Consider the following 144,179-nt stretch of genomic DNA (forward strand, 5'->3'; position numbering starts at 1 on the left):
AATACTAGCGGTCCACCCCGGCTTCGCCCGTAGTAGGTACCTTAATGTTTAAACTATCCTATCTCTCAAGTTGGATCGAACTGCACATGATGTGTGAATTTTATTATAATCGGTTAAGTGGTTTAGGAGTCCATTGAGGACAAACATTGTGACACGAGATTTATATATATTAAGATTTTTTTCAAAATTGATCAAAGTTCTCCTGACTAGTGACTACATCTCGGCCATTGCAATTGGTGCCAACTTTGTAAATGAGTAGAAGATAGTAGATACCACAGAACAGTAAAGTAGATAGAAGTGTGATGTGGGCGTGGCCCACGTGTCACTTGTAAGGTAAGATCACCTAACTTGCTCTCAGTTGTGCGCAGAAAAATATTCGAGTCGGTTGTCAGCTGTCAAACCTTTTTTCCGTATTTATTCATTAATTAGGACGTGTTGTTCGGTATTAGAGTGCAAAAATGATAGCAGACGAAATAATATCAGCAATGGAGGCATTTCATACCATCGGTAAGTCTTATTTTTATTTATTTTACATATAATATTTTATGTTATATCTTCGCTTGTAATTTGTCAAAATTGTATACAAATATCTAGTCAAAATGAACCTTAATCCGTAAGAAATTAGTACTATTATAGATTGAACAGCAAACAAGAATTTCTGGAATATTATTGCAATAAACAAACGAATGTCGCTTTAGTGATGCTTGTGGCGCATATCGACAGTATCGATACTTTAGAAAAGACAAACATTATAAATATTAAATTTTATTTTATTTTTCCTTAGCTTTCATTTGTCCAATTTATTTACAGATTTCCCAAAGAGGCTAATTTAAAAGAGAAATGGATAAATGCAACGTGACGAGTTAACTGAATGCCGAACAGCACTAAGCAGTCTAACAAAGGCCACCGATACAGCAAACCTACGGCAGTTCCAAGATTTAAAATAATGCATATTTTCTGTTTATATTTTGTAAATATAGATTAATACTATTCTATTCCGTTTTTTATTTAATAATAATAATATAAAAAGACGTACTTAGTAGTAATAAACATACTCCAAAATGTGACACATTATACTATACTCGTATAATAGAAAGAAAAAAAAATACACAAAAAATATTTATTTGTGAATTATCGATATCTCGATATCGATAACAAGGCTGACATCCCTCAGGGCATAGCATCAGATAAATATCAAGTTAATGTCATTAATGTTGAGTGACACAAATTTCAACCTTATCTTTATGTGTTGAGGTTCAAAGTTATATCTATTGAAAACTAACGCCCTCTGTTGTGGAGTAGCTGAATGTTTTTCGAATTTGGAATTTCTGTGCAATGAGAAACAAAACAGCTAATATACCTAGAGATGTTATACTAAAATAAACCGTAACATGGTGCGTTAGGGTACATATTGAAATGCTGAATTTATAACCTAAGTCAGTTTTTACTCAAATTAAGCAGTCCAATCAAAGGCATAGTTTACTTGTAGTGTACTGTATAACTATCGGTTTAAATGTGTGGGTTTGGCGACACTGGTTTTCATACTAATTATGACATTAAAGCACTTCTATTTGTTTTTATTGTTCTGTGGTAGATACCAATTATGTCTTTATATTATGTATATTCAAAGAGTAGAATATCTAAAACAAAATTTATAAACTAGGAATAAAACAACTAGTAGGTAGCGTATCATTAATTTATTTTCAATTACGATTGCTGTACAATAAAAAATAAAGGATTGTAAAAAGTTGGAAAGCTCATTAATTTACAAGATTGTGCAACATTTCTTCTTTCTTCTCCAGCGGGATTCCATTGATCGTTGCTTATACACTTTTTGTATTCGTTTTCGGTGGGTTTTATACGTGCGTTTGTTGCTGAGCCTAGAGTCTTTTGACTGAACTCGGGCACATTCGCATGGGGATCCAAGTCTGCTGATAGTCTCTACCGCACTAGGGCATTTTTTTGTAGTTTTTGACTTTTTGTAACATTTTTCAGGGTCAGGACATGGTGGCGGTCGAGGTCTGTGTCTGTGTACACTACATGTAGGGGCGGATATGCATGGTTTTACACTCTTTGTAGCTGGAAAAATGTTATATGAAAAATAATAAAATATGTTAATAAATTTAAAAATTTACGTTTTCATGACGATTCTTAATTAGGTACATATAACAGCCGACTTAAATTATTTTCAGTTGCGATTCAAATTTTTTAAATAGGTATGTAGGTAGTTATAAAAAATAAACAAACTCGTTTAAGTACGATAATCTATTTAATGTTGCACATTTCAATCATTTATAAAATTATAATTATAGTCAAATTTAACACATTTTTTATCAAATCAAACCATTTTTCGGTTAAAAATCCCAGATTGAAAGAATTTACTAGGATAATATCCAACTTGCTTTTTGCAAAGGTACTTATTATGTTCTGGATTAGGATTCACAGGATAGTACAACATTTTTTGCCCTTTGTTACTCTTCCTCTATGTCCCTTTCCGTAACAGCAATCACTTTCTTGCCGAGGATGACCTTTCTTTTTGGCGTAATTAACATAGGAACGACTTCCTGTTAAACTGTCCTTTTTCCGCAATTTGGCCTCTTTGGATTTTTCCTTAAGAAATTTTTCTACTGCTTTCACATTCCTTGGGTCAGAGGATCCCTTCATTTTGCCGCAACTTCCACATTTTGCTTTAGAACGAGTTGCCATGATAGAAACCGCGCTTCGACACGGCTTTATGCCTTTCGAGGTAGTTTTCTTGAGGCATTTTTCTGGATTTTGACATGGTGGAGGAGTTGGATGACATCTGATTGGGATACATGATGCCGAAGGCGTGCAGGGCGGATGTGCCATAGGAGCCATCGTGGTAAAGGCTTATGTTAATCTGAAAAAAAAAAAAAACAAAATAGTATTCAGCACTTTTCCAATTGGAAATTTTTAAAATCTCACAAGCACACTACAATTAATAACTTGCCACTGATTAATTCATTAGGGGCTTACCTCCTGTGTATTTTGGATTTTCACTGCCACAAATCAAACAAGTATAAAATAAAAAAGAAACGCGTAATAAAGTGTTATGTACGGCATTAAAATTAAAAATGCTTACTCACAGTACTGACTCATATTTAACACCTGGCTGCCTAGCTCTCCAGCTTCAATTTTTTGTCTAAAGTTAAAAGAAGAAATATTTTTTTCGTTATTTTGAATACAGAAAAAATGGAATACTATACAGTACAACTTTGTACAAAAGTTCAACACCCTCAGTAATGGTTTTTGAATTCAGGATTAATATTATTTTCAATAACAAAATAGTTATATCAGCAAATGGATTCACTATTGAACTTTTGTATTTTAAGAGAAAATTATTTGTGGCAAGTTATGTTGTGTAGGTGCTTGTTGACTACTTATTGAAAAGGCTTTTTGTACAAAGCTGTTCCATAATATTACTTCTATTTTTATAATGCTAATATCTAATCAATTTCCTATATAAATAAACTTACCCATACTATGCAGACGAAATTTAAAATATTTATTTATATCATGATAGTGTAATTATTTAAAAAAAATTATTTTGAATTTCATATTATGTTACAAAAATTTTGCATTTCTGACAGATATTGTTAACAACTGATTTTCTATTTTCAATGATGACACATTTAATCTTCTTTGACTGAATGGACAGCAAAATAACAGTAAAGAGATTATATTGGAAGAACTTCAACATTAATGCTCTAAGGCCGCGTTTCCATGTGCAAGAAAACTTCCGCAAGAAATGTCCGACAGTCTGTCTGACAGCAACTTGCAAGTCTACTTGCAGGTGGAAACGCGGAATTAGACTTGCAAGCTGCTGTCAGACAGACTGTCGGACATTTCTTGCGGAAGTTTTCTCGCAGATGGACAGGCGGCCTAAGACATAAACTTTGATTTCGCAAGCTTCTTAGTGCTTTCTACGTAATACGTAAATAAAAATCTGTTTCATAAATATTACATTTATTACAACATCTACATAAATAATTTTACAATTTAACAATTTTAAATTCATTGTTATAAGAAAGCGATGTTAAGAAAATATGTACATAATAATATGTGGAATGTTCTACAAGAATATGCAGATGCTTTGTGATAGTGATTAATACTGTAACATATTGTAATTTTAACACAGCCGCCTTTATATAATATTGAATTTCATAAAGCGTGATTAAATATGATAGTGATGTGAAACGATACAACAATCATACATAATATTTTTTCTTCTCCAACATTTCCATCAGTGGGTTTTCATGGCTTGGTGGATTCATATGAAAATGTGGACAATGCTTTAATTCTCTTTTTTCGACGTTGATTCCTGATACGTCGGTGGCTGATCCTGTAATTAATTTTTTTTTTTTATTAATGTCGTAAGAATTTTATATCTCGTGTAAATCCTCAAGAAACTGGATCTAATAAAACATAGGTTCTTTTTTATTGCTCAAGCAGGCAGACAAGCAGGCGGGTCACCTGATGGAAAGTGATGCCTGCTGCCCATATATATGCATTCACTATATTAGTGCAACCGCGAATTTTTTGTCGATTTTTGAAAAATTGTTTTATTAATTTAAGATATAGGTATATTGAAATAAAATGAAATGAATTTATTCGCAAGAAAAGTGGTAATACGAGAGGTGTTATGAGAGAACATGTTCTACACAATTCGCCAGTCACAGCCGGCATGCGAATGGTATATTAATGCAGCAGAGATATACTCTACACATTTTAATTCATTAATCTGAAAAAAAAGCAATAATATAACTGTTATCATTAACTTTTATAAATAGAAACTCTTTGTAAATACAATGTGTCCTCCTTGTTTAGAAGTGTCTAAAACTAAAACTCACATTGTAAGGTGGTGGCACATACGCGGTCTGCGGCTTGTTAGGATCGTAGTATGCACTTTGTGCAGCCTCCGCTGCTTTCGCATCTGTAAACGATTTTCAAACTACTGCAACATCTATATACTACTTGTTACAATAATATATAAATATATTCTGTTACTAGCTGTTGCCCGCGACTTCGTCCGCGATTACGTCGTTTTTCGTCATTCGTCGTTTAAAAAACTCTGATAAGAAAATCTTAAAATCGGAGGACATCGAAAATCTGAGGAAAACATGAATTTGATTTAAATTCTACATTACTTAGTAATTCAAATAATAATCTAAATTAAATGTAGATTAACAGTTTGAGCGCATCATTATATAATATGTACCTAAGTATTAAATTACGTTAGTTTACATAGTAATTTTACTAAAAACACGATGACTTTCTTTCGCGCTCGGTACAACAAACTAAGCATGTTTGTGGTACGTGGCCCGCGTCACTTGACCCCCCGCGAGTTCCCCTCCGTTACTATGCGAAAATACATTCGTCGCCTACTGTAGGAAAAATTGTAATATTTTAAATTCGAGAAATATTGATTTCTTGTGTTCGACTATTCGTTGTAGTCGAATACAAAATATATTTGAAGAAACTTAGGTTGGCCTTCAGGCCTTCATAAACTTGACCTTGTATCTTAAAAGTAAGCATGAAAGGATCCTCTGATAATTGTTGAGCACCAAAGGATCATTTAAAGCGCACTACTATAAGAGCGAATATTGTCTAAGAACTGTTTAGATTGCACATGTTCCTCTAAAAGTAGTGATTTCAAAGGTTTTGGTGTATCTTCAAACGAAAGCCGACTCCTTACTCCTCTTTAAAGCATTACAAAAAGAACATACTACGTTAATATCGCCTATACAGAAGATGATCTGTAATCAATTGTTAGGTTATAAGCAAACCCACTTTTATATTTGTCGGACCACACCACCGAATTCGTAGATTGATCTTCTATGTTTACCTCTTAAGACATTAAGACTGTCGAAATCTGTCTACAGTAAGACGGGCCTCTCGTTATTCGTCCGTTTCAAGAGACCAAATAGTTTCAATTCTTAATCTTTCATTAAACAAACTTATTAATCGTACTTGTCTCAAATAATCTTGTCTCAAATAATGGTAATATTCGCGTCCCTACTCTAGTCATTGCTTATGCTCATGTTCATCTTCAAGAGATCGAATAATATTATGGTGCACCCTATCATTTGTCAATCGGTCTTCATATTGAGTAAAAGTTTCAGATTATCGAGATAAAATATGCCATTTGCGATCAGCTGTGAGACGTTATACCCTCTCAGTGAAGGTTTCGGTCTCACAGGATAGTACATGCCGTTCGCGGTCAGCTGTGAGCCGCAATTCTCGTTGTGAAGCGGTTTCAGGTTCTCGGCATAACACAATATGTTGTTTTCGGTCAATAGTAAGCCTCTTACCTCTAACGATCCTTGAGAACTCTTATTTCTCATTTTCTTAGCTTTGCTCGAATTTCGATATAAAGATTTTTTAGGTGGCACTGATGCGAGTAAATAAAAATTAAGTTAAAACGGACTGAGAGTGTTATAATCATCAATCATCATCATCATCAATACATATAATAAAAAAATTGTGGAAAAGCGATGTCTGTACAATGAAAATATGTAGAAAAAAATTAGCAGGTGTTATTATTAAATCGATCTTGAACCCAAAACTGTAGTTAAAATTTTTTTGTCTGTTTATCTGTATGTTTGTGCACGCTAATCTCAGAAACGGCTTATCCGATTTCGATGCGGTTTTCACTAATGTATTGTGGTAATCTTCATTTAACAGTTAGTGTTTATTTCATGTCAATCGGTTCATAAATAAAAAAGTTATGACAATTTATAAGTAATCACGGCGAACATTTGCTAAGGCATTCTATTGTACACTGTACAGTGTACGATAAAACGTAATTTATCTGTTATACGCTACAGTTATTCCTTTACATGTCCAGATGATCATATCAAAATTCCCCAAGGGTTTGGGGGTAAGCTGAGGTAGTAGGGGGGGCGGGGTCAAATTAACATTATGGTTACTTCTAATAGGTAAATTTTCCACACAAAATGTCCTTTAAATTATGTCGTATTATATTTTTAACCCCCGACGCAAAAAGACGGGTGTTATGTGTTTGACTGCTATGTATTTCTGTGTGTGTGTGTGTGTCTGTCTATGGCACCGTAGCTGGCTAACAGGTAAACCGAATTAGATGCGGCTTTTTTTTGTTAGGCAGCATATTTTCCGACGCTGGTTCTTAGATAAATTGTATCGAAATCGTTTCATCCACTTATTATACCTACATAGGGGTAAAAGTGGGAATGAAAAAAATGATATAATAATTTATTTTTAAAGATCGTTGGGAAGTTTATGAAATTATTTATTCCTTTTTCTATACACTTTTCTTCGTCTAAACGGTTAAGTTACGTGCTCCCTCTCTCTCTCTTCAGCCTTTAGTTACGTGCGTGAGACAGGAAACATCTAATTTGGATTTGTTGCTGGATTTGATAAAAATTGAGTATCGATTAAGCTGATCAGTGGCTACACCATACATTATTAAAAACATCCATTTAAGAAAGGAAGGAAATAGAATTTGCTCCTCTCCCCCCCTGGTTCCTAAAAAATAATATGACATAATTTAAAAGAAATTTTACATAGAATTAGTTAGGCATTTCTTTTTTGATTTTCGATATTATATACTAATCATAATTTTTAATTACAATATTATGTAGTAACTATTTGGTATAGGTTAGGCATTTCATTTCTTGATTTTCTTTAATAAGTTGGTACGTAAGTTTTTTAGCTCAGTTTAGTAAGAAATTTTAATAACAATTCTTTTAATTATTTATGGTTGTACGTATTTACTCAATAATTGTATGTTAAGTAGTAATTCAGCTTGGGCGTAGCCACGGTGGGGCTGGGTGGGGCGCTTACCCTGGCTTTGATTGAGGGGAGTGGGCGTGGGCGTTGGCGTGGGCCTGGGAGTGGGCGTGGGAGTGGAAGCATGAAAATAAAAACAATTATTGTTGCCCCACCTTGAGCCCATGCGGTCATAGGTCCCATAGTCACTATTCCACGCGGACGAAGTCGCGGGCACAGCTAGTAGACAAATATAATCAGAAAGCTTTGAACTCCTAAGCTCAACCATAAAAGATAGACATTAATTATGATGTCGGGAGATATTTTTTATATAATATGGAGAACATTTCTTTCATACTAATAATTGTACCAAGTTTCGTTTAAATCCGTCGAGTAGTTTTTGTTTCTATAACGGTTATACAGACAGACAGACGGACAAAAATTTTTGGCGTCAGTGTCGATCCCTAATCACCTCGTGATAGTTATTTAGGAAATATATTTCATGTACAGAATTGACCTCTACAGATTTAATATAAGTATTATTCATATAATTAGATGCCAATTTCCATGTAACGTTAAATTCGACTATACAATAACTAACAGACAACGCAGGTTACTCTCGTTTCCGTAAGTTGAGGCGGCTACATATTCGGTCCTCATAACTTCACTTTTTGTGAACGAAACGACAGCGCGGTTAAATTCGTTATTCGATGCCAATACCATTAAAAAAAGGAAATATTTTTAATTGTGAAAAAATATTATGATTTACACTATTAATACTATTTTAACATTAACACAAAATATAAGACTGTGAGTGTGTAAAAATAAATCCAGCTAGTTTCACATCAAACTTATGTTTTTAATTAGGTATACGACATGAAAATATATTAATTACCAAGCAATAATCATACAGGTAAATACTGAACAAAAGTATTAACAGTCAAAGTATATTTTTACTTACAACATGTAAATGATGAAGGAATAATAATTATCAACGAACTAACCTTTTTGTATTATTGTTTATAAATATAAATTCATAAACAATAAATTTATAAAGAATAGAAAAAATTCGACCACTAAAGAATGCTGGTTCGAGTCCCGCCTCGTTATCGAATTTTTAAAACACGAAGAATTTAAAAATGTAACCAATGAACACAATCAATATTAGATTAACTGTAATGGTGTCTAGTTTGACTTAAAATAATAAACATCTACCCTCACTTTTAAAAATGTAGTATATTCACACGAATTATAAGCGCACCTTATAGGGAAGGGAAGATATGGGTTAAAGAGTTAAATAAATAAATAACATAATTATATTTAAATTATTAATTTTTAACATTGTGTTCAGTAGTGTTAACATGTAAATTGATTTGATTTTTACGAAATCTCATAGATGGCGCTGTTTCAAATTTGTATATCTACTAATAAATTCATTAAACTGATTCTCTGCCCAAATTACGTAAATGACATAGTTTTTATTGTGTAAAGCTAGATAATAGCGTGGCTTACCCGAAACCAACATTTAAACATGAGTCTTTAGATTGTACGCTGTCGTAATACACGGAATACGTAAGAAAAAAAAAGGTTCACAGCTCCTCCCCCGGAGGTGATAGCATGATAATATGTTTAAAAAAGCGTCACCCGACCTGTTAGTAATATTCATGCAAAATTTGAAGTCAATCTATGCAGTACTTTTCGAGATTAGCCTGGACAAACATACAGACAAACAGACAAACAGACAAACAGACAAACAGACAAAAATTCTAAAAACTATGTTTTTGGCTTCTATATCGATTATAGATCATGGATTATGTATTCTTTTAAAAAAATATTCAATGTACAGTTTTGACTTTCCTACGATTTTATTATATGTATAGATTATAAACACTAAAATCACAAGCCTATACAAACTACAGTTAATAATACAAATTAATTGTGTTATTTTACATATAAAGTATAAATACAGGAACTAGTTTTAGTACAGAGACTGCTTTTAGCGATGTAACTAATGAATTATTAATTATTAATTTGTAAAATGTGACTATGGTTTCCAAACAGTGAAATAAATATAGTATTTTTATTAGTTAAAAGAATTTATCAACACAAAAATAATTATAATAGTTTTACCACATATAACACCATAAGGGATAATACACATATAGACCTGTAATCATTATACAATAGAATTTACTTCAATATATTTTATAATCTATTCAATCAATTAAGTATTAACAAAACGGGCACACATGAATCATGTAAAGGCGGTATTATTTTATTTAGCAAGATAATAATTGTTGTCCATACAATATTATCATCTTTCATAAAAGTGAAATAAATGACAACTTCTGTATTTTATATAAAATTTATGAAAAAACTGACATAAGTGAAAAGATCTACTTATTGCTTTGCATAGATTCACATTTGCCACGTGCTGTGTACTCACCGTTAGCCGACATCCCGGGTGGGGGCACGAAGCCGCCCGCAAACCCGGCGGCGGGCGGGTTCGCGTTGCCCGGGTAACCCGGCGGCAGGCTGGCGTTGCCCGGGTAACCGGGGGGCGCGTTCGGGTAGCCCGCGGTGTTCCCACCTGCGCCTGAGAAGCCCGCGCCCGGCGGGTACGCGGCGCCCATCACGCCTGGGTACGGAGGCGGGCTGTTCGACACGAACACCGAGTTCGGCGCCGGCTGGTCGGGGAACGCCTGCAAGTTTACAAACATTCGATAGTTAATGTTCTGTCTAATTTTTGAAATCGACTTATATGGTCTTACCACAAAACAATTTAAACACAGTCTAACATTAAACCAGGGATCTGTCACTTTAATATAGTTGTCTATGTGAAATACGACAAAACCAGATTAAAGAGAACCCGCGCTTAAAGTTAAACCCTGTCTAAAGTTTTTGTGGTAAGACAGATATTACATAATATCCATTCAGCAAATTTTTACATTTTTTGTGTAAGTACAATTTAATATTTACATATATGAGTAGCATAAAAGCATTTTAGTCTTACAAAAAAAACCTAAAAATGTAAAACATTCAATGAATTTATGAACTGAATCAAGTGTCATACTAAAACTATGTAAACATTTTCTATTAACGTCGAGTTTTTATACTCACAGAGTATGGTGGGACCCATCCATAATAGCCCTGCGGTGGTGGCGCGTACGCCGGTGGTGGAGCCGCGTACCACGGCCCGCTTGGCGGCGTGTATGCTGGAGGCGGGGCATTTGGAGTCGTGTGACGGGATGCTAAAATACATATTGATTAAAAAATTACGAAATAACAACGTAAAATAATTAATCTTGTACCCGAAAAAGGTCACCAACATTCAAATACAGGTAGGGTGATACTCCATTTAAAGAGACACCAAATGGCAACAATTTCCATGCACTTGACTATGCGGGCATATATATTTAACAATTAAAAAATATGATTAAAGTGTTTGTATGTAATATGAAAAAAAATTGTGGTACTAATTCAATATTCAATATTGATGCACTTAGAGGTGTTGTAAAATAGAATACTTTGGTTTTATAACTGAAATATTATAAAAAATGGCCCTAGACTCAATCTTTCAGAAAACAGGAGTGCACTGTAAACATTAAATAAGTGCAAAGTTCAAAGTACACTTATTTTTTTTTTCAACTTTCAAGAAAGTAAAATGAAGTCCCTTGTTCCCTAGTGGGGTAGGGGCAGATGCATTATAATATATCTCTTTCACTGATTGATTTTCTTTGGGGATAAGTAAATATGATTTTATTTCTTGCAGTTCATATCTTATTGGTATATTGCATTAATTAAAAGGTAATTCTACCTGTTTGATATTACCAAGCTATGCATGTTTAAGTCAAACAAACAACATAGATAAACAATTACACAGGCAAGTCAACAATTGTTTATCTTATCTTACGTTGACTGATAAGGTGCAAATGAAATAAAGAAGTCATATTTACGGTCTTTGTAAATATGACTTCTTTTCATCAGTGGTTCAAAAATTGATAATGTTTAAAAGGAACTAGAAGGAGATAGATATACAATACATTTTAATCCAAGTTTTCTGAGAATAGCATGGCAGTGGATGGTGAGTAACAGAATCAACTTTTGGTTGTACTCAAACAGAAACATATATGGACCAAAATAAATCTTTAGCTAGTTTGTTTTATTTAAAAACACATTTTCAAATATTTTAAACATAGATACAACTAGCTGTAACAAAGGTATTTAGTTACAACTAGTAAACACATTGTAATGCATAGATGGTTTTAACTGTAATAAATATTATCAAGATACTAATCTATAACTTTTTATACAGATACTTCAATACATACCAAGGTGGGCAGCCTTTAACATAGCTTGACCAAATTCAATTGCCCCTCCTGATTTAAATGTAAGTTTAAACTTAACTTCTCCTATGAAATTTCCATTGGGCTGTGCATGTATTTTTCCTTTGATAAAGTTTGCACCAAACATTGGCTGTTCAACAGTCACCTATAAATTATAAACAGGACTTTTCAAAAATAGTACACTCAATTTCAGAAAAGAACATAATATTGTGCAGGATGGTACAGTTGACTCTCGTTAATTCGAAACTCGAGGGACTCTCGAAAATATTACGAATTATCAAGAGTTTGAAAAATCAAATGGTTCGAAATTTGTGAGAGAAAATAAATAAAACTTCGAATTATTAATTGTTAAACAATTATTATTTATTAAATGCTATCCTACAGTAACCGAATGATAACTACACATACCAATTCGTGAGAAGTGTAAAGTCAAACTAAAGCCGGGTCCCCTGCAACGTGTTATCGTGTTAGCTAACACGATAACATGTTTTGCTAACCGAATAGGGGCGTGGCCTAACAGTTTTGTTAGCAAAATCACAATAACATGTTTGCCGAGACGAATGGATAACATCCCCCGCGTTCGCCTGCGGGGAGGGGAAGGAACGCATTTTATGTTCGCACTCACGAGAAGAAGACGTCCGTCCTAATTTATCTATGGTCCGTCCGCCTATATTCTCTTTGACGTCCGCCATAATTGTGTTGATTTTGTGTGACAATTCTCTTTGTTTTGTTTCTGTTGTGTGTGATGGAGTGGAATAAAGAAACTTTTATTATTTCTTTGGAGAACTAAATCAACTATTGCTAAAACAACTTCCACGTCTTCTTCGTCGGAACTCATTTTGAAATGAAATAAAAACAATAACAAAAATAGGCGCAGCGGACGAGCGGTTTTGCAAACATGTTTGGTAACATGTTTCGATAACATGTTTTGTTAGAAAATTGTCGCTGCGGACCCGGCTTAAAGTTATAAACAGACGTTCGAATTTGGTACGGACCGCACCGTGACCTTGGTGCGCTCCGGACCATATTCGATCATGTGTACAGTGGTCCGCCGGACATAATTATTATTATTGACGGTACGGTTGGTTCGATGGTTTTTTCATCCGAACTTGGTGCGGACCGTACCAAATTCGCGCGTGTGGACGGGCGATCGCACCGGACAGCGCATTAGTCATAGACTATATACTTATTACAGCTTTAGTCATAGTTCTACCGCCAAACAAAACGGACGTCGGTCGATCGTTATCAATGGCGATGGCGTCGGATGACGTGGCTAATACTGAAAAAAGATTAATAATATAAATTTTAGAACTCTACAAAGATTTATGATATGACTGCATATGTCTGAATGAATCCCTGTCTTTTAAATATAATTTTGCCCATTCTTTTCTCTTCGTTTTCTTCTTTTCAATGGTTGTAACTTGTACTTGTACTTGTACCAAAAGAAGCCTTGAACTGAGGTCTACATGTGAAAAAAATACAACATTCTAACCACGAATTTATTACGAGAAATAGATTTTCAAGGAATTCGGTTTGACTTTTAATGAGATTACTATGATCAATGCTCGAAATATTCACAAAAAAAGGAGATTAATTTGTATTAATTTGATATTATTGAATTGTCTTATAAATCTAAGATATTTTTTTTGTTCAGTTAATTTATTACATATAAAGATTATGTACCTACATATAATAATATATTGAAATATCGACTATAACTAACGACTAAAACATAAACAAAAACTTGGTAATAGATAGATGATATATATAATTTTGTTTACTAGGGACAACCCTGACATTCTTTGAAAATCTATATCTCGTAATAACTTCGTGGCTAGAATGTGGTATTTTTGTCACATGTAGAACTCAGTTCAAGGTTTCTTTTGGTACTAAACAGAGCTTCTACTAACGCCTGCATATAATATAAAAAAATAAAAACGAAAATCAGTAAAAATTACAATACTTTCGCCTCTATCGACAATATCGAAAATTTCAAAAAGGGATAATTTGCGCCTTTAATCACTTCATATATTAGCAACGTAATAAATTATCTAGTCACTAGTGTATCTATTTTTTTATACGAATTTATTTAGCTCAGTCGGCCGCGAAAATTCCAATATTTTAAATGTTTTTTTAAAAATCGTAAATTTAATCATAATTTTTAAACAAAGAATATTTTCTTTGTGCGGCAATGCCTGGACGGATAGCCGAAACCAATTGAATATTGAAACTGTAAAGGCGAAGCTGCAAATTAATTAAATGTAATTTTAAATTATCGTGCAAAGATTTTTATACATTCGCTTTAGAAAATGAAGAGCTATTAAAAGCTGTTTCTTCCAACAGCAAATATAAATGCCAAAAATAAATTTTCTCTATTTAACATTGCTGTTTTAATTATCTCCCGTAAAAAATAACTAAAACTCGTATTTTTGATGCTGTTATCCCTTAAATCCTGGCATCTTAAATACTGGCAACCCTAGGTGCGGTGCGGTCGTGTGGCGAGTCGATCGCACCGCACGAGTACGGTGGTCCGGTCGCACCAGTTCGAACGTCTGTTTATAATTTATGAATAACAGAACAACGGCTCCTTGAACAAGTTTGAACTTGTCGCAAAATGTACCTACCTGACTACCTGCTTACAATTTTTCCGCCTCTTTCTCTCTGCAACTTTAAATTGTCGAGTGTTGGACGCCGATGAGTTCGAATTAACGCGACGTTTTGTTATATAGCAATTATATTTTCATTCGAATTACCAAGTGCACAAAAATGTATGGATTTAGTTCAAAATATAAAAAGATTTTGTAGGGACCTCGTGATAACTTTGAATTATAGAGAGGTTCGAATTATCGCAGTTTTGAATTAACGAGAGTCGACTGTATATTAACCCATAGAGCCAGGAACGGCCAGATCCGGCCGTGACACAATAGATTTTCTATTGTGTCTGTGATTCCGGGGCCTGATGGATTAATACATATTGAGATATATTCTGTTCATTAATGGAAATGGAAAAGGAAGTGAGTTAGATTTAAAAATGTCCTAAATATTAACATAACTATATTATATTAACATACTTACATCTTGCAAAGCCACAAACGGAAAACTGAATGACCTCAATGTCTCTGTATTCTTTTTAGAGTTGTAAATCATCCTGTGGGTAGTGAGATACATACGACCATTTTTTGCACCTTTAAATTCTGGCGTATCATTTCCATAAAATTCCACCGTGACATTATCGGAAAACAGTATGATACTAAAAATAAATAAAAATCAGACAGATTAAACAAATTAAAGTATTATTATATTATTTCCTGAATAGGTCTACAATTAGAATTACAGTTGAAAATTTTGCTGTAAAAAACAAGTTTTCTATAGACCAATTTTCCGAAAATAACAAACAAAAAAACTTAAATGAACCTACCAATTAAAAGCATATTAAGACTTCAAATAATTGTACTTTGAATCATAGAGAACAATTTTAAAATTTTGTAATAGAGCAATATGTAACAAATTCCTGCATTTGATGAGGTTTTTATTATCTCTAAGAGAGATGAGTCATGATTGCACCATTTTTATTGATCGTTTGGCTTGTTGACAAATCCATTAGCAAACTTTTTCTTTTAAAAACAATGAAGGAGGTATGAGAATTATGGCAATATTTTAAAGCTATACGCTAAATAACTTCTATAACTTGTAGTAATCTCTACGACGGTACGACCTTACTAATCATAAACACAACTCACCACTCTCCAGCGTGTATCAATACTCCATGATCAGCATGAGCTGTATTAAGAGACATCTTCAATTATATCATATATTGCAGACTCAAAACGTATTTTCTTTAAAATAAACTATAATATCAGAGCAAAAATCTAGACCAAGTTATAGTCCAAAACCGAGTCCAAAACAGTCTCGAGTCTCGACTTTTCTGACAAGTGACATTTCACATTATTGACAAACAAGAAATTTACGACGACACACAATACAGATTATAATATATATCCAGTATCTACACTCCATAGATTACAAATTAACTAATGCGTGCGATTGCTGTGTGGACTGCTGCGATCGCTGCGATGCTTAGCTGCAATGACCTGTGACCACATTTTAAGTATAGATTGTAAAAGCCACAGAGCAATAAAAACAAATAGAAGTGCGATAATGTCATAATTAGTATGAAAACCAGTGTCGCCAAACCCACACATTTAAACCGATAGTTATACAGTACACTACAAGTAAACTATGCCTTTGATTGGACAGCTTAATTTGAGTAAAAACTGACTTAGGTTATAAATTCAGCATTTCAATATGTACCCTAACGCACCATGTTACGGTTTATTTTAGTATAACATCTCTAGGTATATTAACTGTTTTGTTTCTCATTGCACAGAAATTCCAAATTCGAAAAACATTCAGCTACTCCACAACAGAGGGCGTTAGTTTTCGATAGATATAACTTTGAACCTCAACACATAGAGATAAGGTTGAAATTTGTGTCACTCAACATTAATGACATTAACTTGATATTTATCTGATGCTATGCCCTGACTCCTGAGGGATGTCAGCCTTGTTATCGATATCGAGATATCGATAATTCACAAATAAATATTTTTTGTGTATTTTTTTTCTTTCTATTATACGAGTATAGTATAATGTGTCACATTTTGGAGTTTGTTTATTACTACTAAGTACGTCTTTTTATATTATTATTATTATTCTCTCCATAATACACGGGTACCACCAGAAGGAAGATACCCGGTCCTTTGGAAGGCTTACGTGGGGACACAGGTCCAACACGCAGAGGCCCTTTAGAGAATTTAATGTGTTGTGGGACACCAGCCGCAGCCTGCCCATGACTGCACTATAGAGATACAGCCCTGGGCAGTCCGCGGCCAATGTAGGACTATTGCAGAAAAATGGAAATGAACAAAACTGGGTTATGGAAGGGGGTGTTAGATGGACTGGTATATTGGTTCTATGGGGACTATGGACGTCTGCCTTTTCAATATTAAAAATTGAAAATAATGGCAGACGGTGACTCGCCAGTTCGGTCGATGGGCTCCCAAAAAGGTTACCGAGAATGGCAACAAGGGGGCAACATCAGCTGAACGGCTAGGGGTGTAGAGAGGTGCGGCACCGGTTTCACCATCGCGGGCCCATGGGCCCGGAGCGGGTTTCCCCGCTATTACGCCATTAGACACTTCCACCCCCGAGCATATAGCTCTGGCGGCTCCACTCTGGACGGCCAACAAAGGCAAGCCAGAGGTGGGGGATTTTGAACCTCGTCATTGTTCACTCCGAACTGCCACTGGGACAGTCCAGAGGTGAGGACAGGGACCTCCCCCGGGAGCGCTCGGTTCCCGCGGGGTCGCTACTCCCCGACACCTCGCCACAAGGTGCCCTGCGGGGTGACTGACTGCACGGTTGGGATATCTATTGTAGATATGCCAACCGGGGGCGATGGGGTCGTCACATCCCTACGCCTTTATTATTATTATTATTAAATAAAAAACGGAATAGAATAGTATTAATCTATATTTACAAAATACAAACAGAAAATATGCATTATTTTAAATCTTGGAACTGCCGTAGGTTTGCTGTATCGATGGCCTTTGTTAGACTGCTTAGTGCTGTTCGGCATTCAGTTAACTCGTCACGTTGCATTTATCCATTTCTCTTTTAAATTAGCCTCTTTGGGAAATCTGTAAATAAATTGGACTAATGAAAGCTAAGGAAAAATAAAATAAAATTTAATATTTATAATGTTTGTCTTTTCTAAAGTATCGATACTGTCGATATGCGCCACAAGCATCACTAAAGCGACATTCGTTTGTTTATTGCAATAATATTCCAGAAATTCTTGTTTGCTGTTCAATCTATAATAGTACTAATTTCTTACGGATTAAGGTTCATTTTGACTAGATATTTGTATACAATTTTGACAAATTACAAGCGAAGATATAACATAAAATATTGTATGTAAATTAAATAAAAATAAGACTTACCGATGGTATGAAATGCCTCCATTGCTGATATTATTTCGTCTGCTATCATTTTTGCACTCTTATACCGAACAACACGTCCTAATTAATTAATAAATACGGAAAAAAGGTTTGACAGCTGACAACCGACTCGAATATTTTTCTGCGCACAACTGAGAGCAAGTTAGGTGATCTTACCTTACAAGTGACACGTGGGCCACGCCCACATCACACTTCTATCTACTTTACTGTTCTGTGGTAAAAGCCATGGTAAATTACTATATTAAACGCCAGATTCTAAGCTAATAAGTTATGTTATCGGCTCCGTAGGTGCTTAATAATACCACACCCTGACATTAGAGTCGCGACCTAAATTATGATTGTTTTAGAGACCAAAATAAAATTGCGCCTTGAATAATTTAAAACGCAAGCTTAATTATCACAGTTACTAATTATAAATTTTAATAAATTGTGTATTCATTCATTCATCATTCATCATCAGCCCATATATGTTCCCACTGCTGGGACACGGGCCTCCTGTGAGGGTACAGGCCATAATCCACCACGCTAGCCAAGTGCGGGTTGGCGGATTTACAATATGTTATTTAGATGATCTAAGTTATTTTTACTCTGTAGTTTATGTCAAATTCAATTTGTCAATATCGAGCTATGACAGCTATTTGAATTTTATACAATACCTATTTTGGATTTTGGATAATCTGAGTTTTTTTTATATAATCTTATTTAGATCAGATAAATTATGGAACAAAATATCCTTAAAAATCAGAGTTCTAATATAAAACCAATAGATACTAATACAGTCCACAAAATATGTTCCGGTCAGGTATAAATAAAAAAATAACAATTGCATATGTAACTGATAAATAATATATTTTATTTATGATTTCCATTCTACTACAGGTTGTTTTAAGTTTAGCAGTAGCAGTAAAAGAATTGTTAGAGAATGCCCTTGATGCGGGAGCAACAAATATTGACATTCGATTAAAAAATTGTGGAATAGATTTGATAGAAGTTTCTGATAATGGTTCTGGAGTAACAGAAGACAACTTTGCTGCTTTAAGTAAGATTCTTGACTGAAAAGACAATATATTTTTAATTCCTGTTATTTTTTATACTTAATATTTATGTAGTTACTTACTTTTAATTAAATTGTTTCAGCTCTGAAATATCACACTTCTAAAATTAATGAGTATTCTGACTTACTCGGAGTCTCAAGTTTTGGGTTCCGAGGCGAGGCATTGAGCTCACTTTGTTCACTAGCTCACATGGTTGTGACTACAAGACATCAAAACTGTAATTATGGTAAAAATAGATCTATGTATATAGCCACTTATTTCTTATAATTCCTCATTTTTTGTGTCTTTTATGTTTGTTTTTGGGTTTCAGCTACTAAAATACAATATGATCAGAAAGGGAATATAATTAGCAAAACACCATGTTCTAGGCAAGTGGGAACAACTGTTACACTGAGTAATTTATTTTATTCTCTACCCGTAAGGCAAAAAGAGTTCCACAAAAATTCAAAGAGGGAATTTAATAGGATGACTCATTTGTTATATGCATATTGTTTAATATCAAGAGGAGTGAGGTATAAATATTTATTATGCCTATTAATAATTATAACTATTGAAATGTAGGTTTTTGTGTATGAAAGTTATGAACATAGAAACAATTAATCTTTTTATTACTGTTTGAGATTTTGTCAATTAATATGGCAATTGTATGATCATGTTTATTCCACCTTTCAGAATAACTTGTAGTAACCAAACAAACTCAAATTCAAAAGCAGTAGTTGTGGCCACAACTGGTTCACAGTCATATAAAGATAATATTGCATCAGTTTTTGGATTGAAACAATTGCAGAGCATTGTAGAAATTAAAACTGAATTAGTTTCTAGTATAAAAGAAAACATATTTAAAGGGCTTTCAGGAGAAGTTAAGGAAAATAATGAAACTATTGAAATTGATGATGTTGAAATTGATTTATCTGAAGACTCAAATGATGCTGAACAAAAACAGGACACTCAAAATGAGAGTTTTACATTGTCTCAGAAATCACAGGGATACAAGAATTGTCCTAACCCTGTGGAACTTGAAGGGTATATTTCTTCTTGTGAACATGGTAGTGGCAGATCAAGCACAGATAGGCAGTTTTATTATGTGAATTCAAGACCCTGTGAACCTACCAAAGTTATGAAAATAGTGAATGAAACTTATAAACAATATAATCCTAATCAATATCCTTTCATATTTCTTAACATAAACATGGATAGATTGTCTGTAGATGTAAATGTAACTCCAGATAAGAGGAAAGTTTTTCTCACAAAGGAAAAAAATATTTTAGATGTAATAAAAGCATCACTGACAAAACTATTTGAAAATGTTCCAAGAACATTAAAAGTTAATTCGTCAATCACTGATGTCAAAAATAATGATAGCGTCCCAAATTTATATCAGCCAAGGATTTTTAACTCATTCATGCAACAATTTAGCAGTAAAGAGGAAAAATATGCAAAAGATGATGGAAAAAATATAGGGGACTTAAAAAGGAAATCTACTACAAACCTTGATTGTTTTATATCAAAGTCAAAAAGAATTCAACAAAATTCATTAGTAAATGATGATAATACTTTAAAGGAAGATAATAGTGTAAGGGATGACCATGATATTTTAAGTGAACAAGAGGATAATATGGTTGAAGATTATGTTACTGTAAAAAATGAGGTAATTCATTTATCTAAGTCAGATGTTAAAAAAGAAAATGACACATTAGATACAATAAAAACAAATCTATTCTTTGAAAATATGAATGATACTGACATCAATAATAAAACTTGTGAAAGAAAGTGTGACAATCCAATAGGATCAAGTAAAGAAGACAAAAAGGTGGGATCTGAAATTATGTATTTAGAAAATACTGATTCAATGCCTGACACACAAATAAGATCAATCTCTGATGTAGTGTGTCAAAAATCTTCCACAATTTACTGTAAAACAAAAAGTAATTATCAAAAGATGATCAAAGATAAAATTGCAGAAAAAGAAAATTCAAATAAAATATCTCCACCAAAATCCAAAGTTGAGAAGACTGTAACTGATCGAAAACAATTGGGTCAATTTCATGTAAGAAAAACTGTTAGTTTTAAAACAACTTTAGAAGAAGTAAAAGCTCAAGTTGAAATATACAATAATGGAAAAAATAAATGTGTGCCAAACAGAATAAAATTTAGAAGTGCTATTGATCCAGTGTTTAACAAGAAGTGTGAAGAAGAGCTTAATAGAGAAATATCTAAAGATTCCTTTAAACAGATGATAATTATAGGTCAATTTAATTTAGGGTTTATCATTACACGTTTGGAGGATGATCTATTCATCATTGATCAACATGCAACTGATGAAATTTATAACTTTGAAACTTTACAAAAAACCACTGAACTCACAAATCAAAAATTAGTTATGTAAGTACAAATATCTCATTATAAAAGTTATCTATTTTTATTATTTAGTGTACATATAAAAAAATTGTAGTCCACAGCAACTGGAGCTGACAGGTGTGAATGAACAAATATTAATGGATAATTTGGATGTTTTTAAGAAGAATGGATTCACTTTCCAAATAGATGAACATGCTCCACCAACAAAGAGGGTCAAATTATTAACTATACCAATGTCTAAGAACTGGATATTTGGAAAGGATGATATAGAAGAGCTTTTATTCATGTTAAAGGTGAAATTTTGATTCAGGTCCGACCGCACTAGGCGTATCTGCGCAGCAGTGTAGCAACGCGACGCGACACTGCAAATTAATATTCTTTATTTGAAATTGTATGAGGTGTACCGAATTACGCCACACCGAAACTACGCGCCACGGCCAAATTTGACCAATCGGCAAATGTTACCGGCAAATGTTCCCTAGTGCGATCGGACCTTAATAATCATGTTACACATATTCATCACAACTTTTCAAGGTATGGGTGTTCACTGTACAATTTCATTTTATTATGACAGGAATCTTCCACATCAGAATACTACAGACCGAGTCGAGTAAGAGCCATGTTTGCATCAAGAGCTTGTCGCAAGTCAGTCATGATAGGTATGGCTTTAAGCAAATCAGATATGAGACAACTTGTCGACCATATGGCCGAAATAGACAAGCCCTGGGTAATTATTTCATCATTTACTTTATTAGTCTTATATTTTTCTCAAATTATTTTTTTTATAATAAAACATCTTATTTTTTAGAATTGTCCACATGGAAGACCAACAATACGCCACTTGGTTAATTTAGCTATGGTGCATACAAGTGATTAAAATATATTTTAGAAATGTTTTGAATTAAATCTAACCTAATCAATAATCATGGATATATTATTTACTGTGATAATAAGAATAAAATTCGTTTATGATTTTTGATATTTTTTTTATTTCATACACTTATAGTTTTGAATATATTAAATCCAGTGTGTGCTGTTGTTACCATTACACCAGGAATTTGTTTATGCCAATGCAGTTCTTTAATATCTGTTTGACCTTGATGAATGAACAACAGCTGTGGTGGAAGGTTCTGGAAATAAAAAATCACCTTGTCAATCACATAACACAAAATATAATAATTATGAAAATAAAGAGGTTTTTGCATCTATTACATGTAGGTAAAAGTTGCTTAAAATATTTGTTTTCACAAATCTTATTATTTTAACAAAATATACACTTGTTTTGTTTTTCGGCTTTTATAGCCATGTAAGTATATTCTTAATATGTATTTAATATTCTTAATACTTCATATTATACTCCATTTACCTTTAATTCGTCATCAACAATTTCTTCATCGTCCCTTTCAACAGCTAAGTCCCAAAGGGCAACCTGGTTGTCTTCCCCGGCAGACGCAAGTACACTCGGCTCAGTCCAATGCCATTCAACTGATGTGATTGGTGCTGTATGGTGTTTGAATGTTCCCACCGCTGCATTGGTAAACTGTCTCAAGTCCCATATATGAAGGAATCCGTCGTCACCACCTGTAATAAAGGTAAGGTTAGTTTCTTCATGGTGATCAGTAATATATTGATTTATAAAAACGGTGTTGTAAATCAGGAGCTCATGACACACAGACTTCCTTAACCCAGATGTTACTGAAACAATTTTTGTTATCATATTAAGGTGAAATTTACATATTGTGTCCATATTGCAAAAAGTTTAACTGGAAAAATAGTATAAAAATTTTATCTATCGTGGAAATCTCGGAAAATGGTGTCCTTTTAAAAGGACGGTAGTAATATGTACTACTAAGTAGGTAGACTATGATATTAAAATAACAACATACATTTCACATATTTTTATGTAGCAATATGAAAGTTTTCAAAACATAATTTAGAATGCAAGGTTCCATTACATTTAGGACAATAGAAATTGGCTTTCTTGTGACATTCTATACACCGAAGCTGCTTGTCTCTGTACCTAATGATGTGATCTTTTCCATCAAATCCAGAGGTTTCACGGAAACTCTAGCACCTTTACGTTCCTCATTCTTATATGTTTCGAGCAGAGCAGTTCCAACACTTCTACGAATGTGGAGATAATCATAATGGCCCCCTTTTACTTATATATTTGCCAAGAATTATGTACTGCCATATCTAGTCCATGACAAGTCAAAGAAAAATACCACTTCTTGCCTCTGATAGATGTCTTGTACAAACCGATGCTCTGGTCGGATCTGTCCACCCCTCCCATCCCATTTTCTCGTACTTTTTTTACGACATGTATATTTTTCTTCTGTTGTTGTGAAAATCTCTTTACCGTAGACACAGGCTGAATCGTATCAACGTTTGATGCAACAGTCACAACACTGTTATCATTCCATTTGCAAAATAAATTTGTTCTGCTCTGGTCGATTGATGCTTGAATGTACCTCGTGGTGTCTTTTTCAATTCTCAAAGGCAGCAGGCAAAGGGCATTTCGCGACGCGATTTTCCCGTACTGTGCCAATAGCCTTTATTCCTCGTACTCGAAGTTCATCAATGAGATGAATGGACATAAAAAAGTTGTTAAAAAATAAATGGAATGCAGCTTTGCCCTATATTTGTCGCAGTACATCGGCATACTGTAATACAACGCTTGCACCCAATCCCAGAGGCATTTGGTATTTGTGTTGATTACCAACATCATTCGATTGTTCTTGGTATGGATCACACCAAACTCTGCAACCTAACCGTGTCGCTCCCACCCAAAATTCATACCCCCATCTTATTGGTTTCCCTCTTATGAATTGCTTGCATGGATGGCCGCCATAGTAGAGCACCATGGCTTCGCCGATGCTGTGATGCTCTTCAAAGAGTGCATGCGCAAAAAAGTACTCTGTAGTAGTACATATTACTACTGGCCTTTTAAAAGAACGGCAATTAAAACTGCATAAATATCACAAATAAAATGTAATCTAATAGTAGGTAATATATATCTCTTATATATAAAAATGAATCGCAAAATGTGTTGGTAAGCGCATAACTCGAGAACGGCTGAACCGATTTCGATAATTCTTTTTTTATTATATTCCTTGAAGTACGAGGATGGTTTTTATGTAGAGAAAACGTAAATATGTACCACGGGCGAAGCCGGGGCGGACCGCTAGTTTCTGATAAAACACGTTTCAAATTACGTGTATTTAAAATAAATCAAGTAATTTGTTGTAATTTATTGATAATACATTTAACTTGATTTATCAATGGAAAATGACTGAAATTCTAAAATAATTTAAAAATATACCACTGTTATAAAACGACACAACACTTTAATTTTCCAATTCCTACAACCGTGAGGTTTCAAACGAATATAAACATTTTTTTCAAAAATGCCCTCATTGTTAATAACAATTTTATTTATGGTGCGTCCTTTTAAAAGAACGATAGTAACAACTGGGTTAAAGCCAATATAGGCTACATAACTTAATATCAGAAAGCTAAAAATAAAAAATTCGGAAACAAAGAAGGTAGAAATAAATTTATTTTAACACACACACACAAAAGTGATGATTTTAATAACTCAGGCCCCGGAATCACAGACACAATAGATAATCTATTGTCTCGTGGACCGATCGGGCCGTTCGGGGCTCAATGGGTTAAACAATAGAAAAAAGAATAAGCTATAGAGATTTGCTAATAAATGTTAAATAACTTACCACTTGCTATAAATGGTTCATTACAATTCCATGATATTACATTAATATCATTTTGATGTGCATTTTCTTTAGTCAACATGCATGCCTTTTGTGGTGCAGCTCTTGTGTCCCAAATCCTTATTGTTTTGTCAACTGAGCATGTTGCTAATACATTTCTGTAAGAAAAACATATTCACAATTAATTTTAATATCTTTGGTATATCATAAATCTTTATATATAAAAATGAATCGCAAAATGTGTTGGTAAGCGCATAACTCGAGAACGGCTGAACCGATTTCGATAATTCTTTTTTTATTATATTCCTTGAAGTACGAGGATGGTTCTTATGTAGAGAAAACGTAAATATTATGTACCACGGGCGAAGCCGGGGCGGACCGCTGCGCTAGTACATAATAAAGATGATATCCATTTTGAAATCACTTCACTATTTAAAATATATTTTTCAAAGTATTATGAACCTTTCATTAGGAGACCATTGTATATCTTCAACTGAACTGGTGTGTCCAACTAATGGCCTTTGGTCCACTGTCCATGTCCCTGCTTCATTTGGTTTCCATATGTGAATATCTCGTCTACAGTCACCCGTTGCTAAGACCTAAAATTATTGAGTTATAACAAATAAAAAATTGTAATTTGATACCAATGAAAGAAACAAATGGTTTAACTTCCCTATCCCTAAAATACTTACTATAATGTAACAAACAAAATAGTAGCTTTAATATTATTTTGAGATTAATTCTACAGATTTGCTTATTATTATAAAAAAAAAAACTTACACCAGGTTCAGTTGGACACCAATCCATACCAAAGCCTTCTTGCTGATGGCCATTGAAAGAATATAAAGGCTTAGCTGGATTAGTAACAGTATCAAGGTTGTATCTTTCTAATAGTGCTGGCTCGTCCACAGCTTGCAATTGTTGTGTTATATTCCATACATCAACTCTGCCTAACTCAGACCAGCTGGCTGCTAATACTGAGTTTTTAAAGTTTGTTGTCTGTGGGATAAATATATGAGAATAATTAAGCTATTCTGGTAAAAAATTATGGAAATAAACTGTAAAATAAATATTTTAACAATAGGTCAGCTTTATATGACCACTTTCTAGTTGAAGTTTTATATGAATTAGGCTAATCAAATGTAATATAGTTCAGGTATAATATTATTATGTATTCAAATTAATTATTTTCATACATACTCTTATTCTATTTACACAGCCTTGATGTTTAATGATTGCAAATGTCATTTCAGGTTTTTTTTCCTCATCTTCATCATCATCATCGTCATCATCCTCACTTTCCGATTCCTCTTCATTTTCTGGTTTTGATGTTTGATGTAAGTTTGACATTTTGAATACTAGAATACTGCAACAATAAAATTAAGCACTGAGATGCAAGTAGGGCATAACAAGTAAATAACTACATTACGGAATCCATTTCTTTTGATATTATTATTAATATATATAGTTTGTTAGTTACATACTTATTCAAATGTGCGCTTGATGCTTGCGTGCCGGCTACAAGGTACGCTGTCATCGGAAATTGTTGTCGATTATTCCCCAGATTATCTTGTATAATATCGAAGCTTAAACAAGGAGCTCCAGTCTGGGCTTGATGCAACATAACATACGCCGATTGGTCGCACACAAGATGTTCGTCTTCTTTTAATTCTTGACCTGGAAGGAATGTTTTTGGACGATCATCATTTTCTTCGCCTTCTTCTTCCCTTTCTTCCATATCATCGTCATCGCTTTCTGATGAACTCGCTTCCATGGGTTCTTCGTTTTCCATTGACATTGTGGGGGTGCTAAATAACAAATTTTAATTTTAATATTAAAATAACCCTATAAATATTTTAAACACGTGAACGGATGATTATTGTGATTTGTGACGTGTGGATTTTGACAAATTAATAATGACATTGACATTACCACAGAGTAAGTAATATACTACGGTCTACGTAGAAAGACTACTAATACAGACTAATAATACTAGTAGAGATGTAACTAAGGCTGTTTACCAATTACAGAGCATAATGCGACTCAGTGCCGCACAATGCCGAATTATGCTGATGCTTAATTGGAACATGAAACGCACCAGCACGTTGCGCTAATAGCATCTACAGACGCTCCGATTTGGTTGGTGCCAACCATCCGACCACGACCAAATCGGAAAGTGTAGAGAGCGGTCGGTCCGACATAATTATTATTAATATTGGTTTGACGTGGTCGGATGCGCCGGCGATACCGACCAAACCAACTTCCTATCCGATCCAACCAAATTGGAACGTCTGGAAGCTTTGTTCCGACCAAATCGGCTCATTCCATAGAGTAATATAGGTAATTGGCTCATTCACATTCGCAACGCCGCCGGTGTAGGACGTCAACATGAACGCCGAGGGAGTTACGGTCACCGAACGTGACATATTAATAAAATTGCTGGAACTATATAAAGACTTTCCTTGTTTGTGGGACTTAAGTAACAAAGATTACGCAAATAGAGATGCCAGAAATCAAGCGTATTTTATTATGTTAGAAGTATTAAAAAAAATTGACAGTGCGGCTACATTAAAAACCTTAAAAAATAAGTTGTAAGAGCCGCATATGACTGTAATTTTCTCTATTTCTATAGTAGAATTTAGCCCATTCTCTTCGTACTATGGTCAACTGACATATTACTCTATGGTCAACTGACAGCTGGAAGGCCAACCGTCGGACAATCTGTAGCAATGTTGGAATGGTTGCCTTGTCGGTTCCGATATGGTTGGCACCAACCAAATCGGAGCGTCTGTAGATGCAATAAGTTCAGTGTTGAAAAAAAAATATTCTTAGAGTTAGCAATAACCTCATTAATGTGTAAATAAAGTGTAATACATAATAATTGTTTGAAAAATATTTACGGTTATTTTAAGTAATATGGATTTTGATTATTTCATTAACATTTTTTTCAATGTTTGTACCTTCATCCATACTTATATTTATTTTTTTAACACAATTTGAATTAACTTTGATTATTTCGAAAAAACTACAATGAAACGAAAGCTTTAAAAATTTTTCCAACAATTAATAATTACTAACGATAAATCGATTGCACGCATCAATTCACGCGCATTACTTTTTCTAGTGCTCAATTGTGCGAAGCGTTGCTGTAGTTGGAACATTCAACGTTAAGCATTATGCCGCATAATGCGCTCTAGTGCTGTAATTGGAAAACGGGGTAAAGATGCACAGTAAAGATGTAACAGAGAATTTTTTTTCGTTTGTGTCAAAAAAATTGGTCCTCAATTACGATAACAGGAGCGCTACGTTTATTTTGGTTAAACCACAGCACTGATTTTATTGAAATTTGGAATGATACGATGATCATATGAGCCTGCTTCAAAATAACCAGACCGTTTTAAATGGCTTAAAATTTCATACAACCTTGTACACGTCTTTACACGTCAGTGAGGATTTTTGTAATCGTGTGAAAGTGAGTGACCGGCTTTATATTATGTCAAAAACAATTAAATTTTTTATCAAATGGCAATTTTCCTTCAGTCAACGTCAAATAACTACAACCAATTACCAAAAGCTGTCAACCAACTGTCAATTGTAGTCAGTATCAAAACAAAGTTAAAAAAAAAATAAGGTTATGAACAAGAAATAATAATTTATAAGTTATAAACAATTTATATTATATTACAGTGAAACTTATTTTCAATATTAAAGCATAAAAATAACGGTACATAGAAAAGAACCATGGCGTCGCGTTGTTTTCACTTGATAAAAAATATAACACAACGCAATACTTATTCAATGAGTTTAGTTCGTCATAATTTCTCTTCAGTGAACATACCCAAAGTTAATTTTACTGCACAGCAAAGAAAAGGTAAAGAATATAAAACTGAAAATAATTTGACCTACTTAGAAGATCCTGACACGTTCGGAACCCTTTCAAGTTTACCTTCTGCAAAAAATAATGTATTGGAAGACGAAGGTGACATCCAGGAAGAGGATTTTTTGAAAAATCGCCCTTTAAAATCACAACAGCTAACAATTAAACAATATGCAGATATCATTAAACAATATTTAAAACACAAAAGATTAAAAGAAGCACTTGATATTTTAGAAGTAAGAATGTTAAAAGAGGATTTAGTAAAGCCTGAAAATTATATTTACAACATATTAATAGGTGCCTGTGCAGATGTGGGCTATACAAAGAAAGCCTTTAAACTATATAATGATATGAAAAAGAGGGCTTTGAAACCAACAGGAGACACATATACTTGTTTGTTTGAAGCTTGTATTAATAGTCCTTACAAAGAGAATGGTCTGAAACATGCAACACATCTTAGAAATCTTATGATAGAAAAAGGAATTGAACCAAATCTAACAAATTATAATGTTATGGTAAAAGCTTTTGGTAGATGTGGTGACTTACCAATGGCCTTTAAAATAGTTGATGAAATGATCTCTAAAGGTATAAAAATCAGAGTCCATACTTTAAATCATCTCTTACATGCATGTATCTCAGATAAACATTCTGGATTAAGACATGCTCTTATTGTATGGAGGAAAATGTTAAAATTGAGGGAAAAACCAAATATATATTCCTTTAATCTTATGCTGAAATGTGTTAAAGAGTGTAATCTAGGTAGCAAAGAAGACATACAAGAAATGATAGGCATAATTCAAGAAAATATACTTTTAAATGACAATAAATTAAAAAAGAATTTATATCTCGAAGAATCAAAGGACATGAAATTTTTATCACAACATACTTCAACTAATGATAGAACGAAAATTCATCTACCTGACGAAAACAAGGATTCAAATACAAATATTCATCTACCTGAAGAAAACAAGGATTCAAACACAAATAATTCTCTCCTTGAATTTCAACCAGAAGACAATATAACAACAAAAGATCTTACAATACAAACAGATGACAAAGTTTCTTTTACTTTTGTGGATACCAGAAATTTACCATCAATACCCAAACAAATAGTGCCAAATCTACTTTCAAAAACATTAAATTTAGAACAAGTCTGTGATCTCCAGGAAGTGCACACAGTTCAAGATAAATTTGCTATTGTGGGTGGTCAGGATGACTTCCTACAGCAAATGGCAACCTATTCAGTTACACCAAATATCAAAACTTTTACCCAAATACTAGATGTTATAGAAGATAACACAGAAGCAGAGATCAAGTTGATAGAAACCATGAAGTCTAAGAATATTAAAATGGACATAGCATTCTTTAACATGTTAATTAAAAAGAGATGCCTCAGATCAGATTATAAAAGTGCTTTTGTGAGTAGTCTTTATTTGAAATTGTATTTCTTATATTATGTACTTGAAATTATATTATATTTTTTGTCTTGTAGGATGTTAAAGATATGATTGAAAATGAAGCTGCAAGAATTAAGAAACACCCATTTAATAAGAAACTTAAATTAAAGCCTAATATAATGACATATGGAACTCTTGCTATGGCCTGCAACACTAAAGAGCTTGCTGAAAAATTATTAAATGAGATGAAGGAAAAGCAGTTAAAGTATGAAATTTTAATTAAATATATTTTTTTAACAGTATGTAGCTTAGAGGAAAATGGTCTTTATTCTATGCAAGTTTTTAAATTGTATAACTCATATTATTTGTATATGTTTTTAGAGTTAACATAACTATATTGGGAACATTGCTTAGACATGGTACAGCTCATATGCAATTTGGATATATTTTATATATACTAGAAATGGTTAAACAAGAAAATTTGAAAGTAAATGATATATTTTTAAGACATTTGGAATCATTCAATGAGAAATGTGAAAAAATTATTGAGAAGGTAAGAAATAATTGATTATATTGATTTCAAATTAGATTTTAGAATATTTCAAGTTAATATTTACATAATTAATTTATTTACAGTATAAAGAAGACCAAAAAGACAGCGTCCTCATTTTAGCTTTCAATAGGTATATTATGATTTATAATAAGTGGTTGAGAAATGTAAATATTGAAGATGTTACAAAACCAGAAGACCCATGGCAACAATTTAAAGAATCATATCCTAAACCTGTACAAAATGAAAACATTGATATTGTTGAACCTAAAAAGTTTTACAAAAGATCTCGTAAATATGTACCATATACACCAAAGGTATAAAATAAAAGGCATTCAATGAGTTGCTTGTTTTTATTTTTCATATGACAAAATGTATTCACATTAAAAGAATTATATCTTGATGTGGTGTAATTTGCGATTGAGTTCTTCAAACTTGAGAAGCTTGCGGATGAAGAAATCACCATAGCGGTGTGCAACCTTGGTGTCAGCAATGTGGATCATGTCATTGTCGATGTAGAAGTCCAACTGAAAATAAATATCAAGGTATTAATTTTTTTTCATTTTGACAAAAATATAAGATAGGATTAATTATATTCCAAAAAAAAAACTTAAGACGTTAGCAAATGGTTACGCGTTATAGGGAATGCGCGTGACACATAAAAAAGATTGTATCGTAACTGATTATATATGACTAGCTGCTCCGCGCGGTTTCACCCCCGTGGCTCTACTCCTGTTGCCCGTAGCGTGATGAAATATAGCCTATAACCTTCCTCGATAAATGGGCTATCTAACACCGAAAGAATTTTTCAAATCGGACCAGTAGTTCCCGAGATTAGTGCGTTCAAACAAACAAACAAACTCTTCAGCTTTATAATATTAGTATAGATATGATAATTGATGATACATAATTATATTGCTTGTTGAGATACAAAAGAAGGATGCTTTTCAAGACGCATTTTGAACTTGTGTACATTATGTACTACAGACTCTGTAGTAAGCACCCACCTCAGAACCGCTCTGGAACTTTCCATCCAGTCCGCTCGGTCCCTTGGTCCACACGACGTTCTTCATCTTGTGCTTGAAGCACAGCAGGTGTATGGCCAGCGCCGCGTGTTCCCTCACCGCGTCTCTATCCCCACCCCGAGCCGCTGACATGAACGCGGCTAGTTTCGCCATCGGTAGTGTTGTATACAACTTGAGGTACGAACGGATGGTTGGCAACATCTTTTGTTGACGTACCTGGTGGGTAGAATGTTATATTTTTGTTTTGTATTTGTAATTATATTTGGTGTGTAGGTTTATATTGTCGCTTCTCGATCTATGATGTATTTAAAATAATAAATACCTACAGGTTTACATATTTTTTTTTTAACTACAAAATCTAAAGATTGTTTTAAAATTTAAATTGTATGAAGAACATGGTGTAAATTTTTTAGAGATGATTTTAATAATAAAAATGTGTAGGTAAATATTCATAATTTTAGCTATTCATAAAATGTTGAAATAAGCTAGGTGAAATTAAAATGTTAATATACCTCATCCATAAAGACTTGGGTCTGATGCTTAACAGCATCCCTTCCATAGTTGGAGCCGGGTTCAATGGGCGGCGGGCAAGCTGAGAGGAACTTGGGACAAGCCAAGGTGAAGCAGCTCTCAAACTCTCCGAGATCTCCATACTGCATCTTGAACATCTTCTCGTGATAGTTCTTTTCACGGAGAACCTGAAAATATGTTTGTAATAATGTTTAAATGGAATTATTCAAACTTGACTATAAACAAAGTCTATAATATTTTACGAAAAAGTTGCTTTCGTTTTCTCTTTTAAAAATGCTTTTTTTATTAGAAAGTGAATTCTTTCTAGACTAGGCAAAATAACTAAAAAAAAAAACAAGAATTCCTAACTGTAAAGGGGCAGCACAAAACTTAACATTTAGAATATTGTTAATAAATTGTAGCTACCTGTTGAATAGACTCATCAACACACTGCGGGTGCAGCACCAAGCATATAGCGAGCAGATGGTACATCTGTTCCGTCTGCTTATTGATCTGGTCGTTCTGGTACGACCGGGACGAGAACAGCTGTTTTGTGCGCTGCATGTACAAGAGCGCGGAAGATAGAGTACGGATAGCGTCCGCATAACGACGCATCATCATGTACGCGAAGCCCACATAGTATGACGTGGAAATTTGACACGCCGGCACGTGAGAGTACTGGGACTTCTTGTGCAACTCAATGTTTTCGAGCACCTGTAATCGTTTTTTTTCGTGAAATATAACAGAAGGGAAATAGAAGAATAATGTGTAATGGAAAATGAAAAAAAAAAAAGTATTATTCACATAATAGCTGTAAGAGAACTTTAACACTACATTTAAGAAATACTTTTAATATTTACACTTGATACAAATAAACAGTAGTCTTTATTGTCAGCAAAGTATATCTATTTACACTGACCTTAATTGCTTGGTAGTAATCGCCAAGTAGAGAGTGTAGGCGTAATAATCCCACAAGGGAAAAGTAACCCAACATCTTGTAAAGGGAATGGCGACCAAATTCGCCAGCGACTGAGTCAGGGTCACCACCTGCAGCATACACCTGTAATACAAAATAAAGAAAAGCGAAGCGGTAAAAAATGCCTATTGATAAAAACTTGTAAAAGTTTATGTGAAAAAAATATTTTTATTACCTCAAGTTGGCGTTTAATATTAGACTTGTCCACAAGGGAATGCAAAACATTGAGAATGCAGAGCACATTCCAAGCCTTATTGTCAGTATTTAAGGCTTCAATTTCAGCAGTGCTCAACTTGGATGTGCGAGACCTGAAATCAGAAAAGTTATGATAAGCTAAAGAAATAGAGTAAATTTCTGCAACAAAAGTCAAAAACAAGAATATAACAGCTGTGAATTGGGTAAAATTAATCCTTAAAAAATTATCTGTCCGAGTAAATTATTTTATTACAAAAATTAGTTATAACATCTATTTTATTTTGCTTTATTTACCTGTACTGTGCAAAAGATTGGAACTGGTACACAAACTCATCAATAAGCTCCCAGAGCCACTGGTCAGGTAACTCCAAAGGTACTGGGGTTTCCGCTGATAGTATATAGTTGAAAAGGTCACAATAGTTGTAAAATGAGAGGAACCTTTGCTCCGGTTTTGGCCCGCCGGGCACACGTGCGTAAATGTCGCGGAAGTATAACTCTTTGTAGAGAATCATAAAAACCTATAACAGAATTTTATTTCTTTACAAACAAAATATAATTATGCCTCTATTATTAATAAACTATTACAGAATAACATCAATCAAGAATCGGGTAATATTTCAATGATAAAGTTTAGAAAATTTTGTCTGATTGTCTGTATAAAATGCAGTAATTATTATGATTGTTAAAGCAAAATAGCTTTTTAAAATGATATACAACCATGCAAAGGAATAGTGTCAAAATGATACTTACATTGTCATTATCAACAATTGGAGCCACTTCTTTCTCATCCGGCCATGGTGTGTTTTCAAAGTATTGTTCAGTCAATTTTGGGAAGGTGTTCTCGTAAAGGTTAAGAATCTCATATGTTACACCTTCATTGATCATGTTACGGAAGTAGATTAGAAACTTCTTAACCTGAAATTTTTTAAAAGTTTCGTATGATATTTGTATTTTTTCTGTACCATGATTTTGTATGATTATATTTTAAAAGATTTAGAAAATGTTTAGGAGTTTTTCAATATTGTATTTTATTGATGATGATTATATTTTATTGCAACTAAAAATAAAAATATTATAATAGTTTACCATGTCCGGCATTTGGTAGTATGATCTATTATCATAATCAAGATCATACTGCGGATCACCAGTGTGAGGCTCATAGTCACCATAGGATTCATATCCACCCTGCAAGAAATGTTTTTATAAAAACTCATGAAACACTATAAAATACAGAACTAATAAAATCATTGTCCTTGTTGCTGTACTGCACTTAAACACAGTTTAGTTATATATATATTAGGTATACATTATGATAAATTAAAAGCATTATTAATTTAAATAATTAATATTGGTTTTTTGTTACTAAATATGACATTATATATATGCACATAATATTGAGTACAACTACTTCTGTTATTTATATAGATAGTGATTATTGTGCTATTTTATGAATATCTTATTATTTGAATCGAGGAGCCAATCAATTGTGGTGCTTACTGCTCTTCCATACCCTTCTAAAGTGTATAGAGCGGGTGTTTTATTTTCAAAATATATAAGAACCAAACTTGTTTTTAAAAGGTTATGTGTAGTTATAGTATATTGCATTAGTTACTGACCTCGTTGTAATCGTCACTAGAGTACATGATGTTAAACTATTTTCACTGCACTTTTTTCAAAAACTCATATGAATATTATATAAACTAACAATTTGCAGAGAAATAATACGAATAAGAATCCACGGTGCTAAAATGCCAACGGTTGGCAGCCAACCTAAAGGAGAGTCATAGACAAAGACAGACAAAGATTCCAGAAATCAGAATCAAGTTTCAACAGTTGTCAAATTTTCACACGTCAAGAAACAGCATTTCTCTAAAAATTATTATTGGTTCCTTTTTCGATAAAATTAGCTAGAAACAACTTATATTTAATTTACATATATTTTGAATTTTCCTACTGTTATGGTGTGGTTATGGTTAATATTATCAATTCGTCCAAATTTACTTTTATTTAAGTTCATTAACAGTTTAAAAGTTCTTATCAAATTGAGATAGTCTCGCCTTGTCCGTCATTATAGCTTGGTTATAATGTCGGTAAAAATCATGTTTTATTTTTAAGATCCCGGTTAATGGAGTTCCAAAATAATTGTCCTATTTTATTAATCGTCACAGGCGTAATATTGGGCGTAATCCAAGAAGCTTATATCTAATACACTGGATATTTCAGTATGAACATTAACTTGTAACAAGAAAATATGACCTTGAATGTCGCCTGTATGTTTTTTTATCCCTTTCACACCCAGTTGCCAAGTTATGTGTGAAAGGGATAAAAAACATACAGGCGTCATTCAAGGTCATATTTTCTTGTAAGACCATAAATTTGTCTATGCTGAAAATTTAATTTGGCATATTGACATTGAAGTTTGAAAATTTTGCGAAATTTTGAGTTTGACAATTGGCAGAAGAAAAGCGCGGGAATCTTCGAACGAGCCGGGTGTAATTTTTGAAATTTAATTTGAAAAAAAATTTAAATTAATGTTCAATTGAGTTTGGCTTTGTATATATCTTTTGTTTCCTATATATTATAAACTTGTAAATTAGTGTAGTTAGTAGTTTTTTATTGGTAAGTCTATTTTATTCTGATTTATCCTCCTAAGGACCAAGCTAAAAAAATCCTATTCTGCATTACCACCCATTGTTCTCACCTGAGTACATAAAAATACAACAGACCTGCCACCCAATGGTATTTTTTTGTTTTTTTTATTGTTAGAGTTAAAATTTACTTGTGGGATTTTTTATCTGTGTAAAATATAGCTTATAGAATACATTTCTGAAAAAAAAAACTCGATTTATTTTGTTCCCATGTGATCACATCAGACCTAAGTGAATCCAAAAATTTTTTTACTAAAATTAGGTTTTACTTGTAGATTTTTTTATTTACTTATGTAATTACATATGAGACCATACAATAACCTCTAAAAAGTATACAAAAGAATTAAAAACAGTTTTTCTTAAATTCTAAATGTGTAAGTTTACTACATATTAGGTAATAAAATATCTAAAGTATCTGAACATATGTTAAAAAAAGAAATAAAAACATTGGAAGTACAATATTAGGAACTTGAAATATCAATGAGCTAACTAAAAATCGATTTGGAAACAAATGGTGGGTCTCCTAAGTCTTCATCACTAGGAATAAAATCTCCGTCAGTCGGCTAGGAAATCGATGATAATATTATCGTCACGAATAACTGAAAAAATAAGGAAGATAACTGTTTATTTTGATTGCAATAGTAATTCCTGTTGACAGTTTAAATAAATTATAATCATAAAACAGGACAATTATACTCAAAATTACTGTAAAACAACAAAATAAATTATTAACTAATTAAATGTTTTATAGTCATTGACTACCAATGTCTTCAACTGAGTACAAAAAAAATGAAAATAATGTTGTAAGTAACGACCAATGTTCTCACATGATCACATAAAAATTATCCGTGAATTTAAAAAATACGATATGAATTGTTTCGTTAAATTTAATTAAAATACGTTCCTGTACTGTTTTTACTATTTATTTTTCAATACCAAATGAAAATCAAGTGAGTGATTAATATGATAATTAACGATTTAACTTACCTCTGTTACGTTGACCAGCCATTTTAAAAACTTTAACTAAAGTATTTTAAAATTCTGTGATTGGATAACCCATTTACCTACCAAACCTAATAGTTCAATTCAGCCAATCGCGTTACACAGTGATCATAGGCAGAAAAGCGCGGTATTTTTTAAGATATTTCGAATTTTCGATTTTGTCATCGGATGAGGACGGTGGTTGGTAATTTAGTTAAAACTTTTTGGTGCTTTGGGTTGTAATGGTGATGGTGTTTATGTACTTATATGAGGCCATTGGTCCTTAGGAGGTTATAGTATGTAAAAAAATTTTTGCACTTAAATTTTGGCGGGCTGATCGATGAACGATCCTCCCGACCCTATAGCTTCAGGACCAAGTTTCCATCTTGGTCCTGAAGTAGCTAGTTACATTACGGTTCCAAGTATAGAATGTGAAAACGATTTTGCATTAAAAAATTGTTGGGTGGAAAGCACTCCTAAAAAACGCAGGCTAAGGAAACAGGACAGTGATAGCACTGAGCCTAATAAAAAGTCCAATTCTGATGTTACTTTTAATGAATCCTATAAGAATGATAATAATAATATGAATGAACAATCGGCTTTACCAAATTTACGTTCAGAATACCTATCTACTGACTCCTTCCCTTATATTGTTCATGTTCAGCGTACAGAGTCAACACCTGGCGATGGAACAACATTGCATCCCATTACTTTTGGTCGATTTTTAAAAAATAACAATATTAAAAATATAGTATCTGGTAGTGTTAAAAAAATAGGGAGAAATCGTTGTATTGTAGCATTTTCAACGCCAAAGGATGCTAATGATTTTATTAAAAATAAAAATTTAGAATTAAATAAGCTAAGTGCAAAAATACCAACATTTAACATAAGTCGCATTGGTATTGTTAAAGGAATACCTTCTGAATGGTCCCAAGAGGAAATAATAGAAAATATTTCAACTCCAGCTGGCTGTGGAAAAATTATAAAAGTTAGAAGGATCAATTATAAGGTTATTATTGATGGTTCCATATCTTGGAGACCAACACAATCTGTTGTTCTTACATTTGACGGTCAAGTTCTTCCTGAACGTGTGTATGCCTGTTATAACTCTCTGCCAGTTAATCTTTACATTTTCCCTACCATCCAATGTTTTCAATGCTGTAGATATGGTCATACTAAAAATATATGTCGTTCCAAACCCAGATGTTATAAGTGTGGTCAAGATCATTCTGGCGACACTTGTACAGTCGAAGAAGATTGTGCATCATGTTTGTTATGTTCAGGCTTCCATTTCGCAACTAATAAAATCTGTCCAGAATTTAAACGCCAAAAGGATATTAAAATAAGTATGTCTGAAAAAAATATATCTTACGGGGAAGCAAGTAAACTTTACCCAAATGTATCAAAGTCTTATGGGGATGTATTAATGTCTTCAAATGCTTATTCAACCACAAATAGATTGAATGTAAATAGTTCAAATTCATCCTACAAAAAGACTTATTTTTTAAAACCAAAATTGCCTCCTAAGACTAATAAGGGTTTTGATAAAAATGCTCATAATGATATTATTAGGGAAGCTCAGATCCCTACGCCTGAAAATGGCTGCGGTTATCAAGTAGCCCCTAATGAATCTGAAACTTCCCAGATAATAGATATAATTACTTTACTTATCAACACTCTATTGGAAAATAACACCCTGAAACCGTCCAACGTTGCCACTTTACATAAAGTAATTGATAGTTTATTTAGTAATCATGGATTCCAAAATAATACAGTGGAACTGCAGAAGCGTGATACCTAAAAAGTCAGATCTAATTCACATAATAAATAAGCACAATCCTTTTTTAATTGCTCTAAATGAGACTTGGTTAAAACCAAATCTCTTCTTTCGAATTCCAGTTCCTTATACATAGTTACTCTTTGTTCCAGGGTTTGTATTCGTGATGACAGAATTGATGGGTATGGTGGTGCTGCCATACTTATTAAAAAGTCAATACAATTTAAACGTCTAATATTACCAGCGCACAATAATCAATATGTAAATAGTGTTGGCATTAGTTTTAAAAATATTTCAATCATTTCAATTTATATATCCACGGAAATGATAGGGCTGATAGCTTGGCCAAGGATGCAGTGCAGTGTAGAGATATGTAATATGTATCCATACATTAACTACTCTCATGATCTCTTAACATTACCGAAACGATTTCTCTTTGAAGCGTGGAATACGGTCTACGGTGGACAGATACAGCATAAGGGAAGGAATTACTATAGAATTCAACCGGTAATCCCCATAAAACCTTGGTTTGTTAGTGTTGAAGCAAATAAATTAGTTATATCTACAATAAGTCGCATGAGAATAGGACATATGTGTATTCCTAGTCATTTAGCCAGAATAAGGCCAGAATAGGCGTATTAAATAGTGAAGTTTGCGAGTGTGGAGAGGATGAGGGAAATATAGACCACATATTTTTCTCTTGCTCTTTATACGATCATTCTTCCTTTTATAATTCATTAATTTCTTCAAATGTTCCTCTTCCTACTCGTATGTCATATCTATTTATGTATCCTAAAAAATATAATAATAATATATCTACTTTTATATTTAAGAATAACGTCAAATTGTAATGTTTTTTAGTTTCTATTTAATCTATTTAGTTTATGTAAATAATATGTAATATTATAATGTATCTTGTATTAATTTTGGCCTAACTCTTCTGATCACCTTGAAAAATATCGTACTATCCTATTTTCCCGTGTATGGATTCCCTACCTTTTACTTGACACTAGCAAATAGTTTTAGCTTCTTGCCATAACAGAAAAAAAAAAAAAAAAAATTGGCAGAAGAAAATCGTATTCGGAGACTGAAGAGCGATAAACTTCTAGAAAAAGAATAAAAAATATAGCAACAAAATTAATTTGCTATAACTGCAAGAGTATTAGCTGTGAATAATTTATAATTTATTGATTAAAAATGTTTACCCGTCATGCTACATCATTAATTTCCCGCAGTGGTTATTTTAATAAAACGACTCCAATTATTAGGCAGATTTCGATTAGCCCAGTAAATCGGGAAATTGTAAAAATTCAAAGCCCGGAGGATTTCAAAGATAAAGTTATTAATAGCAAAGTGCCAGTTGTGGTCGATTTTTTTGCGACGTAAGATCTTATTATATACTTTTAATCAGTGATAATTTGTAGATAACTCTATGCCATTATTTATTTTGTTCTACTAGAAAATATGATTTTTTGAAATGTTATATATCTTCATAAAAGTTTTCATATTTTTTTATAAAAAGACAAATTGTTTATTTTTAGATGGTGTAATCCATGCAGACTTTTAACTCCACGCCTTGAGTCAATTATATCTGAAAATAAGGGTAAAGTTGTATTGGCTAAAGTGGATATTGATGAGCAAACTGATCTCGCTCTGGACTATGATATTAGTTCAGTCCCAGTACTAGTAGCCATAAAGAATGGAAAAGTACAGCAGCGTTTGGTTGGCTTACAAGACACAGACAAGCTTAGAAAGTGGATTGGACAGCTTACTTCTGAAGAAGTTAAAGTTCAAGCTTAAACAATAATAATTTTATTTATATGTTATAATTCATAACCATAATAATATTACTCTTGTTGAAATGTTTTACTAGTTGGGATTAATAGAGCAAAGAAAAAAAAAAGACATTGTTTTATTCCTGTAAGCATTGTATTAAACTTCGGGCCCTATTATATATAACATCATCAGGTTTTGCCTGGTCTGTCTCTTCTAATTCTTCATTTTCATTGTCGTTATCATTTTTATCTTGTGATTCTGTCCATTCATCCATTTGTTTAATTATTTTGTTGGCGTCATCTAATAACATTTTTCGAATATTGCCTTGTGCTGACTCAAAATATTCTAACAATAAAGGCCATGAAGTTTCAGGTATAAGAAGTTTTGAAAATTTATTTTTGTAAAGCCAAACTTGTCTAGCTTTCATAAATTTCCAATTTTGTTTGTCATGTTTCCACTGTGATAAGTAATTGAGACATTGTGACTTTAACTGATCTTTTGCTGCTGCGGCTGCTTCTGTTTGGCGTTGAATAAACTTTTCTTTCTTCATTTGACGAATGGACTTTTTATTTTTCTTACTTGTAGGTTCAGTTTCATCTGAAGGCACAGGCTGTTTCTTTTTCTTTTTAGGTTTCTTAGGCTTCGTTTCCGTATCACTGTCGCCGTCACTTTCTTCTAGTGGCCTTTTGTTGGACAAACTTTCATCAGTAATGTTATTAGATTTATCAGCAACATCACAGTCTTCCTCTTCAATGTTGTGACTTATGTCTGTATTTGATTCAGTAGTATCCTTGGTATTCTTATCCCTTTTCTTATTACGTTTTCCCATTTTTATTGTAAGAGGTCTATATTATAATATGAAGCTATATTGATTCTATAGACGCGCAAGGTGGCCACACAGATTTTGTAAACATAACCACAACATAACCTCTAACTTTACGTCATTTATAAATCTAAATTCTAACCTAAAAATTGACCTGTCAGAGCCCTGAGTATATATGTTCTGTGGTCAGAGGACATTCTCGCCGCATCTGTGCTCGCCGCATAAATTTTGTTCATATTTATTTTGATTTTTTAAATAGTAATTAAATAATGAAAATAATATATTATGTACTGTTAGTCCATTGAATAAAAAGTTCTAGAGTGCGTGAGTTAGTAACGTAAGATGTTTCTTCGGAAACATGTCAAGAGTCCCTAGGTAATAAACATACTAAAACCCCTGGACACTAGGAGGAGCCCCGGAGTGGGGGGAGGGGGGAAATGGGTCCATTTTTTCATTTTTCACTTAAATCTCAAAAACGGTACATGTTAGAGAAAAACTTTCAAGGAAAAGTTGAAAGGCCATAAAATTATCTACAAGTTGTACCTAAATCATTTTTTCCTATATCCTACCGTTTCTGAGTTATACGCAGTAAAAAATGATTTTGGCTCAAACAATTTCCCCATACTACACATCAATCGATCAAAAAATATTTCTTTCTTCCAAAAAACTCAAATGTGCAACTTGTGACCGGTGCTGATAGATTGCTCTTAATTAGGTCTATAATTGGTAAAATAAACACATTCCTCCATGGAAGCCTTTAGGAGGAATCGATTGTCAAAATATTATATTAGGTCAGTTTCAGTTACTGAACTTGATCTTTTTATTTTTTTCTCCCAAAAAACTCAAAAGTGCAACTTGTGACCGGTACAGATAGATTGCTCATAATTAGGTCTATCATTGATAAAAATACCAGATTCCACCACGGAGGCGTTTACGGGGAATTGAATTTTATTAGAGTAGTTACGATACTTGAACTTTTTATTTTTTTTCTTCCAAAAAACTCAAAAGTGCAACTTGTGACCGGTACTGATAGATTGCTCTTAATTAGGTCTATAATTGGTAAAATAAACACATTCCTCCATGGAAGCCTTTAGGAGGAATCGATTGTCAAAATATTATATTAGGGTAGTTTGCGTTACTGAACTTGATCTTTTTATTTTTTTCTTCCAAAAAACTCAAAAGTGCAACTTGTGACCGGTACAGATAGATTACTCATAATTAGGTCTATCATTGATAAAAATACCAGATTCCACCAAGGAGGCGTTTACGGGGAATTGAATTTTATCAGGGTAGTTACGATACTTGAACTTTTTATTTTTTTTCTTCCAAAAAACTCAAAAGTGCAACTTGTGACCGGTACAGATAGATTACTCATAATTAGGTCTATCATTGATAAAAAAACCAGATTCCACCATGGAGGCGTTTAGGAGGTATTGAATTTTATTAGGGTAGTTACGATACTTGAACTTTTTAACTAACTACCCTAATAAAATTCAATTCCCCGTAAACGCCTCCATGGTGGAATCTGGTATTTTTATCAATGATAGACCTAATTATGAGCAATCTATCTTTACCGGTCACAAGTTGCACTTTTGAGTTTTTTGGAAGAAAAAAAATAAAAAGTTCAAGTATCGTAACTACCCTGATAAAATTCAATTCCCCGTAAACGCCTCCTTGGTGGAATCTGGTATTTTTATCAATGATAGACCTAATTATGAGCAATCTATCTGTACTGGTCACAAGTTGCACTTTTGAGTTTTTTGGAAGAAAAAAATAAAAAGATCAAGTTCAGTAACTGAAACTGCCCTAATATAATATTTTGACAATCGATTCCTCCTAAAGGCTTCCATGGAGGAATGTGTTTATTTTACCAATTATAGACCTAATTAAGAGCAATCTATCAGTACCGGTCACAAGTTGCACATTTGAGTTTTTTGGAAGAAAGAAATATTTTTTGATCGATTGATGTGTAGTATGGGGAAATTGTTTGAGCCAAAATCATTTTTTACTGCGTATTACTCAGAAACGGTAGGATATAGGAAAAAATGATTTAGGTACAACTTGTAGATAATTTTATGGCCTTTCAACTTTTCCTTGAAAGTTTCTCTCTAACATGCACCGTTTTTGAGATTTAAGCGAAAAATGAAAAAATGGACCCATTTCCCCCTCCCCCCACTCCGGGGCTCCTCCTAGTGTCCCGGGGTTTTAGTATGTTTATTACCTAGGGACTCTTGACATGTTTCCGAAGAAACATCTTACGTTACTAACTCACGCACTCTAGACCCCCCTTGGAGGGACTCATTCAATGGACTATGTGTACTGTGTCCGTACATATGAAAGCATGATTATTTTTATAATATTACGCAAAATCTTTAATATATTGTAGTCTCATATACTTTATGTATTTAAAACTAATAATAGTTGTTATTATAAAATCAACATTTAATCATTATAATTTTAATGAATGAATTATTAATTAAATATTGAAAATATTAATGAAAATTTATAAAATTTTGTTTGATGGTAATATTTGATCGCGATTTTTGGCACGTCACAGCCGCGTCATCGTGTCACCGTGTCTGCTTTTATCACTGTGGAATTAATTTACTCGACATTATCATACCTTATCGTTACATTATATGCGGGCTGTAAAGTAAAGACTGTTGCAAATATATATTTAAAAAAATATGGAGCTGTTAAGGCAAGTGTCTAGCACACAGTTTTTCTTTCCCGCGGCAGCTGTTGCGGTAGTGTTAGTATGTGCGGCTCTCGTATTTATGTTCGGTTTCCACACGGCAGAGCAGCCACAATTCGACAAGCTGCCTCTAGTCTTAGATGAAAGAAAGTCAACACAAAAGAAAAAGAAATTAAAGGAGAAGGTGGGTCCAATTTTAGTCTATTTACAATCACAGGGCTCATAAGTATGTCGAAGTGCTAGTTAGCTAGTTTTATTTTTAACTCATTTAGACATTTAGTACAATTAATTTTCAGTACCTTTAACAATTTCGATTTTAATGTATGTTTTCAAATTCAGTTCAATCATTTCTAATAAAATCAAGTATACTTAATCATAAGTGCTAGCTTAGCAGTAAGAAGCACATTTCTAATAGGAAAATGTCTAAAATATATATCGGTATAATTCAATCTGTAGCTGTGCATGTTTAATAGCAAGTCAAAATTTTATAAATGCCCGTTTAGATTTAATAATTTAATGCTACCTTAAATTTTCATAGAAGTCATCACCCAACCGTTCATCTAATGACGAGAGTAAATCAAAAAATGAGAGCTCCAAGAAATCTCCTGCTAAGGAGAAGAAAGAAGAGAAAAAGGAAGTAGAGAAGCCAAAACCCAAGGTTGAGAAAGTTGTTAAGAAGGAAGTTGCCGCTGAACCTAAGAAATCAAAGAAAAACAAGGCTGTTGAAGTTGAGAAGCCTGCTGATTTTGATGATGGACTTTGGGAAGAAGTGCCAAAGAAAAGTGATAAGAAGAAAGTGAAGGGCAATGAGAAAGAGAGTCCTGTTAAGAAGAATAAGAAGAAGGGTAAAGAGAGTGTTGCAGAAGCAGCTCCTGTGGTTGCTAAGGGTGATGCCCCAGAGGAGACATTCAAAGTAATTAGCGCTGTTGGTCCAGATGTTGATGAGGATGCTGCACGGGCTCTGCAGGCTCAGGTGGAAGAGCTGCAACGAGTTCTTAAAGAGGTATGATCAATAGTTTTCCTGAATTTATTGACCACTTGACTTGATAATTTGTATAAGATTTTCATTCATAAAATACATATTAATTTGACCAAATATCAATTTACATAATATATTTATGTTTAAACAAATAGAGAGTAGATATTTTAATTTTTAGTATAATTCTTAAGGTACATTTAGTGTTAATTTTTTCATTGAATATAGAGATTTAAGGTAATCTTTTTAAAATATTATGAAACCTTGTAGTTTCAATCCTATTTAAGGATTCTAAGCCAGTCTGTTTAACCTACAAAACAAGAAATATTGAAACATAATTACTTATATTGATTTTACACTGTCTATGAGCAGATTTTAAGATTTTAGCTTTTGCTTGCCTCTTTGAATCATACTCTAATTCTAAATAATTATTGAATTCAACTGAAGACACATAAAACATTCACTAAATCTGGTCTTTATCTTTTAAAAGTTTTTTTTAATGTTTCTATGTAAAAAAAGCTGAAAAAATTTATAAAGTGACACAATTTTATTTTATTTTAAAGTGAAACTTTTATTACATCGTCTCAAACTTTTTGGTCTGTGTAGCGCATGTCGCGTGACGGTCGAACCGTACGATATTTATCGTACAAATACGATCATTTTGTGCCTAAGTTTCACTTTTTCCGTGGTTTCATAAAACCACACAACATTTTTATCTATGGTTTCATTTGTTCATTATTCATCAGGCTGAACGCCGTGACCAAGGTTTGGCTCCTGAAGAAGAGGCACCTGAACAGGAATTGACTGAAGTGAAAGATTTGAGGAGCAACAAGAAAAAGGAAAATAAGGAAAAACAAAATAAAAAGAAGGACGTAAGTTTCATACGTTACAAGACATTAAATATGAATTTAAAGGAATGAATAAACTTGAATTTAAAGTACCATTTTTTTTGTGTAATAGAAAGTAATTGATAGGGGGCGTTCAAGTATTACTTTACACAATTTGGGGGGAGGAGAGGGGGTCTCGCAAAATGATACGATGCGTTACTGGGGTACAGAAAAAATGTTAAGGTGCGCTACAAGGGGGGAGGTGGGGTCAAAATTCTTCAAAAATTGCATTACATTATACTTGAACGCTCCCTAAGCTCAGCTTCACCAAAATCAGTTAAGCCATTTTTGAGCTATAAAATAGCGTAACTGATGACACAACTTTATTTTAAATGTATTAAAGATAATATGTAGTAACAATAATTGATTACAGGCCGCAGCTGTTGCCAAGAGCGTGTCTAAATCTGAAGATAATTCAGATTCCGATAAACAAGAAGAAAAAACTTCTGCACCTGTATTCGATGAACTTGGTGGTAAGTTTTCTTTTTCAAACAAGTTTAATACATTAAAACAGAACAAGCATTGCTTTTGTATTAAAATTTCAAAAATATGTTTCATTGAGTAGGTAATAAAAGGCATATAACCTATTTAATAATGCCTACTCAATTAATGTGTGAACTTATTTGTGTCTAATTTTTGTACATATTTAGATTGCATTGCATTTTAAATTTCTGCCTGTACTGCAATTTCTTCCTATTACACTGCCTTATAAATAATTCAATTGCAAATTACAATAATGATTAGCCAACAATCCTTTGAGGTGTTATAAAAATAATAAAGTTTTTGCATCAATTTTACGTTTATATAAATTCAGATTTCAATAGTATTTTTTTATAACACTAATAGTATTTCTATGCTTTTTTCCAGATACTTGGACCGAAGCTAAAGTATCCAAGAAGAGCAAAAAGAAAGCACGCAAAGATCAGTGAGGTGTGACGTTAGCACACAGAGTGTGGGCACCGTCCCAACTTAGCTCAATGCCTTTCACCACACTTATAAAACTACATCATTTCATATTTATCATGACATTTAATTTAATTAAGTTTTCTTTTATTGATAAAGAATTACTTACGAAAATTAAAAAAAAAACAACATATTTATTATTGACATTATCTCAGTGATACTCTTGATTCGTGGATTTATAAGGCGTGGTTTATCTTAAGTAACTTACCTAACATTGCATATTCATACTTCATACGTCCATGTTTTAGTTATATATTTTACGTTATGACTTTGTTTTTTTTAATAATTTAATTATTGTTTTCCCTTGAGCATAATGATTTTTTTTTAATTTTGTTATAAGAGTCACTATATTTCCATAAGTTTGTGGAATCTGCAATATTTTGGTGAGACGTTTAATAAAATTTGATATTACTAGAAAATTCGTATTCTTGTGCGACACTCGTATGTAAAAGGTATTGTAGTAATAAACGATAATTGCTTATGTACAGTACCTCTGTAGTTAATATATCACCTCATAATACTAACATAATATTAAACGTTGGAGAATTTTTGGTGCTTCTAGTAGTAAGTGTAATATTATCCTTAATTCATTCCATTCAGATTATTAATTGTAGCCAATGTAGTGTAAAACTTGTATTTTTCAATCTAGCCTTTACAGTTTACAGATCTCTTAGTAGTAGACAACAAAATATGATAATTTGGACCAAATTTTCATAATAATAATGTCATTAATGCAGATCTCAAAAAAGCGAAAAAACAACTTCAAAGGATATTTGCCGTCCATCCAGATAACATTAAATCTTTCTCTGCTGGAAATCTTAAGTGTTGATACATATCTTAAAGTTCTTCATATACTATCGTAATAGAAAGGTTTGCATGCATGATTAAGAGACCATGTTTTATTGCAGATTCCTATTTTGTATATTTAGATGTAAGAGAAATGAATGATCAAGAAGTATATTTGTAATTAATATAAAATGTTCTGTACACTCTTATTTCGAAATACCTGAAATAGATTGAGTGAGATCGATAGAAAGAGTAATAATATATAATAGCTTAAAAATAACGAATTTTTATTGTAAGTTTTTAGAGTTAAACTGGGTTAAAGAGGGGATAATATTTTCGATATATCTTTCTAAGTTTTAACGGTGCCTTTCGGGAGTTGTTTGCCAGTTCGCATTATTGACATTTTCCGTGATCATAATAATTAACATTACATATTATTAACGAAACAAGAAATGAGAACTGGTATAATATTTAATTCGCTGATATCCACTTGTGGCAAAAAGTTTATAATATACGAATTGTCTGAGCCAATAATAGTATTTAAAAATAAAGTACATAAATATATTGTACTATATGCACACGTTATGCTTGGATCAGATGATTTTGTTTATTTGTTATATTTTGTGTATTTAACCCAGTTTTAGAGTCGCGATTGAAAATTTCGACTATAATCGCTAAAACATTTTTTATCTGATAAGTGATAACAGTTCTGTGTAGTCTCATTACTCATACTTATGTTAAGTACAATAATAATAGAAAACTAAACTCCTTTTGCAATGTTATTTCTACCTTTATGACGTTTTAACATACTGGTTCTACTACTATGAAACGAAACATGTACATATGTACATCGCGGCTCTATTTAAAATATTTCTTATTATTTTATTCTTATCTGCTCTAACGGGGTTACTTTTAGGAATGTTGCAATAGTATTAAGTTTAGTCTATCTTTAATAATATTACGAATTTCTTCAGCTTGTACTTCTACAATTTACCATTTTTATTGTTATTCCTCATTGAGTTTATATAAAGAGATTTAAAATTTTATTTTCGAGTTTGTTTCTGCTAATTTGTGCTCAGTTATTTAATAGACGTGGGTACTTAGGGCCTAAGTTTTTTTTATGTAATGTAGGCTAAGTATTTGAACGATGTGTGGAATCATACATCTTTACCTTATATTTTATAATGAGGGAAAGAATGTAAGTACATGGAAATGAACTTTCTGCTTTCATATTCTTAGTTTAGTAGATATTGGGTGGACATCCCAACGCAAACATAATTACCGGAAGTAGGCGATGTCGTATCATAATAATGTTACTGTTCATAGGTTCTAAACATTGAATGTGTAATATAAATATTTTTTTAAAATCCAATAAAGAGTGATATTGATATAGAAGCGTTTTATTCCACTACAGTCTACACCTTTACTAATAAATAATATGGCTAATATGTAAGAAAGAAAGGGATATTGCACTAATAATAATAAAGTATGAAAACACCAATATCTTTTAAAAGGAACTTTATTAATAATTCAAATAGTACAAAATTTGTATTTAATAAATTGCATCAATATCGACTAGAGATTAATTTTATGATAATTATAAGGACGTGATAATATCTTATTAGGTACAATAATTATCGTGTAAATGCACAACCTGATCTTGGGGATTAAGTAGTTTGGTTAAAGTGGACGCCTTTTTAAATTGAGGTACTAAAATAGATTCACTGCAATCACATAATAAAAGGACGCCAAAAATGTCACATTCACATTTATAAAAAACATTATTTCGTGGAAATAATGTTTAAATTTCAAAATCTTGTATACCCTCATTAGAAAACGGCTGTTTTATGGGTCAAGGCAGAGTTTTGTTTCGGACAATTTTTGAGCGTGATTGTGAGTCTAGTTGTTTATTGTACGTCAATGAAATTACTACAAAAGTTTACAAAGGAATTTTAATTCGGTTGTGTGTAAACATTATCATTAATCAGCAATTTACAAGTGTACAACGAAATATTAGTAGGTTTATCTCAAATGAGATTATTGCATTTGGAATCATACATATAATATCTAAAGCTCTAGTGAGATTATTGCCTTTTGGAATGATACAGATACTGATAATCTAAAGCTCCGAATCACTTTTGGCGCCATGTTTGCCAGCAGCTGGTTTTTGGTAAGATGGCGCTGCGCTCTTGCTACGGGGTTTACGGCGGGGGCGGCGACGCATTCGACGGAGTTTGTTAGCTTGCACCGGGGCGGCTTGCGCTCGACGAGGCTTCTGTTCGACTTCCACTTTTATACGTGCGAACATATCGTAATTTGTTATTGTGCACATTTTACCTGAAAAAATGTTAAAATAATATTAAGCATAAACATTTCGTACTTAGATATATATTAGATATGTTATTAGGTTTTCGCCCGCAATCCTATTTGTTAATCCAGGTTACCCTCTATGTGTGTGCCAAATTTCATGAAAATCGGTTCAGCAGTTTTTGCGTGAAAGAGTAACAAGCATACAAACATATGGTCCAGAAGTTCATGGGATTAGTGTTTTGAATCAAACAAACTCTTCAGTTTTATTTATTAGTATAGATTATTGTATTAGTAGTACCTATAGTATAGATGCTGCAAATATTTATTTTTTTACGTAGGATATAAAAAAAATCATTTACAACATCGTCACCTTGAATGTTCTCAGTCAAGCGACACTTTTTGTCTTGAAATTAATCTAACGACCTTCATCTGTCTTTAGCAAAAGTTTATTACCGTTGCAATATTCCTCTCCACACTCTGCACACGACACAATACGAGTCTCTGTAACTCCTGAACGATTTTTAATTCTTCTAACCATATTATTTTTAACGTTTTCTCTTTTTTCTTTGGCTTTGGTCCTTAACTCTGACTTGCCTAGTTCTATCAGCCTGAAAGTTATTTAATTAGTTAATTATTAGATAGGTATAAACCTATATCTAACACATGATTCTCGTAGTTAATTACATCTGAGTCAAGAATTAAATTCACAATAGCTACATATTAGGAGATTGGGATTTTTGGTGTAAACTTGGAAACTGCAGTTACCTAATTCTGTTAAAACAGTTTACTATAACGCAGCATTTTTTTATTGAATGGTTTACTAAATAATTTCAATGTATGTTTAATTACCTGTTAAAATATTCTTCATCTAATTTTGATTTAGGGCGAATTGAAGTAAGCATTCTCCATTCTATCGGCACAGCACACAATTCATCGAATTTCAACCCTTGCATTTCCACTGGTATAGGATCCATAAATGTAAACTGTTTTTCTTCATAACCACGAGTACCCAACTTTTCGAATGCACGAATTTCCTTTTTTGATGTTTTAGTTTTATGGTCCTCTTTTCTATCTTTTATTTTTATGTCATCACTTCTCACCTATTTAATATCAAAACAAAGAAACCAGTATAAACCAAAGAGGGTTTTTTTTGTTTAGTATGACTTAGTTAATTAGTTATTTTTTGTTACCTTTTCTGGGCGTGTTTTAAAATCCGGCACTTTGTCCAAAACAGCTCTATACTCTTCCGCGGTATTTATTACTACTTTAGACAGGTCTAACATAGGAGCTTCATCTTTCTTTTTATCAAACAAATCGTCTAATTTGGACATCTTTTAAATAAATTTAAGATTCAAGACGAACTGTTACTAGTAGTCTCTTAATAAATTCAGTTTGTAGTATTGATTAAACCCCTTACGTCCCATGGAAACCGTTAGAATTTAGATCAATACAAAATAGCATTAGGTACTTGATCAACAATAAGATTTCACTGTAACAGTATGGTTTGTTGGCCTAAAATATTTTTTTGACTAATATTTTATGAATAATGTTTACCTATAGTTAAAATTTCTTAATAAGAATAATTTGATATGTATAATTTATATCAGTCGATTTAATAACATAACTTTTAATTATTATAATGTTTTTTTCGATATTTCCGTATCAATATTGTATTTAGGATTTCTTTCAATGCTTTCTTCTTGCCACAACTTCCTGCTACCATATTTATCATTAATAAATTTTTGAGACAGTGTTATCCGCTTTGTTGGCGAAAATTTGCTGGAGTTTTTATTATCAATTGTATCTGGTTTAGTTATTTGTGACAGAGAAATAAATTGTCGTGAATCGTTTTCGTTTTCACATTCATTGTTTATTCTTGATGCATCTTGACCTGTTTGTTTATTCCTCCAGTAAGACTGACTAAGCGAATTCCGTTGTTTGCTACTAGATTCCGAAATTTTATCCGACCTTGTCGGTGGGCTCGGGGATCTACTATCGTCACTCGATTGAGATAAATATTGCCTAATTGGGGGCCTATGTTTATGGCGTAATTTTCTCTTTTGAGTATAAAACGGATCTTTTTCACTTTGCTTTTTGTATTGTGCTTGAGGTCGGTTTGCTCCCCATTTTGGACGATTTTCTATATCCTTTTTATATCTTTCTTCGGACCGCAAACGTCTATCTTTTTTCATGCTATTTCTATGGTCTTCTTGAGGAGCATTTTCATCAATATTGGAGTAATCTTTATCTAAGCATCGTTGAGTTTCGTTGAGAGACTCTGTTTTATTGGCTTTTGCGCTTATGCACGTCTCGTTATCAGTTTGTGTAGCAACATCTTTTGTTCTTAACTCTCGATACTTACGGGGTGTTAAAATTTTTCCTAAATCAGAATTATCATTTCCACAGTTAGAGTTAACGGAAACACTATAATAGTTATTATTGAGATTTTGTGGAACTAATACAGCTAATTGTATACTATTTGATTGGCCTGCAAGGATGTCACCCGACCCATTAATCCCGATAGGTACTATATTATATTGATTATCGGCTAATTTTAGGGGCGGTACATTATGTATGTATAAATTTACACTTCCATTTGCGACGGATCGTGGCGAATTAAACGTAGAAGTCTGCTGTGAGGAAATATTATCTTTCTTTTGACTATGTGCTGAATTAACATTATACGTTCTGCAAGTTTTTGCCGGGCTGACTGTTTTCGTTGGACTTATTCTAACAGATTCCAATGAAGCTTTATCCTCTATACTAGTTTTATTTTCGTTGCATGTATTTAAACTAGCAGCTTGTTTATGATATTGGAACCTTTTCTCTTTTTCTTGTCTTGCCTTTTTTTCAGCATCCTCAAGAGCTTTTTTTAAAGCGTCCAATTTTCGTTGCTCTAGCCTTTGCTTTTCTTCAGTATGTCTTTTTTCTTCTTCTAGACGTATCCTATCTTCTTCTTGTTGCCTTTGAATTCTCAACTCTTCCAATCGTTCATCTCTTAATTTTTTCTCTCTCTCCTCTTGTTTTCGTTTTTCGCGTTCTTCCAACTGGTTTAAAATAACCGTTTGTAACTCTAATGCTTTTAACCTCTTAGTTTCTCTTTGGGCCTTTATTTCTGGTTCTATAGGGACATTTTGCCCCCTGAGATAAGATCTGTTGGAATGATGATATATCATATAAAATACAGTTTTAATAAGTAATTTGTTTTATTTATATAGGTAATAATAAAAAAAATACACACGCACCTTCCTTCATCGCTGCCATTATACGATGACTTATCAAAATCTAAACCAGAATGAGTCGAACTTCTTTGGTCTATCACTAATACATCTGAGGCACTTTCTATCATATTTAATCCGCGCTCTACCCACGCCGGTGTACCTTTCTTTTGATTCGGCATCTAAAAGAAGGAAGCATTTTTTTCATCTATATAATATCTACCCATACCCACTTAGTTTCCCGGTTAAAATTGCAGATTTTAGTTACCTAAACTATGAAACATACCTGTGGTAGTCTAGCAGTGGGCAGGGTGGGCTCCCACAAACGACCCGTAGCAACCCCGCGGTCTCCCCACCTCGGCCGCCCTTCATCAGCTCCCGAGCTCCTTGCAGACCAGGTGCCTTCGGCCCCGCCTGAACGATCACTAGATGACTGTTTCCTTTGTAATAAATTTAATTTTAAATATAATATTCGAATAACGTATTAGATATACTTAGATATGTATAACATAACGATCAATAAGTTGTTTTTTACCGTATTTCACGATAATCTGCAAGTATCTAAGTAATTAAATTCTAATTTTAATGAACATAATGATTTAATTTAAAAATATCAAATACTTAATCTATAAAATGGCTTTTAGTAGGTACATAAGTTTTTTCATGATAAAAATTAGATAACATAATTTATAGGTCACTTAACAAAAAGTTTCAGCCCATTAACTATTTTTAAAACGGAAAATTATAATTTACACGTAATACTTTACCTATTATCTTTTCCATCTTGCTGCCACGCGACTACAATATCTGGGTTATGATTATGTACGTCTTGCATGCTTTTGTGTTGGCTTCTTGTGTTCATATGGTTCACCGTCTCGCTGCCGTAGCCAGACGTATCACCTTCCGCATCCTCGTCGTAAAAAGCGAATCTTTTCGCACTCGGAATATTCCTGTTTACAATTTCCTTAGATCTCTTGTTGTCATCGAGAATAGTTTTGTTCACGTCGATGTGATGAATTGGCGGCAAACTGGGGCTTCTCTGTCTCTGTATTGGTTCTGTGTATTCATAAGCCTGCTTATGCAGTTCAAGTGAACTCGCAAATTGATTCCGTACCGTTAAGCGATTTGTGTATCGCTCACCGGACCCCCAAGGTAGATACAGATGGGACATTTCCTCTAAAACAAATTGAGTTGAATTTACTAACACAATTTAAAATATCTTTTTTACAAATGTTTCTAAAATGGCAGTAACAGTACCTGCCATGGCTGCAAGTGGAATAATAATGAGCTAAGTTTAGTTTTCGGTAACGGAAAAATGTAAAAGATTTTCCCCTTTATGCGATTAGGTACTCGAGGGTCTTTTAGTTTTGTCGATAACCTATATTCTGAACATGCACGTTGTGAATTACAGCGAAGCTAAGAATAGGTACGTAGGTACCTATTCTTTATATATATACCTAGTTAGGTATCTATTTATTGGTACGTACCTAGTTATAAGAATATTTTATAGCATAGCTTAGTTAAGTATCCAGTCCATTAACTTACACTTTTTATGTCATTCATACACATTTTTAAATATATGTACATATTTGTTTTTTTTTACACCCTACCTTTGCCATAAAATTCTATAAGTTATAATGCAAACTTATAACGTACTAGATTTTCGCCCGCGTTTTCAAAGGAAAACCCGCATAGTTCCCGTTCCCGTGGGATTTCCGGGATAAAACCTATCCTTTGTGTTAATCCAAGTTACCCTCTATATGTTTGCTAAATTTCATTGTAAAAGGTTCAGTAGTTTTTACGTGAAAGAGTAACAAACATCCATACATCCGTGAATATTATGTTGTTGTGGAACATTTTGAATAAAAAGGGCAGGATTTCTGTCTTTATATGGACCAATATCCTACTTTATAAACTCGAAAGTTTGTAAGTATGGGTGGATGGTTGATGATTGTTTGTTATTCTTTCACGTAAAAAATACTGCACCGATTACAATTAAATTTCGTATGTAGGTAGCTGAAGAGCCATAATAGGAAACTTTTTATCCTGGAAATCCCACTGGGACGGGAACTATAAGGGTTTTTCTTTGACAACGCGGGCGACGCGCGCCGCAGGCGGAAATCTAGTGTACCAAGCATAAAATTCAACCATGATTTGTTCGTTCATTGAAATAAGTAAATCAAAATTATAAACCGTAGGAAATTAAACTGCTTTTTCTCCCGTTTAAAAGTAAGATAAGGTATGTAAGTACGGTCATATAAACTACTTATTGCGCTAACAGTTGGGATATAAAAAATAATTTACTATTCAATAATCGTCAATAGGCAAGCTTACGATTGTATTATTTCCTGGCAAACAGAATTGACAATGGCGGACTTCCTTTGTCTAACAAAAAATCAAGTGCCAACTCATTCAATTACAATTTCAATTTACAATTATTTGGTAGTTATATTGTAGTTTTCAAAAAGCAAAATAACCTTTCAAGTGATACCTACTTCTACTTGAATCTCTATTTTTCATACTTCTTAAAGCTTAAAATATAAAAAAATTGTAAGTACGTTGAATCCCATTTTTAGAGTAGATAGGTAGGTATATTTACGTCCTAACTCGGATCCTAATAGGTCCTTATCTACGGTCTACACTCTACATACATGACAACATGGCATGACACGAATAAAATTTTTCATTGCGGATATATGCAACCATAAGCCTCTGAAACGGCTGGACGGATTTTATTGATATTATGTAATATTTTTGTTCTGTTGTAAACAACTTTTGGTGGAAATTTATATGTTCACGGCGCCTATTTTAGTAGAAGTAGCAGTGTAGACAATGAATATAATATATTTACGAAATACGATCGATATGGTTAAAGTGCCAGACAGTTCGTCCGCAAGGTTGACATTGAAGGCAATGACCGGCATAAAAATCAATATTTTCGGGGATCAATGATTTTGATTTCTGATAATTCAAAATATGTCTTTCATGAATTTTTTCTTATGTAGGTATAGTTAGCTATTAGGGTAAAGCTTAGATATTATTTTTAATTTTGGATTCTATTAAGCTATGGCTGCCGATGAAATTTAATCCTACAGTATCGTTTGCGTGATAGCTGTAGATACTAGATACCATAATATAAATAATTGTAGCTTATGTTATATTATTAAATACCTACTACCTACTTCTATACTTAAAGCGAATCCTGATAGAGGGGTTTATGTATGTGGGTCAATCAATTTTTTAAGGTCCCGATCATAATTTTCTCGTATTTTTTTTTTTACTTAATTTTCAGCATTTTACTATTTCATTTAGAAGATAATTCTTCGTAGATTAAGATTATATAAGCAGCAGTGAGGTTGATTAAATACATTTGTGGATTTAACATCACGAACCGATCTATTCACAGGAAATAATGTCCTTTGGACAACTTACACAATAGTACTTTTTTAAATGTTAAATTCCCTTAAGAATTAAAACAAATTCTTCTAATCTTAAATAATAAATAATATTTTGATATTTGTTCTATTTACACCCAAAATACGAAATATTTTTATTAAAATTGAAACGAATGATGTCTTTTGAACAACCAAATAATATTTCATATATAAAAAAGTTTCAGTAAAGCGGAAATAGTGATATTTTTTACAAAAAAACTATTAAGGCGAGGTTGATACGTATCGTATTATTGATTTTACTTAATTAAAATGAACTGATTCTCGATATAACTGAATGAATGAAGTATAATGTGATTTTCATATGGGGACATCTTAGTCGTCTTGATTTTTGAAATGTTAAAATTACAATTAAACTAGACATAAAATCGCGTTATAAAAATGTGTTCCCGAAACAGCCGAGTAATAAACAAAACATGAACTATTTAACTGTTAAAGTATAAGTTTTATATAATTATTGTCCTAGGGACAACCAAATTGTCCATGGTACAACCATTTTCGTTGACCAAGTGACTGGTTGTCCGCGGGACATTTTTAAAATTTTGAGCCGCCAAGCAAATACTATTGTTATTTTATATATTAATCTCAGCTCACACTAAAATATAGACGAAAGCGCATCTCGTGTAGTATAATTTATAACAATGCATCAAGTACTTACGTTTTAATCACAGTTGTCTGACGGACTGACAATAAAGCCACCCCACACTCACCAACGTTGCTCGGACGACTGTTGCCGTGATTTTATACAAATCAAAATGGCTTTTGAGCCCGACAGTTAATTATTGTGTTTAGCTTGTTGTTTAGGAATCTACCGCGCCATCTGTGTTTTGTTTCCATAACTAAATTACGGTTGTCTGTGAGACCTGTGCCATGTAGATGATTTATGGGGACAAAAGTAAAATGCCTGAAAATCGTATTTATATCCAATAAAAAAAAAATATTTGTATGTTTTTATGTCAATAATCATGAACTGAAACAAGAAGTGTATTTGGTATTTATGGTCGTGATAGTATGTGTTCGTGATGCGAAGTTTGTTAATGCATTGTAGCTTGGGGACAAATGTGTTAGTACTGGAAAATTGCATTTAGTCTCTGGACAACCATGAAACTACGCACAAATTAATAAAACAAGTAAAATATTGTTCACAATAATGTTAGAAAATATTAAAAGGAATATAATTAAAACCAATTTAACTCTTTATGATTTCATGTTTATTAATTATCGTTCAGGGACATGATGCGTGTACCGTCGGACCATTAAAAGTTGATCGACCCATGTACTAAATAAGTGAATCTAAGTATAAAATTCTAAAATAGTGATTTATCGTCTGGCCTTTAATATAGTATCTAACAGCCTCTCCAAAAATATTTTTTTTTCAATGACAAGTTCACGTTTGCGAAGAAAAAATGATTTATCGAATTAAGACATTTCACGGATCCGCCTTGCGCTTTTAGAATTTCGCTGAATAGCCGTGAGGCGTGTAATCAATCGAAGCCGTTAATGTCAGGTGGCCATTGATAGCACTTCTACTGCTGGCTATCAAATAAATTAATAAACGTTAATAAAATTATATATATGATTTGTCATGTGTGGATCATATTTTCTAGAAAATAAGATATTCCAATTTGCATACCTACACATAGGTACGCTATATTACCTCAAGTCGGATAAAGGATGGTAAAAGACCACCTAAATAAAAAGAAAACAATTTTCGTGGCGAATACTTTTTCGACCGGAAACGTTTAGATACAATTTTTGTAAATAATGTCGGTCATAAGAAAATTTCATAAATTTTTGTTAGTCTCAAAATAGTATTGGATAAAATTTTACGTTCGTTACGTAAAGGACTCACCGTACCGTTAACATAATATAACAAAAACACTACGGTCAGTGATTTAAAGCGCATGAGAGCGTTACAATAAAAATATACCATTAGATACTTAGTTAGAAATTATCTACTCGCCTACCACAAATAGATTGTTAAATAGGCATCTTCTATATTAGCTTAAATACCTACTTGATAATGTTCTACAAAATTTTTTTGATACCTAATTATGTATTCAGATGATATGATTTTCCTGAAGAAATCTATAATTTTTTAACACAATTTATAAGGATATTATTTACATTTTTTTTATTATCAAATTAAATATTGATAACATAACTAGGTACATAGTTACATATTAATAAGTTATGAATGAATATTTTTATGTTTATCTAAAGTACCTAGGTATTTAATTTCTACCGAATTATAATGCAGATTCTTCACAAGCAAGATTTAGCATAGTTACTTATAAATTTATTTTTTACGACAGATTCCTTTCTCCTCATACGACTGCCGTTATTTTATTGTGATATATGATATCATTATAATACAAATTTAAATTCCAAAGTAGGTATAACTTCCTACTATTTCCCAATATGCAATTGAAGAATTGCACAAATGGGTCCACATCAACTAGGTATAGGCATTACATTTAAAAATAATTGTTATCTTGATTAGTAATTCCATCAGCTATCCAGTTTTTAAGGAGATCCGGGATTATTGTTATTTAGTTTGATCGATTTTATAAATTCTAAATGCTATGAAACATATGAGAGGAAAGGAGCACTTATAAGTGGAATATTCATAAATATGTATTGAAGAAAACTAGAGTGTCGTTCTGTTTGTTTACAGAGGAAAGCAGGCAGTTGGAGACAAGAGATGGATCCGGCACTTACCTCTCTCTCGCGCCCACTGCTGTTTCTTCTGCTGAACTAATGACACCGGCTTGCTAACTGACAGCATCGCACCTCACTATACATTACACTTTCTAATGCCCCGTATTGCACACGTTTCCTCCAACCGCAGCGGAGTTACGGTGCACCGGCTAATGAGCGCTCCCGAGTGCTTTTTAAAAATGGACTCTTGCGCATCGACGGTCGCGCGTCGCGGTTCGTTTCGCGCGTGCATTCATTGTTCGTATCTTCTGGACTGATGCGCTTGCACGATTCGAACAAATAGCATTTCGCTAAATAAGGCTTGTACAATTCTGCGACTCTTACAAAATGCAAATGAAATGCTCGTGGAGCGCCCAGACGGCGCGTCGGTAGGGTAGGGACGTTATGCGTGCAAATACGTTTCAGCTCATTGTTTCAGCGTGTCACGTAAATGTGAAGGAAAGCCTCGGAAAAGCCGCCAATCGATATGGTAGTCATAGAAACGTTTGTTTCACGTGCTCGAAGGAAGTGTGGCTTTTTTCTCATTTGCATTTAGGCCACCGTGTCTCGCCAGCAAATTGTTATAAAATATTAATTTAACCTACTAACGTAGCGTGTTGTTGGAATTCTCATTCCGAGAGATATATGCACGAACGATACAATAAATCAACGTATGTACAGTAGAAATACCTCGGGGAAAGTAAATTACTTCATAATAGTAAACCTAAAGTAAATAATAATAACGAGGTCTAAATTCATGATTTACAGTTATGAAACTGACTTTTCACTTAGAAAACGAAATCAAAACATATCGAAAGTTACCATCCATAAATGAGGTTAAATGCTCGTAAAAATTGCGCGTATTCACGCACGCGCTTTACATTTTGAAATATTTTTAAGAGAAATACATAAAGCCTACAATAAATACGTAAGTCTGAGTAGTCTTCTTTCCCATGAATCTTCCACATAGTAAAGGAAAGAAAAAGAGACGAACATTATCATACATAGTACATATTTGTTTGGTAAAAATATTAGGTCTTATTTAATTCATTTCATTAAATTAAGTCAAAATAAGCCTTGAAATAGAATTTCGGAATATTCTGGACTTGTCAAGAAACGAAAAATTTTCACTGCTTTTATTACGTCAGGTATTGTTTGCCAATAATGCCCCAGAGGCTGTTCAGCACTTCATGCGAACGTGGTCATTTTATTATACGAATGAAATAATAATTACTCAGCTGTCACTTGCGTAGCATAATTAGTTAGGCTCATTTACATAATATACACTTCCTTTGAGTTATGTAATTATTCTAAATTTTCTTAAGTATGACAGTCATTCGCTATAATATGCTACGGTTTTCATGTACATAAAAAAAGTTATCATAATCATCAGTTATTCGGATGTTTGGATAAAAATGATCTATGTGCAGTTATTTTAATTGGCAGTGGTTTTTGAGTTTATTAAATTGTAACAAACTATCTTTCCTTTGTAAAACAAATTTTATAATTATAATAATACTAGATTTCCGCTCGCGGCTTCGCCCGCGTTTTCAAAGGAAAAACCGTTAGTTCCCGTTCCCGTGGGATTTCCGGGATAAAACCTATCCTATGTGTTAATCCAAGTTACCCTCTATTTAGTGTGCTAAATTTCATTGTAATCGGTTCAGTAGGTTTTACGTGAAAGAGTAACAAACATCCATACAAACTTTCGCCTTTATAATAGTATTAGTATTATGTAGTCTATACCCGACCCCACACATGTTGATTACTAGGACGTCCTTGTCATAGGGCTACATAACGACCCGTTCTTAGACTTACTTAAAATAAGTTGATAAAATTGGTGAAGTCGTTTCCGAGAAGTTCAATTACTAATATGACACGCGAGTTCTCTCTATAACATAAATATTATATGGAAATTAATATTTTAGTGCCTCATGACTTTAATTAGAAGTATACTTAATTATTGAATAAGGGTTGTATTTTGGTTGTGTACTCTGAAATCAATTTATGTTGAACCACTCATTTTAAATATCATCCATTTGTGTTACAAAATTTACTGAATACGAGTGATATTAGAATAAGTATTGCTAGAAAATTTAAAGGAAGCAATTAAAACAAACAAAAAATACTTGGTCTTATTTTTATTTTCTTATGAAATAACCTTAAATAACCACACAGAAATACTTAAAAGGCGTATCTAGTTCTAATATCTTCTAGTTTCTTAGACACTTCTGCGGGAGTTCTCTCCAAGTCACCCGCTATCGCCTTTTGCTTCGCCGGCTCGAGCGAGTTGAATTGCTCACATAAATCGCCGTCAATTACGTTCTGTAACAATTAAACGTTTTAGAAAGTTAGAATGACATCAAGACTAGTTTCATCTTAGCATGCTAGGTTTAAATGTTATGTGTGTAATGCAAGGTTCATCCCGCAGCTTCACTCGTGTGGTACATGGAAGAATAGAATTTCATGTTAATCCATCCAGACTACTCTATTGTGCAGCTACAATTAACTCGTCGTTATAATATATTGAAATAGATTGCAAATGTGTGTGTTAACGCTTTATGGTTGGCACATTTGTGACTAGCGTAAAAAAAAATCGCGTTTTTCTGATGAAATACATCCGTAAACAGCACAATATCTAACCATTTTCTACGAAAAACGATAATCAGAAATCCAAAATAAAAAATTTGATTAATGTTGTCAATCTTCGTTGCGTATCGTCCTTGCAGAAAAATGCGGACCAATTTTAGCCCGATCGTGCGGGGTGAGGTAAGTGTTTAATTTTGGCGGGAGGCGGCGAGTGTCCGTTCTGTAGCGTTTAGCTACTATTATGTATTCCGTGGTTGATATGTTCGTTCCACACACTACAGCAGTGCCTAATTAATGAGTTGATATGTTCGTTCCACACACTACGGCAGTGCTGCACAGCACGTCCGACTCTCGGGAACTTGCTCACCGTGCGGGCCCCGCGCGGCGCCAGCACGGCGGGGCGCGCGGGGCCGCACGCCGCGCTCGCTCTACCAACCGTGTAACACAACCGCGTACGCACGCGCTTGCTGACTTGCACGTTTGGATAGTGTATAGTGTCATTTGTATAACGCGAATCATGTAAAAAGAACGCTGGATGAAAGTGATGAGGTGTGTTTTGGCATGTATCGAGTTTAGCACGAAAGTTATTTGCTGCTTATTTTATTGTTGAAGTAGGCTCTCGAGTCGTGACTTCGCAACTACATATTTGTTATTCTTATACCACCTAATAACACCAAATAGACCAATAAATCGCCAATGCGCAGCTTAACCGTCAGCGTTCTTTTTACATGACCCGACCTATATAATATATTTCACCCAAATCATTGAGTTACAAGTACTACGTACTAGAGAGGACATCGCTACTACACTTTTTTTAACACGAGTTAGAGTCAATTGTCTTATGCTCAATTATTTTTTTGTTACATTGATTGGTTTTAATTGATATTTATTTGTTACATTGTATTTATTTATTTACTCTTTATTGTACAAGAGTCTAATAAAATAAAAGTACAACAAAACCATTCAAAATGTACAAATGGCGGCCTTATGGCTCAAAGCCATCTCTGCCAGGCATTGATTGGTTTTACATAATTTATAAGTAATAAGAGGCAGAATATCTACAAAGTGTATGACTCACTAGCCGCCCGCGCTGCTGCGCTTGTCGCACAGATTTTGTTCGTGCCCTCTCTAGTAATAATACCTCAATGACCCAAATGGTATACCTATATTTGTAACTATGTACATTTTTGCAAATAAATATCATTTGAATTTTGTCTAACTTTATGATTCCTTCTTTCAATTAGACTTTTTGTTGTATGTATTGCACGCCTCATAAGCGAAGCGTTGAGGTGGGTACTACTGTCACTTCGCGCAAAACATCTGATTTTTCAAACTTAAAATGTCTTTATGTATCATACATTGCACTTTTAAGATAATACATACACACACATATTAAGAAAAAACACTATTTTTAACATTCATGATATTTTTGACGTCATTTTTGTTATTTAAACTAGTTAAAAAACAGTTTAAAAAAGTTCTGTCTTGGACGTCCGTGTGTCTGTATGTGCGGAGGATTTTCTTGTTAACACGATAGCGACCGAAATACTTTACTAATCGAGTCTTTTTTTTTCTCTTACGCTTGAGTATGCTCAGGAATAGAACCCTTTCATTTTTCAGGGTCTGATTCGATGTGGTTTAATTGTTATTAAATAAACAAAAATAATAATTAATAAATAATTATTAAAAAAAATTATGAGGCGTGCACTTTTGGATTTTCCAAATTATTTGTAAATATGATGAGGTATGTGTGATATCTAAATACTGTACTTAAAGTGTGATTGAATGTGTATAGTGTAACAATTATGATTGAAAAGTGAACTCATTTACTTTAAAATATGTGCAAATTTAATTAACAATAACACCATTTTAACTATTTAGAAAGTAAGTTTGATAATGAATCTCACCTTAACAGGGTAATAATAGCTCCTGAAGGACAAGTGATCTCTGCCACACAGCGGCGGATTCTCGCTTCTCATGTGCATCTCCAAGTGTTGAAAGAAGTCATGGTCTTCTCTAGACGTGAATGGTAACAAGACTCCCAAAGATCCACTAACAGTTGCATATAATAGTGCTTCTGATCCTCCGGGAATCAAAGTGGCTCTTTGTAATGAAGTTATTGTTTCCCCAACGTGGAAGTTGACAACCATGTCTCCTTTTTGTGATGCTCCGTTTAATAGACCTGGGAAATTTATTTAATTAAAATGGTGCAACTAAAAGAGATTTAATTATGTTTTGAATGGATCTTCAGATAAAGGATAGTAATCACTTGAAATCATTAGTCTAGCATGTGTGGATTGATGTGGTATCATCATTTAAAATAAAGAGAAAATGTGAACATTAAATTCCACAAAGTAATACATATTTTAATTTAGGGCCGATTTTTCAATGCTTGGATAAAACTTATCCGTCCAATAAAGTATTACACGATAATATTAAAATGTCACGTAAACTGTCAAATACGGGCAATTAGAATACGTTTTTAAAATGGTCGTTTTATACATTATTCAATGAATAAGTTTTATCCAAGCATTAAAAAATCGGCCCTTAGTTGAATAACTAAACTCACCTCTGTCCCATAATGCTTTGTTGCCTGTAGGGTCTTCGTCAACATCATCTGTGACAGATTGCGGCAGTCTCATAATAGCAATATTACCAAACTTGTCAGACATCGCTATTGTGTCGTAATCTAAAATACACGTATTTGTGATCCACCTAGGATTTGTATCATCTGCAAATATAATCAGTTGGTTCTCTCTCTTTTTGTATTTCACACAGAATATAGATTCTTGAACGTCAGACACGAAAATCCTATGTCTTATGGTTTTGATGTCTGCAATGAGGTTTGGAATGTGTCTGTTTTCGCATTTTCGCAATAGCTTTCTCCTTCCAATGTCGTACAGTCGGAGCATGCGACCTACACCGGCTAAGAGACGACCGTTGAACGCGGCCAGAGCTCCAGGATATTCATCAATTGGAGTTTTGTGGACCAATTCCAATTTTCCTGTGTTGTACATCTGGAAAAAGTTCAAAATTTAGTCTATACGTAAAATAATTTCGTAATGTGAAATTTGTATGAAAACAATCTCAGATCTAGTTAAATAATCGTCAATGTATTTCAGATGAAACACGGAATAGGTTGACATCATTGATATTTTCAAACATTAAATGAGGGAACGGGGAACAATCCATCATCGGCGAGCGGGTGGCGTGAGCTCGTGTACAGCTTGCGCCGCCCCGGGGTGGGCATTTGGTGGAGGGCCTGGAAACGGGCATTTGGTGGAGGGCCTGGAAACGGGCAAGTGGCGGAGGGCCTGGAAACGGGCAACTGCTGGGCGGGACATGCGGAAGATTGCGAATGTGTACCCGCATCCCGTCTAAAGCAGCGCATTGGTACACGGTGGGGTTTTAGTCGGTAGGAATCCGACATAACCCACGACTTCTTCGCCGGGAGCCGTGGGTATCTTAGGCAAGATTTCCCCACTTGAAAAAAAAAAAAAAAAAGGTCCAAATTATCAACTAAAAATATTATACATGTATTAAACAATCCTCACCTTATACACATGCAGGCTGCCGTCGGTGCAGGAGCGCGGCGAGAGCACAGCGTCGCGCGCCACGCCCACCACGAGGTGCGCGAGCGCGTGGTCCCCGTGCGCGGCCCAGCGCAGCGCGCACAGCGACACGGCCGCCTCGTTCTGCTCCAGCGGCACGCGGCACAGCGTGCTCGCCCCGCCGCCGCTCGTGCCCATGTCCACCACGCGGATTTGGGACGCCCACATACCTGTTACGAGTTATTTTATTTTAAACCTTTGTTGTATGTCTAAGGACTCTTTCAATTTATGCGTTTCGCATCGGACCGCTGCCGCACGTTTTCCGTGCCGCTAGTTATAACCCGCTGCCGTGCAGTTGCAGTACGGTAGCAGTCCGTTACCAAACGCTTAAAATGAAAGCGTATCTGACTGCCGTGCGTTTGTATGCTAGTGCTGTTTTAAATTTATTTGACACCAGTTAAGCCATGGACTCTGACGAAGAAACATTACTGTTAGTGCTCTTCAACTGCCCGTCCGTATTATTACCACGACTGACTTATATATTATAACCTCAAAACGCGCGTATTTCTGTACTTGAGTACCCGTAGAAATATAAGATGATTGAATTAGATTAGACCAAAAAATTAATTTTTAGAGCACGAATATTCTCTGTCAAATCATAGCGATATATCGATATCGATTTTTATTAAAAAATATCAATATTGATATTTTCAAAAAACATCGATACGATATATATCGATACTTTATTGCATTTCCGACATCCTTATGGGACTTGCGACGTTGCCGTCCTGCTGTCGGGCGTTCGCGGTACGGACGCCGCGCTGTTGCCGCACCGTACATTTTGTATGAAAACAAACGACCGGCCGTGCGCCGTACGACAAACGCACCGCCTCGGCACTGTAGCGGTCCGATACGAAACGTATAAATTGAAAGAGCCCTAAGAACAAGTATGTTGGAGACATTTTTAAAATACTTTTATCAATTCAGTTTTATCATTATTGTTAAATTTTTAGTTGAATGCCAATGTTTACTTTCTATACGATGTTACTATCTGTCCCAGAAAAAGTTTTTCTGCCTTCTTTTTATCGAAATTTAATAAAAAAATTAAGGGTCAAGACATTTCACAAGAATTTTATAATTCGATTTTTTATCTTAGAGCACGGCACCTTATACATCATGTGTTACTTAGAATGAACATAAAATATTTTAGCTACACAATATTAAGTAATTTACTAATTTTATATTAGGTTTGTATCTAATGCTTGAATCAAATGATTTACAGAAATCATCTGGGATTAACGCATAGATTTAATGTAGCCACAATCGATTAGAGCGTGTTTGCTTTATGCGAACCACTCTTGCCCAGAGAATGTGGCAAATTAAAATTCAGATTTTTTTACACACCTGCTCCAGCTTTAGGTGATGAAAATATGTTTTCGGGCAAAACATCAGATAAAAAGGCATCGGCCATTTCATTAGCTAGCTGCTGTTCTTCAGGACCGCCACCAGCAGCTGCTTCTCGCATTTCTTGCGCCATTTGTACCCTGATCAATAAATATACCAACTGTTAACTTGTGTTTTATAAATTTGAAGAAAAATAATAGTTATTGACTAAATCAGTACTGCAGGAGTATCCACATTTAATTCAGTGAAGTGTGTTATTGTCATCAGGTAAATATATTTTTTTGATGAAAATCAAATACAAATATATTTTTATTATTTACCTTCTTTGCTTTTTCATTTCTTCTGTGTATGAATTGTGATCAGTCTCCAAGATTATGATGTGATTTGTGTCCGGGTTGACAATGAATTTTCTCGGCGTATACTCAAGGGGTACATAGTTCTGATTGAAAACTGCACCCAACTTTTCCAGGGCCAAAATTCTCAAAGTGTTTGACGAAATCGCTACGATACCCTCCGTACACTGTTCTGTAAGAGAATGAAATCTTAAGAACTTTCATATACAACCTGCTATACTTGGTAAAAAAAATTTTTGAGGTAAATTTGTCCACGGCATGGTTTTGCCACCTTCATCACCTGAGCGACTCCAGTTAGGCTATGGAATATGCCGAGTTCCGCACTCAACTGCGAACAGGAGTTTGGATATGCTCTACGACGTTGTGGGCTTATCACTGCATGCTACAGCTACGCACCACTCTCACAAAGCGCAGCCCGAAAGCCGCACTTTGCAAACACGTCGATCGAACTATATGCTTCGAAAAGACTAAAATATTAAACTATTATACCTGAACTGAATCCTGCTGCATATTCCAAGCATTCATAGGAAAGTGGTGTGAGATGAAATCTATTTTGATATTGGTATCCGAGCCATGTTCTTGACGATACAGCAAGTACAGCTTCTGCAGACTGTACTCTCACTTTGAACAGTTTTACTGGCCGTGATCCTAAGTACCTTAAACATTATACTTCGTTAAAATCAAAGAAAAAACAACAATTTATAAAATAAAATCGTATTATCTCAGATCTGGTTAAAACTCGTCAATGAATTTCAGATGAAACACGGGAGCGAAAAAGTTGACATCATTGGGAACGTTAAAATAAATGAAAGGGATTCAACATAAAGCATAATTACCTGGTTCTAGTGTCTGCTAGATCACCACTCACGGAATCCAATGTTGTTCTTAGCAATACACCATTGCTCAGTCCAATGTTCAAATGTAATGCAGATTTAGCACCTGATTCAAAAGGCTGATCTACAATACATAGTGACTCGGGACTGGCTGGCAAAGCTTGCATTGATCTTGGTGAAAGACAATCCTAAAATAAAGCAATATGATTAATTGATATTCCAAGAGACTACATAAATAATTTTTTTAGTACTAATTCAGAAGTTTATTGAATAACGCATTTTAGGTTGTTGTAATCACATACATTCAGTGGTGTCCTAGTATCATCATAATAAGTTATTTAAAGTAAAAAAATCTATAGTACATTTATTTATACTTACAGCTGGATCCAATGAAATAATTCTGACAGTGTTATCACTCAAGCCCACAGCCAAGAACCATGCTCTTTGCTCTCCAGTTGCAACAGACCCCAGTGCCATACAAGATACATCTGATGATAACTTCTTTCTTTCAGTGTATTCATTGAGTTGTCCGGTCTAAAATGCAAGGTAAAGGTAAGAAAATTGTCAACCAACATTATTTAATGTACAATTTCATATTAGTTTTTAAGAATTTGTCCACGGCATGGTTTTGCCACCTTCATCACCTGAGCGGCTCCAGTTAGGCTATGGAATATGCCGAGTTCCGCACTCAACTGCGAACAGGAGTTTGGATATGCTCTACGACGTTGTGGGCTTATCACTGCATGCTACAGCTACGCACCACTCTCACAAAGCGCAGCCCGAAAGCCGCACTTTGCAAACACGTCGAAAAATAGTTTTATAATACAATAGCAACTTACAGGGTCCATTTCAAAGTAAACCAATTCACCGCCAGTTAAAGCGATTACTACTTGTCTTTGATTTACGGCACATTTTACGATCGACTTTTTGCCAGGCGCCTTCCATTCGTTCACACGCTTGTCTGCGCGTATGTGACGAATACCATCAGGGTACACTTGCACTAAGGCATCGCTGCCTAGAGCGTGGCAACTCAATGTGGGGGTTGTTCCGAGAAAGCCAGAATCTGTCACTTCTTCAACTGTTTCACCAATAGAGAGCACAAGCGTAGCATTAACGAACGATACAATGATGTAAGAGTCATATTCGTCTGCAACCAAAAGAAAAAAACTAATAGGATAGAGAAATTTCGTAAATTTTGAATAAAGAAAATTCCTCTTGACAGCAGCCTCCAATGACGAAAATGGATTCCATGATGCCTACCTTTGCATGATTCGAGGAATCCATCTCATTTGCTCATCGCCCGATAGTCGATTCTGAAAAGAAAAACCACTGGTGTTTATGTATGACAAACAACCAGGGTTTTATTAGTAACTTGTTGATAATAAGGAGCATTCATAAGTGGTTATTAGGTAGCGTCACGGTATTTCAGTAACACGGACCAATAAATATAATCATTAGCTCCTGTCTTTAACTACTTTCCTGTGAATTGTTGTAATATGGGCTTGACTTTTTATTTTTTACTTTAAATTAAAGGCAGGAAAGTGAATAACAATATATTTACTCACCATCTTTATGCCTGCGGACCGTCCATACTGCATTGGGTGAACCTGGCAATTCTGAAACAGCCATTTCCGCCACTTCTAATCCATGTCTTAAGGCCCTTAAAGATGATCTGGGGCCTCGTCCACACGCAAGATATACTTGAGGAGTATCTTCACCAGTTAGGTCTGCCACTTGAGAAGCTAAAATGAAAGTTTTAATTTAATTATGGGCTTTGAGACAAATAACAGTTTCAGACTAAAGAACTTTAAAATAAATAAATACGAAAGCTAGATACTCTGACATTTACCTAATATGGGTGAAAGTGAATCCAATTCATCAACAAGCACTAAATTTCTTAGTGGTCTTGGGGCAAAGAAAAATGTATCGCCCTCTTCCAAAGGCATTGCAGAGCTGAACTCTGGCTCATCATCTTCATCACCCAAATGTGCAATTTGGTACAAGTAACTGAAAAGCACAAATTATATTAATATGTATACTTCAATTTTTATATTTTTTTTAATAAAATATGTTTTTACAATTTTAAATGTTTATCTCACATCAGTGTGCACTTGCCCCATTAATAAGGCAGGACCTTGGTTCTGAGATATTTAATATAGCATGAGTTATATAAATGTGCCATTGGGACAGCCTTATGACACAGGCTCACATGCATAGATCTATGAAAGTGAAAATATTATAAAATAATACTTACTGGTTGCCAAATTCACATGCAACAAACAAGAACCCAGTTTTCAAGACACACATAGATGTGGCTACTGGTACTGTATCAAAATATTTGAGTTTGATTTCAGTGACCATGTCTTCATCAGTTTCTATGGTGATTTTAAAAATATCACCCTGTTCAGTCTGTGCCAAAAAGAAAAACATGGATTTTGTCTTGTGTGTTGCCGAACACACAAAAATCATTCCCCTCTCTGGGTCATCTAAATCATTACGTCTTCTTGGAATAGGGCATCTGATATCATGCTGGTCTCCCAAATTCTTGTAAGTCAAATAATTTTCTGAACAAATTAATACTCCTGAAGGTCCATCATTGCCACCAGGAACTGTGATAAGGAAGTTAGCATGTTCTTCCAAGGGTTCAGAATATTTTCTTACTACATGGTTGAGACCCAAGTCAAGTTCGTAGAATGTTAATGTTTGTTGTGTTTTTTGAGCTGCTTCACCTATAAATAAAAGAAAAGATTAGAATCTTAAAGAATAACAAACACTTTATTTAAATTAAATCTTATATCATACAGGGAGGATTTAGCGTCACTGTCAGTCAGAAACACGGACCTCAAGTTAATCATTTAGTAATACATATTAATTTGGAAATATTTTAAAATAGTTAGTTAATATACATACCAGTAGGATCAGAATCTGCTTCTTCATAATCAATTTCCAAGCATGCAAACATTGGATTTTCAAAGCCAACATCAACTCCAACCATGTGATATACTAATGTGTTAGACTTGTGTGCTTCCAAAGGAGAAGATATAGTTAATCTCGCTTCAGCATCTCTGTTCAAAATGTATACTAATTTTTGTTTTTCGATTGCACCTAAAATAATATTAACACTAGAACACAATGTAGATATCGGTCAGGGTGTACCCTTGGGGGCGCTAAAGAAACATCTATTTTTTATGGTTTTATTGGCAAGAATAGCCTAAAATAAACCCTTTTTATTCTTTGTATTTTTTCTCTAATGTTGAAAGTTTTCGAGATAATCGAGTTTTAATATACTCATTTACAATGGAATCTGAACTTAGACGATATTTTGAATTTTTTTTTTAGTCAGTATAACACCTATTTTTTATGGTTTTATTGGCAAGTATAGCCTAAAATAAACCCTTTTTATTCTTTGTATTTTTTCTCTTAGGTTGATAGTTTTCGAGATAATCGAGTTTTAATATACTCCTTTACAATGGGATCTGAACTTAGACGAAATTTTGAAATTTTTTTTAGTCTATATAATACCTATTTTTTATGGTTTTATCGGCAAGAATAGCCTAAAATAAAACCTTTTTATTCTTTGTATTTTTTCTCTAATGTTGATAGTTTTCGAGATAATCGAGTTTTAATATACTCCTTTACAATGGGATCTGAACTTAGACGATATTTTGAAATTTTTTTTTAGTCAGTATAACACCTATTTTTTATGGTTTTATTGGCAAGTATAGCCTAAAATAAACCCTTTTTATTCTTTGTATTTTTTCTCTTAGGTTGATAGTTTTCGAGATAATCGAGTTTTAATATACTCCTTTACAATGGGATCTGAACTTAGACGAAATTTTGAAATTTTTTTTTAGTCTATATAATACCTATTTTTTATGGTTTTATCGGCAAGAATAGCCTAAAATAAACCCTTTTTATTCTTTGTATTTTTTCTCTTAGGTTGATAGTTTTCGAGATAATCGAGTTTTAATATACGCATTTACAATGGAATCTGAACTTAGACGATATTTTGAAATTTTTTTTTTAGTCTATATAATACCTATTTTTTATGGTTTTATTGGCAAGAATAGCCTCAAATAAACCCTTTTTATTCTTTGTGTTTTTTCTCTAAGGTTGATAGTTTTCGAAATAATCAAGCGAGTGTTTTCTGGCACTACGCCGGCTGCTGCCGCAGCACGCTCGCTGCGCTCGCTCGGCTCGTGCGGGTCTTACAGAGTTCTAACCTAACCTAGCAACCAGCTTTCTGCCCTGAGTCGGGGTGGGTAGATTTGGGTAGGTAAAGGGAGCCGTCGGTCGCGGTTGCTTTTCGGCAACGTGGTTTTCAGCGACGTGGGCAGTCGGGACTGCATCTGCAGTTTTCACTGCGAATCCCGCGACGACCTACGCCCGGATACACCCGGTGAATGTCCCGCAACAGTCTGCGAAAGCGAGCGGCGTCACTTGGCAGGCTTTTCAATATATTTTGCCGGTACATAAATTCGCCCATATACCATTTTAAGCGCGCTACGCTGCGGCATGTACGGCAATGACGTTTTAATTCAAGCCACTGGCGCTCTATTGTGTTTATATGCACCTTTACCCGCACCATGGTCGGGTCGTCCAGAATCTCAGGTACTTGCTGACCAAGCGCTGTATTTACTGGTATATCCACAGTGCCGTTGACAAATTCGACACTGTGGTTTACCCTGTAGTGGCCACCCATGCCCAACCTTCGCTCCACACCCAAATAACTCCTGTGACAATCCGACATAATGTGTGTTCCAGGGCGCACATTTGCCCCTATTATAGGCTGCAGAGTCTCCATGCTCTTGTCCGGTACCAACTCGACGTGGACTTTCTTAGTCAGACGACTCACGCAACCAAAAGTCCATACTTGATGCTGCAGAAGCCGACCACGGTGGTACTTCCTCGTGTAGAGGTGGGATTCATCTACCTCTACAACATCTTCAGGACCACCGATCAGATCTCGGTCATGGGCCTCTGCAGTATCGCAGACCTCCCTCAAAAAATGATATATCTGGATGGCTGATTTTTTTGACACCCCTACGTCTTTTGCCGCCTGCGTCACTTTGTCTCGACGCAGGAAGTGGAGAATCAGTCCAATTACTGGCAAAAAGGGTATATTAACTCTTTCAAAGAATGTATTTTTCAGAGGACTTATAATTTTATTGCATCCCTGACGCCTGCATCGCCAACGAAAACCCATTTTGTAACTTTCCTTCGCCTCCCTATTCATGGGTCTGCTACAAATTGGACAGCGAGGAACGCGCTGTGGTAATAGATACCACGCTTTGGCAGCTTCAACAGCGCGTTCCTCGCTGTTTATTTTGCCGGCGACATTCCATAAAGAAAAATTATTGATTAAAAGTAGGGACCTATACTGGTTGTCCATACTTTAAAATCAACAATAACAACTCAACAACAATAACAACTCAACAACAATAATAAGAATAACAACCAACAAGAACAATGACAAACCAACAAAAACAATAACAAATCAACAAAAACAATAACAAATCAACAAGAACAAATAACAATAACGACAACAGAGACGAATTATTTTTAGAGAAATTAGCAAAATTTCCGAAAGCAAGTTTTTTTAAATGTTTTTACATACTTTCTTATATCGAAATTGAGTGTTTACCGTAAGGAGAGCCGCGTCCATACAAACAGCACTTAGAAGAAATTCGCATTTTTTGAAATTTTGTATAATAATGAAGATTTATTAGCTGGTTGTGCTTGATAAACTAAAATTAAACACTTTTTAGTCTTTGCATTATTTCTCTACGTAGTATAGTTTCCCTGTAAATTGAGACTGAAAATCTGAATAAAAATGTTCTACAGTAAGTTTCTCGAAAACTATCAACCTTAGAGAAAAAATACAAAGAATAAAAAGGGTTTATTTTAGGCTATTCTTGCCGATAAAACTATAAAAAATAGGTATTATATAGACAAAAAAAAAAATTTCAAAATTTCGTCTAAGTCCAGATCCTATTGTAAATGAGTATATTATAACTCGATTATCTCGAAAACTATGAACATCAGAGAAAAAATACAAAGAATAAAAAGGTTTTATTTTAGGCTATACTTGCCAATAAAACCATAAAAAATAGGTGTTATACTGACTAAAAAAAAATTTCAAAATTTCGACTAAGTCCAGATCCCCTTGTAAATGAGTATAAATTATAACTCGATTATCTCGAAAACTATCAACATTAGAGAAAAAATACAAAGAATAAAAAGGTTTTATTTTAGGCTATACTTGCCAATAAAACCATAAAAAATAGGTGTTATACTGACTAAAAAAAATTTCAAAATTTCGACTAAGTCCAGATCCCCTTGTAAATGAGTATAAATTATAACTCGATTATCTCGAAAACTATCAACATTAGAGAAAAAATACAAAGAATAAAAAGGTTTTATTTTAGGCTATTCTTGCCAATAAAACCATAAAAAATAGGTGTTATACTGACTAAAAAAAAATTTCAAAATTTCGTCTCTTTTTTCCATAGCGCCCCCAAGGCTACACCCCAACCTAGATATCTTAACTAATACTGTTGAATTTTTATAATAATTGCAAGTGACGGTTAAAAAATAATTTCATTTAGTATTCATTTACAAAATAGTCATAAGAAACTATGGATTTAATAAAAATATAATTTGAATGTTATTGCCCCCTAAAATAAAATCCCCTCTTTCTATATTTGATCCCAAACTATGACAATATAAATGAATATTAAAAAGAAAATCTTACCAATCATAACTGCTCTGCCTTTGGGATCAATAGCTAGATACTGTCCTGGTACAATTCGTCTACATCCCGATTTGCCAAAGGTTTCTTGATGCACCTTCTCCAGTATATTTTTAGCTGGTATATACTCTAATATCACTATTCGACCAGAATCTGAACCAATGACAATGTAATCTGGAAATAATCGTTTTGTTAGATCTTGCATGTGGTCATGTAAAGATTTAGTGGCATATTTATTGTAATTTTAACTGTCCCATGAACATGATACATCCCAGCAATCACTGTAATTGCCAAGTGCGACGTGATGGGTGTTCTATCTATGCATCTAGTTATACCATGCACCCTTCAATAATAAGAGCCATGGAGCAAGACAATGCAATATGTTAAGAATTTAAGGTTATAAAGTAACCGGCCGATCGCCGGCTTTCAACAATCTCCTTCATGGACGTTATCGCACGTGGTTCTAGAGGTTATTTACCTTTTGTGCCGCCAGTGAGTCGAAACGCCATCATAGATCTTATGACACCGAATATTTCTACTTTCATCAAGGTATGCACTTTGCCGGTGTTAGGATCTGGGCGAAGAAGCTCCAATGTTTTCCCACGAGATATTACTATCTCTTGTTGTTTTGTTCCAGAGAAATTACCATGCACCGCATGAGTAATGGCCGTTGAGCCTTGGAGAGTCAAGTTGTACAGGAACATTTTGAACTTATCTCATTAGTCCCTAAAAATAGGAAACAAAAATTAATATGGGAGTGGTCGGACACCATTATTATCTTGTTAACTTATATTGAAGTTAGTAGTAGTAGTAAAATGTGAAGCTCGTAACTAACGAAAGCAGAAAAATATTGTGCTTCCGAATGGGTGAGCATACGTATGATTTCGCACCTTAAAAACGACCACGACAAATACTTATAATCTATCGTGGAGATACCTAGTGCAAATACAATAATCACATTACTCAAAATATTATAAGAATTAATTATTTCACATACCTGAGTAAATTAAACGAGGGATTGCCGCAATGCGGCTAGATAAATTTGTCGATAAATTAAAGCGCCTATGAGCGTAGCTCAAAATGGCGGCTCGCGAAAGAATTGACGCTTCTTCAATAAGCATGTTGAGGTTTGGACCGGCGCCTGAATCTGACCAATCAAAATAGAGCATTTGCCGCAATGGCGGCGATTTATATAGATATGGTATTGCCATACTCAGAAAAATAATTTACAAAACTAAAATAATTTACAAAACTATTACGATAGATGGCGTGGAAAACAATTTTGCATATTCTACTGGATACTAGATGGCTCTTCTAGTTGCTTGCAATGACACCACAATGGCACCTAGTGTTGAAATAATGAACTGATTTTCAAACAATAAAATAGAGATGTCGCTGTGGGCTTTTCGGGACTATATTATTGGAACGACCGACGTCGTCGTCGTCGATATAATATTATAATTAACTAGCGGTCCGCCCCGGCTTCGCCCGTGGTACATGTTTACGTTTTCTCTACATAAGAACCATCCTCGTACTTCAAGGAATATAATAAAAAAAGAATTATCGAAATCGGTTCAGCCGTTCTCGAGTTATGCGCTTACCAACACATTTTGCGATTCATTTTTATATATAAGATTATATTTTATAGAAGGCGGTTGCTTATTGAAAACCACAATAAACCTTACGATAAACGTGATTCAGAATAATATACAAACTTAGAAAAATAAGTAACTACATACTACTTAGTAATTTTTTTAGTAAAAAAATATTTTATCAATATAGGTACCTATGTCATGAGACTTGTACAAGAAAATACAAAATATTTCCGTGGATTATTGTCGTCGCACGTATATTTTGTATTCATAAAAAGGGCTTTGGTCCATTGTGGTGTGTCTTTTAATTCTATTTTCTGGCTGCGCGGCGCGGCGCGCCTTCACAATGTATCTCTTCAGACGCAAGCGCACCTGAGTATTTGGACCCATTTTACTTTGAGACGCCGCGTTCTTTATTGGATCATCAGTCGACAAGAAACTGAATATATTTTTTGGTATACCGTGCCTCTGGACGATGAATACAAGTTACGGTGGGCTGGATATCCATGGTTGATTTGAATCTAATTTTATTATGATTTTTTCTGTGTTATATTGCTCAAGAAATGTTTATGATTTCAATTGGTAGGTATTGTTTTTGTAGTTTAAACATTAGTTTAAATACTAGAAATTTGTTTTTTTGATTGAATATAATACATATATCAATAGTTAACAATTGATATATTCAATCGGTTTATACATAACTATTCCGATAATAAAGAAAATATAAATATAATAATAAATAATATTGTTCTTTAATAAAGAACAAAACATATTCGACTTTTTAATCTTTTTATTACAATATTTCATCCTTGAATAAATTTATTGGAGGTAATGTACAGTTTAACAATATACTTATAGAGAAGTTATTACATTGAATTGCGTTTACCTGACAATCATGAATCATGTTCTCCGGACTCCGATGTTCATCGTGCACGTGTGTTCTGTATTCTTAGCGAAAATGCGAAAAGGTTTTAAGAACGTAATAATATTATTATCTTATTGCATGGACCATAGACCGTATGTATAAATTTAAAAGAATAATCTTTTAAAATACCTACCTATTCTATAAAAAGCTCTATCTGTTTTGTAATAGGTAACATACTGATACCTACTTAGTGCTATACTTTATGAGCTACAGTCTAGTAAATACAAAATAACAGGGCTTATAGAGTTATATAGCGTTTCAGACTTTCAGTAAACATAGGCCTCTTTTTTAAATGAAGCGTCAGATCATGTGATTAACGATTTTTTTCCATGCCAATAGTACTTCTTGTAATTTAGACTTTTATTTATATGCCATGTATGTTAAATCAATGTTGACATGGTTCATGCATTTTTTTTTAAATAATCACAAATCACTTATATGTCGTTATAAACCTCATCCCACATTGTAGTTTACAACAAAAACCTTTAATTTAAAATGCGGTTTCAGAAGGCTTATCCCTTCTCCTTAGGCCTTAAGAACAAAAAAACGGAAAAACGAGTACGACGTAGGTACTTAGGTTCAATTGTCATTATTATAATAAGACATAAATCTTGCAAATTCAATCAAAGAAGATGAGTAATGTATTATGTTTATACTTGGCGCGTGGCATTGTCTCAAACGTTTAGTAAAACACTTTCGAGAAATTACGTCCATTATAAATAATTATAATAGCTTGTTTTTATTACCGAATGCGAGCTAGTCAACTTATGCGTATGACACACGGCTATAACAATCGTATTGATTTGATTTATATATAAAATTGAATTGGCAATGAATCCGTATTGTCTTAGAAAAGTAATGTAGATATCTTAGACTATGTTATATGAAGATGAAGTATCACAATAGATAGAGTTATGTACTAGTAAATACTTAATACAACCTAATTACGAATATTTTATAATGGCGCCTGAGGTAACAAAAATATGGTACCTACTACCTACCTAGAGTCGTAATGCTACTATTTTCTATGTGTCAAATATAATAAGGCGTTATTTGACATCATCACATTAAAGGTCTATTCACCAGTAGTTTGTTAAATTATACCTCTATATATTTCCTCTATGATGTGATTTTAACAAGAAAACTTATCTTGATTGATGACCGATTGACTGATTGATTCATCAATGCAAATACAGCTGAATGACTGATTGTAGGTAGTACGTGGATATTTTAAACTTTCATATTAAATAGATAACAAAAGCTTACATTGATATCTCTCTTTCAGTCTGGTATTAATTAAAGGGATTATATTTTAAATTATTTTCTCTCTATATAAGTAGGTACTACATGCGTTGAATAATGTTGACTAATGTAAAATTCACAAGTAAGAAATACTTGTAATGTGACCTAATTGTCATGTATTTTATAAATGAGCATAATAATTATATTACATGTATATTGTAAAAGTCACGAGTGATTCATTCGAAAAGTATTCAGATTCAAAAGATTAATTAGGATGAAGGCATTAGCCTCAAATTGTAGGTTTATAAAAGTCATAATTTTATACATAGGTAATATCTGACCTGAAATTTCAAGATAAAGGTATTATTTATACGAATAACTTTCATTTTCTTATTATTCGTTCAGTGCTTTAATAAGCTTTTCAAACTTTTATGAAGGCTTAGTAAGTACATAATATTATCTATAGACGTATTAATTTATAAACCTTTATATGCTTTATTGATTGTTACAAAAATCGCTGCACATGATTTTGTAACGATCTTGCGATTGCAGTTATTACCATTTAAAATGAAAAATTAAAAACATGAAGGATAAGGCATTACGTCAATGTTTAAACCGTTATTGTGTGCAGGAATGCAATATTGCCAACCCTAAATCCCAATGTAAATATTCCACCCACACCCCGCGAACAAGTACCTAACTCAATATTTTGCATTGATCTCTTATAGGGCTGTGATAAAACATAACAATTATTATGAAAGTCAATGATAACAATTATTTGATATTGTATAGACCAAATATGTACATAGTTTTTTTTTTATTATTTTAATAAAAAGACTATAAATTAAAATAAATGAAAAAGGGTTGGTCCTAACTGGGTAACTCCTCATGTTAGAATTTAGTTATAGAAAGTGATGCTGCGATTAGAAATAATATTACAACGCAGAAAAATAACCTAGATCTTAGGTTTAATTATTTGAAAACTTTCAGAGATAGCCCTATAGTGCCCCTCCAGACAGCGCACCCAGCCCTTCCTTAATAAAACATCTCGATAATGAAAAGTCAGGCAGTCAGAGAGGGTGGCGAATTGCCCTCGGAGAGAAATGGCCCCTCCGCTATGCGAAACTAAGTTTTATGACCTCTAGCACAATTTTCAAAATTAAACGATACCAGGCCCACAGATTGCAATAAATATCTTAATGATATGGAATCAGAAAGTATCTCCCGACGTCACAATGAAAACGGTCGTAAGTTACATAGTTGGATGCCGGAAAGTGCAATTTGTTTATCAAATTTGAGGGTATACTTTTGTAAAATAATGCGCAGACTTAGGTTTTTGGAAAATGGATTATGCCTACGTTTGACATTCATTGCGTTTTATTTGAGGCGGCACGTGCGTGGCCACCTGTCGTAGATTCTGCACTTACAAGTCGTGTAGCATTAATGAATACAGAGTCAGCAATTATTGTAGCTAGGAAATAATTGGTTCTACAATCTCGTTATATTTGCATCGATTTAATTTCTTATTATTATTTATGATAAAGTTGCTTGTATTACCAAGTAAAGTGGTATGCTTTTGATTAAATCTAACCTGTGGCTATTAATTATAGTCATATTAAGTTATAAATTCCTAAAACGACTTTCTGTTAAGATGAGGTATGATTTCTTTCATTTACAGCCTTAGGGCTCAATTATTTCATAGGCTTTGAACTTTGTCCAATGTTGTATTGTTTGTAAAATAAGGTCCCATATATGTATATATCAAAGATTGATTATGCAAATTCTTAGCACTGCCAATGCGCTAAATCAATCAATTCTGAGCTGGACTGAGGAGTACTGTTATAATCCATTAATGAAATAGTAAAGAGGTTTTCACTAAAATACTTAATTGATTCTTGTCGCGTTCGATGCAAATGGCCGGCGCCGGATATAGACCTCCCAGCGACGCGACGATTGCATCGAATCGAATTCAAAATGGCGCCTCTTTGCTTTATTACTTAACAGACGTGCTAAGGAGGCTTTATTTCAACTACTTCCTTTACAATGCTGTTATTAATGCTGCAGCTTATAATGAATATTAAGTGGTAGATAACAGTCGAAAGTGGACAGGGTCTATTTCTATAAAAGTAGGTACCTGAATGTATTATAGTTAATTTTATTTATCTTTAAAAGTTACTTAGGGAAAAGTCGCAAAAAAAAAACGTTTTGCTAAACGATTCTATAGCGTAATTATATCACGTTTTAAACGTTCCAAATCGTTTGATTGAAGGTCCATGACCGACCCGCACGTTTTAAGTCTCATTAGACCCGGTAATAAAGGTCATTATATTTGTTATTATCTGAACTTCATTTTAGTAGACGCATGATAAAAATAACATCGATTCTCAGTTATCTAAAGCTATAGCTATAAAATTCGCACAAATGTAATCTAGCTAACATGGGAATCCAATCATCAAAAGCTTGAAATCGGTCTTCGAAATTAGTCGAGGTGATTGGAAATATTTAAGAACACTGTATTCGGCGTCAAAAACCTCAGGAGAGCCGTAAAGTGAGTAGATAACGACCTTATCAAAACTAATTGATCAGATGCTGATCCATTAAGATTGCTCACGAATTCTGTCTAGCAATTTGCTCAATTAACTTTTCTTCACTCTGATGTCATCTACCGGGTGTCCGCAGTGGAATTAATTGCTGCATATCTGTGCGGTCAATCGACAGTGTAAATTGGTTTTATATTATTTTAATCGTTCGGAATTTTTTGTATGCTGTAAAAATAACTAATATTGCACGAAGCTAAATTAGGTCTTCTCATAATTCTTTACTAGTTACTATACGTAGTATATTATTATTAGTCTGTGTTACTACACAACATATACTATCCAAAATTTACCAAATAAACTAAGCATATAAATATAAAAATTACTTAAACTTGACAAATTATATCCTTCAAACACATTAATATTAAAATATACGATGATAAAATCCTATCACGTCTAGTTACAAAGAGCTATTAAATCCTTCGAATCTCATGGATCCCGTACCGTTTGAAGAATAGTAAATTAGGATGTGAGTGCACCTGTGTGGCCCAACATTCAGAAAAAAATGTGGGCGCACCTTCAACTAAACGAATTATTAACCACTACCTGCGACTTCCTTTCGTTCTACGTTAGAATTTGAGGATTCTTTACCTGGTTAATTTTTCATTGCTTTGTTGACGAACCAACACATTTGAGAGCTCCTAACTTTACCTTCAATGTATACGTGACAATAGTATTAGATGGATACACTTTGATGTATATTAATCGAAGTATTAGTCAAGTGGGTCCGCCTTCATTCTCAGGTGCATTTTTGTATTAAAGAAACTTGTATGTTTTTTATTGTGTTTTAAAAGCCTTCACAATGTCAAGACTTTTCCCAAGATTTGATAATAAGTCATTTTAGGGTTCCATTTATTAGTGTATTGTTGATTTTTAAGATTTATGCTTTTCGGGTATGGCTGTAGAGTAGGTAATTGGTTTGTATTTATATGTATTGTAATGTAGAATATATTGTTAAAAAAAATTGCACAATATGTTTTCAATATTAAGAAAATTATATAAGTATTCCCATTTTTTAAAGAAACCATTTCTGTTCTCTCAGTACCTATCTAATGTAAGATACCTACTATGTGCATTCTGATTTTAGAAAGAAAGAAAGAAAGAAAATACATTTAATCCGTTTTTATGTCATGGTATCTATAATATACCTAGGTATTATAGTTATCCATTCCTAAGTTAGGATTCAATTAAATAGTACCTACTTACCTAATAATTTCACAATATAAGGATCAACCTCATATTCTCCAATATGTCATATATGTATCATTTTATCCGGAACCTTTTCTATTGATTGTCGATTCGGTCGTCGTTTCTTTTGGACAGTCATTCAAAGTCATTATAATTTTCTGGATTATTTCGGAATTTAAATTAGGCTTAAATATTTAGGAATGACCATTAATTTTTTTAACGTACCATCTAATCGTATTAAAAGATGAATTTACACATTTCATGTAGTTTATACTTTAGTTGAATATTAGGCCCGCTACAGGGTTGTGGGTTACAGAACTAAACATGTACCTACTAGTTGGGATGATATGAATATAAAAACTTTTAACAATTTTATTCAAACAAAAATCTGTAGGACAAGAAAAATATGGTATGTTTCCAGGAATATAATATAATTTACGGTATTGAATACATTAAAGATATCTACGGACAAGTCATAAACTTTCGAATTTCAATACGCAATTTACTTAACATATCTTCTATACAACTATGAAATAATGACTACTGATTCCGTGTAATGATGAAATGTGTAACAAAGATATAAGTCTACAATAATAGACAGGCTGGTATGATTCCTTGTTATAACATTAAAACTTATCCCAATGTAGGTACCAACAACGAATTTATTTCAATTGTTAAATAAGTTCAATTAGTTTACATGATAGTTTTGTAAATAATTATTGTATGCTACAATTTTTGATAGTAAAATTATTTAAAGTAACTATGTAGTTAGATACAAAATCGTAGTTTTCTGTTTTATAAACGTGAACGTGTTACATTTGAAACCTAAAATAATAATTCATAATTCTTTCAGCGCACAAGTAAAAATTAAGCTCTAAATCACGGGTTCGACCAGGATAACTTTTAAAATGACGTCACTACATTAATCACAGAGGCATCTAGTTCTCTAGATCATGGTAGCTACAAGCAGCAAGCAGTAGTATTGACAGCAGTGACTAATGTTGCTAGTATGTCACAGCAGGTTGATAAGAAGGCGACTCGTTGTCGCCGCTCCGTGATAACCTGTGACCAACGCCGCTACTCTTGGAGACTCATTTGTTATGAAATTTTTATTAATGTTTTGACCAGGGTCCAGCGGAAGTTTGGCAGTAGACAATGATTAGTATTCTGAGGAATGATCTAGGATAAACAAAATTGGCAATACTGAGAATTTTGTTAGGACAAAAATAACTGATGTCCAGTTTGAGACACATACGTTTTATAAATTATTTCAAACTTTCGAATATAATAATATTGTTTTCTACTCTTAATACAAATTATATTCTCATATCCTATTCTATACATTAATCTACATCTATGTTCATTAATCTGAGTTATACCAGGATTAATTACTACGCATTTCTTAACGATATTGTCCGCAGTACTATGTGGTAATAGGATAGGTAAGACGATAGCCGTTGCGCCAGTCATGCATCAATTGTAAGTATTCTACAAGCATTTCAATTACAAGGTTTCTTGTTCGTTAAAATCTTACATATCAGCGCACCTGCTTATAAGTTTCTTATAAAACTTTGCAGAATGCAATGATATTTAAACCAAATAAGGCGGACGGCATGCGGAGGAAGGCAGTGATTTCTTTTAATAGGGTCCTTTACTTATGTCGCTGATTATATGGCTGTGGCAACTTTCCTTGCTGAGTTAGAGGCAAAAACAAACACCAACCCTTTAGTGGAAGATCTGCTTAATATGGAAAACCGAAATGCAAGAATCACGAGAGAGTTCCTTGGAAATGGCCAGTAAGTTTTTTACTGTCTCCTTATTTAACCAGGTGTTCGCAAATGGCCACAGCGAGCGTTTAAGCAAATTGGTTCTGTTGACACTACGGTTTAAGCAAAATTATTTTTATTGCCAATTATTTGTTAAGGAGCAGTATTCTAAAATCATGAATTATTAATATCCATGCATTGGCCGCCACAATAGTTTGAATAAAGAAAAGGGATAAATGCATTATTTCACGTATATGGTCATAGAAACGTAAATCAAAACATAATGCGCATTGTTGAGCGTGGAATGAGCGCGCTTGCGCCGGCGCCGCTCCGCATAAGGTTGTAAGGCAATGCTCGGTGACGTCACGCGAGATGCGCGCCTCGACACCTGCAGAGTCAATGATCTTTGGTTCGTGTGTGGGCTGAGACCTTGTTTAAGATAAGATTTCTATGTAAGCCAGGTCATGGAGATTCAGATTTATTCGGTTTATTTATGAAATAATATTTTCATTGCTGACGCTACGAAAGGGTTTATCAAGATATATTATATAAATCACAAAAACAGAACTGGTACATTTACCAATCCACATTTCATTAAAAAGTTTCAAGTCATTTTCCTTACAACTCGTATAAGTGCTCTACTGTTGAATCGTCTTGAAGTAATCATGAAAACAATTTTTTACTGATATACATTTCTGTATAGATAATACTAATGTGGTAAATGATTATGCTTGCTTCGCTGTAGGTGGACGATGTTGAAGATGAAATCTAACTTGTATTTATCGTGTTTGTATTTTTATGTGTATTCAAATTACTTACATTACAACATATTATTATCGATTTAACTAATACGACCATGTTCTTGTCGTCTGAGTAGATAAAGCTGAATATAAAATTTAATTTACTGAGTTGCCGTAACATTCCACTGGTTTATGTGTTTTGTTGAACAAATGTTTATAAGAGTTGGGTATAATATATGTTTCAACAAATTTACAATAAAGAATTAGCAACACTACGTGAACAATTTCCGAGTAATAGAGGTGTCACAGGGATTCATTGAATAAATACAAACTTTAAGAACATTTTGAACGGTAATGCAACAAGAGGCATTGAATAGCGCATCGATGGAGCGTTCTTATGGCCTATTGTTAGCCAACAAACGCAGGAAACAGTAAAGGTAAGTCTTAAAGATTTCGCTTTACATACAGGTAGGTCGCAGGTGTGTTCGCAATACCACTAGAGTTGTAAACAAGTCTATAAACAATGTAAAGTGCTCAAAGAGCAACCGAAGCGGTTTGTGCGTTATGAAAGAGAAGGAAGTTGTTCACACTGAAATTTACTTGACTGTCAAAGGATTTAGCATGACGATGTCATTGTGGTAGAAGCAACGGTGTTGGCACAACATTATAGCACAATGCACAGTTAGTAGAAATGAATACTGGGTACAGAACAAGCAGTGAATACTGGTATTATTCACTAATATGGAGTGTCGGGAAATACATTGTTGATTGTTCATGCTAAGAACGTTTATAAATGTTTATAAATTAACCAATAATACGGGTAAACATAGAGCAGAATGAGCAAGCTCATTTGTACTTTCAATGTTTCATAAAACAGCGTTTACAGAATTTCATATTTCGATTACCATGCTTTCAAGTTTTTTGCTTTAATAAAATTTTCAATAACATTGCATTGATAATAATTTTCTTAATTTCTCTTATCCTAAACTTATGACTTATGAGTATTAATTGTATTAAATTACATTGAACATATAAACACATAAATACATCGATGCCAGTTCAGTAGTCAAAAGCACATTTTGTGATATTGCAATATAAGAATTATAACTTTCTTTTATTCTGTATGCAGCCTATGAATTAGTTATGTACATAATGATATAGCTAGAACTTCACAATCAAGGCTATTCAACGTATACAGCCTGCCCCGTGACACTTTCCCCTTCAGGCAGCCGCGTCGCGTTGCTATGGAAACGGCTTTCCATGGCTACGGGCATTGGTCGGAAAATTCAAAATGGCCGACGCATATCGATCGAAGGGGAGAAGGTTTCGGGGCTTGAAGCGTATTTAAATTGCACTTTACGGCATTTTACCCTCTTGCTTTTGAAAGTCAGCATTATGAAGTCAGGTAGGATGGTTCAAACAATTATTTTATAACATGGAATATTGATACATAAACTTGTTGCGATATCCAATGTTAAAGTAATTTCGAGTTCGTGTAAATTTCAATTCTTTATAGGAGTTGAAAATATATGTGAATGTCTATCTTTCTAGTATCTAGTACTATAACGTGTCATAAAAATATGATTTTAATAACTGTACTGTAATGAATTACTATTTTTTGTAGGTATCATAACAACGAAGGTTCTGTTTGGCCAACATTAAAACGTTTTTTTTTCATTTGATAAGATTTGAGGATGCACACGACATGAGACATCCTTAAGGTGTCATCAAGTACTTTTATAAATATGAGTACGAAATAATGACACTCTATAAAGTGTTCCTTTGTGTTGAAAGAGGAAGTTTAAGAGGTGTCTTACAAAACGGATGTAATTCTTGCGGAAGTGAGGTGACTTGGCCTTTGTTTCCCATTTTTAGTCATCATAAGATATACATATATGACATATATGACGTAAGTTAGGATTTTTTATATGAAAAAATAAGCTTAAAAGAAACTTGTTTATTTAGAGCTTTATAGAGTTCGATGATGTTCAGTGTGCTTAACAATTAATAAAACATGACTTGGTTTGTAAATTACTACGTTATTTGGGTGGTAACTTTCTTTCCATAAAGACAACTGTTCCAATATACATACATATCTAACAGAAATAAATTTTCTTTCAAGATGAAAATAACAGTAGTACAGAACACTGCTTTAAAGTCTATAAAACGAAGTCAAACAAAAAAGTCTGTAACTTCGCGAACAATTTATGTTGCGTTCAAACATTTAACATCATAAAACATGGATGCTCATAGACCTGTAAAAACATTACAGCTCATGAAAGCTGGAATTTAAACAGTGTTGGATCGATAAAGTTTTATGCCTTTTGATGTGGTATTCAATATGTTTAGTGGGCGTGTCCGCGACTGAAGACAATGATCTATTTTTACGGGAACGCGTAAGGAGGAGGCCACGTGGTCGCCAGCTGCGTTGGCGCACGTGCCGCATATTTATACCGCCCGCCCTTCCTCAGGATACTTATTCTTGTTAGCAATATATTAAGATACAATGCTTACTTACCCTTGTTAGTGCAATATGTTCGTGGTATATACGACGGATTAATGTGCAGTTAATACTTTAAACTAAATATTTCATACTTCCGTTTGCTACATTTTTATTTTTAACGGAAATCAAGTTTCCATTTAAATGACTTACCAATATTTAAACATGCTGTGAAAAATTTTAAGGATAAAATAAAAGCATCACCTTAACACATCATCAGCATCACAGCAATTTGATGTTCGGTCGTCGTCTTGTACAATTTTTACCACAGTCGAAACCCGGATGTAGTTGTAGTTCAGGGCATTCTATAGGCTGTTAATTTACATAATGAAGCTCCTATTTTTATGGTATGATAATTATAAACGTGCATAGTAATTAGACATAGCAGAGAGTACCCACGTACATCGCTAGCGACGGCGGCTGTCGGACGGCGAAATATGAACACCCTGGAGGGTTATTAATCTGTTCAATTATTACGAAACTGACGCACACCGCTACACATGTCTCCTTTGTCACATCCGTTCTAGGTAGGGCTGCCAATAACACCGATAATTAAAAATTATAAACTTTGAGAAAGCTTAACATATTATTACAACGTTGTTAGGGTAGTAAAGTTGATTAGGTGATAGCAGTGACAGGGAATAGAAGGAATCGAGGATAGCTGTTTGTAGGAATACAGAAATCCTTCGGAATATTGATTGATATTACGGAGATACTTATAAATTTTATACGTCACAACATTTATGTAAGGGCTGATTTTTCAATCCTTGGTTAAAACTTATTCGTTGAATAACGTATTAAACTACCATTTCAAAAATGTATTCTTATTACTTGCATTTGACAGTTTACAGGTGACATTTAAAATGTTCGTGTAATACTTTATTGGACGGATAAATTTTAACCAAAGATTGAAAAATCGGCTCTAAGTAACGCAAAAACGGCGGAAGGTATGATAGATGTGGTGTTATAAATGATCATATGGTCACCATAAGGTCTATGACCTCATTTATCGTTAATCTGTTTTCTGGCGGCCCTGCCGTCGGTTTTACTCAAAACTTGGACGCAGCAAAGCGCGTGGACAGGTGTGACCGGCTGCCGCGCATTTTCATATAAAACCAACGTTTCACATATAAAAGGCACTTCCTTTCATCCCACAACCTACCGTCGGGAATGCCCATTAATTTGCCAACACAATATTTTTAGTGTGCGGCTCGCGTGTAATATATCGTGCCCACGTGTCTCCGTATGTCGTCCGAAGAACGGCTGCGTCAAATTATTTTCGTTCATGTCACAAGATACAGCGCTCATCTGGACGATTTTCCTTTAAAAATCACGCCATTTGTTTGTTTAATAACATCGCCATATAGTTCGCTTCCGTCGGCTTCCTAATAAGAAAAGTTAATAACCCTTTAATAACCGGCTAGTTTCAAGCGAATGAAATTTTACATGCGAACGTTTGTGAGAATTGTGTTAATTATTAGCTATTGGTGCACAATTATGAAAAATTTAAAAATTGTTATGTGCCAATTCAAACTAATAGAATGTTGACAATTGGAATAAAGCTTCTATAAAATTAACAGATATGTGTGTAATTTTGCGATTTGAATCATCTAGAATTAATAAAATAAAATTAATATAATCTGAAAATATCCGACCAGATTTATAATGTAAAATTCTAGGAAAAGTTTGCTATCATCACTCCTCTTATTTCATTACGATTATTACATTTTATGATGTAAAAGAATTTATAAGCAAATGTATTGGGCCGGCCGCGGCGCGACGCGGCTGTTGACCGCTCACAACTGCTGAATGACAAGTGAAAAATATCACTTCATTTATTTGTGGCATATAAAACATTTTCACAATAAAACATTTTCTGTTAGAATTCTTTTACCATGACATTTGTAAAAACGGGCTTTTGGAATTATTGTGTTCAGACAAATGTGTTGTTATTATAACGAGGTCTATTAGGTAAAGGAATGTTTAATCTTTGAATAATTTTATTTAATACATTTTGTTTTGTATTGTATAAACTTATATTGGATGTTTATATACTTAAAACTTAACATTTTATAAGTCTATTATAGATTCTTTAATTTATTGTTTTTGGTTACCTACCAAAATTGTTTTTATAGGACTTAATTATTTTTATTCCTTAGAAGATAATTTGAGTTATAGTTACATATACTAAATAGTAAATATCTTATTAAAATATTCTTGAATTATTTATACAATACGCACAGTGCATACAATCGTCGTCGAAGAATTCACATGCGTGTAACATCGATCATAATTGTACTGGGCGTCATTTGGACACCATTACAAGCTACAAGGTGTAACTCAGCTTACAGTTAAATAAATGAAATTGGCTTAAAGGACTATGAGTAATCTTGTAAAAAATAGTTGACGATAAATCTGCGTACGATCGCACACTGTGCCATCACATCGCGACAACTGTTGTCTGCTTGTCGCGACAGCTGCGTTCATTTGTGGACTTTTACAATAACTAGGTATCCCATCGCCGGTTACTAACAAATCTAAAATTACACGATGTTTATGTTAAAGAAACCGTTGCGAGTGCGACTTGTGACACTTATTTGCGTATCGAGCGTGTAATGATGACTGCGTTGTGGTTAATCAAAAACAAAACAAAGAGAGCATTAAATGAGTAAACAGCTTTCATCGTGTTGAGATAGAAATTGAAAGCACACAGTAGGTTTTAATAATTAACGTGTAAATGTTTTGTATTTGACTTAAAAATATTTGGCAATTCAATTTATTTGGGCAAGATGTTCGGGAGATATTAAGCACGCCAAAAAAAAGCCAAATTGGAGCCGTAGTTCATTCTCAGTATTTCTATATCGAGCCTACGATCTAGGAAGCCACAATAAGCTTTCAGCAATGCGATATAAAAATAGCATTAGAATAGAAATAATTAATCTTATTGTGAGTTAACTCCTCAGCGGTAATGAGTCATTAAGGCGACGTGTGCCAGTCAGCGTCGTGAGCAGACGGCGACGCGCATGCGTGATTTATACATCGCACTTGTGACGTGTATAAACAGTTTACTGGACGGAAATTTTATTTTATATACAGGTATTTAGAGACGTTAGATTGCTGCTGGTTATCGAGAAGAAATAATGATGTGGAGGTCTTACAGCAGCGCAAATGCTGTGAAAACATTAAACGAAATGTTAAATCATATTCTAATATGCTGGAGAATCCGGATTTTTAATCGACTTTATTTCATGTTCTTGATTCTCACGACCAACAATTATTGATTCTCGTTCAATTTATGGAACATAAAATGAAAATAAATAAAAAATCCGGAATCAATTCCCTTCGAAAAAGCACAATCTTGTACCTATATAAAATTGAAATAGTTCGACGGCCATAAACTATGTACTTTATGTATTCGCATCTCGAACAAAAGCTACATAATTAATTGAACGCTGATGTATTTCCATGAAACATTATTTTATAGCTTTTCGTTTAGCGGCGATATAGATTTAAGATATCCGCAAGAGGCTTAATGTTCTAGCGAAGTGTCGGCGCAGGCGCACGCGCAAGACGCTAGTTCGTTATTAATCACGCCGATCATAATCTCCGACGTCGGCGCCGCCCTCTGTTTGTATAGCCGTGTGGTACAAGTTTTATAAATCTTACTATAATCTATATCTTCTTCTTCTTCTTCTTATATATAAAAATGAATCGCAAAATGTGTTGGTAAGCGCATAACTCGAGAACGGCTGAACCGATTTTGATAATTCTTTTTTTATTATATTCTTTGAAGTACGAGGATGGTTCTTATGTAGAGAAAACGTAAACATGTACCACGGGCGAAGCCGGGGCGGACCACTAGTTATAATATAAAAATGAATCCCAAAATGTGTTGGTAAGCGCATAACTTGAGAACGGCTGAACCGATTTCTTTAATTCTTTTTTTATTATATTCCTTGAAGTACGAGGATGGTTCTTACGTAGAGAAAACGTAAATATGTACCACGGGCGAAGCCGGGGCCGACTGCTAGTATAGTATAAAACTTTATGTGACTTTATGCTGTTTGTTGTTGTTGTAAAATGTAAATGTTGTAGAAAATCAAATGTCTGCAATCTGCATTGAGAGGTTAACTTTGACACGATAGACAGTAAATAATACCATTTCTCATCATATTTTGCTTGATATTTTAATTTCTAACGCTAGGATACAAATTGTATTATACTATTTCTACCAACGATATAATATAGGTAACAAAACTGTTTCTTTGTAATATTTCAGCATTATTTGATGTGGTTGATAAATGTGTTTAAGCCACACACAATCGATGCACGTGCGTATATTTTCTTAACAAGTCGAATTATTCGCCCGCTTGGCTGACGGCTCTAATGTAATGTATAAAGTATAAACTGTATGACGTGTTAAAAAGTTTCCAATATTATTGTTTACGATATGGAAGTGAACTAGATGTTGATGATAGAAGCTTTTAGTGGGTTGTTTATCTATCCGAATATATGATGTCAGATTGTAATTTGTAACTTATGAATCTGAATTCGAGGTCTTTGTCTTGATTTTTTTTTGAAGTGAAACTTCTTTATCGGGGTTGGACAAAATGTAGTGTAACATTATTGCGTTACGCCGTACGCGTGACATTTTTGCGTTACGCCGTACGCGTGACATTTTTGCGTTACGCCATACTCGTGACATTTTTAAGGTCATAAAGAAGTTTCACTTCTTACGTGTGTACTCTAGTACACGCATACATTTTTTTTTGTTTTAGATTGTCGACAATCATGTAGCGCTATAAAACTAACTCTCTGAATAAAAAAAAATACTGTCGGTTCTGCTATTTCTTTATGTACCTACTGAAAATGACTCTACACTATTTGATGTTGGCAATAATAAATTGTTTATTTTGATTGAAACCAAATCGTGGTCATACACAAAAATTGCAATGCAAAAAAGACATATAAAAAAAAACAAAAAACAGTATACTAACACCAAATGAAATTCAGTACAACAGTACAAAGAAACGACGTAAGTATAAACAAACAAATCTCGAAGCTAGAATAGCACTATAAACAACAGCAATTTCATTACAGAGCTTAATACAATTTGGCTGATGAAGTATTCGCAGTTCCAAGGGGAAGGTTCAGATACAAATTGGCAAATGCACGTCCAATAATTTAATCAGAGCCCTTCTTTATCGATGATATCGTGCGGATGTAATGTGACTTGATGGAACATATAAGTTTGGTTTGTATAGAGAAACTTGTGCGTTATTTATTTAAAGATTCTAATGATTGAGGTACAGAACAGAAAAAAATATAATGAGAGTTTTAAGAATATGAATAAAGTAACTAAGAAAGCAACTTTGAAATTTTAATAGGTATTTTCAAGTGACACCTTTCATGCTGTAAGTTATTATATGTATGTAGTCAAAACGTTGGGTAAAAATCTGAACTTAGTGAAATAAAATAAAAAATCTCAAAGTTTTCAGTATAAAGTACATTTCTATTCTCATATAGGTAGTTATTTTTAAACATATTTCTATCTAGATTAAAAAGGAAGATGAGATAAGATACTGTCTCACGAAACTTTCGTTCCATTGTACAAAAACTATTCATCGTATATCATATTGACCAGAGCTATTCTTAGCTAAATGAAAGTAGAATCTTTAATCGATAACGAGCCAGCAGCGCACGTGCGGTACATACTGCAGGGTTACGAACTCTGTAGTCTGTACTATATAATATAATAATGTATGTACCTATATAAATAATAAATGTTGGTAAGCGCATACCTAATTCAAGAATGGCAGGCTTTAAATTTCTTTTTTTCGTATGTTCCATAAGGCCCACGAAACGTTTTACCACGCCCGGAATTTTTTTTTTATTTTCAAAATGTTATCAGTTATTTTCATAATCCCAGAAGAGAATTATCCAACTAACCAAAAGTTATTTAAATTCGTTAAGCCGATCTTGAGTTATAACTGGTGTAACTTACACGATTTTCTTTATAGGTACCTACCGAAGGAATAGATATAATCCATACGGTCATATACACCCACAGATTTTAACGACTTCTGTTACAAAACTCTGGATCTCATTAGAAAACGGAATTGATTGATATCGTAAACAGATAGTGTCAGATGATATAAAATAATTTATATGCAATGAGATTTGATTTTGAGATAGCTTCTAGATGCACTTTTGTATTCGTTCAATAGTTTTAAACTGCAACTACGTGCTAATGAGGTTGATTTATCTATTTAAATATCACAATTGATAGAAAATCACAAATATGTACCTACTATGAAAGCTGCTTTGCTCTGCTCAAGAAAACCAACATAGAGTTTATATGTATGATAATTAATTAATTGATAACATGATGACTAATAGGCGATATCCTTGTTTGTTGGGATTCAGATTTCAGTTTCTTAAATAGGAAGTTAATATGATCAATTTTCATGCTTAAATAAAGCATCTGTTTTGTCTTAGATTATAAACATTAAAATTTGAGACGTCTCCAACGCTTCTCATGACTCGTACTCTATTATTTTAAAACCCCTATTCAATCAATATTTTCTATAGTTTAGGTGCTCGGAGCTTTTATTATAATTGACAGCCCTAACCGAACCTGACCGTGGTTTCATTTAAGCGACCGACTATGTTTTCTATGTAGATAGTCTACGCTACGGGAAACCTTTTTATTAAATTGGACGAGGGCGGCAACACAGCTGGCTGACTTGTACGGGCTCGCCCGTATGATTTATTCATGTCGATTTACTTAAATTAGATTAATTCGCTTAATTGTATATACCCTAGCTTGAAACCTTTCAATCGTAATTGAGAGAGTCATTTTTAATATAGAACAAATATTAGGAATGACAATCAATAACCAAACAAACAACTTACTATGCTCAAAACAATATGGATGCGAAGGACGAAAGATATAAAGAATAGAATTATATTAAAACAATGTTTAATATTATACAATTTAATTGAAATGTTATAAAGTTATCATTGCTGTAGTAACAAATCATGCATCGCACGTATATCTAAAGCCTAAACATAACTTAAAACTCGTTGTTTTGTTGCTATAAACATTCCAACAAGGATAAAAATAAGCTCCAGTAATAGATACCATATTATAAGAATCGTATGGATTATAGAAGAATGAGAATATTTTGTGTATTGCAGTCACGTAGAGGCGACGTGGGCGTTGAGTGGAAAGCGCTGTATAGTGTAAATGCCGCCTTCATAACGCACGATATCACTTTGATGTTTTTATTGTGTACTAAGGTTCTTAAATCGAAGTAATGCATTAGGGTGGATATTTTAACGAGATAGAAAGGGATCGTTAAAGTAAATTCGAAGTGATACTTCCTAGTAACAGCGCTCATGTTGGTAAATGAGCCTGCATTGTAGTAAATACATTTAATTAACATGGTTATAATCTTGATGTTAGTAAATTTGATGACACTTTCTGTATTTCTGTTCTGTGGTGATGTCCATATTCCCTTATACGTTTCAGTGTAAAGGTACATACAACAAGTATGTTGTATGAAGTAAGATAATAATTATTTATCCTTTTATTATTTATCTATTAAGGTAGCTTACACGTGCAAAATAAACTCCTTGTTACAGTATTTGTTATGATTGTACTTGTCAGACTAAAATGATTAGATAATTTTAAAGTAATCACTTATCAAAGTAAATTTCAATATAAACTGTGATTGTCACTTCACAAACAAAATTGCGCAAATTGGAAAGTGTATCAACAAGCAATGTATCTGGGGAAAGTAATATGCAAATAGGATCGTATCGATTGGTTGTCACATGAATGCATTTATTTGTGCAGATAGAACATACGCTGTTATTGTTACCCTTTATGTCCCCAGGGTCCCCGCCCGAGCCATCACAAGCGTCATTTGTCCCACCCGCCTATATACCTTTAGGGAATGACGACATGGCTAGAAATTTTCCTTTTAGCCTAATGACGTGTTTGTTTATATTTGTACTTTAGATATCGATAGTTTTTATAGAAAGAGAAGCTTTTACATTGAATATTGATGATACATCATTAACTACGGCTAATATTTCTAGCATGCAAGCGAAAGCTCCGAAGATTTTCATGAATAGATGGAATACATGAGCTTATAAGTATTTTTTTGTTTTTGTTGTTATATAAGAAAGCATAATTTTTTAAAGACGATGTTAGCACGGGACATCGAACAGATTTTATATAGTTTTTCCGCTAACTCTGACTGAGCTTGTCGGATACAGCCCATAAAAGAATAAGATTAATTAGACGGAGCTGTGCCAACTTTAATCCTGTAATTAAGTTTCTAAACAGCCTTGGTACGGTGCAATTAATGAGAGGATGCACCTAGATCGCTTAGAGCGATAATTGAATGGAGTAATTCGATAAATGCACTATCAAGATCAGACTCGCACATTTGAGATTATATGGGATGCCTGTTTTTATGTAAGTGACTACTATTAAAGCGGAGTTAATTTAAATTGCTTAAACGGTTTAAATTAACTTTAGTAGGTATTTGGTATAAAAGATCGTTAGATAAGTCAAAGAACAAGTCTTTATTAAACTTTTAAAGTCATAATTTTAAGATATAACTTAGCAAGCTGTTGAAACCTATATGTAAGTAGGTACTTACTAAATTGACTATTGAACTACATATATCTAAAGCTGAAACCTTCTTTTCGTGGACAGTAAACTTTTTAGGTATAGTATACTTTTTATGTTTATCTTATACTAGCTGCGCTTCGCGGTTTCACCCGCGTCGTGGGTCCGCTCCTGTTGGTCTTAGTGTAATGATATATAGCGTATAGCCTTCCTCGATAAATGGGCTATCTAACACCGAAAGAATTTTTTAAATCGGACCAGTAGATCCTGAGATTAGCGCGTTCAAACAAACAAACAAACTCTTCAGCTTTATAATATTTTATCTTATATAATCTGTGGTGAATTAATATTGTAGTATTGTTGTGAGACTCATGCTCAATCGATATAGTTTTCCCACAAGTATCGTGTACATTGTAGCTGGGCACGCGTTTCCCGCACCGGAAACGGAAGCGTTCACGTGCCACGCCGGAACTTGAATTTTCGTACGAATATTGCTTACATTAATGTTCTTTCATTTATGTACCTCGTATATTGTATGTACATTAGCATGGGATATGGAATATTTCAAATTTTCTACAAATAAAAAAAAAATAGATTTGCCTACTTAATATACCTACCTAACATTTTCGAAGTTTCAAACTCAAAACTCAACCTGTTGTTTCACGATAAAAATTATTTATAACACAGTAGAGTAACATCAAGAAACAGAAGAGTGTACCTAAATAAGGCACTGTAGAGTCTACAAGGCTCTATTTACTTTTATATACATTTGAAAACTTTCGAAGTTTCAGTTGTGAAAACCATACGGACAATACCACCAACATACATATTTATATTTCTACGACACACTGTTACATATGAATGTACACATAACACAATCACTTACTTGGGTCCCCTTCCGTAGATATTATGTATCTAACCATCTCACGGACATGACACGTGTCCCGATAGCATTCATTGCTACACGCGTTAAAGCTTTTACACATTCGATACGATAATATAGATAAAACATTTCAAATTGAACACTCAATGTGTATATCGAATAAGTACGGACACATTGTTGGCGGCAAAGTATGATGTTAAAGAATAAAAGTTAAAAATAAATGGAGCTATTGGATCGATACTTGGATGTACTTATACAACATTGTATCGTAAACGTTGAAGTTTGTAGCAGGGTAACATTAAAATATATTTGCACTAAATATGACTTGGAAGCATATTTGGACTTGCAGTTATACCTCGATACTAAATATTTTTGTTTTTATATACTTATCTCGATTCCCGAGAACAAGAAGTAAACACAACTCTGCTGAATGGCTGAAATATGCAGATTATACCTACTCAACAAAATGGCTGCTTATTTTCCAGATACTGCACTAATGAAGGCAGGAGTTACTACTACATACTACAATGTATTATCGATCTAAGTTGGCTACGCATTGATGTCACTTAGTTCCAGTTATGCTGTAGGCCCGTATGCTAATCGAATGATTTTCGCGTCATAGCACTCGAAAGCTCGGCTAGATATCGTATGAAGGGAATCTTGTACACATCACGGTACATTAAAATGTTAACCATAATTCTTTGTAGCTTCCATTAGAGCTATGGTAGGTAATATGGTCATAGCTATTTCAAAATTTATAAAATTGACCAATGTGTCCATCAATTTTATTTTTCTATCAAATTACTTACTGTTGTTAAATTCTCATCTCTAGATTTAAAGCAAATAATCGATAGGAAAAGCAGGAAACAATTTCCTTGGTTAAGTACTGCTTTTTCTATTTAGCTTACTTTCCAAATCCTAAACTAAAAAACCAACAAAAAAGGAAAGGACTCGTTTACACTAGATAGGTGTTTAGCACATGTCAGTGATGTCCGGGCCATCTCGCGACTGACAAGAGGACCAATATTTGCTCGCAGACAGGATGTTTGCTCCACGAATAACGCTAACGGGCTAAAAGCTAAGGTAATATTTAAATTTCAAATCTTCATTTTGTATACTAACAACAAAAAGTTATCTTGATGCCTCGGACACGAACCAACATGTCACGATATTAGACAGAAAGATGTCTAAAGTTAATAAAAACTATATTTACTACCACTTTTCTATCACTTTATTTGGTATCAACTTGATAATGACATGCATTTTAATTTTTAATCAATAAATTGTGCTGGTTTTAAAAAATAATTAGTATTCTATGTATTAGAAGTTAGTAGCCTCCTTCCATACCTATTTGATTTGAGATCGATTATGCAGGTAAATGGCTCCCCATGAAAAATTGCCGTTTTGTATTCATTTTTAGTAATTTTAATGTTCTTAATTCTTACATTATGAACAAGGGCGTCGTTTTAAGTTTGGGTTTAAATTATTACAATAAATTCAGCACCAACTACCAACATTTTTAACATTTAGGTCATATGTGAAAAGCGATGGCAAAAGCAGTTATATCTTTTTACATGTGTATTGTGTACCAATCACATTACTGATAAGAGACCTTGCTTAACCTATGTTAATAGAAACCACTTCTGTAGAGTATCACCTTTTTAGTTTTTTATCAACGTATTTCAAACACATAAAGATCATGCACAATGAGACCATATTATCAACTTTTCTAAGAGGCGTTATCGGTTCGACAAAAACTTGACATGTGGTGTCTTATCGGAGGGATGTCGCATAATATGGATATTTTGGGTTGTAAATAAAATGCTTTATTTGGGATGCTGAATTATCAACGTTATCAGGCGGAAGGCGCGCTCTTGACCCCAGATCGATAAGCTAACATAAATAGCTAGTGTATTTTTGGAATTGTATGGCATTATCGTTTAGACTTTAGATTTCCCGATAGGTACTCTGCTTAAATATACTTAGTTACTTACACAAATATTGTTTCCTTTCAATTTGCAATTGCATTAAAAGAACCAATTTCAATATTAATGACATTGTTAAGATTTTTTATATTTTTAATTGGTTTTAAATTAATTCAAATATTTTATTCATGGAAGGACTATTGCTCTAAAGATCGATGTAAATATCATTTTTACATAACTAATATAGGTAATAATTGTATCAGCAGTAGGTAGGTGACTATTTAGTAATCTCGGTAGGTATAGGTAAGTTTCAAGTGTAAACTTGTAAAAACTGTAATATTTAGACACTAAAAATGTTTGAGATATGAGACGCGTATGTTTTGAGTATTTAAGTGGAGTGTTGAAACATTTAAACTTCATGCAATCTTAGATGTAGAAATATCTAAAAAAAAGGTGCAAAGAAATTTGAACAGAAAACTTGGGTTATTTGGTTACAGTATTATTTCAATTTTATTATATTTGAAAATTCTTAATTATTTCTAACATATAAAATATGCTATTACATTTATATAGTACAAAAAGAAAAAAAGGTAACCTCGACCCTGCCAGGATTCGAACCTGGAATCTTCTGATCCGTAGTCAGACGCGTTATCCGTTGCGCCACAGGGCCGACGATAGTCAATGTGAAATAGTCGTATAAACCTTGTTGTAAAATAAATTACAATACATGCTCATTTTGTGCTGTTTGTGATTCAGCTTATTTTTTTACAGTTCACTTCAAGTTGAAGTTGAGTTTCATTAAAAAAAAGAAACAACATCCATTTTTTTCCAATTACAAATCCAATTGTTATTTATATTTTTATATGCAGAGCTTTTATTATACATGGTACATACTTCTATATACCTAGTATATTATTATTAGTCTGTGCTTCTATCTTAATCGGACTTTAACTTTTTAATCGGAGTTAAGGTGAACTTTTTAATTTTTATATCAATTAATTAATTTAGTACCTATTTACTAATCAATGAGGCAATACAGTTTACAACCCTTCTAACAGTTAAAACATGTAAATCCATTATAATGGCGAGCTATAAACAATACTAATTAATGCAAGAAGTGTGTTGTCGCGTGTAGTGCGCGTGGCCTCGTTAGTTCGCTTTGAGGCCACGTGGCGCCGTGTGACGTCAATTTACTTATCAATTATGTTAGCCTGAACATGCCTGAACTAAAAATGTACGAAAAGAACATGTAAATTTAAGTAACATATCTGCAAATTTGTGCGAAGCGATAGGTATAGCTTTTTGTTATAGGACTTATAGGTAGAAGTCATTTTAAATCCTGCAAAAAGTGGTCAGTGTCAAATCGGTGAGATCGTTCTTTATTATTGTGTTTGCTGTTACTTGCAAGGGGCAAACACTGTAGTCACATCGCGCTTTCAGAATATAAGTAATCTGAAAGAAAACGTATTTAGATCCTTTTCGATTAAAATTATATAGAGCTTTTCAAAAAGCTATCTAAGAAGATCGTTTGAATGATCAAACTAGTGAAGACATTAAGGTTTCGTTTCCATTCAAACGCGTTAGTCGTTAATTGATTTCAGTTGAAGTTTTTTTACATGGTTGATAAGCAAATCTTAAATGTATGCTTTTAATAAAAATTTATAGCTGAAAGAAAGCTATAGCTGTAATAGTAAACCATACCTACCATACTAATGTTGCAATTCAGCATATTTGTTGTAAAGAAAGCTCTTTATAAAGAAAAATGAATGTTTGTATTTTTGTCCTTTAAATAATCGTATCGTATATCGTACATCCGCCAACCCGCACTTGGCCAGCGTGGTGGATTATGGCCTGTACCCTCATAGGAGGCCCGTGTCCCAGCAGTGGGAACGTATATGGGCTGATGATGATGATGATGAATAATCGTAAACTATGTATGTATTTGATCATGTGATGATCTTCAGCAAAGTGTGGTGTGCGTGCTCACGGAAGGCTTCTGCGTTGGTACAACCAATTTTAAAACTGTACCACATATACCTATATCCACATCCACAGGCGAAGCCGGGGTTACATAGCTAGTAGATAATATAAAATCATATGTTCAAAACTTAGACTTATTAATAACAAAACGAATTTGATACGGCTGCAAAACATATTATTAAAAAGACATGTGTAACATCCGTTTGATTAGTACACTCTTGACGGAACTCTTGTTTTTTCAATATCCACATTTTCAATTTTAACATCGAATTACGCTGAATTTTGAAACACATATAAATTACAGCGGAAACGCATTTTATCGAACTATAAAACATATATTATGACCGTTATGATGTATAAATTACTACGACATGGTTCCAGACTCCAGTATCTATCAACCTGTCGGCGCTTGGCTTGTACTAATATCGCCACTTCCCTCGTAAAAAATTCGGCTTTATGACATTTTTTAGAAATAGATTGAGCAACTTTTCTCCAATATATTCATATCTAATAATATTATATTGTTATAGAGGTGACCAGGAATTTGTAAAACTATTATTGGCATTAAATAAAAAGCAAAGCGTTTATTGGAAACTTGGGTATCTTTTGGCAATAGGTAGGTACGTACCTAATTCAATAAAATTGGTTCATTGAATGGGCAAAAAAAATTTTAACATTGCATTAAAAAAATACTCTGAGAATGAAATTAATAATAAACTGTGGAGCTTTTCGTAAGTAGTTTTTATTTTGAGTTGAAGAATTTCATATACGAACCAAGTGTGAACGGCAATGGTATTAAATTATTACGTCGACACTTCAAGTGTTTTTCCAAAGCCAGAAACCATATCGGCACATTTTGTCATTTCACACTCGCATCGATAAGTACATGATAGGAATATAACGGTTTTAAAATTTTAACATCATTTTTTCTTTCATTGATTTATGAACTGTTTTGTCACAACTGTAGTTTAGATATTTAATTTGCTAAATGCTTTTAATTGTATTTTCCTTTGTTTCAATATTGATTATAACATATTTTAGTCATTGCGTCAATGTTTTCTCTAGTCGTCGAGGTGTGAAGTGAGTGGGCTGCACCGTGAGAATCTCAAATATTAGACGTAAAATCTTGCTCAAAGAAATTGTTGTATTCCCATATTTTATGACAGTGTGTTCCGGAGATCAATGTCACGTTTCTAACATCATGGAGGAGGTGAAATTTAAGAACACTGTCTTTTTATAAGCTTAGCCACAATTGTATTATGTCTGTACCCTGTTTCCAATAATATAATAGAGGTATGTATAAGTATTTCATTTTTCATTCACATGTTTATTAGGTAAACTGAACGAAGATAGTACAAGGTTAGTTACCATTTAGTTTTCATAAAAAACCTGCAACTCACTTGAGGGGGTCATCAACTGATAAAATTTGGCGATAATCTTCCCAAGTTACTCGATTTAGCGTTCTGTTGCTTGAACGATAAATAATCTATTCTATTTACGCGTTCATATAGTGTGTCATGAACACGTTATTTCTCATACATTGTGGTATGATAGGTGCGGTCAGTAATGAGGCATTTGATTACATAGAAATATGCAGGTTCATCGGTGTCGCTTACCGGCGCCAGAGTGCCGGCTCTTCAAGGAATTTGAGATTGTAGAATGCGCCGACATCGACACAGGTGTCGGAAATCGAGTAATGACATTTTACTATGCAAACGGTGTCAGATGTAGTGGACTCATTCTTGATACATACATGAGACTTAATACATAGTCCAATTTACATATTAATACTTATGGATTTATTTTAAATCTATCTACTTTTAAATATGAATAATGTAATACATATAAGAAAGCTGATTTTCAAGTTTTTGCAGCAAATGCGGAAACTACGGCAACATTGTTGGATGTGATTTAAGTTATTACTGCATTACGAAATCTTTATACGAGGCTATAATAATAAATTGAATACTAAAATTATTTAAGGGGATGAATTAATTTTTCTAACATTTACGGCCCTTTTCAAACCTTCGTAATTTTTATATTATTAAAGTTGTCGTGATGAAAATTCTTGACAAGAAAGTTCAATAGTAACACAATACGTCTACCGTTTTAGAAACATGATTCCATGATATTTTCTCGATAAAAAAAAAATACAAAGTTCTCATTGTTATTTTTTTATAATCTCTGGCATCTTCAAAATAACAAACGTAAAGTTACGACTTTTTGGATATTAACTATAAAATATACAACCTATACGTCTACCGATTTAGAATTTTGAAATATGCGATGGTTTTGAAATAAACAAGAAATACTTGAAATTAGCGCGCGACCAGCCAATATAGCGAGAGCCGCCCTGTACCTTCCTACCCCGATCGCTGCACGAGTCATTCCCGCTACGGCCGTCACACGGGGAACTCGTGTCGCTCGCGCAATCGTAAAAAAGGGTGACAACACGATAAGACAAAATGAGACAAATGGGGACAATAAAGAAAATAAGAAGAAGAAACATAAAGGTTGGAGAAAAAAGAATGCTTACAATTGGAACAAATTAATGAAGAAGTTGGTTTTATTTTAAATTTGATGATAATTGTATTATAGACGATGTTTGATATGTACCCCTGTTTTAAGTACATAACGAATGTGTAAGATTTTTTTCATTTATAGCATAGATAATCTTTTCAGAAATCCGGAATCCAGAAGGAAAATAAACCCACTGATTGTTCACAATGTGAACCCACTCCTTCGTAAGTACCTTTATTCAGTCAAAAATGTATGTTATCAACGTTCTACTGGTTTTATCGCATGATTCCATTTTTAGCAAAAAGCAACAAAGTGCAAAGAAATAAAAAATCATGGTGAACTTAGTGGAAGTACGGCGGACGTGATATGGAACAGGAGCTCATTGGAGTATATTTAAAAAAAATACGAAAAAATTTCAAGAATTACATTTCTTAGTAGGTGGTAGATAAGTATGTAGTATAAAGAATTTGATGTTGATATTTATTTCATTTATACTTACTACACCTGTGCGGGAAATTGCTTAGTACTAAAACAGGTTTATATTCATATTTACATAGTAATGTGAGTTTTCATTTCGAATAATTTTGTGTAAGTATATTAAATTGAGTTCCTGGGTGATCTGGAAACACAATTGGGCCCGGAAGATGGCGCTGCAGTCACTCCTCCTAATCACATGAACCGATTTGGGTGAATATTTGTGTGCACATTTCATTGTTGTGGGATGATTGGTTGATTCGTTTTCACATTAGCTAATATTATGTATTTTTGTTGTAAACTTAATTTAATGTTTATAATACATTATTATTGGTATAAATAAGCCAGTGTTCGTCTCACATTGCTGTACCTGCCTACCTACCCTACCAGGGCCTAACTTTGTTCTGGCTATTTTATTTTGATTATTTGTAATGAATAATTACAATTATAATAGAGTGCAAAAAATAAATACATGCGTCAATATATTTTGTGTTTTTTTTTAAAACAATTTTTCTATTTAAAAAAATATCATTCCGACCGCGGCTTTACCCGCTTGGAATTAGGTTATATCGTGAATCCTGTTTTATCCCACAGAAGTGTTCAGTTCGGATAAAAAGTATCCTATGTGTAAATCCAGGCAATTAGCTATATTTTATCAAAATTGGTAATGTAGTCTTGACGTGATTAAGTAACAACTAACAAAAAAATATACAAATTAACATCCAAAGTTTCGCATCAGTTTTACTGTATTAGCGATATCTTCCACTCTTGACTTTGACTGAGAAGAATTAGGGTTTATAACTTCTTTCAGAAATAGTACCTTTCATTTCTGGGCATGATGTAATATCTACGTCAGCATCAAATTCTATCTAAATCAATTCAGTAGTCCGCGTTATTGAGTACCATTTCATTTTTTCAGAGTAACAATATTTTTTGTTATTTTAAAGATTATTTATAACCTGTATTATTTTGTAATAAAGTAAACATTACGAAATGATAATAATTATTATTAATAATGTCTAAGTAGTTGTTAAAAAGAAGATTATTTGTTTATAAGCAAGAAAATAAAACCAATAAATCAACAATTAAATAAATGTATGACAATATTATAACTGTATGACGACTCCATACATGTTTGTCCCGAGTCGGCCAGCGGCAGCGCGGCGAGTTTGCAAGAATGACTTCGCGCACACCCGCGTTCGCGATAGCGAGCTATTAGACTCCGCCCGCCAAGCAGTGGATTTTTTTTTGTGTATCGTCTTAAGGCGATTATTGTAAATAGAGTCAACTGTGACGAATAGGAGAATAAATTCATTAAATTAATGTTAACAGGTGTGGAGCAGACAATTTACATCTAAATGTTTAATTCTGTACATTTATGTGATACCTACAGTGCGGTGTTTTGTCCTGAAAATGTCTTATGGAACCTTGTATTATTTTAATCAAAAAGTTAGGAAGACTCATGTCAAGTACTTTACCTCTGTACTTTTGAGTAACGGAAAATTTGTTTAGTGCATTCCCAGGTGGATCGTTTGTTTAAGATATAACTTGTCAAGCGTGATAAGAAGATTAGTTATAATTACATTGTGTAATAATAGCTGTAAGATCTCTCATCTGTAAGGTCGACCTTCACATATCCACTTACTGGATCAAAATCATATTTTATTTAATACTAGCTGTCCGCCCCGGCTTCGCCCGTGGTACATATGAAAAATAGATGTTGGCCGATTCTCAGACTTACCCGATATGCACAGAAAATTTCATGAGAATCGGTCCACCCGTTTCGGAGGAGTATGCAGACTAACATTGTGACACGAGAATTTTATATAGGTATAAGATTATTACTTAGGTACTTACATGTAGGTATAACATAAAAAAAATTGGTTGTTTGTAAAGTAGGTTTACGATCGATGTTTACGTGATAACGTCTTATTGGTGGCAGCGCTCGAGATGAGACGGGAGATCGGTCCGTCTCTCTCGTTATACCTGCGATCGCGCTCGTGAGGTTTTGGTGTGACACAAGTTTCTGAACATGTCACCCGACTAAAACGATTTTAAAGACGTTATCACGTCAAAATTAAAAAATATAATTTGTCGATTTTTCTTGGGTTCCTCGTTTCTATTTAGAAGTTACTATTTATGTGGATTAAGAACACAATTATCTAGAGAAGTGAGAACAAAATAAGTGTGCGGGATATTCATCTCTCTACTGGATAGTGGATATAGAGTTATAATACCACTAATGCGATGTTATTTTTATATGTCACATTTGGTGCATAATGCGAAGTATAATGTCATTATGACGTCAATGAGTCCAGTTGCGAGCAATAAGCGCCTGGTGTCCGATTGTGTCATCATCCCTAATGCATGCACATGTCGTTGCATCAGTTTTCCGCCCTCACAATACTATGAATATTAATCCAAAATACAAAGACCCCTGAACTGGGTGTTTTATAGAGAACTGTGAAGAGTGTTAGGGCTCAGAGTAAAACGGTTGTTTATGTGCCGCGCATTGTATAACGCCATATGGAGTATTAGCGAACACTTGGGACGCACTGTTAGAAGGATTGGTTGGATTGGTAACAACTGTTAAAATTGGAGCTAAAACATTAGGCACATACCGAGTGTTAGTATATTTTCGTATGTCGTATTTATGTAAAACGTGCTATAGTGTAAATACACCGCATTTTCTAACTGTGGATGAGGTGCTTTACATGCTCCCTTATTGTATGAATTTGATAAATACAAAAATGCATGTGCATATAGTTACCTATGTACATTGTACATACGTAAAATAAATAACTATGATTAATAATTTCCTCCAGCGTTATTAATACGAGTGATCACATAATTTAAGAAATAGATACCTATACAATGTCGTAATCATAACGTCTCAAGTATCCCATCGAATTACCCCATACATTCATAACGTCGACATAATCAAGTGCTGCACTTGTTCGAGGGGCGAATATATTCATTTCGTCCGCAATATTTGTATATTAGAGGTCTCGCATCGCTACGCTCCCTTGTATCGTCGTGCCCCTCAGTGCAGTTTCCCTCTTTGTCCCGTACTATGAGGTTTAGAGAACAATCTCACGCTTTTAGCTTTTCCGATCGACCTTCATCGATTGCAACCTCAAGGGCGTCGATGTAATTTGAGAGAGCTGCAAAATGTTAATTTAATGAGTGAAAAACTGAAAACTATTTTTTATCTAAGTATGTGCTATTTTATTTTTCTATATTTTTGTAAATGACACAACATACACAGAATTTTTAATTTATCTGAGATTCTTTTCTCAAAAAGTTAGCAGTGCATTAAAAAAAATGTCAATTGGCTTTCTATGTAGATTTGTTACTATTGATGATAATTGATTTTTAAACATACTTAAAATTTAAAAGGTGTAAATTCTACTCGCCATTGATAAAAGGAACAAATAAATTGTTTAAAGTAAATAGAGAACATTGAGTAGGGGACATATAGAGATGGGGAAGAAGTAATGAAACCTTAAATCCCTGGTACGGACTCGTAATCCCATGACGAAAAGTTATTTTGTCCAGGGTGCCAGTTGGCTGGAGATAATGTGGTTTAGTGTTTCATTTCGCGCAAATTGTGTTTTTATACACCCTATCCTACGAATAAATAATTGTTCGTAATAACGACATGTTGCTAGACTGTTTGTAAAAAATCTGCCAGTCAAAAGTGTTGTGTACTTTGTGAGATACAAAATACATATTATGATGTTTACATAACTTTAAACACCTGTGTACACTACGAATGTATAGTATGACGAGAAAACATTATGTATTATGTAACCATGCAAGAGTTTGTACACTTATAGTAACTTGTATTCATTTTGTTAACTCTTCTGTTATGATTTTGAGCACTTTATAACAAAGTATTTCATTAACAGAACTGTAATAAGTGTTTCGTTGAATACCTTATGTCGGGAACTTAAACAACATTGTATCTTACACGCCGTCATGTTCCGCAACTGTTTAGTGAGACGGCTTTCACATATATAGCCGTGAGGTATAATAATCTTGGAGCTATAAGCCGCTAAGTCGTTAATGTGGACGTAGCCTAAAGTATGCGATGCCGTGGGCGGCGCACGTGCACTGCGCCTAATGAGAGCCTGAGGACAGCCATCTCTGAAGCGATCAATGAGTGGGACGCGGACGCTTGTTAATTTTATTACTTTGAGCAACGTTTCATGCGAATATTTCTTGGAAATTCAGCTTTAGCCTTTTCTGAAACTGGAAAATATACTGATAAATGTTAATAATGTTATAAAATGGTTAAAGATCATCAACTATATTATTTTTGCGTTTTGTAAGTAAAATATATATAAGTTTTAAATATTATGAGATGAAAAAATAAAACAAAAGAGTTCGCAGTCGGTAGGATTCGAACCTACGCTCCCAGAGGGAATCTGATTTCTAGTCAGACGCCTTAACCGCTCGGCCACGACTGCTGATGTTAAACTTTCTGAATTAAACACTATGTGTTATGTGTGTATATTATGTGTTAATTTATCAAGAATATTATGTGTTCTATAATTAGTTATCATTTACTATAATTAGTATCTATGTTTTTAAGAAGAATTTTACTATAATTTATGTTATTTATTAAAGAATTGGTACATCAGTAGCGTGCGTGAACGATATTTACATTTCACGACCGCTTGATCTTATCTTTATTACCAAGAAGAAAAACAGGTGTGTACCTAGTAGTTAGGTATTACGGCGATTAACAAAAAAAAATATTTACTTGCAAACTAAGAATATTATCACTATAATATTTTGATTAACAAATTACTTATCACGATGTAAAAAGTAGGTACCTATTGATATGTCCGTAAATTCATGTAAAAGTGTTTATAAATTTTTCGCGCAGATATCTTATCTTATTTTAAGAATTGAAAGCAAAATATATGTTACACAGTGCAATAGGTACATTTAGTGCGTGTTTTAATGTCGAAATGTAAGCGAGAATGTTTAGTAATGAAATTAATTAACTCGAGAGTGTTATCTATTTCAGTTGGACACGTGATGAGCTATCCGTCATCGTTAATTTTCTTTTAGCTAAAGAACTTTGGAGTTCATTATTCGGCGTGATATTTTGTTTGTAGTTTTTATGTTTATCTGTGTGCGTTAAATAGTTATAGTCTTTTTATAGAAGTTTATTAGCTTGTACGCATACACAATTAATAATTATTATGTAATTGCAATGTGTAGGTACAAATAATTTAAAGACAGTGTACAATATTATAATGATAGGTAGCACTTAAATTCCTTTACAAAATGTTTGGTTTTGTCAAAAAAAATCTCTCAAAATAAAGCTTAGTGGTGGATACTTTTCCAATGTCTTAAATAGAATTATGTATCTACTGTATCCGGCACAACCAACCAACTACCTACTCATCTATGCAACAACCAGTGGCGTGCCTAGGGTGTAAGGACTGGGCAAGCCCAAAGTTTTCAAAGTTTTTGCTGGGTACCCTTTTCTTGAATTAGAAACCTTCCTAAGGTACCTATACTGTGTAATTACCGAATCAAATCTTCTAAATTTTCACGCGCGCCCGCTAACAGTTGAGTCAAACGTTTATCATTAAAATCGATAAATTATAATTATTAAACTGTATGACATTATATTATTAATAAAATTGAACAGATCATTTATATTCTAATAATTCAAAACGGCGATCTTCTGAAGGAAAGATTTTATAACATCGGAATCGGAAGAAAGTAGGTGATTGTTTTAGAATTCAATTACTTACCTAACAACTTTCAATTATTGATAATTCAATAAGGCGTTCTTGGCCTAGTGTATTTCTTAAATACGTACCTATGAATTCGATTTAACGATGAGAAAGCACGCTCCGTGGAAGAACTACCTTATACCTACTAGCAGAAATCATAACTACCAAGTACCAAATGTGCAAGTTTCAACAGCTGGGGCTTCTAAGCAATTCTTATTCATGAAATCGATTAATTCATAAACATATTTTAATAAAAATTTCGTTTATGTGACTTACTAGCTGTTTGGGTAATGCACAAATCGGGAGTTGGTTTTTATGAAGAAATTAATTGATGTTTTTCAGTAAAGTTTAATGATTTTACCTTTCCCCCGCTGAGCACAAAGCAAACCATCACAATTTACAACACAATCTGCTGTCGCGACACTCATTTTATCACAAAATTCGAAAAACATAACCTAAATTACACCGATATAATTCTGAGGATATAATCACCCGCTCAAACAAACTATATAACAATAATATTCACGACGTTCGTTCGCGCAATCGTAACTATCTTCACACTGTTAAAGCCGGGCTTTATCGTGGCTTTATTTTCCATACAGATTGCTATAGAATTCTATGGCTAGGTATGTAGCTACTTAGACGAAATTTCATACGTTAGAAGAGATGAGCGCAAAGCCCGGTAAAAGCCCACGCGTGCAAGCGAGACAACTACATGTTATAATCCATCCAATTTAGATTGTAACGTCAAAATAAAAGGTACGACCTTATTCTGATAGGAAGAAGGATGAAATTAAAAGTTTACTCGAATTCGTCATTGTTTTATGCTAGGCGTATTATATATTATATTGTAGGTGAGTTTTCATTGAATTTCGGAGCAAATTATGAACTGCTCATTGCGCGCGAATATTCAAACGTGAATTTGGTTATTTTCCTATCTCGTAGCGAATTTCTAAGGCAAGCCGGGCTTTTCGGCTTGTATGAACGTACCGCCACTGGCAACAACTACCTTCAGATCATGAACTTCTCAAGGTGGTTATGCAATACTTGAAAAAAACCTTCAAACTCTCTCCATCATTAATACAACCTAATGTTACAAACATGTTACAAATTAGAATACAGTTACCATTTATTTTTTGTGTTATATTTAGTACGAGCGCTCCTCATTTTGTGAGCCATCTACAACGTTAGTGTCATGTCGAATTGCCCACTGCTATTTCACTTTGATTTGTGTTCTTGGTGTGTAAATAAACGATGTTAATTACAACATACGTATCTGTGTGTACTGGTTGATTAACTTTGGACTGATAAAAATATGCTGTAGAGACTTGAGAATGATTTTGAGCGATTTGGTGGATATTCACTACAGTCAGAGTCAATAATATGGCAAGGCGTGTGTTTTTTTTTTGTTTTTATGCGATCGTATTTGTACCGTTCAAGATATATTTGGGTTACAGTTTAAAAAGTGGTTCATTTATTTAAAAAAAAATCGGTACTTTATCGATAACATTTAACATGGATTGATTGATTGCTATCGTTATCGTGGTCACAAATTACATTAGATGATTAGTTGGAAATCGTTTCAGAAACGCAATTAAATTATCTAAAATCGTATATAACAAATGCGAGAGTAACTCTAGTCCATTGAAAAAAAAAATGCGATTACAGTATTAGTGGTATTACGTGGTTATTTTCGCTAATAGGTAGAGGGCACTATAGAGAAAGGCATGCTTCTTCTTGTCGTGTAGGTAAACTTGAAGTGTATGAAATACACCATAAAAATTTGCATTATGAGGAAGAGATTATTCAACACCTGCAATCACGTGATGTGCATGCGAGTGATAAAAACGGAAAACATCTATGCAAATAAATAAAGCAAATAATGGTATCCCCATACAGTATACATTACATACGCATCTTAACAATGAGGAAAACCATAGAGAACCAGTTACTGACTACGGCTGGACTAAAAATAGACTTGCATGCGTTTTAGATAAGCGGTAGGTACACACAATGCGAGGTGACTGGGCCATTACTTCCGCTGCATGAGGTCGCATACGTCATCGTACACTATATTCTTATAAGGAGTTTACCTGTGATATTCATAGATTTGGTACAATAGAATATGGTAAAATAATTTAAACTATGATAACTAAGATGACATATTTTTCGTGAAAAGGAAAGCTTTTTGGCTGCACTTAAAGACAGAGTTATCTTTTATAGTGATTGGTACTTCCTTTTCATCCCGAATTTTAATTATTTTTCAATGTGTTTATCGATTTTTGATTGATATATTTATTATCTAACTCATTTATGATTTAACGTAAAATATTAGAGGCAACATAATATGTAATGATGACAAGAAAATAACAGTCACTTACGGGTCAAACTTAAACTACCTAACACTAGTAACTAGACATGAAATAAAGCAGCTGAAACTTAATTACGTAGTGTCATAATGTATTGTTATGCGAACACGCAACAATGGCATAAAACAACGCAAAACAATGTAATTACAAGGCTTGTTGTAACACTGCATGTAGCAATCACATCCGACCATGTAAACCGTTACAGATACATAATGTTCTTTTATCATTATTTGTCAAGAGAGAAATTAAAAATATGTTATCTGGAGATATAATAAATACCTACATCTTAAACCTACATCAAGCTTTGTAGTTAAACATCATATTGTAACATAGAAGTAGGTACCTGATTGACATTTATTTTATTTTATTTATGAAGCTCTATCAGAATTTGTTACAATATTCAGCTGTTTCTTATAGAAATATTAAAAGATTCACAATTTTTATGTGGTTACATCAATATTTAAAAATTTAATATAACATTAAAACAAACAGTAATAAAGTATTCATGTATCTATTTGTTAAAAATCTTTCCCTTGAATAAGGCTTTAATATACCTTGAGAGAAGATAACAGATAAAATAATTTTCACCAGACCATGACGTATTCTTCTTCTTTAAATATAGAATTATGTACATATTAGAAATATGAAAGGGCAGCCAAAGACCCCTAGGCCCTTGGGAAATATGCACGATGTTGCCCTTTACACCCTTTGAATATTTAAAACCTTAGCAGACTCGTCTATGCCTTGTGGAATAGAACCATCATCTTTTTCTATATACCAGTAATTCCTAATCGAAATTGAATATAAATACAGAAACAGGGTGAATATTTAACGAATAGAAGATATTTTCCTTCACTATTATATTAGTTTCAGGCATGAGGCAGTAATAGTTGGTAACAGGTAGTTCAAACTTATAAAGATAAAGGATGATTAATATCAATCAAAGATTTACAAATGTAAGGGTCGTTACAGCTAGCGTGAGAGGTCAACACGTTCGACGCGCCCTAAATAAATCATTTGTTTGAAATTATCAGGGACACGGAGCTTAAATCTGCATTTGTAGAGCATTTTCAAATAAGCATTTAGAAATTATAACAATTTTAATCTGAATATAGAAAATATGAAGTTCAAGCTTCAATTACAAAGAAGCCATTTAAAAGCTACATTCATTTCTTCTATTTACTATGTACAACTTATTTCGTTTGTACTTAACAATAAGTACAAGGCAAAAACCCACATCACAGTACATTTGGTACATTTTTAGTGCCGTACACCTGACTGATACCGTGTTATCAGCCAAAGTGACGCAGTTACTGTTTATTCTTATAATATTCCGTAGTAATGCTATCATCGTAACGTCAACTTTATTTAAGTACATAAGGTATTTATGTGTATTAAAACATAATTGCTGTTTTATCAATTTGCAGTACATTATCCCTTTATCTATCTGAATTAGCACGGTTCATGATTATGAGTACATGTAAACTGGTATGAGTATTTATTACTTTTATAATGAATGAAAATTGACTATAACCTAGCAGTTGATAAATCATACGTTGAATATATAATTTGTATTTACATATTTTTAGAAAAATTAACATATGTGTATTATCCAATGTAATATGTAAATTCTTTCGCCTCAATAATTCATAAAACTTCGGTCGCTCAATAGGTTGAAAATGTCATTAAAATGAAATTTTGTTTTGAAAGAACTAGAATCAAGTAATTAATAAGAATGTTACGTACTACAGTATTCTTTGTTAAATGTTAATAATCATGTATTGGGTTTTTTTGGATATTTTTATTGGTTTACATTTAGTTAATGAAATTTCTTCAAAATTATACTGGCATCTTCTTGGTAGCAAAAGCGAGTAGTTAAATAACACCGTTACTCTTTCATGACGATTGACGAATATTGCTTTATTGAAATTGATAGCTTTCTAGTTTTATTGCTGATATGTCTCCATTCTACAGGATGAGGTATATTTTATTGCAATACGGTACATCAAGTACATCCGCACTTAAAATAATGTTATTTAGAGATAAGGTTCAGAAAAACAACGATAAATATATACCTAATTCCGTATAAAATTAATCAATCTGCTACGACGATTTCATTATTCTATGTACATAAAATCCACAACTAATGGTACATATTATTATGTTTGTAGATCAATATTATAACTAATATACAATAGTAATTTGGAGACTAAATTAACTAGTTATTGTTGTTCCTATTCAAGTAAGAATGAATAAAGAAAAATGAATATCGTCATTGTGCGGGGAGAACATTTTAAAACAACAAATTTTTTGCTTATAATCCTAGTAGGACAACCATTTGATGCAAGCCTTTCTCAAAGTGTTATTACTTATTTTTCAACAAGATCCCAATTAAAACGTAGCCCGAAATAGAGCAAGTGTCTCACAAACATGATATGCGGGGACTTAAGGATTACAAAGGCTCTTATCAATATTCTTATCAGTCTCGGTGCGCATACACCACACAAGTGCAAACACCTGCCGCACCACCTGTTCGAGCACCGCTATATCTTAGAAATTATTATCAATTTATTATATACAACTTGATAACTGACTCGAAAATAAATAGGATTACGTTCCGCGTAGTGCGATACTGAGACGCAGAGCCGAATATATTTTGTTCATGTATGAAGCCAGTTGTTACAAGGTACCTGAGTATAGATTTATGGAAGTTTTTCAAAATTTTTCAGAAATGGGCATAAATACGTAATAACGTAAAATACGTAACCATGAATGAGAACGTGTGAAGAAATGCCGATTGGTAGAGCTAGAGTCAAAAATTATTACGCAATTTTCGTGGCAGATTTTTTTAAGTCTTCTTAACGACAACATCTCATCCTTATTAAAATAGATTAGGGAGTGATTTTTCTACCTATTTAGTAAATGTATATTGCTCTGGAAGAAAGTTTACGCCTGCTAGTATAGACGTAGGTAGGTATATCCTACATGTCCTGTCCTAAACTACTACGATACCTACCCGATAATTGGTACAAGTATTGTATTGGTATTTACATTATTAGACAGGTATTTACATTATTAGGTATTTACATAAAAGGACAGCTTTTGGTTCTTTAATAACTGAAATAATTACCGACTATATAATACCCACACAGTTATATAATTTAATCCAAAAACATGTTTAATTAAAAATGGTAATAATCTCATAATGACAATTATAAAAATTAAACTTATACCTACTCAAAGATTTACAGTATTTATCATAAATGGCGTTATCGTCGTAAAAACTTGTCCAATATGTTTTGACCAAAAGCTGAAGTGCGGCCGCACCTAGCCGCAACATCCGCAAGATATGTTAACAAATTAAATATTATTGTGTGTAATTACTAATTATATCGACTAGTTGTTTTCCGCAGCTTTGCCCGTGTAGTATAAGGAAATTCCTATGGGAATGAGATGAGATTTTCACAGCAGTACCTAATATGTAGATTGTAGACTACCGATCTCGAAATAGCAAAATTATGCCAAAAGATCGGTCCTTACTCCTTTGCGACAAGAAAAAAAGACGAACAAACCAACACTTTCGTATTTATAACATTGATAAGGAAAAAAGGACAGTAAGAACTAGTGAGAATAAGGATTGTGGAATATTTTTTTGCTTTATAATAAAAAAATAATTTTCTTTTCTAAGTAGATAAATGTTACAGACGTATCATAGACATTTGATTGACATTCTATAGGAGTGCGGTTTCTCCCAGATTGACTCAACAGTTCCACATATCAAGCGTGACGTACATATAACTATGACCATACGACCATATGGCCGTACTTATAATACAATGATATAACACGACTGCCTAACACCTGTGTTCTTAGTGTTTCGTATTGTCTGAAATATGTTAATCATCCATATCCTTACAGCTGGGATATGTTGCTAAACAGATGATAAACAACTATTTACTCAAATTCTAATAGCGGTAAACAATGTATTATTTGGAGTAGACTTTGTTTCCGTATAGAATAAATACAGTTATGATGTTTAAAATCAGTGTTTTTGTGAAGTCATTCTGTTTTTTATTAGTCTGGTTACTTGCGGAAGGCGCTCATCATGTGATAAAAAATAAAATAAACACCACATAAATTATCGTTTAATATATTATGCTTAGAACTAAGTGCTGTGATGTAGTTTTTCTACATTTGGGAATAGTATGAAGTTAGTATGTCTATTACTTACATGAACTTAAAATAAGGCAGAGCCAAATATTCGAAGTTTTTGTTAGGTATCTTACCGTTACTTTATTGTATTTTTTGCACATTAACTAATTACTAGTTACTATATAAATTAATTTTCCAGTCGAATTTCCTTAATATTATCATCCCTATCTCAATACACACGTAGGCATAGCTAAGGTCGGTGCAGGCACACCTGTGTAATCGCATTAGCTTATCAGCAACGATAACGAAAGATTCGATCCGGTTACTGCTAGCTATGTTCGAGTGCCGTTTTTCCTGGTGACCTTCTAGGTGTGTGTTTTGTATGGTGGTTTTCAATGTTATGCTATAGTATGTATTTATGGAGGATAGTAGAGAAATCTCTAGAATGAGTGGAACCTAATAATTTTGTTTAGATACAAAAAAAACAACTTTAATATCATGCGTTGGGTTAGTTACTCATCTATTTAAATTTTAAATTTTAAAATCGTTGCCAGCCGTTACAGAAAATTCGCTATTTACCTCAATGAATTAGTAGTCAACAGGCACATATTTGGAATATGAAGACTGAAAAACAAAGCTGTATTATTATTAAATGTAGTAAAATAAAGATATGCTATTAAACTATGAATTTTAATCAGCACTTAGCACGAAGGAAAACGTCAACACTGTGCACACATTACACAATTTTCTTGCATAACATTGCTCCTTTATTTACAGATTTACTTAGCAAATAATAAATTATTGCGAATATGAATATGTGAATAATTTAAAATTATATTTACCTAGATATAACATTTTGGATATCTAGCCTATTTTTGACACCCGTCTCCATCGGCCCTGTGGCGCAACGGATAACGCGTCTGACTACGGATCAGAAGATTCCAGGTTCGAATCCTGGCAGGGTCGTGTAAATACTTTTTTATAAAATTTACTTACCTTTATATTCATTTACCTTACAATAGCAATTAACCGTATTGTTTGACGTTGACGACATTGAGCTAATGTTTAGCAAACGCTTATAATTTTGTGGATTATTATTTAATTGAATTTGAGAACCATGTTCTTAAAGATACGGTTTATTTTTCTTTGTCATGCGGAGTGGTGATTGTTCAAGCGATTTTAAACGTTATAACATTATAGGTTAATGTGATTTTCGCGTGAAAGCAATAATAGTTGAATGTTACACACGCAGCTGACCAAATATTGTAGTCGCGATAATTGGCCGTGATGCAATCGCGTGATCTTTGCATCCGTTTGTTGTGTCCACTTTACATTTTTTTTAATATTGCTTAATAGACAAACTATATTTTGAACCACATACTTAGTCGAACATTTGATCAATACTTTAAATTTAACCCTAGATTACTACCCTTCGTCGATTCGACGACGCGTCACCAAAAAAATCGCTATAACTTTTACGCGCGCGACCGTATGGTTTTCTAACTTCAGCTAATCTCAGCCGGCCCATTGCTCTTGCGATGGACGGTAGTGCTTTGTGTGTGGAAGGTCCACACGCGCTGTACCAGCAACCATGGCTCGTCACATCGACGAAGGTTAGTATTAACGTAACTTTTCGTACTATTTAGTTAAGTTAAAATTACGTTATTTTATATTTTATAATGGTGCCTATTATTTTATTTTTTAGATACGATTCATGTGTTATTATTAGAAGTCGAAAGCGATGAGGAAAATTCATCTGCGAGAGAGCCTGAAGACCATTTTGAGGCTGATGAGGCATGAAATGGAGTGGGTGATGATGAAGTTTCTATTGTAAATAAAGAGAAATTTCCAGATCAAGATTATGAGGCATGTAGTAATACATCTGCCCACGTGACATTGAAGACGAAAAACGTAGCACTTCAGCTGACCCAAGTGATTTGATTATAAGACCATCACGTACCATTCTTCTTGGGAAAGATAAACACATATGGTCACCACAATAGTCAAGGTCATAAAGCAGATGGCCTTCAAGGAACATAGAAACATAACACGAGGGCCTGTACGGTTTTTTCAAGATATTTTAGATCCTCTTCCATGTTTTTCAGGTATAATTACTGATGACATTACTGATACTCTGCGGGACTCAATCATATAAATTTTAAACATGCCAGAAAGAAGTAATATGAATGTTATAAATGAGACTGAGCAAAGTAATGATGCTTATGTCCCTCCACAGCAAAATAAAAGAAACATAAATATGCTATATGTCCCACCGTAAAGCAAAGGTAGACTAAAAATAGGTGCACTAAGTGCAAAAAATCGTTGTGTGCGGAACACAAACTTGATGTGTGTCACAAATGTTTTAGATCCTAAGCTATTATCAAAATTATATTTTTGATTAATTTTTCAGATATTATTTTTACAATTAATAGTTTATTTCGACCAATTTAGTGGTATATATTATGTGTACGAATTTTTCAAAAATTTTAAGAACTTTCATAAAGCATGTAAACTATGATCTCATTTTGATGACTGTTTGAATAAAAAATATGGTAATATAAGTATTTTAATATTTTTATATGTAGATTAATACATTGTCCTTAAAATAAAAACATAACTACAAATATATTGTTTTAATTAAACCCCTTAATGCCCTCCAATAAAAAGCGTAGTCGAAGCGACGAAGGTTAGTATTAAATGGTGAAAAATAAGGTTAGTGTTCTAGGGTTAATTAATTGCTACTACTGTAAAATTGCAAGCTTTTGATAGGTACCTTTTGCTCTTTTATCCAAGAAATGATATTAGGTGTATCAATTATGTTATAGGTATTCTATGGACATACCTACTTGTTGACTTAACAAAAATATGTTTTTTTAATAAGCAATTTTATAATTTTAATTTTTATAAGTATATTGGATAAATTTGACTACAATTTTTTGGTGGATTAAACTGTAAAATGCGTGTCTCAATGCGCAAATAGGTATTTTCAATTTTGTGTTGTCTTGATCCTGTAATTTCATGACCATTTTTAAATACTTAGTCAATTTACTATTTTTGTCAATTTTTGTTAATTAAAATTATCGTATTTGAAGTAGGTTGTAAGGAACGTAGGTGCTAAATAATGCTTTGTTAGACAATAATTAGTCTACTTTTTTGTGTATTAATATTCCTTATTTTAATTGAGTATCTGTGTCTTAGAATTCAGGTTTGTTAAATTTTACCATCATGTCATATAGGATAAAGAAAACTTAAAGAAAAAGATTGAATATATTGTATTATTTTTTATTTTCTCATCTTTTGTTTGCAGGTAATTACACAAAAATCAGTGCGACATATAAAAGAAACATGGAAATTGACAAAATAGTAGAAAACGATACATTATGTTTGTGACGTTGATTGAAAATTACTTAGCCAAACAGTACACATACTGGCTCCTATGTGATCTGACAGTCACTAAACGATGCACATATTTATATATTATATTTATTTATAGTTTTAATTTACGCAGAACAAACTGCAAGAATGTCTCACGATGTTTCATAAGTGAATCTTGTTAGTGATTGTCAGCCATACAATAGTATCACATACATTGATATTCTTTAACAATACATAGTCTGACCGCTAGCAAACATACCCATAATAACTAAAACTATAACAGTCTATGTAAATCATAATACACCATAAGTAAATTATTTAAGATAATTAAAGCATTTTCACCTTATATTCAAATAAAATCATAAAAGGTCTCCAATTTTATAATTTTTGCTAATTTTTCATATATTTTTTACATACACTATTTACATATTAGTCTGTACAACACGCGTATTTATAAATTAATAATAGATTTCTTTTGCGTTTTGTACAATAACCAATAATAAACCCATAATCTATTTAGCAACAAAATCGCCATGCATAATCACACTCAAGAATTTTAACTTAAAATAAAATAATATAGGTAAATCAACTTAAAATCGATTTACATCTTTGATATAAATGGAAGCATCGTTTTAAACTTAAAAGTAAGAAATAAGCAGAAAATTTTACACTATAGACTTTGTACGAATTTATCGTGCTGTATCTGAACATTAATACCGAATATGAAAGTGACTTATACTATACATGTCGTAAACAACTCAACATAACATTATTTACAAACGTGTTCACGTACACCCGCCTAGGTTAATAACTAGTAAAGCTTTTTACATAAAACATTATAACAAAACAAATCGCGTCGGCGCAGCGAGGCGCCGCGCCACGGCGATCGATTGCATTGCAATGCTAAGTCTTCTAGTCTTCTGCGTAATGCCACGAAATTAAGTTATATAGATTATTGATCATAACGAGATCGAACTTAGGATATCATCGGGAGATGATTTTCACTGGAACTGATGCTAGAGGCGTCCGGCCCGAGGGTCTCCTGATCCCCGAGTACACACCTCCGAAGCGCATATCATGCACTTTCACGTATAATATTCTCTTCTTTATAAATTATTTTCCTTAACCTAAACCTTAATCTTAACACATCGGCCTGTCCAGCTGGTCTTGTTTGTCTGGAGTCTGTAACAAAAAGAAAACAAAATAAGTATCAAATGAAATTAAGCATGTAGACGGAAAAAAATAATGAGGATGTCGATGTATACGGGTTATTAAAGTTATTACTGATTGTGTATTGCGACTAGCAATGTATCGGGTGGCACATGCGCATCCCGCCTGCGTCCGGCCATCTGTCAGCGCATATGTGCTGTGTTTCAACACTGTTTTAATTCATTAGTGTCCGGTCAATAAGCCTATTATTTTTCTACCCCAATTTACTTCAATTGACACATGCCACGTCCCTCGGACACATGTTAATATCAATCGAGTTAATAGTCCAGCGGTATTGCTATCGAGCAGTAGCTGGTTACGTATCGGAGTATCAGTAAGTGTTTGATTACCGTTTCCCGTCCCTGCACATCCGCGACACAGCTGAACGGCCGCACGTGGCCGATCCCTATTTACGGACATACCAAAGGGAGAGCACACATGTCCCAAACGGATCGGGACTTCGCAAGCGAACACGTGAAATCCTTTTATGAGAGCAGCATTGTCGGATAATGAATAGGTACGTTGCATTTATTTAGCTATCCGCCACCGGCGTCGTCACGTGTAGTTACGCGCAGCTGTGACGACCGTTACCCGCACAATGCCCTCGATCGATCGTGGTCGATGAAATCCGTGCTATCGGAGAAATTGATGCACGTGCAAACCCAACATTCGCGGTCTCGCATTGTCTCCGGTAACTTCTTAAGTTTATTAGTTCGGAGAAACATAAAGGTGATCGTAAAACTTTCACGTGCGCGATTTATGCGTGAGGTTAGGAGACAAAGATATTATTCAGAGGAGCGAGTGAGCGGCGAACGTGGGCGCGAACACCTGGCGTTAGTGTCGCTTGTCTTGATTGCTGACTGAGACGCGTTGCGTGGGAGGCCGGTTAGTGCCTCCTTCACTTACACATTGCGATATTATTACACTGAGTTCCTTTACAAATATAATTAATGAGATTGAAAGAACAATGTATTCACATTTTTAAAATTTAAAGAATACTAAAATGTATCGCTTCTTCATTAGTATACACAGATATTATCATGTCCTTAAATTGTGGGTTACGATTATCAAGTAGGGTGTCGCCCATTGTGTCGTAATAAAGGGTGAGTTGTGCAGGATTACACGCCTAGCTTTCATTATTATTGGTACTTAACCGCTTATTATGGTTGGAGCGAAAAGTCAATTTCGTTGATCACGTTCGTATTGGCATTTATAGTCGTGAAAGGGTAAATTGAGAAATTGATATTAGAACTGTTTCTGTTCATAGGAGATAACTATGTAAAAATTGAAAACGGCGATTAACTCGTTTCTAAAGTCTCACGGTCGTGAGGCAGCTGCGGGAAACAATTTACTGTCTCGTTTCGCGATAGTACCCCGTGGTGTATGATCGTGACCGAGGTTTCTGGCACAGCGATGCCCGGCGAGATATCGCCGTGAAATGCCGCCTCACGACTACGACGGTGTTTCAAATTCCGACACGATTCAAATCTTGTTTTTATTAAGTTTTTTTCCATTAATCTGTTCATTGCAGACAGTAATATAGAGCTCGAATAATGCCCAGTGTCCTTGTAAGTTTGATTTTATATTCAAGAATGCGGTTAGATCAGTCGACATTCCGACAGTTCCTTGTATTAGTAAATAATATCGGGTTCGTTGATATAGCGCGTTGTTGCCGGCGCCTACGGCATTAAGTTGTTGCCTTTGACTAACAAGTTTTTAATAACTATAAACTAATGTTGATTTGTATGCGGCGTCTTAAACGCAATACCGCCATAGGCAATTCCGTATTGGTAATCATTTCAATACAATAAAAATAATACAAGGCATTGTTCTTATTACATTTGAAATACAAATTCAACGCCGAATCTTTTTAAAGAGACGAATAAATAGGTCTTCGAGATTGCACTCAACTGTAACTGTTACTCGGCTGTAAATTTCAGCTTTACGAAGATGTATGAGATCACAGTGTACCAACTCTCTTCGCGTTGTGGACAGCAGCTTGTGTCTCCTAAATCACGTTTGTTTTGAACATTACCAACAACTGGCAGTGATTAAAATTTACGTGGCGCGACCAAGTATTAACGAGCACGCATTGCCGGGGGCTTGTACGGCGGTACATATAAATCCTTCGAGATGCACCTGCTCAGACACCGACATAGCAATCTCGCTGCGCTGCATGTTAGATATTAAAAGAACGTTTATTGCGCTAACAGTTGACTCACATTAAGATAAATACGTGTAAGGTACAATCGATGCGATACATTTTATTATACGTTTCAGTGAAGTTAAAGGACTAGCGAAATGGCAATCACGCAGGTGTCACTGGGAATACCAAACGAGGTAGAATAAATATAATATGTTGAATATTCAGATCGTGTCAGTACACGGTCGTTTACGCGGCGCCGGCGCAGGTGGCTCGCTTCAAGGCTGAAATTCAAAACAGTCACGCACGCGGATAGCGGTCTACATTGACTTCTTGTTTACCTATCTTGCACTTTATTATGTACGTTCAAGAGTGAAATGAAATTATTGCGCAACGACATACCTATATAGTTAGATTGGAAACGATGAAGTTATTATATCAAGATTTTCAGGTTATTTTAATTTAATTAAAGCTCTATGTGAGATGGCTCTATCTTACATAGAGCACATAGGTATTTGGAATATAAATTAATTTTAAATAGTTGAATATTATGAAAGGCGCTATGACTCTACAATTTAGATAAGCCATACGTCACTTGTTGTGAAACTGTCAGCATCTCCGCTTTTACATTTACCTTCCCGCGCTTGCGAAACACGCAGGTGCGCGCAGCAAAAACACAGACATGGCCGATTTCATTAACTTTTTATGCAATCTCTATTCGAGCGGTGAGCTTGTTCGATATTTAAAATGGCAATTTAAAAATACTTTACAAACTATATATATATTATTGTATCTACGACTTAATACTAAATAATGTAAACTAAAGAATAGTTTGAAGAAAGAGAAACTGAAGCTTACCGTATGACTGATGTGATGTGTTGATGATGTTACAGGGGATTTTTCAGCGGGGAGAATGGTGTTTGGGGCAGGTCTGGGGCCGAGCGGGCGGCGACGAGGCCTCGGGGGAGACGAGCACGCAGGCGCCAACGCTGCCTCCGCCTCGAATTGACCCACCGCGGGGTGGTTCTCCAGAGCCGATTGCAAGTCACAAATATAATCGATGACATGCTGAATTACTTCCAGCTTCGAAATCCGCCTGTTTTTCGGCATGAAGGGTACAAGATCCTGAAGTTTCGAGAGATACATTTGTATTTCAGCGTTCTCTCCGTCCCTGTGCCTCTGCACCCGACCGCTAGCGATAGCCGGGACGGACGCTCCGGTCGCGCACACTGCCGTTATGGCTTTCATCGTGATAATCACTAAACACGAACACTTGTTTACACACACGTGACGCGTACGTCAGGCAAAATGCGAGCGAGGAATGAAGTGATGCGCGGTGCGACATCGTATTTATGGGTGCTGGTGGGGAGCGGGGCGGGTTGGGGCGGACCAATGGCGCGCGGAGGGGCCGGCGAAGCCTGATTTTCCCATGGCGGCGCAGCGGTGGCGTCTGCCTTGCGTTGGGCGGCTCGGCCGCGGCCCTGGCTAGGCCGTTGCGCTCGTGACACGCACTTTGTCCTGCACTGTTTGTTTTCAGATCAAGATTGTGGTGTATTGTAAGAAGTTTCATACTTATGATTTGGATAGAGCGACTTACTTGATTTTATTTTAAATCAAATATCCATGCACACTATTTATAAAATGAAAAGGTAGAGTCATAGGAAGATATAAAATTTACTTTTTACCTTCGATCTCTACAACTCTACCTTTAAATTATACTTTTCAATTGTAGGCACAAACGATACTTTAATTTAGGAAAATAAAGTAGGTATAATATTATTATGCAAATGATAGAGTTTTGTAAACTCTACATAAATAAATGAAAAGACTATCTGTTTTATTTCTCAAATATTTATGTAGATACATACTTAGTAATTTTTATTGAGTTGAAATATTTTTATTTGTTCTTCAAAAAACTAAGCTTACGTCTTATATTAAATTTCTCAATTTGTAGTTTAGAATTTTGCGATTTTGTATGTATTGAAACATAAAAAATCTGATCATGGGAAAACTTATTTAACTCTACAGTAAAACCTGTAGACTAAGAAAATTCGGATTAAATTTAATAGTATTGATTACTTTTATCAAACAACTCTCAAGCGGGCAGAATCACGTGCAAAATTCAATCTTCATTAGGAACGTTTTTCAGGCACAAAGTCTAAAGGCTCCAATATCGGCTATTTCACACGGGCATAGCTACGTGTCCGAACAATCAGGTGCCCAGAGGGGGTGGAACAATAGCATACGTGATGGCATCCACTTGTCGTACAGGTAACGGAGGCTGCGCTTTGTTGGGCTAAATGTATTAAATTATAAATAATAGACGGTTTAATATGATTTGGATGGTAAATGATTTGTAAATAGACTAGTTACTTTTGGTAATGGTTAGTGTTAGAGAACAGTGTTGGGATGAAAAGTTAATTAGTTGTAATATGCACATGTGTAATTACGTGGTAATTATTAATTATTTAGGTACCATAATGTGTAGCTTATGAACATAAAATAAAAATTCTCAATTGTATGATTTTTAAAATACGAATTGCATATTACGTGTAGAGTTAAAAAGGTCTGAATAAAATCGAAAAAATAAAAAAAAAAACTTAAAAAAAATATCAGTCAAACTTCATATAAACAACATCAACAGGAACTAATATTAATTGTACGCATAGTCTAGCCGGCGTTATTACATAATGTTTTATAATTGAGTATATTATAGTAATTGTATGAACCTCGCATCATTTCGACCACACAAAGAGGCTCCAGTCGTGCTAACAAAATGAATAAAAAGTTATCAGCAAAAAGTCACCTTGGAGGTGGGAGTAAAGAACCCAGGTAGTGAATTGCTTTATTAGGCCGAACGGGCTTTGTTTTGTACACATTAGATTATAACGTTATTTACGTTTTTGTTATTTCACGAAATCTTCATTTAAATATTATATAATTTGTAGAGATGAATGTGTGAATGATTATTATTGTCCTTTTAATATAGTAATGACTGTATTAATATGAAGGCTCTTTGTTGTTGTTTTAAGCACAATATTGAACCTGAATTAATCTTTGTAGAGACATTATTATGCTTGAAATAAATGCCTTGAATTGTTTCATTTTTGAATCCAGGAGCTGAAACCTTTTGTGTTATCTTGACTCTTTATTGAATAATCAATAGGTACACAGTTCTTTCGTTGATGTTTTGATAAATGTACAGTGTAGAATACAATTATAAAAAATTGAAGGAAGAATAAAATAAAATATTCAATACGCTGCTCATGTCGATTATGAAAATTATGGCACATAGTTAAAAATAAGGACTGAGTGGATAATCATTAATAAATTATATACTCGATGAAGCCGACATATATTTATTGTCTGTTTAAAATCCGGAACTTGGACATAAACAGTTTTTTTGCGGGCGTCGAAATCTCAGTGGTCAGGTAAGATAATTTATTTAAGTGTCCATTTCGGAATATAAACGTGTTCCGTGGCTACCTTAAAAATTATATTTGTTAACACAAATGTTAAAAGGTAACGTACATTGTCTCCTCACGTATTCGTCCTTTTGTCTTTTCTTAATCTTGCATCTAAAGCACCTTGCAGTGCAATTTGTTCCGTGATATTGTTTTAAATAGACAGGTATTTGTCCTTTGTCAAAATCGGAGACAATGTATCGATGTAAAAAACGCTCTTGTATAAACAGTGAGAGCTTGGGAAGGACATCGTAAGGTGTTTTTATGACTTCATTGGGTCGGAACTCGCCAGAACAATTCCGTCATGGACAATTTTGTTCTCGCAGGTGTAAATTGTTTATGATGATGCCCTCGAGTTATGAAGTGTGAAATTTTGTTGTGAGTCGGTATTATTCTGTGCGCCCAAAGGCGTTGTGGAATTATTTTACAAATATGTAGTATGAAATTTTTTGAATACACATTTATCTGTTTATTGAAATTATATCTACTGCTTATGCGATATTTGTATAGAACGTTAATGCTGAAAGCTATAACAGCAGTGAAAATTACTGAGAAAGAGATGGAAATCAAGAAAAAATACTTAAGTCTCAATTATTACGTTATACAATTTTTTTTAGTTACTGGATGGACATTTACATCGTAATTTCCTGATACTGCGTTGCTTGAAGATAAATATTAATAGGTTTAACGTCGCAACTTACTCATCAGTGATTATTTTCCTACATATTCTTAACGTGACAATAAATCGAGTATCAGTTCGTAGATTTACATATTATTATGAGGATAGGTTCCATTTAATTATAATTAATACAATTCATAATAAATTGCTAATGCCGGCTATAGCATAGTCATACGTCGTGTAGAGCTGTTGTATTAAAATTTAAAAGTTGAGTAAATGTTTTATATTCAATTATATTACGTGAAGTATCTTAAAGTAGATAAACATACTGAATAATGACGCTTTAATGGAACCCACATGATGTTTTATTATTGCATATATTATATTTGCAATAAGAAAAGTCAAAAATGCTGCTCTACAAATATAATAATAACAACTCTATTTAAGACGTTAATTTTATAATTGAAATTTATAATAAAGTGAAGTGTCTTACAACCTATCTTGCACCTACCTAAAAGGTACACTTCTGAAACTACATATAAAAAAGGAAGCAGTAAGCTTTCATGTTACAATCGCTTTTCTTGGAATAACAACTTCTCTAAAACCTGTCGATTCTAAATCACATATCGAGCAATTTGACTAATAGCATACTTTAATTAAGGCCGCATTAGACGGGGCGGAGTGCTTACAATCACCCCTTGCCGTGGGAGTGCCGCGCGCGTGCCTCTCCCATCGCGTGATACACCCTGGCTGATCGCCGATATTGTTCCATTCAATTCGACCTATGCAATACGTGCGTGCTCGAGTTTCGCCTTAATTGGTATAATTGCATGACTTATATCAGTTCTTATAAATCATTGTTCAGTTTTTGAAATTATTGCACTGTTTTCATATTATAAATATACAATTCACTGCAGTTAAGATATAATTTTCACAAGTGAACGTATTGCTTACTCAACGTATTTGTTTTATATCAGTAAAAAACGTAGGTATATTTATGTTTAATCTGTCTACCCGTAGTACATATAGCACACAAACTATATGACTCGCCAATATTGGTTCTCCGTTATTACAGCGTATATTTACTGAGCAAATAGGTAAACATCTATCCCTCCGGTCCCACGGGAGGGCGCGAGAAATCCCTTAATTCGTGACCTGCAGGTGCGGGCTCATTACGCGCTTTTCAGCCACGTGGCGACGCGTGGCGGACTTTGTAGATCGAAACGCGTGCACCACTATCGCATTATTGATCTATGTATTGTATGTACTGACACACGTCGTACATATCAGAGCTATATGATACACATGAATGTTCTGATAAATTTTCTACTAAAACGAAATAATAATCTGAAAGTTAGGCATGAATTGAATGATTAATTAAAAACTGATAAAAAATTGCTCAAACATGAGAGATATGTACTTCAATTCCAAGATACAGTTGTTAATTTGTAGTCAATTTTTAATGTTTTTAATTAAACCAAGGAACAATCTTGAGCAAGTGCATATAAGTATATAGTACTAGCGGTCCGCCCCGGCTTCGCCCGTGGTACATATTTACGTTCTCTCTACATAAAAACCATCCTCGTACTTCAAGGAATATAATAAAAAAAGAATTATCGAAATCGGTTCAGCCGTTCTCGAGTTATGCGCTTACCAACACATTTTGCGATTCATTTTTATATATAAGATATACCTAGATACCATCGTACTATTAAATCTGATCCGCCCTAATTATTCGTAAATTCCAGCTATGTAAATAACTCCGATTCCGATGGGAATGGTCGGGTTCTCGTGTGAATGTGGCGGCGTGGGATCCGCCGGGTCACAGGTCGCCGGGATAATTACAGGTCAGCCGATTGTCTGCGCACGCGTCCCGATATATCGAGATTTCTATGGGAAGTTTAATTATTTCATGGTGTTACAATCGTGATTGTTATGAGGCAATACGTTTATTTTTATATTTTTTAATTTATAAATAAATTGATAGATCAAATTTTTAGAAAATATTATGAGTTTTTGTAAGAGTTACCTATTTCCTGTTATCATGACTATCTGTATAATTATGTAATGTTAGAGATTTTCCATCTAAAATAATAGATTTGCAATATTTTCATTGTTATTTATTAATGAACTCCTTTGGAGCAATGGCTATAACATAAGAAAACTTTATTTTGTTAATCATAAATCATTGCTCCAGAAATTCCAGAATTTCTGTGAAACATCATCTTACTGAAGATGTATTTTAAACAAAAAAATCAAATACTATACTTTCAGTAATATTACATCAAGTTAACTTTTATAATACCCTTGATTATCTGATACACCATTTTATAGAGTAGGTAAAACATTAATTAATAACCTTTAATCAATGATATGGCATTTTTATGGAGTAAAAATATTAATAACTTGGTTACAATGTGCGGGGGGAATTAATTCGCAATAAGCATAAAAGGCATTTAATAATGCAGACGTCCGTCCTCGTGCGCGTGCATAGAACAAATGAAACAGCAATCGAAGTAATGAAGTCGGGAAGGGGAGGGGGGCGCACGTGCGGGTCACGTGGCAGCGTTAATGTACCCTTTGTGGGGGTGGGGTCATATAGCCATTAAGCATTACTATGTTACCTAGCTATCAATGTTTTATCTATTTTAGTGGAAGGTTGAAAATCCCGTGCTTTAATGTGCAGGGTAGACTTGAATTTATATTATGTATCAGTAAATAATGTTGCAGAAATATTTTCTATAAAAATTTTTCCTCTTAACATTTCAGTAGGTACATATTTATAATAGCGAAAATGCGCACCGGTAAACGAGCATGTTTAAAAAACATGCCAATCTTACTTGTTAGTCTTATAGTACATACTACATAGGCATATAGTATAGTTATTGATTTTATTTTCCTGTATCCTGTTCTTATATCGATGTTACAAACACTCACTCAGTAGGTGCACACTAAGGCATGACAAAACATGGTCACGCGCTCGAACAATGAGATTGGATTGCGCAGTCAAAATGAAACTCCCACAGATTATAAAAACTTTGCTGATTTTCCCACAATCGTTACAATAATGAACGCTCGGATCAAAGCGGATTGAATCACTATTGCCGAAGGGTACAGTATCACCCCGCAATAAACCAGCGTAGTTTGAGCTCTGATTCAGTGAGATCAACGGGACTTTGTAAGTAGCGATTAAATTAGCGAGGAATGCCAGGGGTCTATTTATATTGGCGGTAGAGCGGTATGGGGTGTTGTGACATGGCGTGGGAGCAGTTCCTATTGTTAAGGCACTTAACTCGGCTCTGATAAAGGAACTATAGGACCATTAGACGGATTCGTTTTGCTCATTCGTTTTCGCTGATGAATGTACATTGGATTATGATACGCATAGAAAATGTTTTAGGGTATACACGGTATTAATATGTTTAAAGCTTTGGTAACAACTATATTCTATGATAGGACTGAAAATAAGAGTTCAATTCCATTTTATTTTTTATTATTGAAATTGACTTTCTCATTTTATTGCGTTCTAAATGAGGGTTCGGTTTTTTGCTTATAAATTTGTTATCAAAGCAATATTATTACTAATGGTAAAGAAATCTCTACAAAGCATAACTTTGAAGGAAAAAGTTTCTCTTTCATCATGCAGTAAGTAGGTATACTAATGCCTAAAGTATGTGGACTGGACTTTCATAAATTTATTTAGAAGCATATATGTATATGGATTGCGAGTTTCCATTTAATTAATAAAAATTAGCTGAATAATAAAGCGAACTTATCCAAAAACTATGCACATTCTAAAAATTCCTTTGATTTTTAAAGAACAATAAAATTCAAAAAGTGAATTGTTGAAGCCGATCGATATCAACTATTTTTTGCATAATGCGAAACGGAAATCGCGTAACAAATCGCAATATTCACATGGGGACCTATTTGCAACTCGAAAGCCAATGAGCTGTGGAAACCATTATTAATTTTCGAGTACTTTTAAAAGCGACAATGAAATAGGCGCAGCCGGGGTGAAAGCCAGGTGTAGCGCGCGATATCTTGATTCACTTTAAACTTATGAGGGTTTTATGAATGTTGTTTTTTGTGAAAGAAACGCCCTTAAACCTTTAGCTTCAATTATTCGTGACCCTAATTGCAGATGACGCGATATGCTTGTATTGTAATCGAGTTGACGGCGCTATTGGTTTATTTGTACTTTTTTTCACCGACTTCTGGTTAAGCATCTGTTTATAGTTTGTAAAGTTTATTTTGCTATAGTTGGTTGTAATGGTGCATTGTTGGTGGCTCAATAGCAGTGTTTGCTAGGATGCTGGTATGCTTTTTATACTTTTTACTTTATGGTTTTTTCTTCAATGCTTTGGCTGCTGCTTCGTATTATTTATAGACTTACATATCACAAGAATTATTAAAACAAAATTTATTTCAAAAATATACATATAATCAAAGGTGAACTAAAAATCTATCAAAGGTTCGTTAACACGTTCGCTGCGGCACAGATATATCTGTACTTTCCATTACTGCGTTACGGGTCGTTTTAAACCTTGTCCTATACCAGAGATTGTGGCGGCACGAGGCATATTAAACCCCACCGCCCGTAGGAGACCAAAATCCTTTTTTTGGCGCCAAATAAGACAAAGTGTGCGGCTTTTGTCGTGATTATTATTAACAACTAGCTGTACCCGCGACTTCGTCCGCGTGGAACAGTGACTGCGGGCAGCATATTTTGAATTACAAACAGATTGTGTAGCTGAAAATCTACTCTACAGTAATGCTTCCCTATAAACGATGTTTGACGTATGGCCATCGGGGACGAAAGCATACAGGCTCCTAGGATTGCTAACCCGTGACAGAGCTACATATAGCTGACCGTGCGAGAAACAGCTGATACTAAGATCTACACCAACAACTTTAAGCGTCTGACCTTGGGCTTTATTGATTGTCATCGCAAAACATAGGCTCACCGGAAATTGCACTCGCTTAAAACTGAATGGAAAATTATTTGGTATCAGTGGAATCCGAGGAATGAAAACAGTTTCACCGATACCGCATCCTGTTAAAATTTCTGCTTCTATTATATTTTGTTTTAAATTGCACACTTTTAATCTCGTACCGTTACAGAGTTTAGGAGGGCTTAAATTTCTGAGGAGAATTATGGGTAAGCCTACTTTTAATTTAATCTTATGTGCTGGTAGTCCAGGAGCACTGAGGGATTCTAAAAATTCTACTGGGTAGTTTGTAGATTCTCCTTCTTCCATAACTCTGTTAATGGAGACATACTCAACATAATCCCCCGGAACAGAGCTCAAAATTTCAGCGTTTATTGTTGCAGCTTGGTCATTTCGTGGTGTCAAAATAGCTCTTTCACAAAGCCAGGAATTTGCGCGAGATGGTATTTGCGTTGCGTTTCCATACACAGATGATATGAGGTCTAGCCTTGACGAAACTTTGCAGCATAAGTTTTCATTAAGAGCAACTTTACCTTGTTCCTGCGGATACACACCGTTACCGATATCTAGCAGCAAATCTGAAAACTCTTGAGCATTTTCGTTGCCTCCAATTTGCGCTCGCATATTTAATGTCAAATGCAAAGGGATAATGTAATGCCACAGTCGAGAACTCTTAAGACAGGCTCTCACTTCATCAGCCCTTGTTCCACGTGGTATTACTGGGAGAGTTTGACGAAAATCGCCACAAAAAAGCATAGTAATGCCACCCATGGGTAAGTCGTTTCGCTTGATGTCACGCAACGTTCTATCCACTGCTTCTACTGCTTTTCTATTTGCCATTGTTGACTCATCCCATATAATAAGACAACAATCGCGTAAAACTTTCGCCTTATCGCTGTTTCTTGAAATATTACAAATAGGGCTTTCTGTGCGGTCTAAGTCAATAGGAATTTTGAACATTGTATGAGCAGTTTTCCCACCTGGCAACAATGTGGCTGCTATTCCTGATGAAGCGACAGCAAGCGCGATTCTACCTTGGCTTCGTACCTTCGCCAAAATAACTTTCGTAAGAAATGTCTTACCCGTTCCACCGGGAGCATCTACGAATAACATTTCTCCCAAAGCATTATCAACGCTGCGGCACACCCGATCAAATATCATCCGCTGTTCATCAGTTAGCCTCGACAGATCAGTTTGTAAAATTTCGGCCAAGTCAACTGGATCATAGTTGTTTTCCATCACGTAATCTCTATTAATACGTTCTCCGCTAAATGACGCCTCCGGCATGCCATATTGAGAAATGGGATTACCACCAATAGATGTAACTATATCCTGAATAGCCAACAAACAACGATTCAATTGACTTTCACGTAATCTCTCCTCGATTGGGTTATCATTAAGTTGTACGTGCCTGAAAAAATCCTCAGCTAATTTATTTTGATACTTATTCCATAACTGTGCACTGTCAGATAGTGCACAAAATACCAGCATGACTGCAAACAAATGTCGCAACCGCTGAGGACTTTCGCTAATACTTGCTTCTGACAAAGCATCATCCCAATGTTGATCCCCATCCAGTAAGTGACGTGCCCGGCACGCGGCTTGGTATGTAGGGTGTACAATATTGTCAAGCTTTCGGAGATCGGCAAACGAAGTAGGCCCTCGGACAACGTGCAGAAGTAGGCGAAGGTAAAAGCATTCGGAGTTATTCGGATGAACTGTATAAACCCTACCAATGACATGATCTTTAAAAATACCTGGTTCACCTGCTACAGCTGTTCCACGTCTTCTGCGGTTAAACATACCCTCTTGTTTATTGAAAGTATAATACGACGGAACTTCGCTGTATAAGAGAGACCTAGAAAATGTGTCTGTTTCGCAAAGATTGAAGAAGGCGAGCAGAGTGGTTCTTCTTGGGTTGTGTAAACGCTCCGTTACATTTTCAGGATTGAAATATATTCTTTGTCCACCTTCAAGATGAACGTCAAGATGGATGACGGGTGGATATCTCTCGTGAATTGAAAAACTTAAAATACGCCAAACTGCCTCAGAGGAGCTTATATAGCGGCCCGACTGAAACCTCGTAACTTCATCGTTATCATTATTAGTGAACCCCACAGTTGCTTGGTCAGAGCCCTTATTCACATATTTACAAATATATTTGATGGATTCGACACTGTTACAGGCCTCGACGTTTATGTGAGCTTGAAAGGTTCTTGATAGTACCGGTGAATAAGGTACCACCCATCTATTATCTACATCTATTTCCTGACCATGTAATCTTATTTTTGCTGTGAAGCCTCCTTGTTGTGGTGATTTTCGACGGTATAGTGGATATCCATTTTCTCCTGATATTGTGTGTTCTGTAAGTGCCCGAGGATATCTTTTAGAGCAATGACCTTCTTGCATACAGGGAGAATTTCTGTTTAATGTGCCGCATGGTCCGTGTATCATATGAGTCTTCACAATATCGAATAACATAGGATCTTGGGTCTTATCGGGAAATTCAGCACTTATAACACTATCAATAGTATCAGGCCTAAGTTTTTCTTCTAACCACAGCAGAATGTGGGCATGTGGCAACCCCCGTTTCTGCCACTCAACACTGTACATAAAACACATTGATGGCCCGAAAACCTTTTGTTTTGTAATTAGGTCGATCATAAGCTTGAGTTTAAGATGAAACACCCGGGCTATTATGTCATGGCGATCATGTGGCACCTGGCCATCAAAAAGCCCTTCTGAAATTTCATTCCACTTTGGGTTAGTGGTAAAGGTGATGAAAAGGTCAGGTCGACCGTATTTGCGAACATAGCAAAAGGCGTCTTGGGTTCGCTCATGCATATAACGTGGACCTCCTATAAAGCTTGATGGTAAGATAACTAATCGTCCCATGTTCTCCACGTTATTATCTTGCTGCATTGCGTCTCGCAAATGCACATAATCCTCAGCACGCAATCGTGTCTGGTTAGTGCGTATATAAATTAACCTCTCCGTCTCTATTTTTGCGTACATATCGACGATGAATTGGCTGAAAAGTCCTCGAAATCGTTGCAAATAATTAAAACAATTCCTTCTTATTTGTATCTGGTATGAATAAAACTGTAAAGCTGATATTTTTTTATTATAATTTGTTATTCTAGTATTCGGATGAACTTGATAGAGTCCGAAATTGTACCCATCCTCGCCATGGAAATATATCAACGGATATTGCAGGGCATCATAAGCTCTATGGGTTTCGTAAATTCGTTGTAAGCGATCATCATGAGTACGCAATACTATGTCACGTCTGTCACATTCCTGATCGACTAAAATTACTGCAACTTCGTCTGCAACAGGAGCATTGTACCTTCCACGATGTTCTTCCGCAGGACGTCTATCAGCCTTAATTATAACTTTATAATTGTTATTTTGGCCTTGTGGGATAGAATCTATCGCGGCTTTGAAACTTCTGACATATGGATTTACTTGATGTAACATATTTTGAAGTTGAGATATGAGGTTGATGTTCAATTGAGGAAAGTTATCATGTCGGATATGAGCCTGTTCATTGTAATTTGATACAAAATAAATTTGAAGAAATTTTGGCTCATTTTGCGGAAGTAAAGATCCAATAAGGTGATAAACCTGGCCCTGCACCTTAAACGTTGGCATGAAAGGGCCCTCTGTAATTTGTTTGGCCCCAAAGGATGTCATTTGGAATGCACTATTATATAAACGGCTATTGTCCAAAAAATGTTTGGACTGAGGATGTTCCCCATTCAGTAAAGCTTTCATAATGTCTGGAGGATCATGGAAATTTTCAATGAGCACTTTGCCACCTGAACAGCATATGCCATTTGGTTCCTTTTGCCATTTCAAAGCATTACAAAATGCACAACATACCACCATACCTCCTATAATGGCGAATTCAGAGTAATCAATTCTGGGTGAATACGAATACCCTGATTTCTCTTTGTTTGCCCATGGAAGGTTTTCTATCTCCGTCCCACTTTCTGGGCTTGACACCATTCTAATGATCGTATGTGCAACTCGATCAGCATTTAGCCGAGACTGGCGTTCGTCTGCAGTTTCTTGTTGCCGAATATCCCTCACTCGTTCCCTCTCAATTAATAAGTAATTTTCTTCACTCTGACGGCTTTGCTCATAGCTTTCTCTAGCTCGTTGCAATCTTTCTCGATGTTCATCATCATTTTCATGAAGTCTGTTAGTGTTGTGACGCTCTCGATCAGCTGTTAGTCGATATTCACGATCGATACTACTTTCCAGCTCCCTAGACCGCAAAGTTCGTTCTCTTTGAGAGCTTAGGCGAATTTCCCTATCTGTAAAAGTCTCAGATTCACGCGATAGTGCATGAGCTTCACGGTCGGCAGATAGACGTACTTGTCGTTCGTCCTGTGTTTCCTGAGATCGAGCATTTGCTGTTCGAACCCTCTGAGAACTCAGGCGAATTTCCCTATCTGTGAAAGTCTCAGATTCACGCGATAGTGTATGAGCTTCACGGTCGGCAGATAGACGAACTTGTCGTTCGTCCTGTGTTTCCTGAGATCGAGCATTTGCTGTTCGAACCCTCTGAGAACTCAGGCGAATTTCCCTATCTGTGAAAGTCTCAGATTCACGCGATAGTGCATGAGCTTCACGGTCGGCAGATAGACGTACTTGTCGTTCGTCCTGTGTTTCCTGAGATCGAGCATTTGCTGTTCGAACCCTCTGAGAACTCAGGCGAATTTCCCTATCTGTGAAAGTCTCAGATTCACGCGATAGTGCATGAGCTTCACGGTCGGCAGATAGACGTACTTGTCGTTCGTCCTGTGTTTCCTGAGATCGAGCATTTGCTGTTCGAACCCTCTGAGAACTTAGACGAATTTCCCTATCTGTGAAAGTCTCCGATTCACGCGATAGTGCATGAGCTTCACGATCGGCAGTTCGACGTAGTTCTCGTTCGTCCTGTGTCTCCTGAGATCGAGCATTTGTTGTTCGAACCCTCTGAGAACTTAGGCGAATTTCCCTATCTGTAAAAGTCTCTGACTCACGCGATAGAGCGTGGGCCTCGCGATCAGTAGATAAACGTGCCTCTCGGTGTTCGCTAATCTCCCTATTTCGAATTGACATTATTCGAGAACGATTTGAACTCAGTCGAGATTCTCGCTGAGTCGAAGTTTCTGCAGCACGAAACCTAGCCTGATGTTCCTGAGATGCAGAGAGCCTCGCTTCACGATCTTCCTCAGATTCCTGTGATCGAATTAATCGTATCCTTTTAGCATTTCTGCTATATTGGGAAAGGTTGGACTTTCTTCGAGGCATTATTTTACAATAAAATAGTAGTTACTAAACACAAAATGATTTAGTAAATACGTACTACCATAAACAATTGAATTATGCAAACTTACAGAATATAATGCAGTTCAAAAATAACATAAACAAAACAAATGTGAGTAAAATGAATGACTAAGCTGAGCAAAAACAAAATTAAAAACTACTTAACAAAGAAAATTAAAAAAAGAAATGCCTAACCTATACCAAATATATGTATTTATAAACCCTAAATAAATTTAAAACATAAAGAAAATCAAGATAAAAACCTACAAACCTTAAAAAAGAAATACCTAACCTATACCAAATATTTATTAAATTTATTAAAAAAAAACTCAAACTAAAATTAAGATATAGAAAATCAATAAAATAACTAACCTACAAACCCTAAAAAAGAAATACCTAACCTATACCAATTAATATAACCTATACCTAACCTATACCTTTACCAAATCAAAATATTTATTTTAAAAACCATAAATGAAATATGCAAACATTCAGTATTCAAATGAATCACAACAATCGAATACAACTATTAGATTATACGCTCCAGAATAGGTGTGTTCACTACGAATACCCGAATTCATATGGCAACCGCGCGGCTCTCGGCGCTCTTTATATACTCACGGACGCGCTGTACAATAGGTAGAATGCCTTAACAAATGTTCGCCGTGATTATTTAAATGGTCATAACTTTTTTATTTATGAACCGATTGACATGAAATAAAAACTAAATGTTAAATGAAGCTTATCACAATATATTTGTGAAAACCGCATCTAAATCGGATAAGCCGTTTCAGAGATTTACGTGCCCAAACATACACAGATAACATTAACATACACACAACAGACAAAAAAAAAATAACTTCAGTTTTGGGTTCAGGAACGATTTAACAATAATTCCTGCTAATTTTTTTACATATTTTCATGGGCGGACATCACTTTTCTACAATTTTATTATATGAATAGACTGAGCTAAAAAACTTAGGTAAAAAATTTCAGGGTGTGGGCTCCCGCTCCCATATCCTTCTACTTTCACAACTTTCAACTTTTACCTTTCACCCCTAGTAAATGGCAAAACCGATTGTGTTGTAAAGCATGTCTAATAATTGTAAGTACAATGTACACGTCATACCTATCCTTTGATGCTTCATTTGTATTAATTATTTATTCCCACTATCACCCCTATGGTGCCCTATATATATATAAATATATATAATATTATTGTTATATGTAATAAACGGATGAACCAATTTTAATAAAACATGACAAATTATTGTAATTAACACGTCATGCCCTTTCATTTGATATGCCGCTTGAGTATATTATTTGACCACATTCGATTATTCATTCCCATTTTTACCTCTATATATATATAATGGATGGATGAACCGATTTTGATACACTATATCTAAGAACCAGCATCGGAAAATAGGCTGCCTAACAAAAAAACGGCATCTAATTCGTATTACCCGTTAGCGAGCTACGGTGGCACAGACAGACACACAAACACACATAGCGATCATAACACCCCTCTTTTGCGTCGGGGGTTAAAAATATAATACCTAAGACATAATTTAAAGGACATTTTATGCAGAAAATTTACCTAGAAGTAACAATAATGTTATTTGTGCAGGTTTTAGTCTTATGAGCAAAAATCTAAATAAAGGTCTTTTGAACCCCTTCCCCCCCTACTACACCCTCAGCTTACCCCCATTTGGGGACTTTCGATATGATCATCTGGACATTTCAAGGAATAACTGTAGCGTATAACTTACGTAATAAAGTTGTTCATGTATTCTTATCGTACAAAATAGAATGCCTTAGCAAATGTTCGCCGTCCTTCCTTAAATGGTCATAACTTTTTTATTTATAAACCGATTGACATGAAATAAACACTAAATGTTAAATGAAGATTACCACAATATATTAGTGAAAACCGCATTTAAATCGGATAAGCCGTTTCTGAGATTAGCGTGTTCAAACATACAGACAAACAGACAAACAGACAAACAGACAAACAGACAAACAGACAAACAGACAAAAAAAAATTTAACGACAGTTTTGGGTTTGGGATCGATTTAGTAATAACCCCTGCTATTTTTTTTTTACATATTTTCATTGTACAGACACCACTTTTCTAGAATTTTATTATATGTATTGATGAGTTCATTAACCTAAATCTACCGCCGCCCGTGGTTAGATTAGTTAGTTTAGATTCTATGGGTAAAATAAAATGTGGGGTCTGATGTACCCCATACCGCACTGAACAATAGCAGTTTTTCATATAATTTAGTGATGGGAAAAGAAATATCGATTTTATTTAATTGTATTTATTTATCAAACTTATGGATGTTTTTTATTAAAACAGGCCAAACCAGAATATTGTTTGCAACCAGTGCGAATGCAGTGAGAATTTCCTTTACTTTTTTTGTCGGCCTCAAGACTTGTTAAGAAGATGCGGAGTTTTTCGTAACATCCTACACATCTCCTCTTCTTTGATCCCTTTAAGAGATGATGTGCCTTGTTTGTTGGCTTGTTGACTTGGGCAAGAGTTAAATTTTGATGAGCCATACACCGATTGCCGGGTGTTTTGGATTTGCCGCTAGTTGATTCAATGAACAAACACACTAATAGTAATCATGATTATCAACCTATTTGAAGAAAGTTACTCAACATGTCACATTCACGTTTCTATTAACGATATTTATTATAACGAGTAGTTTGAAAATTAGGTAGGGTAAGGTTGCTCAAGTCGTACCACGGCGTTAGTCGTACCCCACCAATATCTCGTCTGATACCATTGAATTGGGCCATCTAGTGTTGTTAACGTGAACTATTTAGTCGCGCGAGCAAGCGTAAACAAGTGGTCAGGCGGTCGGCTTCGTGCAGCGAAAATAATTCAAAAATTAAGTTTTTTATCACTTTTCATGTAAAATTAACGACTCATTCATAAGCTTTTTACGGCAGGAATGTTATCTTTATATTTTGTCTTTGTTTACAATGATTTTTAATGCTTATCTGTCAATTGTTTGGGCATACTCAAACAGGAGAAAATTTTTAGGTTGTGTTAGTAATTTTATTTTTCAACCTCAAAGATAAGTATGCTTAAGTCGTACCTGTTAAAAATTCTTTAGTCGTACTTCTATTTAGGTCTAAGATTTTGTTATTCACTAAAATAATTACCAAATAATATGCTTAAGTTAATCTCAGACTGAATTATTTGTAATTTTAACTTACTTAAAATTGATCTCTTATTATTAAGAATTTTTCTATATAGTTTATTATATCTTCACTAAAGTAAAAAGTTCTAAGTAAAGTTCTAAGTACGACTTAGGCTGTATGTGGTACGAATTAGGCAACTAGGCGCCTTAATCGTACCGAAGGTATGTTTTTGAAAAACGTTAAAAAATATATTTTAATATTAACATTGTAAGTTTCTGTGATTTTTTAATAATAGACAACTAAATAAAGATTCAGTAAATGTGGATTATTTTGTATTATTTCAATTGTCGTGAATATTATAGCATAATTTCCTTAGGGGGTACGACTTGAGCAACCTTACCCTACCTGTATCCACATTCAAGTCTTCTTTGTAAAAGCTTCAATAAGTCGTTCCACAAATATTCTCGAATGCGTTGCACAACACTAACCGCGTGAAGCTAGCTTAGGGTGCGGTACGAGGTGCGCGGTGGTACGAGGTGTTCGCAACCTCGTTCCGCACTGTGTTAGAATTTTTATTTGTTCAGTGCGGCACGAGGTCTAAGAAACCCGGTATTAAGGTCGGTATACCATTGAACTAGGAATCAATAGCACATCTCAGATATATAGATATCACTTTCCTACACTGAACCAGATGGAAGTTATGCCTCCCGCACGACAGAGAAGTTTAAGTTTTTTCCTACCGCTATAACGACGAGACACGGACAGGGTGTTTCAAGCCCTGTTTCGCAGCGAACGTGTTAATATATCTGCACATATCATGCCAATTTGCAAACAAAATTTTCTATCACACTCCATCAGCTTTTCATACAATCCAGATAATTCTGGCAACAGCAAGCTGAAGATAGTCAAGGTGCGGCCTCCCCTACCAGTAGCTTGTGACGTATGTGAATCTGGGAGCAGTGCTTTTCACACCGCGACGTACAGCTGTGTTGCCTACACTACAGCTGTCGTATGCAAACTCCCTAATAAACTAACACATTTTATTGCCTAAGTACGGTGTTCGATAGGCGTTTTATAGATTGCTAATGCTTGTGCGACATTCGGTTTATATTGGATAGTTGTGCGTATATTTTCAGTAAGCTACGATGCCCTAAGATATGTGCTATAAACATATGTGATAATTGATATTTAATAATATTTAGTCTATAGAAAAATATAGAGATTTATTGAAACCTCAACAGACTGCTTACGATTTAAGGTGTTAGTTTTCCAATAATTTGTCCTTTATACTGTACAGAAACGGAATAAAAGGTATAAATTTAAAAGTATAATATTACCAAAAATAAAGAAAACATGAATACAGTGTCTCATAAATTACGTTATATACTTTGTTTAAGTAAATCTTGTCTTAAATAAATTGTGTTAATTTGACAATTTAATTTCATTCTTGAATGCATTTTCATGTTGTTAACAACTTTATCGACCACAAGAGAGAGCCGTGAGCCCGAAATTGTCTCCTACATTAATATCAAAGTACGACAATGCAAAGACTATGTTAAGGTGTACATATATAACCGTCTAAATCTGTACATTTCATATGTGAAGCACATGTGAGTGGTCACAAGGCGCCGTGAGATTGTCCCGCTATATCGGGAGTCGCACGTGCCGCCCCGCCCGCCCTATCGTAGCATCTTACTATCTCGATGTCTTCCCATTTTCTGTATAGCTTTTAATAGTTTACTAGCTTGTGTTAATGAGTGTTTTGCACGATGTTAGTGTCATGTAAAATATGGTTTAATAAAGATAGCAAATGTTGTAACATTGCGGTAGAATTGTACGCCTTGTTTTATTTCCTTTACGTCTAGTATTTAAAATTTACATATATCTCATAGTACATTCGTTTGAAAGCACGAGTGTCTATTTATCTTAGAAACTGAATGGGTTGTTCTTGCCGGGCTGAATGAAATTAAACATGTCTTTGTAAGTTGAGTTTTTACCCGACTGCCAAAGAAGGAGGGTAATGTTTTTCGAGTGTATGTAAGTATGTATGTATGTCTTTTCCTTTGTGACCACCTGTAGCCTAAACGGCTTGATGGGTTTTGATGTATGAGGTATCGTTAGATTTGTCTTGATTACGGGAGTGTCATAGGATACATTTTATCCTAAAAGTCCCACGGGATAAAGACATTTTTACTCTTTTTTTAGTGTGCAGTCGGGTATTTTGTTTTTTTAATAATAATTAGGTACTTGTTGATTCGTGTAGTGGACAGTGAACCTACATCTATACTAGTACTAGTCTATACTAATATTATAAAGAGGAAAGGTTTGTATGTATGTATGGTTTTCTCGCATAAACTACTGGACCGATTTTGATGAAATTTGGCACAGATAATCTTTAGACCCTCAGAAAGAACATAGGCTACCTTTTATTGCGAAATATGTACCACGGGCGAAGTCGGGGCGGACCGCTAGTTTTAAATAATTTTATTATAGATATAGCAAGTCCTAAGTATTGCGATATCGATAGCTTTACTTTAGAATTATAATGACCGATTCATATCACCGTTTCCAAGTGTTCAAAGGCATAATGTCTATTATACGATATTCATAAATGAGAGTGATTGATATCAGAAGGTAGGTCAAATGTGTGAATGCACGTGAACGTTTTACATCTGGGTACATTCAGACCCTTGGCATTTCGGCTGATTAATGATAGCAACACTGTGTCAATATTTGCATAAGAAACGGACAAGAAAGGAACCTATCTTCCCGCAGATCTCCTCGTTAGCTACATTATTTTGATGGCTTTCGTCTCATACCGTGTACAGTGCAAATTTAACTCTATCCCGTTAACTCAGAAGTTAAAATTACTTGTTTAGTTTTGTTAATTTATATGTAAGGGAGTTTCGTGACATTAAAGTAAGTCAGTGATAAGGGTACTGAATAAGAGTAATGTTTGGCTGCGTTGCAAGCTCCGTCAATAATATTCATTAGTTCACACTCTATTAACCAGTTGATGGTAGGAATTATTGCTTTTATATGTTTACGAATACTAAAATAATAATATTATATCGTTAACCTGAAGGACAAGATACATATAAGATAATATTATAAGATAATAAGATAATATTATATTTCATAATTTCATATCATACATTTTTTATTTATTACAGATGATTTAATGTGTTTCTTATAAATATAGTAAATACTTAATACTTTTATAATTAATGTGATTTAATTAATTAGGTACTCTATATTATTCTTGTAATTAATTATATTAATTATATTATATTAACACCTTACATTGCCTTAAATTTATATTAATATTTACATTTATTATTTTCTAAAACGCAATAAGTCGTACAATTTCGTCGTCAGTATATAAGCAAAACCATCAACCTCA

At 34.1% G+C, this 144,179-nt stretch overlaps 14 protein-coding genes, 1 long non-coding RNA gene and 3 other non-coding genes across 20 annotated transcripts; 7 read left to right on the plus strand and 11 right to left on the minus strand.

The window, feature by feature from the left end:
• Positions 1–3,970: 3,970 nt before the first annotated feature.
• Wbp2 (WW domain binding protein 2) lies at positions 3,971–16,052 on the minus strand. Its single transcript, XM_089701677.1, has 7 exons — positions 15,854–16,052; positions 15,189–15,363; positions 12,099–12,258; positions 10,888–11,018; positions 10,214–10,469; positions 4,872–4,954; positions 3,971–4,363 (listed from the first exon to the last, which is right to left on the minus strand). Exons 1-7 carry the CDS (start codon positions 15,907–15,909, stop codon positions 4,316–4,318), a joined length of 909 nt encoding a protein of 302 aa, XP_089557803.1. The 5' UTR covers positions 15,910–16,052; the 3' UTR covers positions 3,971–4,315.
• Positions 16,053–18,771: 2,719 nt separating this feature from the next.
• Pms2 (mismatch repair endonuclease PMS2) lies at positions 18,772–22,523 on the plus strand. 3 transcript variants are annotated; one of them, XM_089701678.1, is made up of 8 exons: positions 18,772–18,935; positions 19,013–19,172; positions 19,271–19,414; positions 19,499–19,700; positions 19,861–21,570; positions 21,641–21,839; positions 22,121–22,273; positions 22,355–22,523. In XM_089701678.1, exons 1-8 carry the CDS (start codon positions 18,852–18,854, stop codon positions 22,421–22,423), a joined length of 2,721 nt encoding a protein of 906 aa, XP_089557804.1. In that variant the 5' UTR covers positions 18,772–18,851; the 3' UTR covers positions 22,424–22,523. The 3 variants fall into 3 exon arrangements, with proteins under 3 accessions (XP_089557804.1, XP_089557808.1, XP_089557807.1); XM_089701681.1 differs by having other exon boundaries at positions 18,794–18,930; XM_089701682.1 differs by lacking the exons at positions 22,121–22,273; positions 22,355–22,523 and having other exon boundaries at positions 21,648–21,776.
• l(2)09851 (WD repeat-containing protein 1 l(2)09851) lies at positions 22,516–27,171 on the minus strand. The gene is made up of 7 exons (XM_089701683.1): positions 26,762–27,171; positions 26,478–26,643; positions 26,058–26,276; positions 25,740–25,876; positions 25,281–25,435; positions 22,913–23,127; positions 22,516–22,676 (listed from the first exon to the last, which is right to left on the minus strand). The coding sequence occupies exons 1-7, from the start codon at positions 27,073–27,075 to the stop codon at positions 22,539–22,541; spliced, it is 1,344 nt and encodes a 447-aa protein (XP_089557809.1). The 5' UTR covers positions 27,076–27,171; the 3' UTR covers positions 22,516–22,538.
• Positions 27,172–28,841: 1,670 nt separating this feature from the next.
• On the plus strand, positions 28,842–31,444 carry LOC149484135 (pentatricopeptide repeat-containing protein 1, mitochondrial). The gene is made up of 4 exons (XM_089701684.1): positions 28,842–30,572; positions 30,647–30,816; positions 30,933–31,104; positions 31,188–31,444. The coding sequence occupies exons 1-4, from the start codon at positions 29,019–29,021 to the stop codon at positions 31,422–31,424; spliced, it is 2,133 nt and encodes a 710-aa protein (XP_089557810.1). The 5' UTR covers positions 28,842–29,018; the 3' UTR covers positions 31,425–31,444.
• Positions 31,440–35,582, minus strand: eIF3l (eukaryotic translation initiation factor 3 subunit l). Its single transcript, XM_089701685.1, has 10 exons — positions 35,424–35,582; positions 34,894–34,992; positions 34,558–34,722; positions 34,102–34,325; positions 33,788–33,920; positions 33,556–33,696; positions 33,063–33,350; positions 32,639–32,824; positions 32,109–32,342; positions 31,440–31,628 (listed from the first exon to the last, which is right to left on the minus strand). Exons 1-10 carry the CDS (start codon positions 35,448–35,450, stop codon positions 31,494–31,496), a joined length of 1,632 nt encoding a protein of 543 aa, XP_089557811.1. The 5' UTR covers positions 35,451–35,582; the 3' UTR covers positions 31,440–31,493.
• A 2,194-nt stretch (positions 35,583–37,776) lies between these two features.
• LOC149484137 (uncharacterized) lies at positions 37,777–39,237 on the plus strand. Its single transcript, XM_089701915.1, has one exon. The coding sequence runs from the start codon at positions 37,777–37,779 to the stop codon at positions 39,235–39,237; it is 1,461 nt and encodes a 486-aa protein (XP_089558041.1).
• A 1,040-nt stretch (positions 39,238–40,277) lies between these two features.
• On the plus strand, positions 40,278–41,129 carry LOC149484138 (thioredoxin, mitochondrial-like). The gene is made up of 2 exons (XM_089701687.1): positions 40,278–40,595; positions 40,755–41,129. The coding sequence occupies exons 1-2, from the start codon at positions 40,411–40,413 to the stop codon at positions 41,011–41,013; spliced, it is 444 nt and encodes a 147-aa protein (XP_089557813.1). The 5' UTR covers positions 40,278–40,410; the 3' UTR covers positions 41,014–41,129.
• On the minus strand, positions 41,066–41,953 carry LOC149484139 (uncharacterized). The gene has a single exon (XM_089701686.1). It carries the CDS (start codon positions 41,816–41,818, stop codon positions 41,126–41,128), a length of 693 nt encoding a protein of 230 aa, XP_089557812.1. The 5' UTR covers positions 41,819–41,953; the 3' UTR covers positions 41,066–41,125.
• A 2,399-nt stretch (positions 41,954–44,352) lies between these two features.
• Positions 44,353–49,514, plus strand: LOC149484140 (uncharacterized). The gene is made up of 5 exons (XM_089701688.1): positions 44,353–44,691; positions 45,046–45,510; positions 46,230–46,355; positions 46,744–46,843; positions 47,238–49,514. Exons 1-5 carry the CDS (start codon positions 44,500–44,502, stop codon positions 47,297–47,299), a joined length of 945 nt encoding a protein of 314 aa, XP_089557814.1. The 5' UTR covers positions 44,353–44,499; the 3' UTR covers positions 47,300–49,514.
• Positions 49,515–49,622: 108 nt separating this feature from the next.
• Positions 49,623–51,760, minus strand: LOC149484141 (uncharacterized). Its single transcript, XM_089701690.1, has 4 exons — positions 51,620–51,760; positions 51,279–51,529; positions 50,883–51,037; positions 49,623–50,456 (listed from the first exon to the last, which is right to left on the minus strand). The coding sequence occupies exons 1-4, from the start codon at positions 51,758–51,760 to the stop codon at positions 50,239–50,241; spliced, it is 765 nt and encodes a 254-aa protein (XP_089557816.1). The 3' UTR covers positions 49,623–50,238.
• A 294-nt stretch (positions 51,761–52,054) lies between these two features.
• On the minus strand, positions 52,055–60,274 carry LOC149484142 (uncharacterized). Its single transcript, XM_089701689.1, has 5 exons — positions 59,821–60,274; positions 54,415–54,823; positions 53,934–54,087; positions 53,675–53,829; positions 52,055–53,582 (listed from the first exon to the last, which is right to left on the minus strand). Exons 1-5 carry the CDS (start codon positions 59,885–59,887, stop codon positions 52,064–52,066), a joined length of 2,304 nt encoding a protein of 767 aa, XP_089557815.1. The 5' UTR covers positions 59,888–60,274; the 3' UTR covers positions 52,055–52,063.
• Positions 60,275–61,925: 1,651 nt separating this feature from the next.
• Positions 61,926–76,445, minus strand: Sf3b3 (splicing factor 3b subunit 3). Its single transcript, XM_089701692.1, has 17 exons — positions 76,278–76,445; positions 75,759–76,006; positions 75,284–75,454; positions 71,440–71,634; positions 70,784–71,258; positions 70,379–70,536; positions 70,095–70,271; positions 69,369–69,676; positions 68,908–69,063; positions 68,533–68,717; positions 68,186–68,352; positions 67,664–67,868; positions 67,344–67,483; positions 65,943–66,169; positions 64,958–65,405; positions 64,296–64,570; positions 61,926–62,124 (listed from the first exon to the last, which is right to left on the minus strand). Exons 2-17 carry the CDS (start codon positions 75,982–75,984, stop codon positions 61,984–61,986), a joined length of 3,654 nt encoding a protein of 1,217 aa, XP_089557818.1. The 5' UTR covers positions 75,985–76,006; positions 76,278–76,445; the 3' UTR covers positions 61,926–61,983.
• Positions 76,446–99,879: 23,434 nt separating this feature from the next.
• On the minus strand, positions 99,880–99,952 carry TRNAR-ACG (transfer RNA arginine (anticodon ACG)). The gene has a single exon. It is a non-coding gene; the product is annotated as a tRNA-Arg (tRNA).
• Positions 99,953–103,236: 3,284 nt separating this feature from the next.
• On the plus strand, positions 103,237–104,167 carry LOC149484145 (uncharacterized). Its single transcript, XR_016316454.1, has 3 exons — positions 103,237–103,821; positions 103,945–104,006; positions 104,081–104,167. It is a non-coding gene; the product is annotated as an uncharacterized LOC149484145 (long non-coding RNA).
• A 4,479-nt stretch (positions 104,168–108,646) lies between these two features.
• Positions 108,647–108,728, minus strand: TRNAS-AGA (transfer RNA serine (anticodon AGA)). The gene has a single exon. It is a non-coding gene; the product is annotated as a tRNA-Ser (tRNA).
• An 8,701-nt stretch (positions 108,729–117,429) lies between these two features.
• On the plus strand, positions 117,430–117,502 carry TRNAR-ACG (transfer RNA arginine (anticodon ACG)). The gene has a single exon. It is a non-coding gene; the product is annotated as a tRNA-Arg (tRNA).
• A 2,300-nt stretch (positions 117,503–119,802) lies between these two features.
• emc (Basic helix-loop-helix domain-containing extra-macrochaetae) lies at positions 119,803–124,583 on the minus strand. Its single transcript, XM_089701693.1, has 2 exons — positions 124,122–124,583; positions 119,803–121,093 (listed from the first exon to the last, which is right to left on the minus strand). Exons 1-2 carry the CDS (start codon positions 124,509–124,511, stop codon positions 121,052–121,054), a joined length of 432 nt encoding a protein of 143 aa, XP_089557819.1. The 5' UTR covers positions 124,512–124,583; the 3' UTR covers positions 119,803–121,051.
• A 7,529-nt stretch (positions 124,584–132,112) lies between these two features.
• LOC149484149 (uncharacterized) lies at positions 132,113–137,602 on the minus strand. Its single transcript, XM_089701916.1, has one exon. It carries the CDS (start codon positions 137,600–137,602, stop codon positions 132,113–132,115), a length of 5,490 nt encoding a protein of 1,829 aa, XP_089558042.1.
• Between the last annotated feature and the right edge of the window lie 6,577 nt (positions 137,603–144,179).

Source organism: Colias philodice, chromosome 12 (assembly GCF_061535455.1).
Source record: "Colias philodice isolate Cphi_HAF_F1 chromosome 12, ilColPhil1 Martin Lab GWU primary, whole genome shotgun sequence".
NCBI classification, from domain to species: Eukaryota; Metazoa; Arthropoda; class Insecta; order Lepidoptera; family Pieridae; genus Colias; species Colias philodice.

Bases quoted from the DNA above. Each gene is read 5' to 3' on its own strand.
- Wbp2 (XM_089701677.1), bottom strand. From the start codon at position 15,909: ATGTCTCTTAATACAGCTCATGCTGATCATGGAGTATTGATACACGCT. The intron at 15,364-15,853 runs GTGAGTTGTGTT...ATTTATTTTTAG, and splicing joins TTGATACACGCTGGAGAGTG to TATCATACTGTTTTCCGATA. The intron at 4,955-10,213 runs GTGAGTACACAG...AATCGTTTACAG, and splicing joins ACCCGGGATGTCGGCTAACG to ATGCGAAAGCAGCGGAGGCT.
- Pms2 (XM_089701678.1), top strand. From the start codon at position 18,852: ATGGAACAAAATATCCTTAAAAATCAGAGTTCTAATATAAAACCAATA. The intron at 19,701-19,860 runs GTATAAATATTT...TCCACCTTTCAG, and splicing joins TTAATATCAAGAGGAGTGAG to AATAACTTGTAGTAACCAAA. The intron at 22,274-22,354 runs GTAATTATTTCA...CTTATTTTTTAG, and splicing joins CCGAAATAGACAAGCCCTGG to AATTGTCCACATGGAAGACC.
- LOC149484135 (XM_089701684.1), top strand. From the start codon at position 29,019: ATGGCGTCGCGTTGTTTTCACTTGATAAAAAATATAACACAACGCAAT. The intron at 30,573-30,646 runs GTGAGTAGTCTT...TTTGTCTTGTAG, and splicing joins CAGATTATAAAAGTGCTTTT to GATGTTAAAGATATGATTGA. The intron at 31,105-31,187 runs GTAAGAAATAAT...ATTTATTTACAG, and splicing joins GTGAAAAAATTATTGAGAAG to TATAAAGAAGACCAAAAAGA.
- eIF3l (XM_089701685.1), bottom strand. From the start codon at position 35,450: ATGTACTCTAGTGACGATTACAACGAG. The intron at 34,993-35,423 runs GTCAGTAACTAA...CATTTCTTGCAG, and splicing joins CTAGTGACGATTACAACGAG to GGTGGATATGAATCCTATGG. The intron at 33,921-34,101 runs GTAAATAAAGCA...TTCTGATTTCAG, and splicing joins CAATCTTTTGCACAGTACAG to GTCTCGCACATCCAAGTTGA.
- LOC149484137 (XM_089701915.1), top strand. From the start codon at position 37,777: ATGAACGATCCTCCCGACCCTATAGCTTCAGGACCAAGTTTCCATCTT.
- LOC149484138 (XM_089701687.1), top strand. From the start codon at position 40,411: ATGTTTACCCGTCATGCTACATCATTAATTTCCCGCAGTGGTTATTTT. The intron at 40,596-40,754 runs GTAAGATCTTAT...GTTTATTTTTAG, and splicing joins GTGGTCGATTTTTTTGCGAC to ATGGTGTAATCCATGCAGAC.
- LOC149484139 (XM_089701686.1), bottom strand. From the start codon at position 41,818: ATGGGAAAACGTAATAAGAAAAGGGATAAGAATACCAAGGATACTACT.
- LOC149484140 (XM_089701688.1), top strand. From the start codon at position 44,500: ATGGAGCTGTTAAGGCAAGTGTCTAGCACACAGTTTTTCTTTCCCGCG. The intron at 45,511-46,229 runs GTATGATCAATA...ATTATTCATCAG, and splicing joins TGCAACGAGTTCTTAAAGAG to GCTGAACGCCGTGACCAAGG. The intron at 46,356-46,743 runs GTAAGTTTCATA...AATTGATTACAG, and splicing joins AACAAAATAAAAAGAAGGAC to GCCGCAGCTGTTGCCAAGAG.
- LOC149484141 (XM_089701690.1), bottom strand. From the start codon at position 51,760: ATGTCCAAATTAGACGATTTGTTTGATAAAAAGAAAGATGAAGCTCCT. The intron at 51,038-51,278 runs GTAATTAAACAT...AATAACTTTCAG, and splicing joins GATGAAGAATATTTTAACAG to GCTGATAGAACTAGGCAAGT. The intron at 50,457-50,882 runs GTAATAAACTTT...ACATTTTTTCAG, and splicing joins TGGAGAGGAATATTGCAACG to GTAAAATGTGCACAATAACA.
- LOC149484142 (XM_089701689.1), bottom strand. From the start codon at position 59,887: ATGCTGTCAGTTAGCAAGCCGGTGTCATTAGTTCAGCAGAAGAAACAG. The intron at 54,824-59,820 runs GTAAGTGCCGGA...AATTTGTTTTAG, and splicing joins GCAGTGGGCGCGAGAGAGAG to AGGAAATGTCCCATCTGTAT. The intron at 54,088-54,414 runs GTAAAGTATTAC...TTTATTACAAAG, and splicing joins CAAGATGGAAAAGATAATAG to GAAACAGTCATCTAGTGATC.
- Sf3b3 (XM_089701692.1), bottom strand. From the start codon at position 75,984: ATGTTCCTGTACAACTTGACTCTCCAAGGCTCAACGGCCATTACTCAT. The intron at 67,869-68,185 runs GTATAATAGTTT...ATTCTCTTACAG, and splicing joins TGCAGCAGGATTCAGTTCAG to AACAGTGTACGGAGGGTATC. The intron at 67,484-67,663 runs GTAAATAATAAA...TTTATTGATCAG, and splicing joins GAAATGAAAAAGCAAAGAAG to GGTACAAATGGCGCAAGAAA.
- emc (XM_089701693.1), bottom strand. From the start codon at position 124,511: ATGAAAGCCATAACGGCAGTGTGCGCGACCGGAGCGTCCGTCCCGGCT. The intron at 121,094-124,121 runs GTAAGCTTCAGT...TTTTTGTTACAG, and splicing joins CACATCACATCAGTCATACG to ACTCCAGACAAACAAGACCA.
- LOC149484149 (XM_089701916.1), bottom strand. From the start codon at position 137,602: ATGCCTCGAAGAAAGTCCAACCTTTCCCAATATAGCAGAAATGCTAAA.